At 42.2% G+C, this 106224-nt stretch overlaps 6 protein-coding genes and 1 non-coding gene across 14 annotated transcripts in view; 2 read left to right on the plus strand and 5 right to left on the minus strand.

Moving 5' to 3' along the window:
* Nucleotides 1-3612, minus strand: part of LOC128436569 (asparagine synthetase [glutamine-hydrolyzing]) — a 10072-nt gene extending 6460 nt beyond the window's left edge. Inside the window, exons 1-5 of the mRNA XM_053418336.1 lie at nucleotides 3451-3612; nucleotides 1950-2205; nucleotides 813-1050; nucleotides 542-727; nucleotides 351-452 (exon numbers count right to left, since the gene is read on the minus strand). Coding sequence (XP_053274311.1) covers nucleotides 351-452; nucleotides 542-727; nucleotides 813-1050; nucleotides 1950-2198 — 775 coding nt within the window. The 5' untranslated portion in view covers nucleotides 2199-2205; nucleotides 3451-3612. The remainder of the gene's footprint in view (nucleotides 1-350; nucleotides 453-541; nucleotides 728-812; nucleotides 1051-1949; nucleotides 2206-3450) is intronic.
* Nucleotides 3613-9949: 6337 nt separating this feature from the next.
* Nucleotides 9950-22061, minus strand: wdr19 (WD repeat domain 19). Its single transcript, XM_053419334.1, has 36 exons — nucleotides 21799-22061; nucleotides 20886-20977; nucleotides 20731-20796; nucleotides 20475-20600; nucleotides 20260-20375; nucleotides 20032-20147; nucleotides 19856-19936; nucleotides 19397-19509; nucleotides 19122-19295; nucleotides 18963-19033; nucleotides 18690-18862; nucleotides 18278-18398; nucleotides 18080-18186; nucleotides 17848-17964; nucleotides 17403-17558; nucleotides 16998-17145; nucleotides 16551-16764; nucleotides 15911-16070; nucleotides 15682-15792; nucleotides 15352-15461; nucleotides 15205-15262; nucleotides 14835-14981; nucleotides 14656-14738; nucleotides 14459-14542; nucleotides 14224-14370; nucleotides 13820-13944; nucleotides 13566-13675; nucleotides 13398-13466; nucleotides 13231-13308; nucleotides 12872-12968; nucleotides 12654-12778; nucleotides 12276-12357; nucleotides 11990-12140; nucleotides 11734-11857; nucleotides 11553-11629; nucleotides 9950-10696 (listed from the first exon to the last, which is right to left on the minus strand). Exons 1-36 carry the CDS (start codon nucleotides 21802-21804, stop codon nucleotides 10582-10584), a joined length of 4050 nt encoding a protein of 1349 aa, XP_053275309.1. The 5' UTR covers nucleotides 21805-22061; the 3' UTR covers nucleotides 9950-10581.
* A 3867-nt stretch (nucleotides 22062-25928) lies between these two features.
* On the minus strand, nucleotides 25929-71223 carry klhl5 (kelch-like family member 5). 5 transcript variants are annotated; one of them, XM_053419524.1, is made up of 17 exons: nucleotides 70491-71223; nucleotides 69961-70352; nucleotides 67614-67679; nucleotides 66847-66948; nucleotides 49415-50131; nucleotides 45103-45291; nucleotides 39938-40074; nucleotides 39338-39534; nucleotides 37785-37997; nucleotides 33443-33629; nucleotides 32635-32859; nucleotides 31376-31451; nucleotides 30818-30904; nucleotides 29387-29461; nucleotides 28943-29080; nucleotides 28632-28803; nucleotides 25929-26766 (listed from the first exon to the last, which is right to left on the minus strand). In XM_053419524.1, exons 5-17 carry the CDS (start codon nucleotides 50014-50016, stop codon nucleotides 26704-26706), a joined length of 2361 nt encoding a protein of 786 aa, XP_053275499.1. In that variant the 5' UTR covers nucleotides 50017-50131; nucleotides 66847-66948; nucleotides 67614-67679; nucleotides 69961-70352; nucleotides 70491-71223; the 3' UTR covers nucleotides 25929-26703. The 5 variants fall into 5 exon arrangements, with proteins under 5 accessions (XP_053275499.1, XP_053275496.1, XP_053275498.1 ...); XM_053419521.1 differs by adding an exon at nucleotides 55657-55739 and having other exon boundaries at nucleotides 69961-71223; XM_053419523.1 differs by lacking the exon at nucleotides 67614-67679 and adding an exon at nucleotides 55657-55739 and having other exon boundaries at nucleotides 69961-71223.
* LOC128437392 (uncharacterized) lies at nucleotides 69935-75451 on the plus strand. Of its 2 annotated transcripts, none has more exons than XM_053419529.1 (10): nucleotides 69935-70299; nucleotides 70911-71213; nucleotides 71730-72026; nucleotides 73024-73134; nucleotides 73226-73276; nucleotides 73915-73950; nucleotides 74049-74081; nucleotides 74181-74213; nucleotides 74322-74369; nucleotides 75319-75451. In XM_053419529.1, exons 1-10 carry the CDS (start codon nucleotides 70212-70214, stop codon nucleotides 75405-75407), a joined length of 1089 nt encoding a protein of 362 aa, XP_053275504.1. In that variant the 5' UTR covers nucleotides 69935-70211; the 3' UTR covers nucleotides 75408-75451. The 2 variants fall into 2 exon arrangements, with proteins under 2 accessions (XP_053275504.1, XP_053275505.1); XM_053419530.1 differs by lacking the exon at nucleotides 69935-70299 and adding an exon at nucleotides 70329-70785.
* Nucleotides 75452-75455: 4 nt separating this feature from the next.
* On the minus strand, nucleotides 75456-86546 carry fam114a1 (family with sequence similarity 114 member A1). Of its 2 annotated transcripts, none has more exons than XM_053419528.1 (13): nucleotides 86478-86546; nucleotides 84478-84807; nucleotides 83924-84008; nucleotides 83522-83787; nucleotides 83135-83269; nucleotides 82859-83011; nucleotides 82631-82778; nucleotides 81367-81452; nucleotides 80446-80664; nucleotides 80149-80288; nucleotides 79989-80061; nucleotides 77610-77663; nucleotides 75456-76866 (listed from the first exon to the last, which is right to left on the minus strand). In XM_053419528.1, the coding sequence occupies exons 2-13, from the start codon at nucleotides 84799-84801 to the stop codon at nucleotides 76741-76743; spliced, it is 1809 nt and encodes a 602-aa protein (XP_053275503.1). In that variant the 5' UTR covers nucleotides 84802-84807; nucleotides 86478-86546; the 3' UTR covers nucleotides 75456-76740. The 2 variants fall into 2 exon arrangements, with proteins under 2 accessions (XP_053275503.1, XP_053275501.1); XM_053419526.1 differs by having other exon boundaries at nucleotides 82592-82778.
* A 1027-nt stretch (nucleotides 86547-87573) lies between these two features.
* Nucleotides 87574-87645, plus strand: trnap-agg (transfer RNA proline (anticodon AGG)). The gene has a single exon. It is a non-coding gene; the product is annotated as a tRNA-Pro (tRNA).
* Nucleotides 87646-88342: 697 nt separating this feature from the next.
* On the minus strand, nucleotides 88343-102419 carry klf3 (Kruppel-like factor 3 (basic)). Of its 2 annotated transcripts, none has more exons than XM_053418420.1 (6): nucleotides 102105-102419; nucleotides 95275-95335; nucleotides 94212-94755; nucleotides 93367-93514; nucleotides 90636-90802; nucleotides 88343-90417 (listed from the first exon to the last, which is right to left on the minus strand). In XM_053418420.1, exons 2-6 carry the CDS (start codon nucleotides 95314-95316, stop codon nucleotides 90236-90238), a joined length of 1083 nt encoding a protein of 360 aa, XP_053274395.1. In that variant the 5' UTR covers nucleotides 95317-95335; nucleotides 102105-102419; the 3' UTR covers nucleotides 88343-90235. The 2 variants fall into 2 exon arrangements, with proteins under 2 accessions (XP_053274395.1, XP_053274396.1); XM_053418421.1 differs by having other exon boundaries at nucleotides 102059-102419.
* Between the last annotated feature and the right edge of the window lie 3805 nt (nucleotides 102420-106224).

The following is a 106224-nucleotide window of genomic DNA, read 5'->3' on the forward strand; positions in this document are numbered from 1 at the left end:
ACAAAACCCATGCTGTTCATTGAACTGAGGTCAACTATATCTAGCTGTACTCTGAGATGCCAGGGGTCAGCACATCCAGGCTCCCACCTCTGTCTACTACCAAGTGTACACAGCAACATTTCCCAATGCTCTTCCGCAAGGGTGGTGGATCCACCTGGTGGCCGATCCATGTTGTTTTTTGGATTGGGTTGGACCTGGCCATCCCGGTTTAGTTTGAGTCACTTAGTATATATGAGATTTACAAATGTTTTTTAATGAGGGCTTATAAATTATGATATATTAATTTAATGGGACAAATAGCCACTAGAGCAGTTTCTGTACAGCCGTGGGATGGCAGAATTTTGTATTACCTGACAAAAGACAACCAATCCTCCTTTGAGCCATTAGACGTTTCTTAACAGCATTCTCAAACAGAGCTCTGATGTTGCTTTTCACTGATTCCTCGTCAAAGCCTGTGGAGACATCCGTTTTAAAATATGCTTAACAAAATGCTTCTCAAATGATTCAAATGAACAGTGGTTAAGAATGAACTATCACATACTTGTAGGTAGTCTCTCCAAGGTGTCATACTTGGCATGTGCAGGCTCCTGTGTGCAGCAGTGAAACTCTTCCATCTGAATAGATTGAACTTTGCCAGTCGGCTTTAAATCAAAGACCTCAAAGTGCCCAGGAAGAAAAGGAACAATGTTGGCAGGGGTGTCCATTGCATGGGTAATGTCTGTAAGGCCTGTGATCAGAATAACAACAAGTTAAGCAGTGCTTTTTCACACAGTTTAAAAGAGCCAAATTAAATGGGGGTAATAAATCACTACCTTTAGCCTCTGAGCAGACTGCAAGGAAACCATCATCTGTGAGGAGTTTGAACAAAGGACGCACACCATACGTATCCCGGCCCAAATAGACTTTCCGGTTGGCTGTGTCCAGCAGAATGAAAGCAAACACGCCATCCAGCAGAGAAGCCATCTTCTGGATGCCAAAGCGGTCATACAGGTGGAGCAAAATCTCACCATCCACTTCAGTCTGATAATCAAACTCGAACTCCTTCCTCAGCTGAAAGAACATAGCACACAAGGGTTTAATTTTAGTTCTGGTTCTTAATGCTAACATTCATCTCTCTCTAACATAACCCTAGATAAGACAAAACCTAGACATGAGCACTGTCACTTCACATTCTCTAAAGATGTAATAGAGCAAAAACTCAAATAATGATACAATGTGCCCCTTTAATTCAAAGATCTATTCTCATAAAAAACTAAATCATGCACACAGCTGTGTGAGGTATATTTTTTTTTATCTTTTCCTGTCTATATTTAACAGAGTAGTATTTCATTTTAAGAATAATTTTTTCTTATCTGGACAGGAGCATTGTATCACTCTTTCTCACACTGAATAAATAATTTAAACATAGTCTTTGTTGGAAAAAGCATGGGAACATCTCCTCTAATGTTGTAAACAAAAGCAACTGTTAAAATTCTTTATTTCAAATAAAAAATGAACAAGCCATTTAAAAAATGTTTTAATGACAATAACCAACTAAATGCTTCCTGAACTCAAGCTTTCATACCGGTCTGCCTGCATTTTAACTGGCTGCTTGCTTGAAACAAACAAGAACTGTCAGTAGGTTTTGATTGTTCTCAGAGATTTGCCTCAGGGGGATGAGCTTTTTATGAAGGCTAATGCCACACCCACAGGGTTTCTCCTTTAAAACGTGAATTCATTTGTTTTACATTATATGGGGGTTCCAAAGACTGAGAGACAATGGAAGAAATGTGTCTCTCTCTACACCATGGTCATAGGAATTTATTTTATTACAATGAATATTATTATAACTCTTTCAACAGTGTCACAGTATTAACATAGGAATTGAGGTTGTCCTTTTTTATCAATGGCAGAGTATCTGAAACTTCCATCAAGTAACGTCTCTGAGGATGCAGCTTGGGTATCCTTACCGTGTGATGGTTGTAGATTTCTCCGTTGTAGCAGAGCCACAAGAAAGGAAACTTCTTGATTCGTAAAGGTTGCATGCCATACAGCTGGTCCACAATGGCCAGCCGGTGGAAACCAAAGCAGCAACTGTTGAAGCCATTGACATTCTCAAAGCGGAAGGCATCAGGGCCCCTGTGAGCAATCTTCATGGCACTGGTGCACTGAACTGACAGGCACTCATCACTGCCAAACAAGGCCCAGATTCCACACATTTTGCAGCTGCAAAAAGAGAGACAGAGAGGTAGGTACAGTGTTGATTCATGCGAGGTCTAATGATACTTGATGATATATAATGATAACTCAGGCCCGGACCTAGAACTTTAGTTTGTCCCATTTCAAACTGCCAATCACATTTACTTCGCGGCCGCATTCAATTTTTTTTTAATTTCTTAATTGCTGTTTAAAAGGATGGATTGATGACACTCAAGTCCCTGGGTGGAACTCAATTTTGTTTGTGTTGTGGCCAGAGAGTCATTAGAGTGAAGTTATTGAATATTTTTGTAACATCTCTTTTCGGTGCTGCACTTTGTAGACGGTCCCTACGCACTAGTCTTCATAGAGACTATGTCCAGCTCAGAGGCTCAGATTGATAGAGAGGGGCATGTAGCCTGTTATCCACTTTACTACGATGGGAAAGAGACGGCCTTTTTCCATTTCCTATTTTTGATCTGAGCAAAAAAATCCAAACTACTAAAAAAAGAAACAGTTATTCGTTTTTTGGTATACGATTAAAAAATGAATAAGGAAATAATGACTTGCTTTTAAATTGTCCGGTTCTGGTTTTCTAATTGAATATGAAAATAAATTAAATCTCGGAGCTACAGTAAGTATTAATGTCAGATCCACTGAATATTTGAATTATTAAGCTTGTTACACTTGTTTTATGGGGAATGTAGCCCTGCCCCCATTGATCACATAGGGTTGGGCATTCATTTCCAAGAAAGTACTAAAGTTGTGCCAAGCCTCTCTGAGTGTGGGTTACATCAATGTTACATCAGACACCCAGTGATAGGCTCCTGATAACTGGGTTTGCAAAATCCTACATAGATAATCTGTATCAGTCTGTATTTAATTTGAATTTGTGAATAATTTTTTCAGTAGGTAAATTTAGACGCCCCGCCCAAACACACACCTTTCTCTTGAATCGAGGGACAACTCATGCCGGTGTCCATGTGGAAATAGCACGGATTAAAAGTCTGCTTCGATATGTTCTTAAACTTTAATAATGAACGACCTCTGATAAAAAAAACTGTATCGCTGACCTCGGCCCAGTCTAATCCGCACTTATTAATTTATACCCCCATGTTTGGGTCTCACGGTGCAGACATGTGGAGATGATGAAACACCCGATCATGATTGCACTAGCTGTGCTCCACGCGCGTGTGCGATTCATCAATGAAGTCTAATGTGGAAAACACAGATTTTGAAGCGGGGTTCTGCTTCAGTTCTCGCCGAGTCCCTTACCTTGTTCTCGGGTTGTCAGGGATGCCCCGTGTTGTGCTGGAAGATGAGGACACTGATGTGACTGCTGTGTCCGCGGGAGTGAGAGCAACCTAAAACCACGCACACCCAGACGGACAGCCGGGAAAAGGACCAGTAAGGGGCGGGGCAGTCAAATGGTGGCAGATAGAGTCACTTCCGGTGACGACCGGAACTGCCACTGATTTTGCTGTTTGGAGCCAGCTGCCTTGTTGCCACGTTGTCTGAGAGCAACTTCAGCTGTTTGTTATTTATTCAACGAGATATATGCTGGTTTATGAAAGGTAACTAAATCCCTCAAACATTTTTTCCAGATGAAAACCAATATATGTGAATATTTAGTAGTGAAAATATTTATTTGGGAATTAAGCCGTCTTAAATTGCAGAATAAAAACAGATGTGACGGGATGAGACCATAACTGTAGGCAGCATCTCAACCATCCACGCCCGGAACAATAAGTAAACGTTCCCGAATAGTCCAAACCCCCCTGAATAAGTGACGAACAGCGGTGGTTGCTCTCAGACAGTGTGGCAGCAGTGGCAGCTGCCATCGAACAGTGTGGCAACAGTGGGAGGTGCCTCCAAACAGACTAATAAAGTGACACCCAGCGGGTCAAAAGGCTGATGATATCGTTTCTAAGCGCAGCGGTTCCCCGGTCTTGTTTCCAAACTGCGTTGCTAATTCAACAGCTTGAACTGGTCCAATTCAAGTATTTATTGAGATGCAATGAAAGTTTCATTGCATCTGAACACGCTGACACCTGGCACAAGGAACTCACAACAACGAATTTCATTCATTTCCTTATCGGGGAGTGTAACAGTCACCCCGGCTCGGGCCACCACAAGGGAAAGTGGAACAAATAAAGTGTTTGCAGCAGTGTGGTAGATTTAACAACCTAACAAGACTAAAGAGGAGACAGACAAATGCAGAAAAATATGAATATTTGTAGCATGAGTAAGTAAGATGAGTTGTTGGAATGGTTGAAATCAGTTGATTTGCAGGAGTTGCTGGCGACCCGAAAAAGTGATTGTTGAGTGTTACTGTTGTGTCAGCATTTACACTAGGGACAAGCTGGTGGAGTTTGTTGCTGTTACACACACACACACACACACACAGAGACACACGCACTATTCAATATTTGAGTATGAATATTAATCTCAGTATGATTGCACCATTTGTCTTTGGGCCATTAACAGCAGGTATTTTATGAGGCCTGTTGTGCGTTTGCCAACACACTCAGAATCACCTGGGTGTGTTTTTGGCCATCATCCGACAAATATGTATGCAGTGCTTTCTGCCTTGGTTCTCTTCCATGACTCATTGTCTCCGGCCTTCTCTCGGTGGTGGTCTCTTGAACGCTGAACGAAGTCAAGCCCCGAGATGCCGGCTGACTGTTGAAACGAAGGCTTCGTGTTGAAGTTTTTCATGATTTTCATGCTTATACTTTCACGTGCTCGGGGAGGTTTTAGCAGGATGACCACTTCTGTGAAGATTCACCGCTGTCTCGCACAGTTTCTCATCTCGTTCACAGTTGGCCGGGGTTCAGTGGCGCTCCACAGCTTTTGGAATTACCTTGGACGCATTTCCAGACTGACAGGCGTCAATGTGGGCCCTCTGGGTGATGGTGGGAGTGTGTTTGATTGCGATGTGATATGGTTCTGAAACCTGTGTGATGATTTAGCTTCTCTCGTGGACGTGGACAAAGTTTGTCAGACGTCCAATCGGTTGAGTCTGGTCCAGATCAGTCAAGAGAGCTGCCACTTTTGTGAGAAGAGTTGAGAACTGATGCCACAAATTACACCAAGTACAGGAATGTTCTCCCACTCCCACTAAACTGAACAGACTGAACATATAAGGGAAAAATAAGGGAAAGTTTGAATATAATTAAATGTACTGTTTTGTGAAATGGGCTTTTTTATATTGGAGAATTGGAGAAGATCTGTACCATTTTCAAATCTGTCCTTTTATCACCTTGCTCTAATAACAAGGTGAATAATAATAATAATAGTGATAATAATGATAATAACAATAATAACAAGAGATCTCCAGAGTCCATCTGGTTTTAGTAAAAGGTCAAACTAAAGATTCAATGCAGAAGTAGAAATAAATTTAATTTATAAGGCTTGATATGTTGATGCTATCTACAGTAAAAAAAAGTCTGATTCAAAGTCTCTGGTTCTTGTATGATAAACACCTGCAGGGAATTTCATAATTTCATTCTTCTAACCCTAACCCCTCATTAAATTTGATACAAATATTAATGTGTCCTCATATAAAACTTAAAGAAATGTATGTAAACTGATACTGCAAGGCAATAATTCAGGTTTTGTCATGTCTATCGCAATATTGGTACCAAAGATACTGTTGTGATGTAAAATTCTAGATCATCTATACTCTTCATAGGTTTCCTTCTATTATCCTCAAAGCTGGATTATTGATGTGACAAAGCAGAGAAGGGATCAGGAATGTTAAACTTTTATTTCTAGAATGTTTTTTACAAGATACTTGAATAAGCTGATCAACGGAGACGCCTCCGAAGGCAGAGGGCGGATCACCTAAGAGAGGTACAGCCAGATGCTGGGCCCCTCTTCATTAATGTCAGCAGCTGATCTATGACGTCTCCGGCACCTGAACTACCTGCTCTGCTGTTCAACATTTCACGTAGCAACAGAGCCATCCTCCTCCAGCTCCGTGTCAGGACCATCTTTAAATTGACAACAACCTGGTGCACAGTCTGCCTCAGTGCTCCGGGTGTCCTCCCAGCTGCCATGGTCGAGAAAACTGTCAAAAATGTCTTAGAATTTTTCACATTATTTACTACTTGTTTGCATTTCACTGTGTGAATCAAAGATGACAGAATTTACCTTGGGTAAAAGTGCTTTTTTAAAATTAGTTAACTGCACATGATGGCAGATGTCTTACGTAGCACAATGACAGCTGTGAATAAAAGAGTACATAAATACCTTCTGTTCATTTATTTTGTTCTTTTCTGTTTGTCAGTATAGCCATAAATCAATGATGTGATAAGTCTGACTTTTGGCAACATGACAGCTCGGAGTATCAAAGTGCCAACAAAAAAACATTTAGGCATCGGTGATAACTTTGGGGTCATCATAATAACATTGTTATGTTGGATTGAGGGGCCTTCAGACATTTGTCCCCAACGAGTTTGGATTATACATTTTCTAATAATTATAAAAGTCCTTTGGTTGGGGAATTAACTAGTACAGTAGCAACATTTTAACAGTGAAATGCCCACCTAGTAAAGGTAATCTGTAAAAACAGGATATAACCATATCAAAAATAGAAATAAACAAAATAATGACAGTTAAATTTTAGCTGACAATGTTGAACATGCCTTAAAAGTAGACCTTGTCCGAGGGGGATGCACATTATATACTACTATTCCACGATATCTGAAAGTGCAGGAATGCCGAACAACAACATTTTTGTTTATTTAGTCCAAACATTTTATTAAATTTATTACCTCTAATCAAATTGGACACAATCAGTGATTGGTGTTTTGAGCCTATTTGTTTCACAGGTATGGAGCAAGAGCCAGAGGCCCTTAATCTCAGAATCCTCAAATTTTTAAGGGCATTTTTATTCAACTGCAGATGGCTCATAATTACCTATTCTGTATAGAATACAGTCATTTTTCATTCAAAGGATTTTCTCTTGATTTTGAACCCAAAGGTTTTTTCTTTGAACGAAGCAGCTGTTGGTGATGTGTACACCAGAGGGAGTCAGAGGTACAGGGCAGAGGAGCAGCACAGAGAGACCATCAAGGAAGAAGCAGTTCTAGAACAAGCCAGCCAGTGATGAGAGACAAATCTTCTAGCTTCACAAGTTAAAGGAAGGCGGTGGTTCGTATAATGGGTAGAGGTATCTCTGTAACACTCTCAGTCATTTAGCTTTTCAATTACTTTTAAAGAAGTTTCAGCATTGGAGAGAGAGTGGATGGTCTCCTGTGCAGCCGATTGCGTGTATACCACAACCCTTAAATGCTTCAGTGCCTCATTGGTACATCAGCTACATCTACCTCTTAACCCAGCAGTCAGTTAATGTATGAAATGTAAATGTGGGTGTAACTGTCCTGTACATACCTCCTTATCACTATGGCCTGTTATTGGGGGCGGGGGGGGGGGGGGGGGGGGGGGGGGGCTTAATCAGTCTCTCTTTAGAATTCACAGCTCCATGTTACCGGCACAAGAGACCTTGAATAGGAAACTTCCAGGTGCACCCAACAAGATGGACACTATCGCAGGATAGCAGCTTCAGAACTAGTCTCCAGATGTAGCAAGACGTTCTGTTTTCCCAGGGAGTGCTGTAACAAGTCTCTTTACTAGAATCATTGTAATTCTGTACAGGATTCAAGTTGCTGTGTTGGGTTGGGAGGGGACTTTGTATTTGTGACTCTTGCAGATTAAGTTATATGGGCCGCCGTTCCAAAATCTCAATCAAGTCTACACCTACGGTTCATAAAGGAGGAATCCTTCGCGTTCAGGTCTGTGGTATTTAAAAGCTTCTTCTGGAAAAAGGTTTCCACTTTGAATTGTATTCAGTCAAACAGTTGTCCCTCTGAAGGCAGTTGTAATTTGGATAAGTGTAATTCCAGTGATTGTTTTGTAGTGTTGTACTGCTTGTATTCGGGGAAGGGTATTGTGGGGAGACGCTTTTTCCTTTGCATTTTTCAGTGTGCTGTGTCCTGTGCGCTTTCCAATACCCAAGATCACCAGGAACTCCTAACTCATTGTTTGAACAAGTTCTCTTGCACATCAAGCATCACCTAAGGTCACTAAATGTATTCACATTTCTAGTCCATCAGGGTAAGATCTGATGGACCTTCATCGATTCTGACATTATCTGCAGTAAAGTTTATGGGCAAGGATATCAATGGTGAGTTCTACGATTACCTTGGGGGGCATAGGGGGTGTTTCTTGTCTACCTCTTGTTTGACCTTGCAGAGGAAGAATGCGGTCTACTTGAGACAACACAGGAATCATCTCAACCAACATGCAGTTTGAACATTGGGATTCAGGTTGCTTTTTGATCAATGGATTGAAATGATTAGCCCTCAGCTGCTAGCCCTTGTGCAACTGTGCAGATGGTAGGTTGCTCATATTAAGATCTTGAAATCGCGCAACAGCCTTCCTCAGTAGCTGAGGAAGACATGGTGTAGCTTCAATTTGGTCTGAAATGCACTGCAAATGTGTTGCAGTAGTTTATATTGCTATTGGGTTTGGTTGGGTTTAATAACCCTGCACTTTTCTTCACAGATACAATAGTGCGAGACCGGCTCAAGAACGAGTGAAGTCCTCTAACCTGGAGCAGGAAGTAAGGTGCTGGCTTAACTTTTCATAATGAAATTCTGCAATGTTGTAGTTGAAAAATTACATCTTGGGACAGGCTTTATGTTAACCTCAAATAATTAGTAGCAATAATGCTTTACTAGCATTTCTCCTTGGCCACAGGGCCTCCTGACTGAGATAAATCCCAATGTGGTGACAGAATAATAGTGGTTTTCTTTTCCAGGTTTTGCTTTTGCCCTTATTACAGCAAAAACAAAAAAGCAAAAGACCCCGTAGGTGGCACTCCTGACTTTGTCAGGACAGGGTTCAATTCCCCGCGGTGTCTTGCTTTTAAGAATGCTGTGCAATGGGGTGCAAAAAAAATGGTGTTTTAGAGAAGAACCCAATTTATTTGGGGGCCGATTCAGATCAAGGAATTTTTTTTTCACGTTCTTTAACATTGAGAGAATATTCCCCGGAAATACTTGACTGATCTTGATGACTTCAGGGAACTGATATCTATGATTGTGTGAAATTTTCTTCAGCGTTTGCCGTCATCCATGTGTCAAGGAAATCTCTTTCCAATATAAAACTTTTAAACCAACAGACCTAAAAAAAGTTACAGTTCCAAAAAATCTACGTTTAAGCAAACTTCATCTGAAGAAGACGTAGAAGTATTTGATAGAAATCTCCAGACCAGCTACTGACTGGACCTAGTGGTGGTGAGATGCTTGGACAAAAATGTCTACATGTTTATAAAAACTAAAATAATTTCAAATTAAACAGCATTTTACCTCAACATTACGTTAAATCTTATGTTTGAAGCAGACGCTGAAGAACTAAACAGCATTAATCAACATTTTCACTCTAAACTTACCTCATACATTTACAGAAAATGAGTCAACAATCTCTATATTCAGTTTGTCGTTTTGTTTTCACACTCAACACAAATAAAATAATTTGTCTTTATTTGCAGAACTAATTGACAAATGGAATCAGTAAGAAGGTTTGTCCAGCAAGTAAGAAGGTGGTCCAGCATCACTCGGATCACGTTGTCCCAGTCCTTCGCGCTCTCATAAGCCTGGGCTGCGTCCTTGTACCTGAAGCACACAGCACACACGCTATCAGCTTCTCTCTCAGGGATCTCTCCAGCTTCACTGGTACAAAAACGTCTTAATGTACACTCAGCTCATAATTTTGAGTTTTAGTTTATTTGAAATTTACATGATGTACAAAGAAACTGAGCTCAAACAAAACCAGTAACACATAAACAAACAATATATTACATTTATATTCGTACTGTGTATCAAAAGTCCCTTTAGTCTTTGCAACTGTTTCTCTGGTTCACATCATAGAAAATGAAAAGCTTCATAAATTCAATTCAAAATATATAATCTAGTGATCTGTTTAAACACGGCCGGGGTGACTTTTCTAAAATGAAGCACTTTATTTAAAGATGCCTTTTCAAAACCTTTTGTTTTTAAATGCAAACCTTATTTTACTTTAAACCAGAAAGTAACTAATTTTATTATTAGAGTTCCTTCAAGTTCATTGTTGAAATATTGACAGTCAGTTTTTGACTTCATACAGACATTGATACAACTACTATGGTACTTCAAGATTATTTTTGAATAGACTGCTAAACCTTTGTCAGATTTGTTTGTATTTAGGAGACGATGATTAAATAAATATAAATTACACAAGTTTTTGAACACATTTGAGAAATTCATAATAATATTAATCATTTAATAAAAAAAAATAATTAGCTGGATAGATACAAAAATATTCGATAGTTGCAGCCCTAGTCTAAGCAGACGCTTGTCTTCATGGATCCAGTTGACCAGTCTGCAGGTATTGGGAACAATCCGAGATCTTCTTCAGCTGTTTGACGCTCACAGTCTCTGAGCACATGGGACACACACCCTCCGTCTCCAACAACCTGAGAAACAACAAAACAGTTCAGTCTAGATTTGTCAACGTGAAGATGAATACGAGGCTCGACTGCGCTGATACTGGAATCGTGATATTTTGGGAGACGCAGACTTAAACTCTTATGTCTGAATACTACGCACAGAGCTGCTGCCAGGAGATGAAGAGCTTGGGCTCTTTTAGCATAAAGGTGGAAATCACAAACCTTGTGTGAAGGACAAATAATGACAATATAAATTAAGTATGAGTAAAGAATAGCATACATAAATGCCACATGATTGACTCTAACCACTCCTTTACAGTTCAGTTATTAAAATCGTTTTCTATACAGAAACAAAACTGTAAAAACAAGTTGGCAGCTGTAACTATTTCCTGGTTTAGTTGAAGTGACTTTCTAGTAAGTATTAGATAATAAATACATCTAGTATGTGTAGTGTAGCTAAAAAAACGCACTGCCTGATTAATACTGCGCTGGTGTAACATAATCTGACTTACATGAGGGAATTAAAGGATACAAATCTGAATAGACAAAAAGCTGGCTACAAATAATTTCTTCAAACTCCCCCACATCCCGTATTTGTACTTTTCCTGCCCCAACCAACTTAGTTTAACCCACATCAGGCACAGGCATAGTTTTGGGCAAATGGCAACTAAAGCAAATGCCTGTAGATAAATGAACCCTCTTATGCACTCAGAATTAACTGATGGCCAGAAAAACCGAACGGAGCGATTTGTTCACGTACCAACATCAAACGAGCAGATTTAGTCTTTTAGATGAAAAGATCCACGTGAATTTGTTCTATGTTTACCTAACTGCCTCTGAACGACAGCTGCTGTGTGGATATTCCTGCGTGTGTGTTACTTACAGAGTGAACTGCGAGTAGAGAGCAGGGAATTCACAGTGAGGACACACAGACCAGTCTTCTTTCACCATGTGACGACCCTGAGAGAAATCAAAAGGGTTCAAAGATCACATAAAATAAGATACAAGTGTTGTGCTCACTTCTTTCAATCAATCAGCATTAAAGCGTCATGTAGTGTTCGTACCGTGGCGATGCAATAGGGCAGGTTGTTCTTGCAGGAGTAACACAGCAGCTCGTTCTCTGGGAGCTGGCAGCCACAGAACGGACATGGAGTCTGTTCCTCCTCCAGCTCTGACGTATCTGGACGTCTGTGGTGTCCCAACAAATGTAAAGTGAAGAAAATAATGAAAGAGAAATGAGGTGAGGAAGGAGGAAGGAGCTGGAGTCCCCCATATTTTAGCTTTAGAATAAACGTAAGCATTCAGTCGTTAGTCACTGACCGAACCATCAACTCAATCTTCCTCCGGTACTTCTTGTCGACATCGTTTCGGTACTCTGGTCTCATCAGCATGGCCGCAAGCTTATAGGCAGAGTTCTTCAACCCGGCGCGCTGACACTCGATGACTGCTGATGTCAGAATGGGAACAACATCTACACACACACACACACACAAACGCTGATGAGCCCTCCAGGGGGACATTTATTTAAATCAGTATAATTTAAACTTAGTTTTGTGTGAACATCACAACAGAACAACATATTCGTGTTCATCCTGCTTTGACTCACGTTGAGGAAACCGGCTGATGTTGTTGCAGACTCGAATGAGCATGCGGCCCCCTTTAAGGTGATCTCCTCTCTTCACATGCAGCTACAGAAAAACACCAATCACAAGAACAATACTCATATTTAATGTAAAGATGGAAAAGCTTAATATTTAACAGTTAATCCAATATTCCCATAATACTTTATTATCCCCATAATATTAGATTTATTCAAAATGGCCACTTAAATGCTCATGTCATAAATGCAGCAGTTTGATTGATTCCTGTTGAGAGTGGTCATTTCTTTCGTGTTGGACTATTAGTTTTGCTTATTGATCCCTGTGGGGAAATGATCTGTCACGTCTCATGTAACGTGTGTGTGATGGACTTCAGCAGGTCTGACCTTCACAAGCAGGTAGGAGTGAAGGATCATCAGATTGGTGGTCATGTCCTTGGGGATCTTGATCTTCTGGGCCTGCAGCTCCGTGTACATGCTGAACAGCACGTCATGGGCGTTACGGTAGTTCCCTGCAGCAGTAACACACACACAGAGTACAGTTGTATCCCGTGTGCTGTGTATTTCTTGTCGGTTGGATGGTGTCTGTGTGAACAAGCTTGTACCTGCACACTGCTCCTCTCTGGCGATGATGATGGCCGTTCGAGCAGCCTCCTTGTGCTGCTGCAGCGCCATGTAGAGACGGAAGAGGTACTTGGCGTCCTGTGAGGATGAAAGGAAACAAACCATCCACATTTTGGATGATTCACACACATGAGAGCACCGGGTGAGAGACTGCTGCAGCTTTCACTCTATGTGTAACTGGACTACTTTAAGGCAACAGGCCTGAAAGGGACCCATTCAATTTTGATGTGAATGCAGATTTACTTCTGGAAACATCAAAACGAAAATGATGAAGCAAGAACAGTCAGAGTCATTAGGTCGATTCAAAGAGGAGCCTCCAGTGTTCCAGTGTGTTGATTACCTTGGGCATGCCGTCACTCTCCCCCATCAGGTAATCTATCAGCTGATTGGTTAAAGAGTTGTCTTTGGCCTGACCCACCTAGAGTACACATGCATAAAAAAAAACATTAACTGAATATTCTTGCATTATTTTGTATATTTGATCAGATCGACACACACAGCTCTCACCGTCTCAATGGCCATCTCCACGGCCAGGTTGTCGTCTGTGTTGGAACACTCCAGGAAGTGTCTCAGGGCCTGGGAGGCGATGGACACAAAGAAGTGTCTCTCAGTTGTGGAGTCATATAAATGATTAAAGTGACACAAACTAGTATGAGTTAATACCAAGTTACTCACTCTGCTGTACTGTCCACACTTCTGGAAGAACTTTCCAGCCTGCAGATGTTTCTTCTCTCCTTCAAAGTAGAGAGCGATGCTCTGGTAATCCTCCTGTGTCGCCTCAGAGCCTGATGAACACACACACATGCAGTCATGTAGAAAAAATACTAAACTTACAGAACCTTTATTTGGAATTACACCAGGTCACCAGCAAAAAGTGCAACAGGAAATAATGTTTCAAAATACACACAAACACTTGCACACAGACTGACCGATGATGTCGGCGTAGACCTCCATCTTTCCGTGCTGCTGTGCCAGCTGGAAGGCTTCATCGTTGCACTGGGACAGAACCAGGAAGTGGATGGCTGAGCTATAGTCGTTCAACCGTAGGAAGAACCTGAGACACAACAACATGTGTTTAAGGTCTTTTACAAAAACAAAAACGAGAAATAACCCAAGCTGAATAGATAAGTTGATTCAACATTTAGTCAATCAGCAGAACATTTATCAGCAAACGTTTTGATAGTCAGTCAAATTTGTTTTGTTCCACTATTGTTTGTAAGAATCTCAAGATGGAGACAATGAGACAATTAAGAATTAAGATAAAAATAACTGTGAGAGTTTCAGGCTCTGTATATTAGTTGGAGTTATGTGTGTGTGCTCTCCTTTGTCTTACCTGGCGACCATCTTTGCTCCGTCGATGCTCTGCGTCTCCCTGACGATGCGCACAGCGTCCTCAGGGTTGTTCAGGTGGTCCAGCATCACTCGGATCACGTTGTCCCAGTCCTTCGCGCTCTCATAGGCCTGGGCTGCGTCCTTGTACCTGAAGCACACAGCACACACACGTTATCAGCTTCTCTCTCAGGGATCTCTCCATCTTCACCGTTAACACACTCAGAGTGACAACCTACTTTCCATCCGCCTCTTTGGCCTTGGCATACTGCAAGTGGATCTTGGGAGAGGAAACCTGTGGCAGCAGCTCTCCCACCTTCGACCTGAATATGGAGAAAAAACTAAAGAATTAGAATAACAGGAAGGGGGAGAGAAACTTGCATATGTATTTGTGCGTCAGTGTGTGTGTAGGTGTGTGTGTTGGTGTTCGCCTCACCAGTTCTTGCAACGAATGTAGACAGACGCAGCCTTATCATGATATTGGCCTTTCTCATAGAGCTGAGCAGCTTCAGAGAATTGCTGTGAGAAATAACATTTCACACATTTTACAGATAAACTCAAATGTGAAATTGCCACAACACTGTTAACAAGAAATACAGAGGGGTGTGTCTGTACCTTCATGCTCTCCAGTATGGCTCCACACTCCTTCTTGAGCACTCTGCTCGGGTGCTGAATGGCCTGTGCGGCTCCTCTCCTGATGTCACCCATTCTGATGGACATCCTGGCTACACCTGCTTGACACGCCTCGTCGTGCTCCTGGAACTGCACAGTGAGGGAAAGACGGTTGAAGGGAAGGGAAGAAACTTCAAATGATAATAATAGAACATTTTATTTCACGATATCCAACGTAAAAAAAAAGAGATCATATTTCTCCTGAACATAATACAAAAAAAATCTCCTCCCCTACACCTTAAAGAGCCACCCCCACCTTTAATATTATTATTATTCCTAAAACAAGGTTTAAAATACACTATATTGTACTTACTTTATCTTTGTGGGTCATGCCTTTTTCATAGTGAGCCAGCGCATTCACATAGTCTCCACTACAAATAGAAAAAAATGAGGTTTACATACAGAGTCCATTGAATGGTTGAGAGTGTGTGTAGTGCGTGTGTGTGTGTGTGACGCTCACATAAACTCCAAGTGGACAGCATATTCTTTGGATATAAAAGGGATCTGATCTTCTGCTAGCCTCTTCGCTAACATAAGAGCGCTGTCCCAGTGTAGCAGGTCTCTCCTCATCTAAGACACACACACACACACACACACACACACACACACACACACACACACACACACACACACACACACACACACACACACACACACACACACACACACACACACACACACACACACACACACACACACACACACACACACACACACACAGTTTTGTTAGAGAAAAGCACAGACAAGCCTTGATTTCCAACACACACAGTATACAAGAATACAAACCCACCTCCAGGGCAGCGACTGGGCAGTTTGAGGACAGGTAGAGGTTCTGAGCTTGGTTGTAGTCTTCTAGAAACATGGCCAAATGTCCCGCCAGCAGATTCGTGTTCACCGTACCCTGAATGGACCGAGACACAGAGAGCAGAGGGGAAGAGGAATGTTGTGTCAAACCAGACAGAAGCACTTTCATTAATGTTGAGTGTGTAAGCATGTAAACCACTGTGTGTGTTTTCTACCTGGATACCCTGCAGGGACAGGACCATGCCCACGTCCCCACTATTGCGGTAGACCTGGACGGCCAGATCGACCTCCATGTGGAGCAGGCACGTTTTGCCTAGCTCTGCCCAGTCTGCATCACTGCCTGCGGACTTGCACAGATCCCAGGCTTCGTGGAACCTGGATGGGGAAATGAAACACACACGTCGAAACACAAACATAAAACAGTGAACATACGTAAGTGAACACAAACTTCTTTTGTTGAAATACATTTTAATTTTTTGTGTGGACTCTAAAATCTATAATTTTTCACACAATGTATGCATACTTTATTCCTGTTATGTATTTTTTAATTTTCAAAGGTTTGTCAGTAGATATGGTCCAATCCTCCACTAATATTTGGTCTCGAATCATTCAGTAACTGGAGCAGATTCAATAAATGTCCATCGACACATATCTTAAAACAAAGCAACTACCTAGTATGAAACATGCAAAGTATAAAAATCCTGCAATATACTGAATTAACTGTCAGAAATGTACTTTGAAAAGCACGCTGAGTAACTGTGTTTGATGAAATAATACAAACGAATTATTCTCCTTTTACAAATAAGCATAACTTAACAGAAACATCTAATGAAACTGATCCCAGACTGAACTGACCTCTTCAGCATGAGAGCCTGTGTGAGCTGCTTGCTGAACTCAGGCGGCGAATCTGTGGATGTGTTGGTCGAGTGCTTGAGGAATGAGTGTGTGCTCAGAGCCACTTCGCTGGTCTTCCCACTTGCTGTCTGACAAGTCAGAACCCCGTTGTACAAGAGCAAAGGCTTCTGGGAAAACAGGAGCGTGGTGCTTCCCACCAGAACCACTCTGGGACCTGGGGAAAACAGAGTCAGGGAAAAGTAAATAGCGTTTCTCTGAGCACTTTGCAAGGTGTTCATATGGGTTTCTGTTATTTTTTTACATTTATAAATGTATGATGTGTACTCATTGCAAACCTCTCTGTATGGGACATGGGAGGATTGAATATGTGAGTGACCAGTATTTTCAGTTTAGTATCTAGTATATAGTTAGTGTTAGTGTTTGGGTCATGCTGTGATATCTACCTACCGTATATGGTGGTTTTATGCAGGGCGTAGGTGTAGACCTTGTCGTTGTCATAAGCTGCGAACACTCCTCTGTCAGCATGCCAGTTGTCCCACAGCACTCCTGTGATGGTGGGAGAAAAGTTGGGGAGCTCGATGCAGGGGTCCTTGGTCTGGATTAGACAAGAACCACAAATAAGTGTATTAAATGCAATTGCTTTAGTTTTCATTTGCTCCTCTTCCGTGCAAAATCACTCTCTACTTCTCATTTCGGTCATTTTACTTCATATTTTCAAGTAGTTTAAATAGGTTAAATAGTGTAAATTGTTATAACTGAATCCTTAATGAACTGGTTTTATTGAAGTACAAACCTCACTGTATTTTCACCTGTACGTATTCATATGTGTACCAAGTAACCATATGTACTAACATTTTCAGGGGAGAGTAGGAAGCCGTTGTTTTTGTCATCGATGAAGACCAGCCGAGTGCCAGTTAGGTCAGGGAACACTTTCCTCACGCCGACTGAATGGCTGTAGCTGCTCACAGTCTCCAAGTCCTCCACCAGGACACACACTACATTACCCGACTGAGGAGAGAGAGAGGGACAATGGATAAGAACGTCCAAAAGAAAGAGAGACAATGTCAAAAGCAGAGTAGTAGGCCACAAAACCACACATGATAGGAAAGAAACTTAATTAAGATGACTCAAAATCGTCCCCACCTGAACTTTGATTTGTAAATAACAAATATAGAAAAGGAACATTCTGATAACAATCAGTGTCAACAGTCGGTCTCCTAATAATTGTCTGCAGAGCAGCATCCCTATATACCAAGTGTGGGCAGAGTGACTGAGGTGAAGATGTGCTGAGTCTTACATCAGTGCCGTAGTACAGGAAGTCAGCAGTGAGGGCGTGGCAAAGGATCCGACCATTTCTCTCATCATCAGGAAACAACTTCATCTGTTTCTTCTCCTCGTGGTCTTTGCCTTCGATCTAAAACACACAACACACACAATAATACATGATGAGGCCAGATTGATTATTTATTGGGTTTGTTTGGGGGGGGGGGGGGTCTGTTATTTATAAGTACTGACACCAGATGACTCACCATGTGCAGCTGCACCTTTCCCTCAAAGAGCGCTGCTGCGTAGTCGGAGTTCAGGCACATGCTGGCTATCGTCCCCAAATACTCAAAGTCCTTCAGCTTCTTAAAACCTTAGTGATGCACAAAACAGTTCAGTGACACTTAGGCACAAACATTAACATGACTAAGACACAACATATAACATTTCATACACACACACACCAGGTTCATTGTCTACAAGTGCGTAGAACCAGGCTCTGTTGTTCATCCCCACTGCCACATGGTACGGTCCGACTGCAATGAATGTGGGCTCGATGTCCACTTCTATGGCCACAGGGGTCTCCTGAATAACAAGGGGAAACAAATTAAGATTCACAATCTGGTTGGTAATTTTGTGCACACACAGCCTTCTGCCATAGGGGATGGGGGGGCTGGCTGAGAGTGGATGGCATGACACGCAGGTTATTAATGGGGATACCTTTTTTGTCATTTCAGTTGGATATCATCTCACCCCCCTATAGTTCTGTATTAATCAATTCCATCTCACAACACAAATATTTATTTGAGATATATAATATCAATGTGCTTGTGCGTATGAATGTGTGTGTGTCTCTGTGTGTGCCTCTATCCTCACCCCTTCCACCTGGTTGGAGACAGTGACCTCCAGCAGGGAGGTGAGGTATGCCAGCCGCGTACCAAAGCTGTCACCCAGAATGGGCAGCTTGGTGAGGAAACCATGGAGTGTCCCTTTCTGTGTGGAGATAGCCAACAGCTGTCCGTCATCTGTCCAGCTCAGCTGGTCCAGACCTGAAGAAGGAGAGAGTGTGAGAGGTGGGTGAAGGAGAAGTTGTGGTGTGTTTAAGATAGTGATTTGACAGTTTGGCTCAGGAAGATGACCGTCTCTCACCTTTAGTCTCATCATCCAATCGAACAACATTAGTGATATCTTTGAGCTCAGACAGCTCGTGGATCTTTATGCTGCAACAAGAAACAAGCGACTTGAGTTTTTCCAGGTAATAAAATCGACTTAAAAAAGGGTGCTGTCTTTCTTAAAGCCTGTGTTTACCTGTTGTCCCCACAGGAGGCAGCCTTGTTTAATGACGATGAGATAGCCACACTGTTCAGACTATCTTTATGGTTGTGAGCTTGGTAGAGCTCCTCCCCAATCTCCCTGAAGTGAGTGGAAATAACCACCATGTATCCAAGGGAGAATCCAATGAGTATGTACCCATCACCGTACCTGGAAGTGACAGACAGGGAGAAGCAATCATTTGAATATCGACATCTCAAGGCCATAATTCAATATCTTTGTTTAGTGTATGTGTCCGGATGTGTAAGTACCAGCGATACGACACAATGTTTCCATAGCGGCGCTGGAAGGTCAGTTCTATCCGGTTCTCAGGATCGTTGATGTTGAAAAGCATCAATATCTTCTTATCCACAGACACACTCACCTAATGGGGAAATAGTTGCAGGAACGTAAACATTTGCAAAAATAGAGAGCCTTCTAAATATCTACTTTTAACTTTTATCTCTCAATTATAAATCCTATTTGTTTTATCAGCTCGGGAGACCTTCGTTGCACAATGTTTTCCACAACACCGATTAATTATTTATTAAACAATAATTTTCTTTATGAAGGCTTTCAATAAGTGTCAAGATTTAACAGATTTTCGCAGAGAAAGTACAGCGTGGTGTATATTTGGGCTGTAATCTGTAAACAGATCTCATTTCAAATTAAGACAGTAGATTGTGAATATGGAATAAATGTGTGAGGAGTTATTTAGTGTTTACACTTACAGTGCTCTCTCCTGGGGAAGACCTTTCATCCGTCTTCATCACAGAGAAGTAAATTTCATCCGGCTCACCGCGAAGCGTTGTCTACCAAGAGAAAAAATGTATATAAACTGGATCAATCTCCCTCCTATATCAAGTAAAGTACTCGTTTGTGCTGCCTGTGTTAATATGTACGCTACCTGTCTGATGGTGTCCCCCTCATGATTGCTGATGCTCAGCGTGTTGTCTTCACTCCCAAGAGCCAGGAGATTCTGAGCACTCCAGCAGCCACAGGTGATCTTTTTAGTGTGTTTACCTAACATGTACGTAGCGAGAGGGACAGACAATCAGAACAACAGGAGAGACAAAGGAGTAACAAAACCATAAACAAGTCTCTGTACAGTTGTGCTGTCTTTAGAGTGTATTACCCAGAACAGGGATCTTGCGTGAGGTTTGCTGATTGTAGATCAACAGGTTTCCTTTGACCGTCCCGACTGCCAACATGGGGCTCGTCTTTGACCACAGGATGAGAGACATCTGATCTCTGTTGCAACGAATGAAAATTAAAACTTGTATTAGAATCTGTGAATTTTTCCTAGAGCCAACTTCTCCCTCTTTGTAAAGGTGATGCATGCATTAATACCTCATGCCGCTGTCTATCTTAGATGTCTTATTGACACTCGCATCCCAGAGGAAGATGGAACTGGATTTTGCAGCTATCACAGCCAAAATGTCTCCATCCTTGTCCCAGTCCATACCCACACAGCGCCTAGCGGATATAGGAGAGAGAGAGGAATTAATTGTAAAAAAAAAAAAAGAGGTTTGAAAAGCAAGATGTAATGATCCAACTTTTTTCTGATTAAATAAAGTGAGAGCCAAAAAGATGTTCTCACACTTACCCTGGCAGGTTGAGTTCAGTCCACTTGTGTCCATGTCGATCAAATATTTTCACTGAGTTGTCTTGTCTGCATAAGAAATGTAAATGTATATTTTAGATTCTGTACTGAAGTTAATTTGAATAAAAGGAAACAAATGATTAAACATTGTTACTCACCCGGCCACAGCAATGTAATTACCAACGGTTTTCTGCCACTTATACAGTAGGTTAGAACCCGCCCAGGCTTTGTCAGCAAGAATGAAAACGTTCTGTGGACAAAGATAACTTCTTAAGTTAATTTGGAAAAAAGATACAAGCATGTGAAATTAAAGAGGCATTCATAGTTTTCTCTTAATGAAAAGAAACAACATGCTACCCTGTGTCTCAGAGATCAAGACATTCATTCAATAGATTTCTTCAAACAAACTTTTAAAATAATAACACATGAAGGCACACATCTGTTTGCATGTAGTAATGACAGAAAGTGGAAATGTGGCAAATGTTACAAAACGATATTTCCTGCATCAGGTGTCTTACATTAATCTAAATATACAGACAATTTATGATATAATATAGAGAGACATACGTATGTTTATTCCCTGTGCCTAGGCATAATGAATGATGCAAGATTTGACCATGAACTTGAACTATTACAAATGACAGAAAGCTCATGGTATCTAAGCTGTGTAAACAATGCAGGCTACGACTTTGACAAGCTGTTATTATTATTCAGTACATTAGCTGAACAAAAGGGTGACACGTGGTGTTTATGGTATGCATGGTAACTTCTCCTGACACTCGTTAAAAGAATGTTCAATAAATAATCTAAAATCGTTTCTTTAGTATCAACTGATGAATAGTTAATCAAGTTAAACGAGCTGACGCTTCCATCCACAACATCTTTACTTTTAACGAACTAAACTGAACAAATAGCACTTAGCTTGGCTTCCAGGGGTTGCCATGGTAATCATGGCTACCATTAGCAAGTAGCCAGCTAGTTCTGTGAAGCCCGTTCCTTTTACAAACACCACGTCCAAACCATGAACACCAACACAACGCTGTTATTTACACGTCCTTCCTTTGGGATTACCTTCATTTCTGCGATCGGGACTCTTCTTCTGCTCTTTCACGGGTGTTGATAAACAATCGGCGACTCTTGATTCACTGTTCCTCCTCTCCTTTGTGTTGGGTTTATCAGCCAACATACAGGTGCGTGTCTACCAAACATCGAGCTTTATAAGTTTTACATTTAGTGATGTGTCCTCACGTGTCGAGGCTTCGAAAAGTGTGTGTCGAGTAATCAAGGAGGATTGTTGTGATCCGCGTATCGAGGCTTGTGTTGATGACGTATGTGATGACGTTCGAAGCCTAGCGAGCCGGCCGAACCACGTGACTAATTCAGAAAATGGTTTGCGGGTTTGGTGTGCGATTCAAAATAAAAGAGGGCTGCGAAACGCAATGGATTCCCCCTCACACTACTTGTCTAGGGACTTTACTGTGCGTTTGCTTGCAATATATTATACAGTATTACAGTAAATTAAAGTAAATTAAAGTTAGTAATTTATTACAAACTTGCGGTATCTTTTTTTTGTACCTCAGCTTCATCTGTGTCCTGTGAAAGAATCTTTTCTAAAGCAGGCGAAATTATAAAAAAAAAAGAAACTGCCTGAAACCCAGCACTGTTGAGAAGCTGTTGTTTTTAAATAAACATAAATAAACTGTTATCCCTATTGTACATGTTACATTTTGTCCCCACACACATAAGCACAGTCACAAACCAAGTAACATAAGCACATTCACATCACAACCCTCTCACCAATTTGTCTCCACTTTCACTTTGACCCCGCCATTGTATCATAAATACAGACCCCATATTAATAACTTCATAATTCATTCATTGGCATCACAAACATCATTCATTCATTTATTCAATTCAAAGTTTCACACACCAAAGCCATGGTTTCATTATAATTACATTTAATGTCCACTTGATGGCGCAGTAGAGCAAATGAAGGACCATGAAGCTTCATCTCGCCATCACTACTTTACAGCAAAGCATCTTAGATATTAATATATAATATTAATTTATATAATATAAATTACTACAACGACGTAGTTGTTTTCTGGATCACACTCGAGACGCTGCACGGACTTCCGGCGGTGAATCACGGTGACACTTACCTTCCATTTGTACACAACATTCATCAAGACCACGTGGTAAGCAGGAACATTAAGGCCACAAAGATCTGACTTACACTGGCTCATCGTGGGACCTTACGAAATATTCTAAATACAGCATTAAATGCCACCAGGAGCTTTTTCATATGAGCTACACTGAAACTGCACCACAAGTGTGCAGATCTGAGTTCAGTATGATACAAAAAGAAAAAAATGCAGGTTTAAATTAAATGTAATAAATATTTAGCATGCAACAATATGTATTCATCTATTTTCTTTCTCAAACATGAGATCATTGACTATCTACAATCAAAGAGTACGATAAAGACGTCTGAAGGTACAAAATAAAAATGATTTCTCTTTTATTTCCCCTGAAGCTTTAAGCACCGTGCGACTGTGTTAGGAAAAAAAATCTGTATATTTTTCTTGCTGCTCCTTATTGAAGCTATATGATGTTTATCCTCTGGGACATATTGAAAGCTAAGAATTCATGTTTCTCTCAGCAATATTCAATCAAATTGAAATATATATATATATATATATAACGTTTTGTGAATCGTTTCCACAGCTCAACATATTCAGACTGTTTTCCTACGACACTTTGAATCTCCTTTTGAATATTAAAATCATATATAGTGTGTTTGGCTGCACACCATATTTTTGGAATGACTGACTCGGCTAATTAACTGAAGTGGAAAATGTAAATGTGTACACACGGGTATAGCACTGACAGACACCGAGGGGAAAGGTCCAGCTGTGTTCAGGTTACCTCTAAATTTATGTGGGAACAGACAGTGCAGCACTCTCTGCGTTCGTCTTGTTCCTGTCAGACGTTATGAACTCAGGTGCCATTAAGGCGGCTAGACAAGGTCACTGGCGTCATCTCTCAGAGCCAACAGGAGCCGCTGTCTGCAGCTGGTGATGATCTAAAGCTTCCTCCACGATAAATACCGGAGTGAATCAGCTGGCTGCTGGCTGCTGTCGTGAGGTTAAAATATCCGTAAATTGTGAGCATTCCTCTTTCTCATTTCCGTCGGTGGACGATCTCAACCTGCTGCAGAGTCTCTGGTCTCAGGCTGCTGCTTTTCACTCAGTGTCCCCACTCAAGAGTAATGAGGATTCATATTCACCTCCAGGCCTGGGAAATGTTTTCAGAGAGATACTTCCGAAAACCTTTGGAAACAGCTAAACGCTAGTGCGGCTCTGATGGGAACATTGTTAGAGATAAGAGCCACATATAAAGATAGAGAGTCACACCATAATGACGTTTATAGTGATTGTGACAAATGTAAACTGCTGGTAAAAACATCGGCACCATAAACATGATTTAGCCATTACCGTTAAACACCCCCCCACCCACCCCCCCCAGAAACAAATGTTAAATCACATATTGACTTTAATGTATAAAAGACAGACAACAGCATAGTACAGAAGCTTATAATGTACATACATAATTTATATAGTAAAAGAGGAGGTGAAATCTTCTGGTACAAAAAGTGGACGAGCAGCTGCACCATTAATCACCAACCCTCCTTTTATCACGTCTTCATCTGAATTCATGGTACAAAATACACACACAGTAACACATGGCATATTTAGTGTGCACCATATACTATACAGCATAGTTCAATAAGACTACATACAGATTGTACATTTATTTATATACATAATATACTTGAATATTTACCATGATTTGGAATGTCTGTCTTTATTTTTTATTCTCGTGACAACATCGACACAGCGGAGGTGACACACTTCTGCTGTGATCTTGAGAGAATTACTCTCCAAATAAACAGCGGGCGGCTCTGAGGGGGAAGAAAATAAAAATAATGCAGCAGTGCATTAGGCTCGAATAAACATCAGCTCGACAGTGGGGAATTTGCCTGTCTGCCCGTCTCTGCTTTTTAGACGTCATGCTGGCAAATTTGTGAGGCTTTTCAATCTTCACTGACTCCTGGGGCACTTGGCTCTCAGCTGCATGTGTGTGTGTGTGTTTGTGCGTGTGTGTGTGTTTGTAAAGTGCATTCTGGGGGCTACATTAGCTCTAGATCTGTCAGCGAAGACAGGAAGCCTGCTTCGCCTCTCAGTGTCAGGAGTTGGCTTTCTCAACACTAGACAGACACACAGACGACACACAATCACATGTTCAGCGTGAGCCTGCAGCCAGAGCCTTCATGTTCGTCACATTTCAGGCTATTTAAGTTTTATTTACACAAGCCCACAAAAATGAACACACAAGCCTGTTTTCGCGAGACTGGCATTCGGCTCGTGTCTCATGCTCTGTCTGTCAAATCTAATAAAGCTTTGATCTCAACATCACACAAAACATTGGCACTGGCTGAATCAACCTTATTAAATTCATGCTCTCGTTACATCGTCTGTTGTTCATTTTGCCCGAGTATCCAGCCCTGCTCTAAACCGTAGCAGTGTGTGTATTTGTATGTGTGAGTGTGTGTGTGTGTGGTGATGAAATGGTAGACCGGGGATGAAGAGAAAGCAGCAGGGAATTGAAGATATTGAGAGGGGAAGGGGGAAGATTCTCATTTGAGATAAAAATATACTCCTTTCAATCTCTGAACACCCAAACACGTACGTGCACGCACGCGCACTTGCACACGCACACGCACACACACACACACACACACACACACACACACACACACACACACACACCCACCCACCCACCCACCCTACGGTGGATAAAAAGTAGGCGGCTGGCAGACAGAGAAGATCAACTGACCCTGTATAAAACCAGGTCTGTAAATAGCTGACCCTGTCCTCTGCAGGAAATTGAAAACTAAATTTCCATACAGGGATCAACAAGGGGCCACAGTGTTATGACTGTTATTATCACTCAAGACTATAAACCTGCTGACAGAGTTCACTGCACTTCAATTGTGAAAAATTTGAATGAAATCATTTAAAAAGACAAAATATAAAGAACAAAGTGAGACAATTTGCCAGTGCAGCTTGTAAAAGAGATACGATAAATTGCATATGAGACGATACTGTATGGTTCTGATGTAAGCTGATGCAACACAGAATTATTACATAAAGCATGATGATGGGCTTTGGACTTAAAAAAAATTGGCCCAGAGTTGCTTACAGTACAGTTGTTCATAAGGTTGTGCTGATTATGTCAAAAGTCTTTCTTTTATCTGTCAGCGAGCGAGATAGGCAGGAGAACAGGAGGAGAGCACTTGCCAACTGCAGCATAAAAATAATAGGGAATATGTTAAAATAGCATCAATACACACTATCAGATATTGTTAGGATAGCTGAGAGCAAAAAGTGATGAGGCATCTCAGCCGTCTTGACAATCCCTCTCTGTCTCGCTCACCTTTCTGTCAGCAGAAATAGAAGCTGAAAGCAGGCATGTAAGGTTTGACTCTGTGTGTCTGTGTGTGACTGTGTGTGTGTCCCGTCTTGTCTACAAGAACAAAATAATAGGCAAGAAAAAAAAGCTGTGAGACAGCTGTTCTGCCATGCTCAGATAAACACTGCAGATTCCTCTTCATGGTACGTATCGGTGGCAGTTCACTTCTGTGGCAGAAGTTATCAGGATGTTCAACTGCGGAAACTTTACAAGAAACCCGACTCCACCCTGAATCTTCCTCCGACACATTCAGGACATTTAAACGAATGATTGAGTACAATGTGACTCCGCCTACGAGTAACACCTACCACTGTGTAAAAGAGTTCGATAATGAGCTTCTTGTTTTCTCCAGTGGGCAGATGCATCTCTTGGTTTAAGTGTCCGTGAGGAGGGTCTTTGAGCCGCACCAGGATCAGTCCCAGAGACGTCCACTGTCGGTGTTTATGTTTTCAGTCTGACGGCGACCACGCACGCTCCCGCCCGACCCAGACACAGAGGGGCCACCTGAGAGAAAACATGTCAAACACAGGATTCTCAGTCAGAGCTGGACATCAACGGCTAACACTACGTTTGTCTGAATCTGAGAGTAAAGTTTCCTGTTGTTCTGACGGCTTACAACCTGGGTTAGAACATTTCAGGTAAATATTTGTGTTTATGACATCTTTACCTCGGCCAAGGGGGCTATGTTTTCACCCCTGTCTGTTTGTTTGTTTGACAGCAGGATTACGCAGAACAATTTCTAAACAGTTTTCAACATAACTTTGTTGGAGGATGGGACATGGGCCAAAAGAGAACCCATTAGATTTGGCACAGACTCGGACTAAAAGGCAGATGGAGGATTTTTATCCACTTTCTTTTACATTTTCACAGATTTCCCAAAGAATAATTCCTGAATCTGGATGAAAAAAGTCAGGCATATTTCAGGGACTGATATCTATGAATGTGTTTAATTTGTTGCAGCTTAAAGGGATTTAAGGAGACTGTTGGGCCTTGGCAGAGGTATGTGCTCTACTGAGTACTATTCTAGTTTTAAAAGTATTGGATAATGCATAGATCAGTATTTATCTTATCGCTCATCGTGACTCAGAAAACAAAGTCAATTAATTTCCAGTAGTTTGGATTAATGTGCTTTTCTCAGGTCTCCCCCATAAAAACCCACTTCAGTGAAACTCACACTCATTCAGAAACCTGTTGCTGGAGTAAAAGACCAAGAAAAGTGAACACATCACACCAGTGTCTCTTCACTGTCCCCCAATGCATCAGAAAACGTTAGAGTACTGCTGCTTGTCTGTAAATCCTTCAGTGGTAATGGACTGAATGTATATATGATACTGTATGATCCCTCATACTGTTCCCTGAGTGCAAAGTAAACATGGAGCAGCAGTGTTTTGCTCCTTTACACCACAGCTCAAACAAACCTCCCCAAAATTTAAGTATCCATCTGGCATTGTAAGGTTTGTCTTTTATCGTTTTATTACATCGAGAAATGTGCCCAATAATTAAATAGGGTTTGTCTTGCCTCAGTTTGGAAAAAACAATACTGTTATCCCTGCTTTGCTATTCTGTTAATCACCTCAGATGTATTTTGGGGATTGGGAACCATTGGTCTGTAAGGTTTAATTTTATGCACTATAATTAAATCAACAACCCTGTGTATTCCCTCCACTAACTTCAAGCTAAATGTGATTCGGGGAGTAAGAAAATATGTTTTGTTCTTAGTGAATTGTTGTTTGTTTAGTGTTTTTCTTTGTTTTTGTGGGCTACTGCTTCTACAGTCCAAACTGCCAGTCACATAACGTTAAGTGATGCGATGACAGGACAACACAAGTTGGTTTTAGTGTCTGACAATGATCATAGGCCACATTTAATGGTTTGACCTGTTTGCATGTCGGACCATTCTCAGTTTTCTGTATCTGCCTACATATGCTCCCTCTCTTGTTCTCAGCATGGTGTGATTTTCTAAAATGGGAGATTTCCAGTGACTGGGGTTGGAAATCCTCTGAGGCTACACAGGAGATAAACCGAAGTGTGATGGACTGTAGCTGAATGAGATCGTTCAGGTTTGAAACAGTCGTCTCTATCTCCTGCTGCTGGAGGGACTAGGACAACATTAGCATGAGGAAAGCAGACATTTACAAAATGACAAGTTAAGTGGGAGGGAAGCTGTAACTGTGTGTTTATGTAACATTTGTATTGTTGTACGTCATGGTTCATTACTTGTTTTTACAAACTATAGTCAATGTGTCTTTATATAGTGTATATATGAGTTCATACATATATTAATCTGCTATCTATGTGAGTACTACTCTAGATACATGATTGGTGTGTGTGCATGTGCGTGTTTTACCATTGCGTTCATGTGTGTATACCTGTGTCCACTCATTTGTCTGGGGGTCGTAGGCTTCTACAGTATTGAGGTACACCTGTCCATCATAACCGCCCACAGCATAGAGCCGGTCGCCAAGGAGACAAACACCAACTGCATCTCTGCTGATGCTCATCGGGGCGACTGCCGTCCACACGTCTGTCTGAGGGTCGTACCTGACACACACACACGCGTCATACACACACTCATTTACATGGGTTTGCACAATAAACTTAATTATTACATCAAACACATTCAATTTCTTCTTCTTCTTCTTGGCTGACAACAGCAGGAAACAGTAACCAGTGGACTCACCTCTCCACACAGTCGCTTAACCGAGACGCCAGGGAAGAGGCCGGAGCATCGTGACCTCCGATGGCATACAGGAAGCCATGCCATGTGGCCACACCCACGCCTCCACGTCTTTTAGCCATAGGAGCACAACTGTTCCACCTGTGGAAGAAAAACAAAAGGGAGACTATCACATAAACTGAAGAAAAAATACAAATTTGCCAACTTAAACTCTTCAAAAATTTGCTTTGTTTTCTTTTGAAAGGGGATTATTGGCCAGGGACTAATAAGAACAACCTCTCGGCCACTCCAGTGGAAACTATAACTATACTGCTGATGTTGTTTGAATGGGGACTGCTCTGGCATCCCTCTCAGGAGCTGTCTCCTCCGATCTGTCGGTAACTAAAGCGAGAGATAAAGCAGGAGACATCAATTCATTCTGGTCAGATGAAGTCCCTCGTCTCTGACCTGTTGGTGTGGGGGTCGAAACACTCCACTGAGCGCAGGCACGATGAGCCATCCCGACCTCCTACCGCATACAACCTGAGGAAGACAGGAAGATGGTGCTACCTCAGTGGACACACACACACACAGACACAAGAAAACGCCGGCCTCACAAAACACGACACACATTTCTGGACTCAGGAAGTCCCTTTTCAATTAAGTGACACTTAAACAGATGGTACATGTGTGTGTTTGTGTATTCATGCCAACACTCATGGGGCCTCACAACCCCAAGCAGTCACTCACACTTTGTATGTGTGTGTGTGCGTGTCTTTATGTGTGTGTGTGTACGTGCATCCATGGATATGGAGTTTCGGGGGGGTGAAGAAAGCAAGGCATCAGAGCCAGTCAAGCAAGTAATGAGCTCCATCAGGCAAGCCCAGAGAATACACAACACATAAATGCCACGCGCATACACGACTGCTGGGCACGGATAACCCAATCCAGTTGTTTCCATATTAATTAGCATCTACAAAGCCTTTCTCTCTAGTGTCTCCCCGAGGCACGAAAATAAGAAGAACAACGGTGCAATGCTGCAATTTTAATAAGCTCCTGTCTGCTGCTGGAGAATTCTGGGGCAAATGAGGAGATTCAAGCCCCGAACTTATCAACCCAGACTATTAAAACTCTCCGTTGGCAATTTATTAGAAACACCTAGTTAAAAGTGATCCAGTACAACAATCCTGCAATAAATCCTCCCTACGTGGAGGTTATAAAGTTCAGCTTTTTTATTGACGTGTTGACTTGTCTGAATGATAACTTTGGAGGATGCAGTTTGTGGCACTGCTGTTAAACTGCACTGCAGTATACTGAGAGGTATCTCTGTTATTTAGCATAACTTACAAAGCTTATTACAAATAAGATGAAAATAACAATGTAAACAAATGCCTGTTTAACACAACACAATTAAAAAGCATCAGAAACTGCAGCCTTCAAAATGACCACAAAGGTGAATCTACAGCTTTGACCTATACTACGACTCTAACAGGGCTGGGCGTTAAAACAATATCAATAATTATTCCAATATAATTTCATCAAAAGCAATACAGCAAAAGTTCAATGTACATGGTTATATTGCTCATGCAGGAGGACGTAAAACACATTATTGATTAACCTCAGATTTGTAACATGTTTTGCTGTTTTTAAACCAAAAATAAATGACATTTTCTGACAGAGAAAAAATATAAAGAACCTAAAATCAGTCATAACATTACATTACATTCATTTAGCAGATTAATTTGTCCAGAGAGTCTCATGACAAATGGATTCAGCATGAACAGGAGCAAGAGGTGCTGAAAAACATTACCACTGTCACATCTGCTGCAGGCCGTGCACCAGTAGTTAATCTTTAACTTTGATGTTGTGTCGATTTAAAGGATTTGTGTTCTCACTTACTTGCCATTGAGTACAGCTACTCCCACAGTGCTTCTGGGTGTAGCCATACTTGCAACAAAGCTCCACTGTCGAGCCTGGGGATCCCACCTGGTACAAAGAGAGTAACCAGTCTTAAATGTTATGGAGTAGTACTTCAACACATCTGTTTCATCAATTAGTAAATTGACGGATAATTGATTTATTCTTCAGGGTAAATTGATTGTTATGTGAAATGCGTCTTATTCCAGCTTCTCAATCTTGAATATTACAACCTTTTTATGTAAATTGGGTCTGTTGGTTGGAAAAAAATTTAATTGTAAGATGTTAAGTTGGACTAGGTCAAAAATTTACACAATTTTATGGCATTATATAAACCGATTGAATAATTTAGAAAACCATTGACAGATTATTCAATAGTTAAATGTGTATTATTGATCACGGTTACTACAGATTCACAATAAGTGGTGAAACGCAGTGATAAGTGCAGCTATGACATTATATATGTGCAGCTGCACCATTCTGCAGCAACATCTCTTTCTAAAAACAGTGTTTCTTCAGCTGTGTGAAATAACCCGTCACCTTTCCACTGTGCTGAGGTAGCTCCAGCCGTCATGTCCTCCTACTGCGTACATGGGGCCTTCCAGGACGGCTACACCTGCAGTGCACAACCACGTGAGCAGGATTAACTCATGGCAGCTTACCAAAACAATATCGGCTCGGACATGCGGCCATACCCGGGGCAATAAGTGTACGGAGTTAGCAGCATGTTGACACCTCCATACTCAAAGGATTTATCAGCGCAAACATCTGTGCTGCCAGATGTGTGTTTGATGCCTGCCTCCCTTCACACACACACACACGCACGCCCACACCAGCACAGCATGCCTAAAAGAATATTGTAATCGGAATAGTAGTTTTGCACAATGAGTAGGGAGACTGTCCTTCATGTACACAGGTTAAATCCACTCTGCTGAAGTGTCCTTGAGCATGACACTGAATCAATCTGCTATAGAGGAGTTCTGGGGCTTGAACTGACCTCTGACCTCTAAAACTCAATTATCGGTGTATTTTCTCTCAAATTGGAAGTGCATTGTATGATGCCAGGATTAGAATTTGAAAAACTTTAATCAATCCTCTTACAAAAAGCTGATTAAGAGCCAGGATCCACACTCAAGATTAAAGTGGCTTGGGAGAAAACCAATTAGAAAACCTAACAACACCCCCCTGTTTGAAATGGACTGATATTTCTCATTCCTTTTCAATATTTACATTGAGCAGTTTTCTGTTGTTAGTGAACTACCAGGGTTAATCCAATGACATTTTGCACACCCCACACACCTCCTGCTCCTGACCAATGACGTACCTTTGCCTCCTGATAGATAAACACGAGAAATAGAGACTGGATCTGCCAAGTATCAGAGACATTTATTCATCCATTCAGGTTCATTTTGTGCTTTCAAAAAAACCAAACCACACGTTTGTATATGATGAAGAAGGTTGACCATAATGTTCTGAACTTCAACTCCATCTCTCTGTCTCCTACTGGACAAACTGCAGCATGTCTGAATCCTACAAACAGCTGTGATTCATAGCAACGGGTAAGGGGTATATCAGCCAACCATTCATACGAGTGGGAGTCTTTTTTAACCATATTTTTCAGCCCCTAACATCTGTCTCCTGTCTCCCATTTGAAGGATACCAGCTGGAGTTCCGTCCTACGTCAAGTCACATGAATATATTTGCTCCAGCCCCATCAGCAGGGATGGAAACATGATACAAGGGTGGACACGCTATCGTTCGTATGTAAATCACATTTGTGTTCCAAAAAGGCTGCTCACCTAAGCCATGCCTGTGTGTGGACATGGGAGGCATGACGCTCCACGTCTTGCTGTGTGGGTTGTAACACTCCACAGTGTTAAGGGTCTTAAGTCCATCTCGGCCGCCCACCACGTAGAGACGGCCGTCAAGAACAGAGACACCAAACTGGAGACGCCGTCCACTCATGGTGGCCACCTGCCTCCAGCTGTCCTGACGCAGACAGTACTGCTCAATGCTTGTAGCACCTGGAAAACACGCAAACACAGAAAATTATTATTCTGCTCTCGAATTTACAGCTGTTGATTTAACTGTGTGGTAATTCTGGAGGCTGCAGTGCGAGGCCCTGTTTTAATCTTGAATCTAATCAGAACATCAAAACCTTCGTGAAGGGAGGATTTACTGCAGAGCTATTGGATTTATACTATTAGATTTAGCCAGTTCTACCCACAAACGGTATATGAAGATGGATGACAGCTCCCCATAAGTGAAGCCAGCTGAGGTATAGGCCATAACCCCTGCCTCATCTATGTTAGTGAATGGGACATGGACTAAATTGAAAAATACAAAGTACACATCAAATAACATTTTTTCAAAGACTATTTTGTTATTTTATGCAGTTCTTGTCAAACTGTCAGATATGCTCTTCTGCTCGTATTTCAGGCAACTTTGGTTGAAAAGTCTAAATGGATAGCTGAGACAGACAAAGCCCATGTTTCCTCGGGATGTCACTGCTATCACCTCCTCGGTATTGCACTGGTTGCACCTTATAAACTGAATATGTAGTGTACTGTCTAGTAGTGTGTAGATTTGTGCCTGTGACTGTTCTACCTTTTGTGGCGTCCATGCCACCCACAGCGAACATGGCTCCTACGGTGGCCTTGCGAGGTCGGGTCCGAGGACTCTGAAGCAGGGGCCGGTGCTGCGGCAAGAGGTGATACTTCATCCCCTCCATCAGCAGCCGCTGGCACTCCACACTGTCCCGCAGCAGAGGGTTGGACTCAAGGTCTGCCAAGAACTGAACACAAACAAAAAAACTCCCACATGAACACACAGGGACACGTGACACCTTCTGTCAACGAGCAGCTGAAACAAATGCGGGGGAACATGTGTGTACTGTGGGTGAGGGCCAGTGTGGGTTACGATGTTGTCACTGATTGTGGATTGTGGAGGTCTGATGGTCGACAGAGAGCTGTTCTCTCATTGATTCAGAGATTAAATCAGACCAGCAGCCATTAGTGTGCACACACAGGCCCACACACACACATAGACAAAGAGCATGTACACACTGATCATCTGACACACTAGAGGACTAATCTGTCCTGAACATCTCATCAGTTTTTAGTCCATACCCTCTAAACTCATCTATGAACACACTCACTGGCATGCAAGGCTCACACACACACACACACACACACACACACACACACACACACACACACACACACACACACACACACACACACACACACACACACACACACACACACACACACACACACACACACACACACACACACACACACACACACACACACACACACACACACACACACACACAGAGAGAGAGAGCCAGGGGCTGTAGCAGGAGGGGTTTCAATCCTTCCACAGGAAATCAGTGGCTGTGAGAGAGGCAGCGCAGCGAGAAGCAAGTTTTCCCAGAAGGCAGGAAGACTAGAAATGTAACATTTACATTTAGATAGGTGTGTGTTTGTTTGCATACGTGTGCGTGAGTCATTAGATCGAAAGCAGCAGAGGTTCTAGACAAGCCTGATTTCTTACAATCAAAATTATTTGAACTTTCCAGAATGTGCACAAATGGCTGCTAGGTTATTTTTACACTCTCAGTTTTCCTCTGTGCTGTGTCCCATAATTCCCAAAACCACGAAAAAAAGGGAAAATCACTTTTCCCAGCCAGACGTGGAGAGAGTAAAGCAAGCATGTTAAATGGATAAGCAGCTTACACGCCAGGGTGAACCCACACTCCAATTCCATGTATAATCACAGAGGCACAAATTAGGGTGAACCCTATTGCGGCATTCATTTGTGTATATGTGAGATAAACAAGGACCACGGTAGAGAGGCGTTTGTCCTCTTCTGTGTTATTGACCCATCAAGCTGTGAAAGATAAATATGGAGGGCGACTCCTGCAGTGTTTCCTCTTTTCCACAAAATTGTGCTGCTCTCTCAGTTTCATTTCACACTTCGCAGAAGAGATGGGTTCTTCGTCCAGTTATAACACACACTCACTTCCTTACACATAAAATCATAACCTGGCCATCCCCCTCTCTCATTTTTATTTAACATCTATCACTTGCCCTTTGTCTCAACTTTTAATGCAAAGCCAGGCTTTACATTATCCACTACACACAAGCACCACAACAGTAGAGCTCACAATATCAGTCATTTAAACAAGAAGTTGGGCAGCACGGTGCAGCGGTGGTTACCACTGTCACATCTGAGGCAGGAAGCCTTCTGGGCTCTGGGTTCGTTCTCTGTTGAGTTTGTGTGTTCACCCTGTGTCTGTGTGGCTTTTGTCTGGGCACTCTGGTTTCCTCCCACAGTCCAAAGGAATGCAGTTTATGCTCATCTAAAAGTTGTGCGTCTGTGTGAATGTTTGTCTCTGTATGTTGGCTCTGCAATACAGGGTGTACCCCGTCTCTCGCCCAATGATAACTGGGATGGGTTCCAGCCCATCGACCCTCAAAGGATAAGAAGTCAATACATTAGATGGATTGATAGACAATCCTCTGAAAATCAATCTGCTTGTATTTTGATAATCAACTGGATGGATTGACAGTCACAATCCCCAGAGGATGAATCCTAATGACTGTGATCACATCACTTCCACCATGAGTGTGACATTCAGGGTTTTATTATAGGATTGGATTGCTATTAAATTTGGCAAAGACATTCATGGTACTCAGAGAATAAATCTTAACAGTCCTAGGGATCCCTGAACCCTGAATCCTGAATCGTCTAGCATCACTGTCAGTTTTTAATTGTGTCCAATACTTTGGTTTCTGAAAAAAAACTTGTTCTAAATAGCTGTGTTTAGTGTAAATGTTGGCATGTAAGCATCTCACCCACTCATATCACTGAGCATTAGCATCCTAGCATCGCGTTTTGTCTTGTTCAAGCATATATGAAGAAAAGAAAAATCTAAGTTCAATTTTTTTTCCTGGAAACAGAATTTGCATTTAGGTTTTAATCGTTTTTTTCATCAGTGTATAGAAAAACTTAGAATCTTACTTCTGCTTTCTGTGTGTGCGTGTCATGAGGTTGATGAAGAAACCCACACACACTTAGATTCTTCTTCATGCTTGTCAGAAAACCGCCTCCTCTTGCTTTTACACACAGCGTGAGAAATGTGAAAGGGGAAGCACACATTTCCTCTTCAGCGTTCCTGTTTCATTCTTTAATCAATCTGAAGAAACTGCCTGAACATGGGCCGTTATCCCCATATGGAAGCGATTATTGTGTTAAGCCACCGCCCATCCACACATGATGCTCAGCTTTTCACTCAGTTTGGTCATTGTGACTAACTACAAACACATTGGATGTGATCAGAAGATATGTTGTAACTAACTCTGTCCTTTCTGCACTGTGTATACACTATATCTGTTTGGTTCACATTGATTTACGGCCACAGATGCTGAGCAGATTGTGTGTGTGAGACAGTGGTAATAGGGAGCCGGGATTAAAAGGTATTAATCTGATGAATTGACATCCACTTGATGAGTAAATCGCATGGTGGCCTAGATAGAGAACTGACTAATTGGTTGATGAAAATTGATTGGTTGTCTGTGTGAGGTTTAGACGTCATTTCACAGCTCCTGAGGTCGCTGGATGTTGATTAATTTGTCCGTTAAGCTTGGTGCTGGTGGTGATACATTGTTAAAGGCTGAACCAATCCTCAGCTCTGTGTCTCTTATTTTTGCTCCCTCTCCTCTGTCACTACCCGCCCAGCTGTACTTCTCTGCCATCCATCTTCTCCCTGGTTACATGTTGCAGCTACTTTGCGATTTCAGCTGACTGGGGCAAAGCCGTATATATGAAGTGTTCGCGCTGTGTACCACACAAGTGCACAAACAGGGAGATGTATAGATGCAGGCTGAGAGGATGTAGAGAGGAGAGGAAGGCCACAAGGGGAGTTTTATCTCGGCACTTTCTTTATATATAGGGAGGGAAATGACTCATGAGGGAGATGAAGAGAACAGATAATTTAGCTGCAGTTAAGAGGGATATCACACTTAATTAAGGTTCAAAAGCGTGTGTGAGTGTGTGTGTATGTCTGTGTGTGTGCGTCTGTCTGTTTCCAATGCCTTAGGCAGTAACTGAGGTTCTGCCTAGCATATAAACTTCTCTGCATCACATTACCAGCAAGAGACACTGCTACACTTGGTGGTTAGAGGAGAGAGAAGTGTAGAAGTACATGTGTGCACACACTCAGATACACACACACACACAAAACAAACACAAGCACACAACTGACGGAATAATGGTTGTGATCTACAGTTAGCGTAATGACTATAGTCCCTGCAATTTCCTAAAGAGGTTCATGAAAGAGAGTGAGAGACGGATTGGAGCCAGAAAGAGGAAAAGAAGAAAATTTGACCGTGGAAAACAAGGAACCGATCATTACTAGGAAATCTAACACAAACTCTCTCCTCCTGCTTTGACAGATGAGAAGACATGAATAACTATGACAACACTCAACAGTAGTCAGAGTTTCACCATCATTATAAGGCTCAGTATCTTTGAAAAGTGAATCAAGTGAAAAATTATGCTGAGGGTTCTCTCATGATCTGGAGAGAGAAAAAAATGGATTGGTCCTGATATAAGACCAGTATGTGCATGCCTGTAAATAATGACTCTTTCAGAGTTATTCAGCCTTTAAAGTGTTTTGGTTAGTCCAGATTAAACTGGAGTTTCTGAAGTCTGGCGTAACACATTCTGCTGCCACAGAGAAAATAAATTCACCACGTGTGAAAGTGGTACCGATCTGACCCATCTACATAAACACTGCCAACATCAATCTAAAATCAAGTGTTTAGAATTATTGTCCTATTCTCTGTGAGATTGACACAGTGAGGCACCAGAAAAATTGTAATCTGATTATTAGATAATTATTAAATAAAAATAGCACGTTGTAGCTCTTGGCAGCTCTCACCTGTGGCTGCAGCAGCGGCAGGCGGATGTGAGCAAGCAGCATGGGTAGGTGAGGTTGCCGAGTGGTGCAGTCATGACCGACCCACGTTAGCAAAGAGGTTACAACAGTCTCCTCATCAGGCACGTTGATGTCATCAGAAGTGAGCAGCCTCTCCATCTCGTCCATTGGGAGCAGCAGGAACTCCTGGCCTCCCACCACCTCTAAAAAGTGATCCTATAGGGCGGAGAGATAGTCAAACAACGGACGAAATCAATGCAAGAGTAGAGAGGAAAAGACAAATTAGTTTCTAAAGAGTAACAATCGATGAATAATTTATTGCAGAAGAGAGAGGAGAATTGAGAAGGGGGGAAATAAATCCGGAGGTTTGGCCTGGAGACGGAGATCAAGGGTTGGGAGGAGGTGGTGACATGAAAGGAAATGAGGGCTTGAGAAAGGTCAGAGAAAGATGAATGAGGAAAGCTGGAGCAAAAAGGGTGAGAGAGTGGGGCTGCAACCTACCATCATTGTCATTACTACTTCGACCGAGGAGGTTGTTTTTATGTGTGTTTGTTTGTCTTATTGTGCGTTAGTTAACATGATTGTGCAAAAATGTGTGGATAGACTTCCACAAAACTTGGAAGGTTGTTGTGTGGGTCAGGAAAACAAACCCACTGAATTTGGGTGCAGATGCAGATCAGTGGGCAGATCCAGGAATCTTTTTATATATAATTTAGATTGTGTGTAATTGTGTGGACAGTGACACTAAGCAAGGCAATCATAATTGAAATAATGGTTGTTAGTGTTATACTGTGACTAATAAGTTGGTCATAGTTATTTTTTCTTATTTCGGCTTTTTTTTATGTTTAGGGAAGTATTACTTGTGGGAACTATAAAAGGAGAGAAAGAAAATGTAAATGTGACCTGGTTCCCACTTAAATAGGCTGCACTGCTCTCTACCAAGTCACGCTATTGTGTAGCTCCGTAACAATCCTTTGAGTTTTTCCTGAGTGTGGAAATATATGTGTGGAAATTCATTACTGCCACAGTCAAACCCAGATAAAGCCACCTTTACGACATAATTACCGCATATTAAAGTTTAAGAATAATCCACTTAGAGAGAAAGAAAGGGAGGAACAGTGACATTGACGGAGACACACGCACAGAGGGAGGCTGGTTGAGGAGAACGGCACGTAAAAAGATAGGAGAGAGAGCAAGAAAAAGAATAATCAAGTCGATGAAGGAGCTATTTCACTGTCACCATAGCAACCCGCTGCTGAAAACAGCCATTGTGGCGGTAATGGTGTGTGGCGCTTTGTGAAAGATGAACCAATTTGTTTCTCAAAATAACATCAAGGCTGGAAGATGACCAAAAACATCTCAGAGAGGGATACTTAACAGAGGTGGAGAAGGATAGTGGTGAAAGGAAAAGGGGACAGAGAACCTGAACCAGGTTTCAAATACATTAAATAACATCGGCTGTCTCCCTGAATCTACATCATTATTTTATCATGTTTCATGCATGTGGCGACTCTATAGGCGCAGGAGGTAGAGATGTAAAGCAGCCGGGTACATACCATAGTGTAGGCGTGAGCAGCCCTCTGCAGGTCGCAACAGCCCTGAGCGTCAGCGTAGGAGCGAATGCCCAGACAGTTGGAGGGGTGGAGCTGCTTCATGAGGAAGGAGCAGCAGGCCTGAACGACAGCGGACAACTGCAGCAGGCAAGAGGCTGACAGCAGAGATTCGATGGTGTCCTCCCTCAACTCGAGACGCCCTGAGCAACAGACAGAGGGAAGGGATGAAGTAGACAGATAAAGAACAGAAAGGCACCCAGAGATGCTGTCCTATCTTGGCAGTTTAAAGACAATGAAAAAGAGTATTCTGGATCCAGCTTAATCAATAGTGGCATAGTTCAACAATAGTACTTTTACTTATTTACTAACTATAGGGATGCTCGGACAGTACATACCTCTGCCAGAGTCTAACACCATACCTTAATGAAAAAATTGCTAGATCCGCAGATTTATACAAATCTGCTCGAAAATCGTATAGATTCTTCCTCAACAAAATTTCAGGGAAATCTGTCTTTTTTTAGTAATTCTGCTAAATAACAAACAAATGTGGATGAAAACAAAACCTCCTTGGCGCTGGTAATACTGCAGTACATGTGTGCGTACCTGTGTATGCATACTGCACTAAGACCCACAACGCATCAGGGTCTACTCCCTCCATTTTCACCTCTTCCTGCTTGGCCTCCAGCAAATCACTGGTGAACATGGCCGCAAAGTAGTCGGATACAGATGAGAGGATGAGTCTGTGGGAGGAGAGAGTGTCAGGCGTTAGTCAGGATGGACAGCTGTAATGGAGGAACAGAGGACTCTGACCTTGCTGGCAAGACAAGTGTGGGAAGAAGGACAGAGCAGCCCGGACATGAAGACACAACCAGACAACACACATCCTGCATCAGCCCGTTTGTCTGTTGGTTTCAAAGCTTCAGAAACCAGCTGCACCTCCTTCAATGTGAATGACTGAGTGCCGAGGGCACGTCCTGAAAATACTTCTACACCTCTTTACAACGGCCTTTTTCTCCCAGTTCCAATGTGGCTGTTTGTATTGTTCAGATGTGGTCAGAGTAACTGACAGTTGGTTACACAGTCTACTGATACATGACTGAAGGTCACAAGAAGCATGTGTTTTCTACTATGACCAAACATGTGCAAGAGAGGGAAATCAGAACTACACACATGGCTGGGGTGCAGATTTAATAGAGCAGATGTAAGAGGTAGGATCATAGACTGTATATAAAGACAGAGGACACATCCCCACTTCCTCCCACTATCCAGAAATGGAAGCCAAAAATCTCAGATTCAAACGCTGCCATCTTTGGCTGAAGACGCTATTTGGAGTCAGAGTCTGCACAGAAGCAATCTGGGGATGGAGCTATGGTGTCAAGGCCCCGCCAATACACAAATTCGACCAATCATGAGTCAGTCTCAGCTGTCAATCATGACGCTTCAGCCAGCTTTAAATTTATAGTATCAGATAAGTAATTGAAAACAACCCTAACCCTAACCCTAACCCTTTTTTTCAGGGTGGATTAAAACCACATGAACTTACATCAGTGTGATAAAAACCTAAAATTTCAGAAACCATCTTTGAGGAAAAACTGTAGCGTTTGAGCTTTTCAGTTTGACCCAAATCCCATCCACTAACATGGAGGAGGCGGAGGTGTATGACCTCTACTGCAGCCAGCCACCAGCAGGCAAACAATAACAAAACTATAATGAGGTGTGCATTAACCGTGACAGATAATGTCTCGTCACATATGTGTGAGGTTTTCAGAATACTAAACGGAAGGTGTCTCCACTGACTCACACAAGAACAAGCAAAGACTTTCATGTTTTACAGGGATTCTCTATCGTTGCCTCTGACAGATTTAGACTTAAGCCCCTTTACATTACTGTGACGACAACTTAATACATCAGTCTCTCGTCTGAATAAGCATTTTCGTCCCTTATTTTTAACCTAGCCATATCTCTGTAAAACTTTCAGCAAAGCACAAGTTGGAATTAATTCTGTCACATTAACATAAAGGCGACTGAAGGTCAATGCAAAACATTGCAGGGAGAGAGGTGCACATCTTGTAACATTAGGACCTTCCACACTTCTCCATATAGTTATAGGAGGGCCAACAACAGTATAGAGTAAATAGACTGTAATTATAAAATCCTACATGTACTGTACAGCAGACAGGAATTAAATGGCTCATTACTGCAAGTAATATTTGACTTCTGGCTCTTGTTAGAATCCTTAATATTTGGACCCTCTATCCATACTCCTCCATATTCCTCTCCGAAGAGATGTAGAGGTATGAGGGAGAACAAATCTGTGCAAACAAAAGCGTTGCATGTGCCTAAGGCCTCTCCAGATGTTTGTACACACTGAGAATCGCACTAAGAGTTAGAGCTTCAGACGTTTAACTGCAATTTTCCTTGGTTGCTCGATCCGTTGTTCCTCAAGTTCACATGACAAAGTTTACTTAGACACTTATACACTAAATATGAATGGATGAATGTGTGATTGAAAAAGCGCTGCATATAAAATGTATGAAAGCGTGCGTGAATGTGACTTGTACTGTAAAGCGCTTTGAGTTGTTAGTAAGACTTGAAAAGCGTTATATAAATAGTCCATTTGCTATTAGAGGGATTCTAAATTATAGGAATTTAGATGTTGGCATCTTAACATCCGGATATTCCATGCCATATTTTCCAAAGAAAGAAGAATGAAAAGAAACACTAATAACAAAAGGCAAAGCTGCTCAAAGGTCACTACTGTAATTTCACTTATGCTGTGTGTCAAGTCTCCGTCTCGTTATTACATCCTCTAACTCTCTAGAGATGTTTTTACCCTGACTGTCCCCTGTTCAAGGGCTTTAACTAATCTGTACCTCTCCCTGCCTTTAGTTACACATGGCTTGTTATGTTGAGATATTAAAGTCTTAATTTCTCCACGTAATTCAACGAAATATTTTATTTTATTTTTTATTTTTTTTAAAGACACAACCACAGCCAAATCAAGTCCTGGCAGGCATGTACCAAAAAACTGAAATGCCAATCCCTACGGTCAGATGGGAGATTATTCAATTTACATGTGTCGGTCGCAGCAGCTGAGCTTGTGGAGGAGAAACGGAAAAGAAAGAGAGGAACATGTTTGATGTAAGGTCAATGAAAAATAAAGAGTTGTGAGAAAAAGATAGATGGCGAAATGAAGAGAAAGCCGGATGAAGGACAGAGAAGTATTATCTATAAGGTCACTTGGAAGAAGGCATTTACTTAATTTTCCCCTCACAACATTCCATTACCCTTTCATGTCACCATGAAGTTCATCACACGCACACGCACACACACACACACACACACACACACACACACACACACACACACACATGTATATATCTAGGTAGTTAAAAAGTACCAGAGAGTAACTGTTAAATAATTCACATTTAGCATTTTTCCTTCCTTGCTCTTGGAAATGTCTTCGTAAATGAGGTGGTGAGTGAGGGATGTCTCTTTAATCCTCCACAGGATTCACTATTTTTCAAGTCGTGAGTTAAATACAGATTATAGGACATATATTGATCACAATAAATCTCTCATTAAAGCTCTGTTTGATGCCCATATTCGTTCTTTTTATATTTTCCATATTGATTTATCTTAAATCGTACTGATTTTCTGTTTTCACTGTTTGCATGTCCTTTGTTGACTTCATGGTCAGCAGACTTGTGTGTGTGTGTGTATTGTGCGCACACACTGAATATGTATGAGCTATGTGGTTGTGTATAATCTCATTACTGAGTGTGACACTAGGACCTTGACAGATAGCCTAAAGCGCAGATGAGCAGTGCGTATGTATGTGCATGTGTGTGTTTTAGAGACAGAGATGTCAAAGACGTGTAGCTGTGAGCGAGTCAAAGAGCATGCAGTAGTGGGCTATTTATTTTACACACAACACAAATGCAGCGTGGTGAAGACAGAGACATGGCAGGCGGTGTGTCACACTGTAGTGGAGAGTAAGATAGCACAGAGAAGACAAAATGCCGGAGTGATGACAACAGGAAACAGATGAGTTAGTCTCAGGAAAGAAGGGGAAACTGAACACTGTATCTGTTTGATTGTGGATGTGCTGCCTGGTAGAGATACAGAAGTGGAAAAACCGATAGATGAAAAACAAGTGGAGGGTGGTAGGAAAGACTCACTTCATAATTTAGACTTTTCTCCACACTTACTCAAAAACACAGCTACAGGAGCTGCACAGTTTTAGTGATGCTTATTGAGAGGCTGCAACATTGCAATCAGTCGATCTGTCAGCGGTCAGTACACCTCTTTGGTACAGACTGAAACATCTCAACATGTAGTGGGTGGACTACCAGAGCGTGAATCTAATGGGTTTGGTAATCCCCTCCACCAGCAGCAGGTCAAAGTCACAGACAAACAAAACATCCGGTACAACTGCAGTTCCGTGTTTGTTCAACTCTCCAGCCCTCAGTGGGGAGTAATGAGCCCATTTTGGTTTGGTGGGTCACCACATGATGCCCAATGCACTCGAAAACTTACTTGGACGAGTAGTACAAAGTAAAGATCTTCTGCCTCGAGAGAAAGGGTGGAGACTAACTGATTGGTACACTAATGTTAAAGCGTCTAAGGCATCCTGTGGGAATGTCTCTAATGCAGTGGAAGCATATATTGATTCATAACAATGGTACACACGACTTTCTTCAGCAATATTAGCTATAATCATCAAAGGTAGCATTGTCCACATGGGGGTATAACATTTTTTACTTTAAGGTTATGTGTTGTAGGGTACAGCCCCAGAGACAAAAAACTGTGCTATATATTTTGAACGCACATATTGAGCCTGAGTTTTGCTGTTTGCAACAAACTCCACAAGAAACAAGGAGCTATACACAGCCCCAGTGTTCAGCACGTACGCTACATTTGTTTGTGTGCATGTAAGATGGAGGGAGGGAGAGTAAGGGGGTGTATGTTTTGTTCCCAGAAAAGCTCCTTTATCCTACACATACACTAAATCAATTGCAAACAAAACAAACACTTTCAACCAAAGATGTCTTCACACTGCCACCCTCTTGCTGGCACGCACACACTCACACACAGCTTCAGACACCAACCACTCTCTTTTACATACACCATTAAGATTCTTCTACAGCAGGGTCTTTTGTTTGTCACCATCTGTGCCTGGAGGACCAAATCAAACGAGGCAGAAGAGGAAGGCGGTGAGAGAAAAGGAGTCTTTCTGCTAGTGGAGGGCCGCTCCTCTGTCTCATCCTCGTGCAGATGGACCGTGCTGCTGCACCAGTGGCCACATGCCCAGAGAGCGACAGCCACAGAACAGGGTAGTGAGAGGCCTATGAGGTGGATGACAGGCACGTTTGTGTGTGTGTGTGTGTGTGTGTGTGTGTGTGTGTGTGTGTGTGTGTGTGTGTGTGTGTGTGTGTGTGTGTGTGTGTGTGTGTGTGTGTGTGTGTCTGTGTGTGTGTGTTTATATTTGATACATGATTCAGAGGCTCATTTTTAAATGTGAGACAGAGTCTACAGAGATAAAAAGGGGACTTTCATAAGCATGAATGTGGTTATGCTACATTTCCAAACAGTATCCTGTGTGATCGGTGTGTGTGTGTGTGTTTGTGTACAGACGTTGAGGTATTTGTGGTACCACATGCACATGAGTGCACATGTTTGTTAACACCACGCAGAAGGTTTTATGAAACCGGCAGAGAAGAGGAAGTAGCCAAAATATGTAACGTGTCACTTCTCTTTGCTCCTACCTGTGTGCGGGTATCCGCCTCTCTCCGGCCACCAGTATGACATCACACAGCTGACGGCTCCTCAGGTAGCCCTCCATCTTGCGGAAGGTGAGGTCGGCGTGGGACATGGCGGTGAACATACAGTCCTCTGGGAATGCACACGGCTCCATCGACATGCACGAGGAGAGTGTGGCGCTGCTGTTGGACGTCCTGTATGCACGCGGTGACAAGCAGACAAGGACCGACATTCACACACACACACACACACACACACACACACACACACACACACACACACACACACACACACACACACACACACACACACACACACACACACACACACACACACACACACACACACACACACACACACACACACACACACACACACACAGAAAAACAAAGACAAGGAGACAGAAGCTTAGAGTGCATGTGAAGACACAGATTTTCTTTTGTATAAGACAAAGGGACAGATGTGTGGAGAGAGCTACACCAGCTGCTCCATGTCTTCCATGTGTCACCTTCTACTTTGTGCCATTCCCTCACATGTATTAGCTCTCTTCTTTACTTTGAGCAGGGTTACAGTGTGTCGCCAGGAGCAGACAAAAGCTCCTTAATGGTCCAATTACTAGGAGTAAATGGCCAGATAAATTTAACCCACTTAAAAGAAAAGCTGCCAATTAAATAGCTGTGGGAGCTGAGCCCATAGGATAAGCAGTGATTTACTCTGCTCCCTAATGGCAACCAGTTTCCAAGTAACTACACTGACAACTAGAAACGAAGCAGAGTTTGGGGCTTCAGCATTCGTTATCGGCTGGTGAAAGTGTAGAGGCCCAAGGCTGTTAGGTCTTATTCTTCCTGTCAAAGCCGATGAGATTTGTGTATGTATAAGAGAGAGGGCTGGTGTGTGTGTGTGTGTGTGTGTGTTTTCATCAAAGATAAGCACTGATGTATACCTACCCTGTGAATCATCAGCCATCATGGCTCCCAAACCAGCATTTAATTTATGAGAGCCTGAGTTGTTACCTCCATTTTTTATTTAACGGCAGAAGAGGCAGGACTGACTCGACAGCCCAAAGAGATAAGAAACGTAGTGATACTCAAAGGAAGATATCCCCGAGCAGCAGAAGAGAAATGCATTTTTCCATCTTTGGTAATTTGTTATTTTCATACATGTTTGGAATGTGGTTACATAATATGATGTTATTCCACTTCTCCAGTTACTGTTACTGTCTATGTTTGTCTGCTCTGTATGTGGCATTTACTGCACGTCCTCTGTTATTTTATTATTTTCCAGTTAATGGGTTGTCCTTTTGATTTCATCCTTATATGTTCAATATTGTGAATATTTCTATTCAGGATCACATAACTTCAGTTAATGTGAAAGGGGTAACTTGTGATCACAAACCAAGAGAGAATTATCATCAGACTATGCTGCTCCGGGAGGCATCTTTCAGATTTTCCCTCCGTCTGAAAGTTTACTGTCAACACTCTCATCAGCATCAAACAGGAGACCGACACAGACAGGGACTATCCGATGACCTTTGTGGAGCGTTTAACCGCTTAAGAACGAGAAGTTGGTGGAAACCAAATATAGAGCTTAGAGGAAAATGTAGCCACAAACATGATTCCAAAGGACCACATAGTGTTGCTTCATGTCTGCTGGGTGTTTAAATAGGGATCTGATTGTTTGCTAATACCATTTATTACATGTTTAAAGCTCTCCGACGCAAATCTGTGACTTTGTGCATTGCAAATTAAATTGACTTGAATCTCAGGCCCTATGAATAAAGATTGTAAGTGCCATGCACACGAATTGCGTTGTTCTGCTGCTGCTGCTACAACAAGTGTCTTCTCCCTTCTGATCCTCTATATTTATCTCCCTTCCACACTTTCATATCTTGAACTAATCTCATCCATCACTCACTTCATTCCAGCTCATCCCTACATCCGTCTTTGCCTCGCTTCTCTCTCCTCCCTGTCCCATTCTTACCCTCCGAGGAGGCTTTTTGGCCGGCTTTCCTGTCCTTGCGTACTTGAGTGTGTGAGCGTGCATGTAGACAAATGGGGTGGCTAAATACAGCCAGAGGAGATGGCTTTGAAGTGGGGGGCACGCTGCCTTCCAGTCCCCTTAATTCAGCCTGGCAGGCACTCAACATTGACTGAGAGGGAGAAAACCAGAGAGACAGGAGAAAGAGAGAGCGAGTCTGGGACGAATCAACGCCATGCAGCCAGATTTTTTTAAACCCCTGCACCAGGCAAGGACATTCACACAACTGTCATTCAGTGTCTCTCACCCTGCTTCTCTGGCACATGAACACACACTCCCTTGTAATTGACTATCTGGCCTGATTAGCCTGTAGACTAATGGCTAATGCAAATGAAACTTTCTTCTGTAAGCTGATGTGATCATACGCATGACACTCGGAAGCACACGTTACACCCTCCGTGCCACACATGCAAATGCTTTCGTTTCCCAAACAAAAAGAGACATGGAAAATGAATGGATGAGATGAAGACGAGAGAGGGAGTGAGTGATATAGTGGGAGAGAGAGAGAGAGAGAGAGAGGGAGAGAGAGAGGGGGGGGGGGTGGGGGAGGCAGCACAGGATTAAAGGGGATAGGAGGGTGAGTTGAGAAAGTAAAAGAGAAAGAAGGAGAAGTAGCCATGTTGAGCCTTCAGACACTCTGGGATTCCGCAGGCAGCCCTCCCTGTGATCCCATTTGGGATTCTGCCACCCGGGTTCTCGGAGTATCATACTGTGCACAGAGGCTCCCGGGGGTGAGGACGAATAGCATCATACACAAATAAATCACAAAACTTACATGCACAGAGCTGCACATACTGCAGACACTAATCTCTGTGTTGGTATGGCAACCATAGCATGTGCACGGACATGGCTTTATCCATGCCGATGTGCCATACATACTCAAAATCAGCTCAGGCTCAAAACTGAATTTCTTTGTCTATGCTAATGAGGCTGGTGTATATGTACGTTTGGGTTACAATTAAGCATAAGTCATTTTCTGTGTAAGCACTATAACGCATCAAGCTTTGCATAACAACGGATATTTTTAAAACCATAATTCTCTCCCTGCGTGTTTCTCTCTCACACACGCAAACATACACAGTAGAAACGAATGGGGTGTAGGATGAGAGAGCTCCCGACATTAATCCATTTAAAAGATACATCTGAATTTTCGCCCACTGAAAGCGGATTTTAAGTGTGAGTGAGTTTGTGTATGAGCGTGTCCTATGAATCATTTATATTTTCTGATGTGTGTCTTGGGAACACAAAGTAGAATAGGAAGCTTTCAGATGCATCATTATGCTGGGATAGTAAACACACACACACACACTCACACTCACAGACTGATTTTTTCTTCCTTATTCCTTCACATTCTCAAATGAATTGGCTACATCATAATAAAAACATAAATTGTTGACTCTGTGCAGATTCGCTCAAGAGGAGTAATGACGCCCTGATTACTTTGTTACGCAGTCTCCGTGGCAACCGTTACTTAAATACCCCTTCACACCACTACAGCTGGATGACCACGCCTATGCAACGCACACACTCCGTCATGCATGTGCCCACAAACGTGCCGAGCATGGAGAAATAATATAAATGTCAAGTGCAGTGTGTAGCTACACTTTTTAAGCTCCGCCCTGGAGTCATGTCGTTAATTTGACTCTGAAAATCTGAGGCTGAGGGGAGAAATCCGTGGACCACATGCCACCCCAAAGGCACATCTCTATGTGATGAGCCTACTGCATGCTGTCTGAACACCCCCTTGTTAAGTCTATTCCTACATACTCACTTCTATTTACTCTTAGTGGTGCAACCATTGAATATTTCCCCTATTGAATATGCTGCACATTCTTTTCTCAAGTATTCTTCATGTCTATGAACTATTAGAAATAAGAAATAAGTCTGCTATAATTCCCTAAAGCCCCAAATAAGGTATTCAGTTTTCATTTGATCAGATTCACAAGATTTTCAGTTTATAAACCCATGAGCGTCGAGAGATAGAAGCATCATATAATTGTCTGAAAAGCTTTGATTACTTGTTTTTTGACAAACGATCAACTAAGTTAACTAAACAATGTTAGTAGAATGATTCTCAACTGATTTCCGACTGTAACTAAAATATAACCAACTAACAGCTCAGAAGTTCATCACTTGCACAACGATGTTGTGCGTGTGTGTTTGTGTGCGTGTGAGAGAGAGATAAATATATGCTATGGCTGTGTACAAATTTTACCGGGGAAGTTTTACAAGAAGGAGCCGGATCCTAAGTCTAACAGCACCGACCCAGTCCATCCCTACCTGCAGGAGCTGGAGTCTGTTTCCGGGGGTTGGCCGGTGTTCTCCTCGGTGCCCCCCGCGGCCACTGCTGCTGCCGTCGCCTCCTCCTCTCCCCCGGCATGAGCCTCCAGTACAAGCTGGGGCACCGGAGCCTCACCGGGAGGTTCCATGCTCGACACGGGGCGAGAGCGCCGATGAGTCGGCGGGGAGCCCCACGACAGCGCGGCGGTGGAGCTCCTGCACTCCGGCTGGCTGAGGGAGCGGGGACAGGAGCTCCCCGTCGCTCCCACTGCTCCTCCCGGACCGACGCGACTCCCCGCCGGATCAGCAAACTTTCTGTTGCTGCCGTTACACAGGTTCGAACCTGCGCTGCCACTGGCCACAAGACCGCTATGAGCCCCCGCGCTGGGGTTTACGCCCGCTGGATTCGAGTTGCCACTGCCGCTGACTGACGGTCCGTCTCCGGAGCTGCCGCCCGCTCTCCTTCCGGCGAAGTAGTCACCTAGCGGCGGGGAGTGAGGCGGAGGGACCGCGGGGTGGCCGAACCACCTCCATCGGATCCTGAGGATCTGCTTCACATCAAACTCCTTCCGCGAGGAAGAGCCCGAGCCGCTGCTCGACATCCCAGGGCTCGGCACGAGGAAATGGCGGGGCTCGTGGCTCGTGTTGCTCCTCCGTTAAATCCGCACACTGGAGAGTTAGCGCACCGCTGCTGGACCGTACAGCCGGTAACCGCGACTGGAGAGAGGGAGCGGAGCATAGCGGAGTATATGGAGAGAGGGAGGGAGGGAGGGAGGGATGATGGAGAGAGGGCGAGGGAGAGAGAGAGATAGAGAGAGAGAGGGAGAGGTGATGGTGAGGAAGGGAGAGACGGAGAGACAGAGGGGGAAGACAGAGAGAGAGGGTTAGAAAGAGGGAGTGGAACATAGATAAGTGTATGGAGAGAGGGAGAGGATAGGATAGGGAGAGAGTAAGACAGAGAATAAGGTGAAGATGGAAAGGAAATGAGCGAAAGAAAGAAATAGAGAGTGGGTTAAGTGAGAAAGAGGATAGACAGAGAGAAAGAGAGGCTGATAAGACAAAGAAGAGAGAGATAGAGTGGTAATGGAGAGAGAGAGATGTATCCTCAAGTTTAAGCACTTGAGACTTTTCATGCACAAACTAAACCACAGACATTTTCCACAAAGACAAACGAATGCCACCTCCGAATGTTACAGACCACAAGCATTCTGAGGAGTGATCATCATCATCATCATCATCATCATTCAGCAGGCAGACAAGCAGGCAGTGTTAATTTGATAAGTCATTTAGTCGATTTCAAGAAAAAACTATTGTCAGCCACCATCTCTCAGGTTAAGAGATATATTGTTTGGTAATGGTTATGGGCGAGGCAGGCATGATGAAGATCAGGCGAGGTTAGGGTAAATTGATAAGAAGTTAATGTAATGTCCTCGTACAGAAGAAAGTGTGTGTGTGTGTGTGTGTGTGTGCGCGTGTGTGTGTGTGTGTGTGTGTGTGTGTGTGTGTGTGTGTGTGTGTGTGTGTGTGTGCGTGTGTGTGCCCCAGTGAGTGAACATGGAGGTTTGTGAGGGTACAGCGATCATTACCTGTTCCTCAAAGACTCTGAAATTTAATGAGGCGATGGACACATCCTCTTTATCATCATCATTTCAACCCTGGCTGTTCGCTGCCTCCTCTCTGCACCTTCATTTCGGAGTGTCTCTCCATCTCTCCCTCTCTCGTCTTATTGCTCTGAACAATCACACTTTATTTGAAAAGCCTGGCTGCATAGGCAGATGAGCAGATCTGTGGTTTGAATCGCCACAGCGAGGGACCTGAGTGTCCTTGAGAATGACATTTCTTCTGTGTCCCTGCCGACATACACACACACAGACACACGCACACACACACACAAACACACTTTTCAGGCTCTTGTGCACCACCATACCCTTCTTCACTACTTCTCCACATGCTACTCCTCTTCCATTGCTACACGGCTTTCCTGTACCTGTCCTCCCCCTTCTCTTCCCTCCATCTGCAATGCAGCAGCTATTCATAGACAATAATGATCAGTGGGAGCGTGGTCCTGTGGGAGCCTTCCCATCCAGATGCCAGGGATAGCCAGCAGACCTTCCGCAGTAACCCCCGGGATGACCACAGGACGTAGCGGAGCCGCAGAGCCGGAACACAGCGGGTTCTGGATGGGGGCCCACCGACAGGAGGGGAGGGAGGCTTTAGAGGGCCACACTCTGGCTAGAATCAATATGTCAAACAGCCGAGGTCAGTTTATAAATTACACAGATGGGAGATGTGTTGCTCATAAATTGGCTCTGCTCGGCGGACCAGCAGCCAAGCTCACAGACTAATTTTTTTTACCATAAATAAACGAGCAGAGCGGCCGAACGCGGCTCTGACAGCTCTGAAAACTTCTTCTCATTCTGTTTGCCGGAGTCTTAGAAAACATCGAGATGCACAGACGGCTGAGAGCTGGACCACCCCGCTGCTCTATCTGATCAATACGACAACGTCAATACACACCCGAGCTGAGGCTGCAAGGAGGCATGAAAACAAGCAGCACTGCCTTGACAGCCAAAAAGAAAGGGGGGGGGGGGGGGAGGGGGCAGAGCATGGGGTGTTTCTCTCATTCTCGAGTATAAAGCATGAGTAAGAGAGCAGGAGAAAAAGTTTGGTCTGACAGATTTAAATGTTTGGGGAGCAATGTCATCAGTTTAATTTAAACCACTGCGTTGTCAAGTGTCAAAGTATCCGCCTCGTGCTTTTTCATAGCATTACTTTTTATATACGCAGCTTTATACATGTCTATGTGTTGGAATGGTCTCCTAACTGCTTTCAGCAAACAGCAGACTGCGCAGCGGCCAGACTGCACACTAAACTACACAACGATCCCATACTGCTCCCCTCCTAATGTCTTTACATTATTGGCCATCATTTTATTAGAGAATCAATTTGGAGAAAAGTCATGGCCTGCACACTGTGTCTCTGAGCTACTGCATCCTAATCAATGTGGACGCAGTCTGAGGTCCTAATGCAGGGACCTTCTACACACAGGGGCCAAGTATATGTCAAACACCCATACGCAATGTCCAACTCAATTAGAGGTCGTAAGTCATTCCCTGTTTCCCATTGGCTGTTTGGCTTTGACCAAAAACCCCGTTCAAGCATTCTGTGAACTTCAAAAAAGCTTAGAAAATAAGAGCTCTTAATTTTCGTGTGCATAGAAAACACTTTTATAATCAATGTGTACAAGCTTTGGACATCTGCATAGAGTCAAGTGACTATGGTGACTAGGGGACAGGGGAACTTCTGGGTCCAATCAGATTTTAACACCTCTGCTCCACCCATGCGCACAACAAGCCAGCGGGTTTCTGCTACAGCCACACAACAGAAAAGCTGTTCTGTTACTGGGGGGAACTGGGAATGGGGCTCTGAGGGGAAATGAAGCTGAGGAGTGACGGGTCATTCAGCTCCGGTCTCTTCCAGTTGGATCTAATCATCGGTCACTTGGCAGGAGCCTCCTTGAGCCTCTGACTGTTATTGGTCTCCTGGCTGAGGTAGTCCAAGGCTATCACTCAAAACTCTCTGGCACATCTTTACGGCTCTACAGCGCAGACACATATAAACACAAGCACACACACACAAACACACACACACACACAATGACACCATGAAATCCCGTTCACACACATTTCACACTTGATAATCATCCTGTTTGTGTGCATTCACACATGCAAGCATGCATGCACACAAAAATGATAGTATGCAATCCCATTAATGCACATTTTGTATTCTATAAGCATTCTACTACACAAACACACACAGGTACACAAACACATAAGCAGACAAATACAGATACAGAGGCAAATAAAAACAGGTAGCAGTCATCTGGGGAGGGCTGTCGTAAAAGATTTTATGGGGCCAGAAAGTGAAACATTATCTGTCTGGCCCGACTGTGATGATCAGCTCATCTCTCATGACTGATGTTCATCCTCCAATGGCCTTCCTCCAATCTCTCTCTCTCTCTCTTTCTTTCTTCCCTGAGTTCTGGAAACCCCCTCTCCCCTCCTTTGCTCCCCACCCTTACTCTGGCCATTTCTCCCCAATCTCCTTCCCAGCCTTGATTTCCGTCTCCACATCCCGGCTATTCTAGTGTGGCACACTGGGAATTATATATGTGTGTGTGTGTGTGTGTGTGTGTGTGTGTGTGTAATGGTGGGACTGTGGCAGTGATTCCCTTTGGTGGAGAACTGCAGGGAAAATGTTGCAAGAGCCATTGTTCTATATGGGCTGACAGACATATACACAAATATGGCCACACATATTCACCTATAGAGACACACACACACACACGCACACGCACACACACACACACACACACACACACACACACACACATACACACTCACACACACTCAGACAGCTCTGAAGAATATTAACCATAGCCTCTACATTCTGCATGCATACACATAAAAAACAGAAGAACAACTTTCATTTAAGGCACTGCCCCAACATCACACACACACACAGACACACACACTCACACACACAGTCTTTGTGTAATCCGAGTGTTGGTTGGTTCTGTAGCTGCAGGCGAGTCCGTCCTTGAGACTCAGAACAGGCTCAGACTGGCCAAGCAAATAATTACCTCTCCACATTGACACGCCAGCTCTACCCTGACGTGTGGTTGTGTGGTTGTGTGAATGTGTTTGTGACTTCAATTAAATTGATCTTGAAGCACAATATTCAATGTTATTGAACAGAAATCAAAAACAAAGCTTGCATTGTGGAAAGTGTGTGTGTCTGCTTGTTTTCTGATCCGTGTATCTTTGAGAGGATCTCTTTGGATCAAACCTTGAAAGAGCAGTTTCAGGGTTAAGACTTGGTTTCATTTTTTAGTTAAAGGTTATTTCGGCTTAGCCAACCTATCAGCTCCAACAGTTAAGAGAGCATATTGAACTGATTTATCATTGCAATCCAATTTCATTGTTGAATTCTCGATAGACAGCTGAGAAGATTATTATCTCTCTGTATACCACACGTTCTTGGTCAAAACCTGGTGCCCACATGAACCAGTTTGGTCAGTGATTTGGGTGAGTAATGTTGTGTAGTTTTGAGCCACAAGTCTCAAGGAGAGATGAAGTGCGACCTACACCAACTTTACACCTACAGATTATTTTTATTTTCCAACCAATGCTCTGGAGGCATAGATGGATTTAAGTGAGGGTGTGTGTGTGTCTAATCTGAATCACAGTGAGACCACCTACAGCTGTTAATTTCCCTCTTCTCCCTCATCATGTCAGCTATTATCAGAACCACACAGATAGAGGATAGGTGTGTGTGTGTGTGTGTGTGTGTGTGTGTATGTGTGTGTGTGTGGAGCTGCATCCAGGGAGTGTGTCTTTTTCTATTCTTTCATTATATTGTTGGACAGAGTGTGAGCCATAAAGCTAACAAGGGGGATTCAATCTTGAAACAATCGGAGAAAATAGTGCCTCAGCCCAGTGATCAGTGAAGCGGCTCATCCATTTCTTCAATGTAAATCCTTTGTATTCCTCTTGTGATCACCTCCCGTGATAACCCCCTCTGTCCATTTACCAATTTCCGCCTACAGATCTCCTCCATCCATTACCCTTATTCTCTCATTCTTTTCTGCCCTCCTCCCCCCTTTTAAGCGATGGATCCACTCTATGAGAAAGGCCAGTGTTAATCATGTGTGTCTCGTGTGTGTGCGACTAGAAGATGGAATGGTGTGCAGATACAGCAGATTGTAATGAGTGGGAGGAGGAGAAAGACAGACGGACCGACCAACAGAGAAAGAAGCAGAGGGGAGGAGAAAAAAAAGCCTGTGATGTGAGAGATGGCAGCACAGCGGGCAAGGATCAAAACACCCAAACTACCCACAATTACATCTCCAAGTTGCACTGACAGAGGAAGGCACTTGCACACACACAGACACATGCACACAAACACACACACAAACACACACAGACACACACATTTTACTTGCTCTCATACTGGAGCGGAAACCTTCCGTCCTGCTTCCTCTGCACTGAGCAAGACTGTGACACACTTTTCCTGCCATGTATTATTCAACACAAGTAGATAGAAAAAGATGATATTGCATGTGTGTGTGTTGAGTTGTAGCTGAGTGGATGTGTGTTTTATGGGCGCGTTTGGCCCACTAGGTCCGGGAGGCAAAACGCAAAGAATACACACAAAATAAACACACACATGCAGCAACTCACATGCACAGTAGGCTTTTGATTGCCCAAGTGTGAAACCAACTGTCCGATTACTTTGAGCCAGGCCTGCTGCTGTAGTCCATCACCTGGGTACACACACATACACACAAACACACACACTAACTTTGGTTTCTCTTATTGCCCACAAGGATAGAGAAAAAAGGCAAGGGGTGAGAATGCAATCAGGCAGATTCAACCCCATTTGTTACACTGTGCATCTGTTTATATCAACTTCATAGCATGATGATGATGATGATGATGATGATGATGATGATGATGATGATGATGAGGATGGGAGCACTGTAGTTGAAAAGATAGGATTTCTGGCTCCAATCTAATTAAACTCTTTGTTATATCAGCACCTGTCCAGACACACTCCCCCACATATTCATCTTTTGTGAGCAGGTTCCATTGATCTGCCGCGGCCCGACATTTGGCCTTCGTGTGTGTACCTGTTCATGGCATTAAATTCTGCAGCTGCAGGACAAACAGAAGTTTATGAGCAGATGTTGTGAGGTTATATGACCCCCGACAAATCACACTGTGCCCTCCAGCAGCAGCCGCGGATGGAACAAGGGCAAACCGTGTCCCCCCTACAACATCAATGGCACTTGAAAACAGCAGTCCTTTACTCATCCCCAAAATGTTAAGTACAGCACTGAATAAGTATGTCATAGTGCTAAAGTGTATGCGTCTCTGTCATGATTGCAGACTATAGAAGTGTATACGTCTCCATTTCCTCCCACTATCCAGAATTCAAGCCAAAATATCCCAGATACTATCGCTGCCATCTGGCACATTGGAGCCAGAGTTCTGGAGAAATAGCGAAAAGTCCCACCAATACACACGCTACACCAATCAAGAGCCAGGAGGAGCTTTAATTCCCGTTTGAAAGGCTTCAAATAACTAATTAAAAACTAACAGGAGAAATTAACACTGGGACAAACATCATTGTGATAAGAACTACCTAAAATGATAGAAACCATTTTTGTTGAAAAGGTATTTGATGCGTACTTAGATCTTTTAAAGTTTGGTCCATGCATAACATGCTGCAGGCAGGATTTATAACCAATACTGTAGCCAGCAACCGGGTGGTGATTAAAACGCTTTGGCTTCATTTTTTGGGAGGAGTCATGTCATCCATCTGTACAAACAGTCTATGTTGCAGATATGGAGCTGTGTACCTTGGCTAAAAGTGAAAACTTTTTGTTAGAAGTGATATAGTAATTTCTTCGAGATAATTTTACAATCTGAATAAAAGGACCAAAGCCGGACATTTCTTGTACGGCTCCTTGAGGCAAATATATGATTTGTGATATGACTCGACTTTATGTTTTGTTCAGGTAACCCTACAGCTGGCTCAGTTTCCACTTAATTAGAACCAGTAAATGAACCAGAAAATGAAAGTCGGGGTCCATTAAACCCCAAAATATGAATTAAAAAAGATACTAAAATACTGTCTAGAGCTGAGAGGAGCAGAGACTTGGATAAAACAATCCTCTGTGGCTTCGTCACTTAAATTACACTTTTAACATCGCACATATTAGTTTACATAAAATACTGATTTCGTTGACATTAAACATTAGACAGGATGAGAAGAGAAATGAAGAAGACATGCAGCAGTGCGGAGTAATGCTAATAGGTGCTGGTTAATAGATTCTAAAGACAGATAAACACAGCACACGAATCAACCCACTACTTTTCTGAAGTTTATTTCTCACTGAAAGAATCCCACGTTTACATAAATTGCACGTCTGCCTACAAAATGACACAAACGATCACTAATCACCAGTGAGTGGGTGTGTGTTTGTGTGTGCGCACGTGCACGTGGCGGGTTGTTTGCCTCTGTTGAAAATCGCTGAGGCATGAAGTTTGCAGCTGCACACAACAGGAGATAATACACATCCTGAATTATTGATGTAAATGAAAACAACTCTATTTTTTCTTTCTACTCTCTTTCTCTGCTAAAACCACCTGTCTTCCTCTCTGGCTCCGGGTTAATTTCCCCCCTCCACCCGCAACTGACTGGTAGTTTAACAAGCCTCTCATTACAACAACACACACACAGAAACACACACACACACACACACACAAATAATCCCCATTCTTAGGTTTAAAGCAGGAGTGTGTTTGCTCTTGCATGATTTACTCAGGTCTCAGGGCAGGTGGAGGATAGCAAAGTGATGGCTGTGCAATTCATCAACCCTCCCCCCCTAATATTCCATCCCTCCTTTTCCTATCTCCATCATTACAAACCACATTTCTCTGTGATATTTCCCCCTGTTTTCTCCTTCCCCTCATGCTGCAGTGGCTTCTTTTCCTGTTCACTCTCTTCCTAAATGGGCAGAGTGTTGAGGGAGGAGAGGAAATAGAAAACACAAGGGAGAGAAAGATGGAGAGAGAGAGGGAGAGAAAGCATTTATGGCCAAATAAAGAGCAGGCCTTAATAATTTACTCTGCCCTGCAGTCACAAGCCAATCAGAGCCCATCGCTCCCATAGACATGAGAGAGAGAGAGACAGAGAGTGTGTGTCACCAGGAGAGAGAGAGAGAGAGAGAGAGAGAGAGAGAGAGAGAGAGAGAGAGAGAGAGAGAGAGAGAGAGATTTGCTGATACTGACAGTCCCACAATACTATGATAAATTATTCGAGGTGACACGCTGGCCTAAAAGCTTTAAAACATTCAGCATCGAACATCAAAATAGCTGAGGCATCCATTAAAGAAAAGTAAAAATGAACAATAATTTACACATATAATTCAGAGACTCACATAGGAGCTCTGCAGCAAAACAACTATTTTGTTTCAACATCATTTGTTTTTTTTCCAAGCTCCATTTTAGTCTCTCTGTTTTATACAGTGCCAGAGAAAGCTCAGCACACAGAAACTAAGAGCAACATTTTACCTCAAAATAGCAGCTTCTGAATCATTTTGATGCTCCCTGAATATCTGTTCTTGCTATATGGGTACAGATTCCACAGGAGATGTTTGACTGAGTTAGTTGCAAGAGCGATTGTAGAATTACAAATCATTAACAACTAGCATTAATCTCCGATATACATTCATTATATTACTTGGAGCAGATCTGGATAAACAGGCAGATCAAGGACATTCTGTGTCTAGCTCTCTCGACATCTGTAAGTTTGCCGTCCTGATCAAGCTTTTCTGGCAAACAGATGCTTGCAGTGGTTTGTGTCACTTTTACGGCTTTTTCTATTTATTTATGTTCGATCCTCAACCATAATAAATACAACTAATCCAAACCTAAACCTAACATTTATTTCTCCAATTCTCTCTCTTCTTCTTGGAGACACAAACTTATTTGTGCTATATGCGGTTACAAAGAAAAACAATTGATGACAGCACCCCTTCCAATTAGACAAATGTTCTGCAATCATCTCCACAGTGTTTCCCCAGTATGCTCTGGTTCCTCGTGCTCCCACATGCTGTGAAAGGAATAGACAATGCCTGAGAAGAATTCTTATTCTCTGGATGAGGCAGGACTCTATCCAGCGAGCTCTCACATTGGTCAGTCAGAGGAAGGTCACCTTACCCCCCCTCACCAATCATGAATCCATAAACCTACAGACAACAGAGCCACAGAGGGTGGAGAATGGGTTGGACAGAGACATATCGAATGAGAGAGGTGAGGAATAGAATTAAAAGGTGATCAATGAATATTATAATGGTTGTTAAAGATGCTGTATAATTCTGGTGCCTCCCACCTGAATGTCAACTAATTTTCACACCAGTCACGACCAATGAGTCACAATCTTGCAGTAATTATTCAGCCAGTTGAAACCTAATCAATTCTAGATAAATTCCTCGCTTAGTGTTAGTGATCGAAAGTGATGCCTCTGTATTATTATTTGTGCTATTCTATTCACTTAGGTTATATGCCTCTGCTAACCGGCGCAGTTTCAGTTTACATCATTTATTCCAAGACTCATAAAGTCCCTGTGACCTTGACCTTTGACAACAACTATCTATTAGAGGCAGATTTGAGATATCACGTTTAAAAAGCAAGTTTTGAGAGGCCGCCGTGACCTTGACCTTTGGGCTTTTACCATGGAAATCCAAAATGTTAATCTGGGCGCCCAAGCAAACGTTTGTGCTAAATTTGAAAGGATTCTCTTGTGGCGTTCTTAAGATGAGACGTTCACAAGCTTAAGGAGGATTTTTGCAAGGTCACAGTGACCTTGACCTATGATCTTTAACCAGCAAAATGTAAACAGTTCATACTCCTTGAGTAAAACTGAAAGTTTATACCAAAATTCAAGTACTTTTTCAAGGTGTTCTTGAGAAATCATGTTCACAATAATGGTACAGATGAATAGACGGATTGGCAGGTGGACGGACAGATGTTCCAGATTTGAAAAGTAAAAGCTTTATGAAGGTGTTTTTCCAGTGACAACCTGTGTATGGAGAGAAAAACTCTGCATTGACCAAAGGGACTGAATGTAGGACATTGCTAACTAAAAACACAAATGGACAATTCATGCAGACTGAGATCAAAGCAGAATCGCAAACATTTACAATTAAAATATAACTCCTTGAAGTCATTCATTTAATTAATTCCTTCATTCTGTTCTCACTATGGGTCATGGTTACTTTGCACTTGGCAGACAAATTAGAAAAACTCAGAGTCCAACAAGGCAACGTGTAATAGAAAAAGCAACGTGAGCCTCCTGAAAGTTCACAGCAATCTAGATGATTTAACACTTGTGTCTGTGCCTGACTGAAAGTAAACACACAAAGCAGTTTCCTGGATCAGCTACTGTAGCTAACCGCATAGAGATCTGCTTACAAGGCAACTTGCCAGACATCCAATCCAGCTGCCTGTTGATTTGCACACAAAGCAAGTCTGTTCAACTCGCTGTCTTCTAAGGCAATAAAAAAAAAGGGCAATGGCTGGATGTGCTGTGACCTCTCATTTCACACTGATGGCTGACTATTTATTTTTACGATCGGAGGAATAAAAAAAAGGGACAAATCAAATGCACCGATGAGGCTTTAAACTTTCAACCAGGGGCTTTTTATTGCTCGACCATAACGTCAAGCACACCCGCAGACACACATATATATATATATTAATTACAATGAACATCGATACTCAAGTCAAACTTATGAATAACTTGTAAGCAGGGATACAGCAGTGTGTGTGGGTGCAGGGAGTAAAAAGTGCTGGAATAATACTGGACTAGATTGGTAGTCGGTAGAGCACATACATTCGCTCAACAGTCCTTTTAAACTCAATCAATCTGCACCGACTTCACATACTCATAGATATCAATTCCCTAAATGTGCCTGACATGAGTTATTCCCTGAGAAAACTGTGACAATGTTGAAAAATCTCACAATGTTAAAGAAGTAGATCAGTTGTTTTTTGCGTTCATCTTGTTTGCCAACATATAAACAAACAAACAAATGGCCAGGGGTGAAAACTGAGTAATGTAACTTAATACGCATGAAGTAGGTGGTTATTTGCAGTACACACATGCAGATATGTACATACAGCATGATTAAATTAATAATGATAATGATGACATGCTTCTGTTGAGGCACAGTGTGCATGTATTCAAGCGTAAACTATATCATATGTATAACTTGTAGGTGCAGTAGAAGTGTTGGTGGCAGGGTTATTGCATGGAGGTTGCTTTGTGATTTAAGAGGAAACAGAAGCAGCAGACGATGCAGAGGAAGGCCCTGTAAGACAACAGGACATAAAAACAAACACACAACATAAAAATGCATATATAAAGTGCATTGGGGAATCTTTTGAAGGCTTGCACTGTTTTTCCTGATATATTTGTTTTGCCAGTTTCGTGAATCTTTAAATCGAATCAGTCGCTGCAAGTGTAAAGTAAGAAAGAGTCATGGTCAGATTGGTGTATTCAAGGGTGGTTTCTTCCATTAATTCCCCTGTGCAAGTTACTTTTATCTAAAAACCTTTTAAACTGTGGATGGGCCGTTTGCATTCGAATGGCCTAAAGTAAGTTCCTGCTGGATAAAAGGAACATGGCAGGATGAAACAGGTCTAGAATGAAAATGAGTGGACGGAGGTTGTGTTAACAATGCGAATGAGCAGAGGAACAGGCAGGAGGCCTTGTTGGACACAGTGGCTAAGCATTAATCAGAGGTAGGTGGGATAATTACTGGAGGGGGGCACTTAGAGGACGCTGACGATGCAGCTTATCAACCCATAACTGGTCCTCGGTAGTTCGTATTGTAGCACGAGGGACCTTTTAGCATGCATCTGGTTTATTGAGAGGGTGAAAGAATGAATGAAATCATCCGATCACCGAGGAGAGCATTTAGTGTGTGTGTGTGTGTGTGTTTGCGTCAGAGCAGAGTCTGGAGATCGGTGATAAAATGTTAATTAAACCGTAATGGATTGAATGTTCTCACTGATGTATGATTATAATTATCCAAGCTTTAAACGCTTTCAATCAACGCTGCAGAATTGACCTGCTTCCACTGAAGGCTGGATATTTCTTGCATCTGGAGCACAAAGCTCGCACCAAATGCATGAAAAGCTACTGTCACGGGAACATCAGACGCTACCAGTCATCTTCTCCCGAAAAACATCCTGCTTGTTTCTTCTCTGGAAAACTCATGAATATCATTACACCTAAAATAAAAATACGAAAATAAGATTTGCTCTCATGCATGAGAACCTGTGTATGTGTGTGAGATCTATTCTCATTCTACAGCCTGAGCCCAAAACACGGTGTGACGAGAAGAGTTGATTTTGTTCTCATTTTCAAGTGAGCTCTCATATACCTAAAGATGTCTATAAATAGCAGGATCATCATGGCACAGACAATGCATATAACTATAATATACAACTCTAACAATATATAACTATAACGTCCTCTTTAAATCCATGGGGTAAGGAGACAAATACCTTGTGTAACATTTTTACCCACTTAACCTACAACCAATGACTCATTTCCTGCTGAAGAGGAACAAACCTTGATGGAACAGAAATACTTTAAAGGAAAATATGAAACAATGACGTCATAGAGCTACACGTTCAAGTCACTTAATGTACTGCAACATATCATAGTCAAGTCATATCAAGTTTTTACTGTATCTAATAAATTAGACAAACTTAGGAATCATTGAACATTATTTTATCAGTTAGTAGCCCGATATCACCTCCCTGGTCACCAAGGCGACGCTGCTACCTGGGAACCTTGATTACAGCAGACAGGAAATGACATAGACACTGCTTCTCCACTTCTCAGAGCAACCACAGCTTCCATATTAATTGAAAATGTTGTCGACAGGCTGGAGAAGTCAAGATCGAACAAGAAATAAAAACTCCCAAGTGTAATTTCAATGTAATAAGAATTGGTTAGAAAGAAGGAGGGGGGATTGTCATCCCTCTAAATTTAATATTGCAATCCTGTTATTGTTGTTGTAATCTGTTTGTTAATTCCATTTCAGGCAAACAATCCTACATCTATAAAAACTCAATAGGTTATAAAATGTGATGACATATAGTGAAGCAGAGTGGGATCACAGGAGTTGTCTTCACCACATCGCCGCTGAAAATTGAACTGCCGCACAAATCATGTTCAAATATGAGGTAAAGTATGAAGTTTAATCCACGTTACACTGATAACGACAATGAATAATTATGATCCATCACGAGTGACAATGGAAGGAAAAAACTGGCTAACTGGCTGACAGCGCTTATTTCCTTCCGCTCTGAGTTTGGAATAAAATAGCTGTGTTTCTTTTACTTACTCTATAGGTAGCAGATATAAAGTGGAAATATAACACTCATATAGGGAGATAAAGAAATTTGAATCCACTTTTGCAAGGAGAGATAGACTGCCTGGTCTAATGTGGATATATATTGAGTCTATTTACCAAGCGTTTTATTGGGCTTTTATGTTAGTGTGTTTTTATTGTGTTTTTATTGTTTTCAAGATAAATTTTTATTGTGCATTTTTATTGCAACCACGCCTTCCGGCATGATTTCCCTTCCAGGATGATAAAAGTTGATGGTGTGAGTTGTGACCAATAAAGCACCTGAGATTGCAAAGTGTTAATGTTAAGTCATATCCACATGAACGGGATTTCAAGGGCCTCAAGTAGATTTTCATGTCTAGCTCATTACAATGTGAAAGCTCAATTCTGCTTTGGAGAACAGCTTTCTCCACCCAGCGACATCTCAGAAACCACAGAAGCAGAGGAACTCATCTGTTTGATAGAGACACGCTTGAAGAAAGGTGCAATCGGGGCCCATTGATTTTTGCCCATGTTAAAAAGCATTTATTGACGTGGCATTTTCTCACCATTGAAGGTTAGAGCAGAGGAGAGGAGAGAGGGAGGGAATACAGAAGAGGGAATACAGAAGAGATGCAGCACCATGATGGCTCGGAACTTCCTGTAAATGCAACCGTCTTTAACCCACTTTAGTCTCCGAGTGTGTGAGTGTGAGTGTGAGTGTGAGTGTGAGTGTGTGTGAGTGTGAGTGTGCGGGTGAGTGTGTGAGAGTGTGTGTGTGTGTGTGTGTGTGTGTGCCCCTCCCAACCAGACACATTCACACACACTAAAAAGATAAGATGGGGCTAAAAACCTTGCCCTCCTGAGAGAGGCACCAAGAGGAGGAGAACCTCGACAAGCACACATGCTGTATTCAGAGCACAAACAGAAATTGCAAAGTGCTGAGAAACAAGACAGGCAGATGATAGCCACGAAGAGGCTCAGACTGGAAGCCTCCATCACCTTTAAAGGTTTGCTCATAATGATAATGTCTTGTGGACCTACGTAATTTCTCCATAAAGAATCATAAAACTTCCCAGTGGCTTCGTCTCTGGAGAGCCAGTAGACGCCTCGCTGCTGACACAGCGCTAAATCACCCATGCTCTCCCCTCTCCGCCTGTTTTTAATGGAAAAACATGCTCACCACTCATCCCTCACCCCCCTCTATTCCGCTCCCATTTGTTTTTTCAAAATAACTCCAAACTAGTCAGACCAGTGAATGAGGAAACAATGAGCTCCATTTAAATATATTTCAACACTAAATGTTTAGAAAGGAGAAAATAAAACCTGCAAGTACTGACTCTCTTTGGCAGAAGCAACACAACATATCATCCTCCTCTGATATTGAGAACATGTCTGTGAGCTGCTGATGTAAACATCCAAACAGATAGGGTGCAACGTTACTACTATTCACTTCACCCATGGAAAAAAAAAAAATCTTTGAACTCTATTTTGGCCTCTCTCATGTTGCTGCAGCTAAGACGACATCAAGAGAGGGGTGGGAGCCGTGCTACACACACATCAGATGACTACAAACACTTAACTGGAGCTGATGTTCAAACTGAAGTTTCTTTTCAAATCCTCTTTCGATCTTTTCTCCTTTTCTAACTTTCTACTTTGACATTTGGGCATAAAGACAATAAAACTCAAAGCAAATCTGCCTGACATAATTTCTCAACACAAACTCAAAAAATATAGAAAAGGGAATAAAAAGGAATTTCAAATCTCTGTATCTATCGAATCCTCAGCAGATCTGACAATATATCCGCTAAAAGCAGATCCAGGGATTAGGTTCAGACAACACAGCAGGGACATGATGAGAGGATCAAATGTACAACATCTAATGCCTGAAATACAACCATAACCTGCACTGAGCCAGCAAGAGCGTGGCCTGTTGTTAAACATCCCCTCTACCTATAAACCCCTAATGCTCTTACATTCAAATCTCTAAACTGTCAGCAGCGACATTGCAGACTGTCAATACGTCTGACATTTAATGTTCATCAAACGACTAAGTGCTGGAGTAAAGTTAGGTGCTGATGAAGACACAGGTCGTCACACACACACATTTGTATATTTATCTTACTGAGTGAGGACACTGATTGGCATAATGCATTCCCTAGACCCTTAAGCCTGAAACATGCTTCTGCGACTGCGTCTGCGTCTTTTCACGCCGCTGTGGCGCAAGACTCGTTGTCATTCATGCTTCCCCAACCGTTGCGCGTCTTACAAAGCAATTCCCCGCCAGAACACTAGGCGGAGTAATGCTTTTTGTCGAAGACGACCTGAGAGACGCCTTCTTTCTTCTTCATCGATTGTTTATTTACATAGCTACTGCGGCTCCTTGTAGCCTTTTTCAGGCGGACAAATACGCCAGTCAGTGACGGGTTATACAAGTGGACATACTTTCGGATCTCTTCTGCCAAACGCTCTTCTATTTGTTCCATATTCATTCTTCTAAATCTCCCGTTGTTTCTGCCTGTATTATGGGGCATGAAACCGGAAATGCAGCTCCAGAAGGGATGTAGAGCAGACCAATCACAGCCTTGCGGGCTGAGTGAGCTTGCGGAGCTTTGCCGTAAATTTTAGAAAAGGGGGTCGACACCCGTCAGCACGTAAGGAGGGATACATAAGCACGTAAGGGACCCGGAAGGGCTCTTGCGCTTACGGGCCCGTGAAAACGCAGAAGCATGTTTCAGGCTTTACCCTTATCTTGACCAATCGATCTGGAGGGCCCTGATTAGTGGGGGTAGAGCCTACTCGTAAGTCTCTACGACCTTCTTATCCATAACCCTAACCCTAACTCTAGCCTTAAACGCTAACCCTAACCCTAACACTTCACAAATAGTTTTTTTCCCTTCCGAAGGTCGTAGAAGCTCGGGAATTGGACCAATCCATCCGGAGTGCCCGCATTAGTGGGAGTAGAGCCTAGTCGCAAGTCTCTACGACCTTCTTATCCATAACCCTAACCCTAACCCTAGCCTTAAACCCTAACCCTGATTGCAACCCTAACACTTCACAAATTAGGTTTTTCCCTTCCAAAGGTCGTAGAAGCTCGGAGATGGGACCAATCCATCGGGAGTGCCCGAATTAGTTGGGGTACAGCCTACTCGTCAGCATTTGCACAGCCCTGTTGAGTTCATCATTAGAGCCCGTCTGCAGCAGTAAAAGTGATAGATGTGACAGTTAGTTGTGACTGATAGTTTGTGTCAGATTAGATGAAGCTACAAGGCACTTTACTACTTAACAAATCACCTGTTTGATGGAGTCAAAGGATCAAATGGTCTGAAGCTTTGACGAAACTTCAAAGCAGATATTTGACTGAAATGAGACTGAATGTCTGACGCTCCAGCAGTGGTCCCTGGAGGCCGCAGAGTTCATTACAGCCCAGGAATGTCAATGTATTTTCTGTTCTTACCTTCTCTATTGGTGAGCTTCAAAAGGCTGAGGCTGTCTGAAGTAAAGGTCGTGGAGTCGTGTGCTCAATGGATTTCATGACTCAGGAATTTGACAGGTTTTGCTGAAAGAAAGATTTTGGGGGAATGTAATTAGAATCTTTATATGAGCATATCTAAACCCTCAATAAATCTTACTGTATATCGTACTGTGTAATAAGGACAACAGCCAGAGTGCGAAACGGTTTTATATAATACTTTTACAGCTACCCCAGTTGACCAATGTGCTGAAAACAGTAACACGTTATGAATTCCTAAGAATTTAAATATCCCACAACAGCAAATTAATTAACGTTCTCGAATTAAAAAGCCAGTGTTCATAATAGTTTGTTGTGAAAAGGCAGATAAACTGAAGCTGACATCAACACACTTGGTCCCGGCTGCTGCTGCTGCAAAAAGCATTAAAACAGGTAGAGTAACATTTAGACTCATGAATGTGTGAACGCTTTTCTCTCCTCTTAGACTCCTCTTCTTTAGCATCTTTAGCCAGATCTTAAATTTACATCTCCCCTGTCCATCTGCTGCTGCTCCATCACCACACAGTTAGGATTTATTAAATTCTGGCAAACTGACAACATGGCAGAGAAGAGACATCTTAACCTGGAGTCATACTGTGCGGCACTAAAAGGAGGTTTAATCCTCCTGTTGAGGCCGGTGTGTTATAGTTCCCCTCAGCATTTTACTGGTCACACGTCAGGCACACAAAAACCCAACAGAGGAGAGTCCGTACCTGTGGTTTTCTAATCAGGTTTCAAGGAGACTTTAAAGATCCTGTAGGGCTTTTCCAACTCCTCCCCTGAAAAATGTGGAAAACCCAGTTTCACTCTGTATGGTAAAATCATGCAAATGTGGAAACAGTCACTATGATTTACATGCAAAAAATCCTGATAGAAGATGAGACATCGAGAATTATCCTCAATAAAAAATGTAACCTATGTGGTGTGAATCCTACAGCATCTATCTATACTCTAGGTACATGAAAAAAATGTATAACATCTGGTCTGAAAACATCGTTAACACAATTTGTACCTCATTTGTGAATTGAGCAGTGAATCTCTCCATGTACCTGGGAAATAAACCTACTGAATTATGTTATCTTATAATGTTAGTAATGGACCAAGATTGTGGTGTTGTTGTGTTGCACTGCATGTTGTTATAAGATACATTTTTATGAACATATCTGTACTTTTGCATTCACGAGGTTTATTTTGTAAAGTGCCGACCTGCCATATTGTCTTTATCTTGTGCATCTGATTGCCAGCTTGGTTTACTATACCTGTAATAATTAACCACTGAATACTGAATAATTATTAGAGGTTCAACTACATTTCTAGGAAATTATCAAAAATGTGATTGGTGTCTTGCTCAAGGACACTTCAGCAGGGTAGACACTGACTGACAGACGCATTTTCTACCTCTACCTTAACCCTTAATACTAGTCTTAACCACCAAGAAGCACTGTAAACTGTCTCTACTCAAATGCACGCAATTTTGGCACCACAGTGGTATAATTCCCAGAGATTTAGTGTGTATCCCATTGGGATACAAAAACAAGGTCACCCACCCACCAATCCAAACAAACAGATAATCCTACCCAAACCTAAACCTAATATTATCTCTAACTTAACCTTCAGTCCCACAGTTAAGAACTCAATCTTATCTGAACAGTGTGGAGTCTTACAAGTCCACAACTACAGTACTTCATATGTCACAACTCTGTCAGCAATCACAGGCACTATGGTGATACAAACATTACAGCCAGGTATTTGGAAAAGTGTCGAGCAGCTAGATTCGATGCACAGAAAGTGATTTTAGTATTTTATTTTTTTATTTTTTTAGCTTTGGCTGCTTCCGTCTGTTTTATAAGCTGCCGACTGAGCCCTGAGAGAGGACAGCCGCTGTGGAGTGGAGATAAGGCTCCACCTGGCAGCCGTGCTCATCACTGGGTTTGTGAATGTATGTTTGTCAGGGCCTCCAAATGTGAAGTGTGTGTGTGTCCGTCAGACCTGCCAAGGTAAGTGGCTCTCAGGAACCCAACCATAAAATCTGAGCTGCTCTAAAAACCCAACAGAGTTCAAGTCAGATGGTAGAAAGGACAAATACATTCTTTTTAGAGGGGAGTAAGAAAAGAAGAACGAGAGAGTCCCTCCTCTACAACAGGTGAGGTTAAATAAAGGAGTGAGGCTAAGGTCAGTGGAAGGACAAATACAAACCACTGTATTCATCATATGTTTTTCCTCCTAGTTACTACCTTTTAATTATAACTTATCTGACATTCAAAATTATTATGGACATATTTCATAATTATGACTATGTATCACAAAATCCCATTTGTGATTTTGACTTAGAATCTAATATCTATGATTTATATATCTAAATGCATATATATATATATATATAAAAAATAATTCTTAAACTGTAAAATGCGGATAATATCTCCATACTTAAAGTTTAGTATATAATATGTAGGATTTGCTGTAATTATGAGAAAAGTACCAATAACTGTGAGATTTTTAAGTCCTGTCTTTTATTTGATCTAAATTATAATCTCATATTTATTTATTAGATACACAGTAATTACAATTGAAAAATAACATGTAAATAAGAATAGAAAGTTATGACTTAGTATAAATTATTAAAACAAATTGTGCAATCATCATATTTTAGTTTGTCATGTTGAATATTTGGCATCTCATGATTGTAAGGAAATTTTGGTAAGACATACAAAGTCGTTGTAATGAAAGTATTTGTACAGTATAACTAATCCTAACCCTACAATAAAATAATGAATCACACATCCTTTTATTTCTCTCTTAAGACATGATCGTATCCCTTTCTACAGTAAGAGTCCAAACCTACACAATACACAATCATCTGTGTTTGTGTTGTGATCTAAATAAAGTATGTTCTGATGAAAGGATCGGCAACTGACACACAATCTCCTGTATTCAAACGCCCAAACAGACACAAACACATTTCCACTTGCTGACAGAAACTCGTTGTTGTTTCTGCAGCTCTCCATTTCTCACCCTTTCTGAGAAAATGACAGGAAGTGTAATAGGAAGTGAAGTACTGACTTGTTTTTGACTCGTGTCAAAGTGTGTCGCTGCGTTGTCGCCCGCCTCTACGTGAATTACGAGCAATATTCTAAGAGCTTCTTAAACTCCAGCGTAGGCTCCTCTGATGGACACTGACTGAGTGTTTGAGTAAATGTGTTCGGTAAAGAGAAGGAACCAGATACCACGAGCCAGAGGTCATGCTTGTGTTGTGAGGAAATGTTTGTGCATGTGTGTGTCAGTGTGTGTGTGTGTGATCTTATGGTGCGACCATGACAAGGAAAACACTGACCAAAATCCTCATCCTCGTGATCCTCGCCTTCATCATCTGCCTCCCAGAATTCTTCTCGTTACACAGAGGTGGGTTGTCGTGGAGAGTTCAACATGGAGGTTCATCCACTGTCTGTGTGAACCTGTGGTTTTTCAAATAAATGTAGATGTTTCCTCCTCAGCTCTCAGCCTCCTTTGAGGTATTTATTATTTATTAAATTAAAGCGGAAGAACAGTTTTCTCCACCTATTCTTCAAAGACGACCCTTAAAAGGAGCAAACCTTATTTTTTTGAGTCACTTTGACTTGTTTCTTTCTCTTCTTGCAGACTCGCTCTGATTCAACCCCTGTCCGTCTGTTTTTCTCTTTCAGAGATAAAAATCAGATCCAAATATAGCTCTCTAAGACACTGACAGCAGCTTTGAAAACGTGCCTGTGTTGTGCAGCCTTGAAAAGCTTGTTCTCTTTTTGAGAGCAACACGCTGTAGTCGTTTTGCTCGTACACGTGTTTGCCTTCAGTGGTTTCTCTTTTTGTCTCTCCTTCTCTGCATTCTCCCCGTCTGTCACGCTCCGTCAGGTAAAATATAAGCTGGATGCATCGATGCCCACTTTCGAGTTCCCTTTTCAGATTTTTTACTTTTACCTCCAAGTTAAAGCCGGCTCCCTCTGAGATACTGTTTCGAATTCTGTTTTTGTTTTCAGTATCAAAAGTTACCTTCCTCTGTCTGCCCTACCGACACTGTGAGCGAGGGAATCAGGGGAAGGAGGGGGAGAATGGGAAGATGGAAGATGCTGAAAAAAACAAGAGCAGGGGAATGTGTGACCCTTCTCAGAATGCAGAGGTGGAAAACTGGGAGCAGCCCTGCACACAGGAGAAACCCAGCAACATGACAGATCCTGGACCAGACTCAGGGAGAGGCAGCGGGGGGGATTCAGAGAACAGCTGGTTCATGTGTCGGACCGACTTGGACATGGCAGAGTTACACAGCAACATCTCATCCTCAGGTAGTCCACAGCTAAGCATTCAAGCTGTTTTCCGTTGTACATGATAGGTCCCGGAATGTGAAGCCAATACATCTTGATCGCCCCCTGTTGGCTGGCTGCAGTCTAGGTCATAAACCCTGCTGAACTGAAAAATCGAAGTGAACGTTAAATCAATTTCTCTCAAACATGGGTTATTTAGGTAGTTGTCATCACATTGTTGTTTGTTCAAGGGTTAATTATAATAATAATGACAATAATAACGATAATAATATGAAGACATTACTATATAAACAGTAAATATTTCATTCAAGAAACTCATATTTACATTTAATTTTGATAACTATACCATAATCAAATATTAATTCAAATAGATATTGAGTGTACTATGTGCAATGACAATAAGGTTGAATCTAGTCTCAAAAATGTTATAACCCAAGTGGTTCCGCCTTGTTACCCGCAACATATATATCCTATAAGTATTAAAAATGTTTTATCATTATCCTGCAAACACTTAATCATTTCCTTTGCTGTCTATAGCTGTACAACTGAAAGTGTCAGTGGAGCTTCAGCTGGGCGGAGCAGAGACCCTGAATCTCACCTTGTATGGCCACAACAACCACAGCCACTTGGACCTCCACCCACCTGAGGAGCAGGAGGAGGAGACGGATGGGGGGAAGGGTGATAAAGGACAGGGGGCATTCTACTGCTGTCTCCCTGGTGTCCTGCCCGCCGCGGGCTCGACCAATCGAACCCGCTGTCTCCTTTGGCTCGCCAATCAAACCGTTTCGACTGCAGCAGCTGAGGCAAGGCTGCCATGGAAACGGACAGGGAAAGGTAGGTGTCAGGACTCCGCCCCTTTGTTCCCCAGGTGGTCAGTGCAGCTTCAGCCTGGAGAAGAGACAATGAGAGGGACGAGGACACCAACCACTCAGTTTCCATTTAGGTGAAACTGATTCAATCTCAGACGTCTCCTCTCTCAGTCACAGTGGAGTCGTTTCTATTCCTTCAATACAGCAAATTTCTTTCAAATCTACGGTTCAGTCTCTGGATCAGTCACACTTTCCGAAAGTTCCAGCTCAACTTAACCTAGTGCATCTCCAAGGCTGTATTGATTTTGGCTCCAGCCTCCTGCACCGTTTAAACCCACAATTCATATTTTCCAGAGTGCATAATGGAAGCTGGAAACACATTTCACTTAGTTTTCACTGCACCATCCCACACACTTTTCCATACACTCCATTTCCTCTCCTCCTCTACTCTGTGAGAACCTATTCTTTCCTTCTGTCTGTTTCCAGCTTTATGGACACTTTATATCCTGCACACAGTTTAGTTCTCTCCAGCAGAATCTGTCAGTTGTCAAGGAACACCAGCCCCGAAACAAATACTTGATTTACATAACCAGTGGTTTGTTAAAGCCACCTTTTATGCAGAACAGCCAAATAGTTCCTGGTGTGAGGGACTTCTTCATGTTATACGCTTACAAATTAATATCTTCGGGTTTGCAGGCATAAAAAAACAAATATTTAAAAGAACATAATAAATGACTGATAATAATATATTGCTCAATCGATTTATTCCAAAATGAGTATAATAGCCATGGTTTGATTCCCAGACTGGGCGCCCTTGTTGCATGAACCCCTCTCTTTCTGTCTCAGTAAAAGCAGATTTTTTGGTAAAGAATCCTTAAGGTGATCTTGATTTCTGGATAATGCTGATTTTGTTTTAGTTTTTATGTCATTCAATTATTATATAATTTAAATAAATATCTTAGCTGAAAACAGCTGTTGAAGTATCTAAAAACCATGTGTTCTGCTCCCTCTGTGTCCTGCAGCTGAGTGGCGGTGTATGTTCAGGGTGCTCTGCTTGGCTCTTCTGTGTGTGCTGCTCCTGACTGTAGTTACATCTGTGCTTGGAGAGCTCTACCGGAGGAAACGCTCACGCAGTAAGACACAGACGTACACACGCTACATGCTCCCTTTGAATTGGGTTTTATCTTTGGAAGTTGACCTGAAGATGTTTATTCTCTTTGTCAGAAAAGCCCACAGTGCATCCGGTTTACAACTTCACTGGTCAGCAGGTCGACGGTGAGTTCAAATCTTATATTTCACATTTTTCCTTATTTCCTCTTTGTAACAGTGAACACATCTTATATAAGCCAAACTATCTCACTTCTCTCTCTCTCTCAATTGTACTCAAAACATATTCTTATTCAATTTGTGGCAAACACAGTCACATAAAAAATCCATTCACACACTTAAAAACAATGAAAAGTCAAATTATAATCAATAAAATCCTGCATTATAAACCCTAATTATACCCAAAAGTGAATTTGATTCTGAATATCTGCTACTGCAGCAGTTTATGAGTGTGTTGGCTTCTGTGATAAACCAAACCATTCAGTGCATGCAGTCTAAACCATATTCCCTGATTGCATAGAGTAGTCATGTATCACTGTGTTAGAGCTGAGATACCATCAGCCCACGGTTCTTCATGCAGACAAGATCTCCAAAGACAATTATGAAGATGAGCAGGTATTCTACAGTTTAATTTTACAACAGGTGTCGGGTTGTGAAATGCACCTCTGAGCCCGTTTCTGAGAACAGAATCATTAGATCATAATTTTGTTATGTTCTCTCAAAATTAAGAGGAAACAGATGATGAAAGTACGCTTGTTAAAATGATGTATAATAATGATGTTGATATACTGTATTTGTTTGACTAGATGGAGATGATCACACAGAAAACTTACCTCCTGAAGGTACCCAACATATCTTTTAATGTAAATTGCACAGTAATAATCCATAAACACTGAGTGGAAACAGATCCTAACGACCTGTTATTGTCCCACATGTTCAGTCCTCCACTTCTGTGGCTCGCGGCGTTGGTCAGGTCAGTTCTTTAATGTGTTAATATACTTTGGAAATCACTTGGTAACTGTTTTTACAGTCCTTTGCTTATACTTTACTTATCCTATTTTCTACTGGACAGAGCTGTCACCCATAAAAGAAGCCCAGTCTCAAGGTAGAGAGTCTCACACACCTCAAACTCGGACAAATGAATCATTTAGCATGCACATGAAATGATATCTGTGAGAGTGTGTTTTAATAGTTTTCATGTACATTTTTTCAGAAGACATAGAAACTCTGCTGGATGGAAATGTGAACAGCTGCTATACTGGTATACGCACGACTTCAACAACCATAATGGCTAAAGGGGCAAAATGGGAGTGTGTGTTTTTTGTGTCCATTTAGGAACACAATGAAAAGAACGTTCCAGTTTTGAGGAAGTACTTCCGTTTTGAACTTAAGGATCGGAAATAAGTATGAGTAGTAGAAATACACCTCAGAAGAAAAATACTAAGTTACAAACATGATTAGAAAAATGATTTGGGGCCAGTCATGTAGAATCTAAAATTAGAAATATTTCAACTTAATCAACATTAGCATGTTAGTGCAACATCTGTTGGTTCTACAGATTAAGATCAGAAAAAACAGCAAACATGTGCTCACCTCCTGTCTCTTCCAAACAGGAAGTAAACTCAGATGAGAGCCCTGCCCCTTTTTATAGACCCCACCCTCTTCCTGATTGGTCCTAGCGCTCGACAAAAACATAAACATATTCATTATGAAGATTAACTAATTTCAGGATAATATACTGTAGGCTACAATATATATAATTATTTAAGAATCAGTGTGTGAGACTACTTTCAACAACTTTAATAACTGCGGCTCGATCTTTACATATGTGTCATACTTTATTAGTTTATCATATTTTGTAATGTTTTGAATATGCAGTTAATTTAGTAGAACTAAATAATGTAACTGGAATCAGTAAAATGTTTACTTAGAAATTCTGTGGAGTAGGAGTTTAAAATGAACTTTGGTAAATGTATTAGTTTACTTTTCACCATAGATACTATTTTTTAATACTTCCAGCTTCATTTTGAGATGATACTGTATCTGAGCCCTGTTTTTAATTATACTTAATATTCCGTGTTTTAACAGCATGGTTACAGTCTGGAGTAATTTATTGTGACCAGCAGTTTAATGTATGTTTAGCAGAGAGTTAAGATAAACCTCATCTAACTCCACGTGTTCATTATCTTTTCCCATCTGTGGTTCTTTAGCAAATCTGCATCACCGTGTTCATCCATCCATCTCCTCCACCACAGAGGGGCAGAAGCAGGAGAGGAGCATTGAAACTGACTTCAAGTGAAAAATGAACCATTGTGTTCGAAAAATAAAAACATCTGAAACATATGAAGATGATTAAGACTTCTTTATTTTCTACATCTCATCCTCAAACAGTCTTAGGGCGTTTCATTAGGAGGGCAGGCTGAACATATTAGCAAACTGTCCACAGTTGAATAAATGACTTGGCTCCCACAGATTTTCCAGCTCAGATTACAAATCATTTCATATTCTGAGGCAGAAGCAGCACTGAGCCAAAATATTATGACAGAGCCTGACTAATATTCTCTTTGCTTAATCTGAGCAGCTTTTCGTGCCTGCATCAATAAATCTCAGTGATGTAAAAAGGGGGAAAGTGTATTTTATTTGACAGAGGTCTTATTAAATACAGGCTGGGAGCTAACAGTCAATTTAACAGTGGATATTAAAAAACAGATGCACTGTGAGCACCTCGCCATTAAACTTCTCAGGTGGTCAAAGTCGAGAGAAGGAAAAAAAGCTTTTCCCTCTGAGGATCAATTAGTGTATGAATTTATAGATTTGAACTATATTATATTAACAGCCTTTATTCAAAAGGGGACAGATACAATTAAAAGGCACAAACATGTTTTGGCTGACGCTAATTCTTCGAGGTGGAAAATACACTTATATGTTTTTCCCCAAAATGTCAGAATAGTGTTTTCAGTGTAGCAGCACAATTCAACAAAATTAGAGATTATTTCAGCTTCACAACATCTTCATTGAAGAACAACTGAATGTTTTCTAATTCAAAGTATGAAGATAGGCATTTTCTTTCGTATCAAACGGAATGAGAGAGAAGTTTAAGGTGTTGCTTTATATAATTTAATGAGAAAACAACAAACTGAGCAAAAACTGAGACGTATCATCGCTAATACTGATCCATTAGTCTCAAATCAGATAACACTGCCGAAAAACAGACTAGTGTTACTCAAAACGCTTTCTGTTAAAATATCAATGGACCATAAGGAGTGCAAAGAATGCTTAATATACATTAATGTAGAATCCCTTCAACACAATCAGTTAGGTTTTTGGTTCTGTATTCGACAAGTTCAGCTCCGAACATCGTTTGGTTCCTCAAAGCTAAGTAACATTCAGAGAACGAGGCGGAGGAAACACACATTCCTCCATGTATCAGTTCATCTTCAAGATTATATTCTGCATATAAACAACATCTTCTGCCTGTTGCTGCGGCCATTATTATAGATATAAGCACTTAATCTGGAATAGTCTCTTTACCTCACTGTACAACAACAGATATATTAAGGCAAGCGGGTGGTCAGGTGGCACGTGCGTGTGTGCGTGTGTAGGGTTAGGGGTTAGGGGTTAGGGGTTAGGGGTTAGTGCTCTGTCTGTGCCACTGGTTCTGTGGTGGGTCGGCAGTGTTGGCTCTGGATGTGGGAGATCTGCAGGACGGGAAGCAGCAGCTGAAATGCATTCTGGACGTAGTTGGTACTGTTGGAGCCCTGCAGACAGGAAACCCACCAAACATATTAATCATCTATGTGGACATCATCATCATAATCTCCCAAGATTACCACATGAAAAAGTATTATTTAACATTTTTAAGAATTGGTTGATATTTCAAAATCTTTCAAGGTTCGAGATTCAAAACATGTACTTGCTGTTGAAGTTATTTTAAAACGTGTGTTTATATATAAACAAATTTGAACCTGTTGCAAACTGGACGGTGGTTATGGACAGAAAGTGAGTTTATAGAATACAATAGAAATGTATCTACTAAAGCTGAAAAATGTCCTAAGATCGCCAAAACAAATAATCAGTATGACAACATCATAAAACAATAGTATAACGTGTAAAATAAAGTATATTGGTTAAGAATGTATTTGAAAGAAAAAAGAAAATATTTATTTATCAAATGAAAGTACATTATCACAACATGTCCAGTTGTTGTACTGTATTATTAATTCGATTTTTGTCTGCATTCATAAATTTGCCTTCACACATCTTGTGCATAACTCACTTTGTGTCACTGGTGCATATTTTCTTGCCCACTGGACTCAGTTATTGATCCTTTATAGTATAATACTGTGTTTTCTGCTCCATGCCATCTGTTGTGTATATGTATTTTAATGTTGTATTAATTATGGTTTGTTCGTGTTTTTGCTGGGTTGCAACATAACTTCCTCAGATGGGACAAACTGGTTTTAATTAGGATTATTTGAGTAACACAATCAGTGTGTCTCACCTCTAACAGAACACTGTCAGCCAGTGGATTCAGCTCCTCTGCTTTCCTCTGGCCCTGAGAGAAAGACAGAAAACAGCAGACAAAAACATAAAACACAGAGAAAAAATTACCAAGACAAAAATTCCTCCAATATTTTCCAAAACACACTAATGAGCCACGATGTTTGACTGAGTGACATTTTCCTCAGCTGCATCTTGCTGAGGAAGGAGAAGAATGTGTTTCTACATTTCAACATTTTGCTTTATTCCTATGAATACAGTCTGCTGTCGCTGCATCACAACTTACTGAAGTAAGTTGTATGAAAAGAGAAAACCAATTTGGCGGGAGGAGCTGACTTGCATTTGACGGTTTTCTGCAGTGTTTTAAAACATGTCCTATTTCAGAGTTTGTGAGGGAGGTACACTTATATATTAGAGCTGTGAAAAATAACGCGTTAACGCGTTATGATTAAATTACAGGATTAATTCGTTTTTTTTTTTAACGCATTTAACGCATGCGCAGAAGGACCTTCCAATTCCGCCGCCTCTGCACTAGTCGCCGCTCTAATGCAGTCACGCCGGGTTCACACCGGACGCGGAAGCGACGCCGAAGCGAGGCGTGAGCGCTAATCCCTAGCGCGCCGGCGCTTGGCGGTTCACACCGGGCGCGGTAGCGACGCCGAAGCGCCGCTGTTATCAGCCTGCGGTAAAAACGGCATTTAATAATTTTTTTCAAGCGTCCCAACATGTGTCATTTTTAGGGTTGTCTTTATACAACATGTTCCGAGGATCATACACCTCTGTACTTCTCCACTTCAATTATTATTTTAATCCATGTTGACGAACCTCTCCGCTGTTTGCCCCGTTAAATGTCGGGTGTCGAGGGTAAATTACGTATTCTCCACTCAAGCCTATGTGGAGAATACGTAGCCCCCCCCCCCCTCTCTCTCTTTATCTTTGACTGCTTGTGTGGCTGTAGTGGGCAGAGGGGGACATTTAATAATGTGGTCGGTAAAAGTGGTAAAATTAAAACTCCAAGACAACAGAACGTGAATACAAAGTATAGGATGCATATTTGATCATTTTCATCATATAAAATATGTCATCTATATCGTTTAAAATCATTTTTCAGTGTGTTTCCTGTCGCGATACGCTCGCGTCAAGCGGAAAAAATAGACTCGACGCCGAAACGATCGCTTCACGGCGCTAGGCAGCCGCGGCACAACGCTACGCTTCAGCCTCCGGTGTGTTCAGCGCTGCGGTTTAACATGGGAGTGGATGGGAGCCAGAGGATTGGCGCTGCGCCTACGCCTCGCTTCGGCGTCGCTTCCGCGTCCGGTGTGAACCCGGCGTCAGACGGCAGCTGCCATTCAAACAAACAAACAACATGGATAATTCTGATGAACCTGAGGACCTTCTGGACGGGAAGATCGTGTTCCAAAAAAACAAAGATCGAACATTCAGTAAAACCAAGGTGATATGCACACTCTGCGAGAAGTTATCGTTTCACCGAAGCAATACCCGCCTAACCACCACAACGCGAAGCATGTGTTGGTCGGCGAGGGGCGTTCAAGTGGAATGCGCCAAACCAGACTCACTCGCCGGACACATTGTGCAAAAGAAGCGGTCAGCTTTACTGTCAGAGAATTTGAACAAGTTAGTTTGCCTCACCAACTGGCTAAAGACCGAGTAGCTAAGAGGGCCTTTAGAGGCATTAGATTGTATCATGGTGTGGTTAATGGTTGTGTGACAAAAAATATAAAAAATGTCAACCATCCTATGGCTAAGAAGCTCAAATAATTTCTGTTTAATTTTAAAAAAAAAGTTTTATTCAACCACACAATGGCTAAGGAACCCGAATTCTGTTTAGGATGAAGATTATATTAATGTTCCATATGGAAAAGCAATGATAACTGCTGAAGAACTGCTGAGTTGCAGCACAAAAGAAAAGTTAAATGTCATAAATCTTGTTTTCACAAAAATATTCCGAAAAAATCGGTAATGTGATTAATCATGATTAATCCATAGAAACCTGTGATTAATTTGATTAAACATTTTAATCATTTCACAGCCCTATTATATATTTAAATAAAATACTCAGAAGGGGACATGATTCAGCAGACATGGAGAAATACGGAGCCAGCCTTCATCTGCACTGTTGTATCAGGAGGTGGAGGGTGACAATGAAAATTGTAAAACAGATGAAAGCTTCATTCTTTGGGAAATGTTAAGGTTTTGCTGCAGTTGTTCCACCAGGTGCTACGACCTGTGAGTCATGGTCGTATGTATCCTAAAGGCTGACTAACAATTTGTTGGTTGGTCAATTTCCTGAGATTTGTTCAGAATAAGAAAAAAGAGAACAGCAGCAGCCCTGTCCTTCGACAGAGTCACTGTCACCTACCCCGACGAGAAGCAGCGTATCAGAGAACTTCTTGGCCAAACACTCCACCTCCTTACACATGGCACATGTTAACCTGCAATCAAAAAGACATTAGCAAAACTCCTTTCTCTATGTGGCTCCACATACACATGTATATTAGAACACACACACACACACACACCTGGTGAGGATGTGGGCCTGGTCTCTGGCTGGTTTTTCCAACTCTTGGCCGTGGAGGATGAGCTCTGCCACCTTGTGGAGCTGCTCGATACTGCGAGCTGTCACTTCAGCCAAACTGCCTACTGATGACAGGTAGACAGTCTGCCGAGTGGGGGACACACACACGAATGCACACACACACGCGCACACACAATCAGTATGTGACACAACACTATGTCACTATATGTGACAGCAGGAGAAGAGTGTGGTCACAATAGAAAAAATTGAATAAAAAGTCACAGTGTTGGTTTGACCTCACCTCTACAGATCTGGAGTTGTTCTCCTCCTCCTTCTTCTCCTTTTCCTCTCCTCCCTTCATCGGCTCCCCCTGCTCCTCTCCACTTTCCTCCTCCTCCTCCTTCTCATTCCCTACAGATTTGGCCTCTCCTCCTGGCTGGTCCTGCGTTTCCCTGCCACCTGTCTCTGTAGTGACAGGTTGTTCCACCTCACTCACCCAGTCGTGGGCCCTCATCCGAGCCTGGAGATGCATAATCACCACCCATCAGCACTGCCTGGTGGGGGTTTGTCATCCTGATGTATGCTAATTATATGCATATCCACGATTATATGCTAATGTGGTTTCTATATAAGTGAATTTAGACTTCAGACGTGGTAACTTTTATATTACTGCTAAGACTGCAGCTCTGTGTGTCTGTAACTGTATGTGTGTGTGTGTGTGTGTGTTTCGTATCTTAAATAAAGATGATGTGCTCTGATTAAAGGTCACTAACTATGGCTCGAGTTACTTTGTGATGACATTTTGTGCTGTGCTGTTTTTTAATGACTATATTATATCAGTTGACTGCAAATTGACTTCTAGTGCATTTCAATCAATTCATAAGGTCAATCCTTTTCTGCCAAACAGTTTGATTTTACCTAACATGACTGAACCCATCTTTGACAAAAATGTATTTGCTGGGCACTTTAGTACTTTGGTCGAAGTCCAAGAGGCGAGATTTATGACCTAAACTGCTGCCAGTAATCAACTGTAGTGATTAAGACTCTTTGGTTTCACTTTTGTTGCACGTGGGTATGTGTGTGTGTGTGTGTGTGTGTGTGTGTGTGTGTGTGTGTGTGTGTGTGTGTGTGTGTGTGTGTGTGTGTGTGTGTGTGTGTGTGTGTGTGTGTGTGTGTGTGTGTGTGTGTGTGTGTGTGTGTGTGTGTGTGTGTGTGTAGGAACCTTGTTGAGTTTGTCTGGCGTGGCAGCAACATGAAGCTCAAACAGCAGCTCAGTGAGAACACTCACAAACTCTTCACCATCAGCAGCTGGAAGAAACAAACATAAACACACACGCACACGCACACGCACCCACCCACACACAATAAGTTAAAGTCTTTGATACATAAAGTGTAAAATGAAAACACTTATCTACCACATGCCGGTGAAGCTTTGATTACCCCCATGCTGAGTCGATGAAGATGATATTTCTCTGTGCCTGCAGCAAACAGCAGAGATTTGAAGAACCTCTCATTCTCATTTTCATGCTAAATCAATTCAAAAAGCTGCATCTAAATCAGAGCTCATCGGGTTCTGCACACATGCAGGTTTTCATGTCTCGATCACATTGATTATTTAGGTCATATTTAGCATCAGTGACGTGATGTGTCATTGGGCCCTGAACACCAGCACTGGATCAGACAGTGTGTTAGAGCCTCCAGGTAAAAGGAGAGCTGTCGGCCTTGAACTCTGCACTGCTGTGACAACGCCTCAGGCCCCTGTCACACAGTAAACATGCAGCTTTTCAACTGTAAAGTGTCTGGTGACATGTGATGGAAGCCAATGCTTTAAATGTCAGAGGATCCACTCGAGATTTCACTTTGGTGGAACATTTTCTTCAGTTTATATGGAATCAGGGACAAAACGCCTTTGAGAGGGATCATGCTGACTGCATGACTCTCATCAGCCTTAATTTTGACTTTGCTGTGGAGTTGGACAATCCACATTGTAGAGTCCCATGAACAGTGTTGGATCGCTCATCTACTGCAAAAATAACCATCTATTCAGCAGCTTTGAACTAAAAACTTTAATTAAGCTGCCTGTTCATCTGTTAAAGTGCATTTCACTAAGCTGTTTTAAGAGGTCATACCATCATTTTCTTCTTTTTGATGTATTTATTTTACACCGATCTGATTCTTTATCACTGGTTCTGAAAGTTGCAGAAAGGAGGATGTGACTTAATGTAGCTTCTGTCAGGTTAAGACCATAATAAGCCAAAAAAGGGCACTTGACAGTTACTACTGAGCTAAAAGACGAATTCAACCAAAGTGAAACATCTGTGTCAGACCTTGTGTCACTCTACAGGTGTTCAAACTGAAAATGGGAATAAGGCCCACTGATCCTGGGTCAGTGTTCAGGGACCACCTCTACCTCCATCAGGTCTGGTTCCTTGGTCTGGGTCACTCACACAGGGGGGTAGAACAGTGTAATTGGGAACTTAGATCACCGTTATCCTTCGTCTGTTCTCCTTCTATTCCTTCTTCATCCCCCTCCTCATCCTCCTCTCGTTTGATGAAAATGTCCTTGATTAGAATCAGCTCCTTCTTCACCTCGTCCTGCTCCTCTTCCACCAGGGAGGACAGGAACGCTTGAACCTAAGAGCGGATGTTTGTAACTTTATAAACTCCACATACAAATAACTGTCACTGATAAGCTCCTCAGGCTCGTGCCTCACCTTGGCCTCGCTCTCATTGGACAGAATCTCCAGGGCCTCGAGGTGTGACAGGCCCTGGTAGTCATCAAACAGAATCCCATAGTGAGCTGTGGGAGCACTGATTGGGTGGTTATCCAGACGGGACCGCTCCTTCTCCTTGGCCTCCTTCAACATCTGCAACGAGCACAATACAACTGAAACATAACACTGCAGCACTGAAACCACAGGATGTCTGATTAATCTGATGGTTTTATGAGAATCTATGTGAGCTGGGAGTGTGTGTGAAGGATCCTGTACCTGACTCAGTGACACCGTTTTTTGCATCAGGGTCTTGGTCTTTTTGAAACCCGGGTCGCTCTCAGCCAGAACATTCATCGTCTTTTTCCCAATGAACTCCAAAGCATCCAGACCTCCACTGATCACTGACTTGCCCTGAAAGAGACACAAATAAAAGGACATGCACACAAACCCAATTATCAGAATTCATACATTTGTTATGGGATAGCAAATGTATGCAGTGAAGGCAAATGAAATTAACGAGAAACTTGGGAATTCTAAAAAAATGTAAATGACAAACAAAAAATGTTGCTTACTCAAATTAATTAGATAAAAAGGTAAAAAGAGATTTTACAGCTATTGTAATCTACTCTGCTGTTGTGTGTGTGTGTTTGTGTGTTCACTCACTGTGTTCTGCACAGCATGTGTGATGGAGGAGAAAACCCCTCTGCTAGAAGCTGCTGCAGTCGGAGAAGAAGACTCCACAGAGGTGGACGAGTCAGCCTCTGCACTCTCTCCTCCTCCCTCTCTCTTCACCTCTGCACTCTCTCCTCCTCCCTCTCTCTTCAGCTCTGCTCTCCCCTCCTCCTCTTCTCTCGCCTCCTCTCCCACTGAGGTCCTGTGGAGACGCAGGGCCCCTCCCGCCTTCACCTTAACTGAGCTCAGACTCTGACCTGCACACAGACACACACACAGTTAAAGACTCACAATGAAGGGGAGAGAGCAGGTGTAAAGTTTCCTCTGCAAGAAAGAAAAGGAGGACGTGTGAGGAGATATGAGGAGGAGTAGAAATAAGAAGAGGAGACGTACCCACAGAGGAGGAGGCGCTGCTCAGAAGGGATTTTCCCCATGAACCCCATCCTCCCCAACCTTTCTCTTTGTCCTGCATTGAGCTCTGCACACACAAACACACGGAGCGCACTCCAAATGTAAAATGACAAGAAGGAGCTGCAGAGGCTCTGGAGTTACGAGCATCAAATGTCGGAGCAAATTCAAGCTGTAAATATTGTTCTCTTCATTAATAAAACATTTTGTCAATTAAATTACAGAAAATAGAGACAAAAGACAAACACAACAAACAAACTACAACTGCGTGATTTCATACAGAACATAAACTGTCACATACTTTACAATGTGTTACATCGTCATTTACTCTTACCCAATAACATCTATACTGTTGCTTACACCTCTGCACAAATCTCACAATTGTTAACTTTATATAGATACATATATTATTCATAGACCCTGTAGTTGTTTAACTGTTATTAAATATTTTCGGCATTAACAATATCATTTAATTCTTAATCTATAATCCAAATAAAGAAAATATGATCAAAACCAGTGGAGCAACTGGTGCCACAAACCTCCACATCCTCCTCTGCAGCCTCCAACTCTGGCTCCAGGCTCACTGGTTGATCACATTCGATCAGCTGACCCTCAGAGGCACCCTCCATTGGTTGATCAGTCAGATCCTCTGAAGAGTCGGGCCTGGTGGCAGCATCCTCCGTGGTCATCTCCTCAGGCGACTGTGTGAGGTTGATACTCTCAGGAGGCTGCGGGGGGGCCGAGGGCGGTGTGAGGGCTGCTGGGACATCCTGACAGGAGTCTGGTTGGGCGAGGGGGGGTTGGACCGGGGGTCCGGTAGCGTCTGCTGACGGCTCCACGTCAGAGGGGGCAGCCTGGGACATGGTGATCTGGAAGAGGGGAGATGTTGTCACTGTAAGTATATAAGTTGTAAGTGTAATTACATTTTCTTAATTTGTATATGTGAGACATTTATACAAGTAAGATGATGACAACATGCATTACAGTATTTAGCATTTTCTCAGACCTTCATTGTGCGTCCGCTGATTTGACTATGGCGAAATCCACTGATTATTAGTTACAATGATTTAAAAAAAAACACCTCAGATTCTCACACTGGAGACGCTGGATTGAGAACGATGGACTGTTTTACTGTCAATTATTTGATCCATAAACTGACTGTGATATCTGATTTAATTGTGCAGAACTTTAAAAACACTGACACGACTGCTGTCTGTAAACAAAAACAGACAAACACTGATCACATGCGTTAGACAGCCGACCCCTGAAATCAGCACAAAGGTCAAGTAAGGATAGAATCAGTTCAGTGTGTTTGCAAACATTTGCCCTACTTCAAACTCAGGTGACCACAATCGCAACACAACTGTCTTTTACGTCACTGCCACTACAATATATATTTATCTATTTTGAGCGTATCTTTACCGTCAAATGTGGAAATGTTTAGTTTCTGTTTGTTGTGGTATACAGAAGCTGATTGAAGATTTCGTGTGTGTTTTTTCAGTTTTATACTTTCTGTCATTACCATACAACTTTAGCTCTCCCTATATTTTAATCCTAACACTGTGTATAGAACCGAAAGAGTACACTCCTGCCATGACCTACAATCACTTTGACAGCATTATTTAAGCATGACTGTGGTACTTTAAAATGCAAACGTGATTCAAATTCAGTGATTAACACGCTCTGATAAAGTTAATGCATTTCCTTATGGCAGACCCTTTCATAGATTTTGCATGTTGAGTGAGATTAATGAGACAAACATTTCAAAAATGAGTTTTACATATTGAATGCGATGTGGGAGCTGAGTCACAGAAATAAAAACAAAAAAGTGGTATCGTTCATGTTAAATATCGCCATCTAGTGGCCATTGGCTCTGCACGCTTTCCTATGATAACTGTCATCCTCCTGTTTTCTGTCACTGTTCACTTTGTTTCAGTCAAATCGTTTATCTCAAACTAATTTTATTTATAAATGAGGTGGTAAACAAAACGTGTTCACAACAATACAAATAAACAAATGTCTATAGAAGGAGACATCACGGAAAACAAGTTAAAATAAGTATAATGTGACATTTTCTTTGGATCTGGATCAATAACAATGACACTTAAATTAAATGTAATGCATCTCCTGACACAATGGTGTGTGATGATCCAAACGTCTGTGGCTGAAAAACTTTAAACTTAATATTGTCACTTGATTGTCATCAACATCCACGTTGTGTCAAAGCCTCCTCAGCTTTTTTAAACAACAATTACACAAACAACTCACAACACCACAACACGAGGAACAATGTACACAACACGTCAACAAAGACCTCTGTTCTTATTCTGAGCCATGTGACAATCGGACTATTCTCCGCAGTTTTGTGTTGTCACTGCTACACAAAACAAACAACACGTTCGACACTGCGACGAGTTCGTGGAAACTTGATCTGGAGCTCGGCTGCAGACTCGCGTGTCGCCGCGGCTGCAGTGGAAATAAAACCAGTAAACCAGTGAAGTCAGATGTTAGTTTGTATGGAAGTGAAGGTGCAGCTCACCAGTTCGATGCCGCACAGCTGATCTTCTTCCGCCGCCACGTCGGCAGGCCGCTGGGCGACCGCGCCGAAGAGCACACGGCCAACAAGAGGACTCCCTGCCCCAGGAGTCTGGACTCGCCTGTGTGCTGGGTCCTATCTCTCTATCGATCCATCCATCCATCTATCTATCAACTAATTCTCAATAAACTTGTGCCATGCGACAACAGCAGCACTTAGAAATACACGCTGTTGTTACAAAACAATCTTTTAAAGATCTTAATAAAGTTTTCACAAACACACAGAGTTTCAGTTTTGCTTCATATCCTTTCATTGTTTTATAGTTTAATATTCGTTAGTGACACAATCTGAGGTTTCTTAAAATCTTCTGTATTCTTGTTTTGACTTACGTTTTAACATGTTTTCACTTCATCTATATTGTACGCAAAGCACTTTGAGCTGCATTTGTATGAAAGGTGCTATATAAATAAAGTTTTTTATTATTGACACACATACTAATCCCATCAATACACAAACAGAGGTGGAAGAAATACTCAGAGCGTGTAGAAATGCTCAACCACAAGAGTTGCCCTACTTAAGTAAAAAGGAATTCTTATACAGAATAGCCCAAAAACAACAACACTATGATATAATTACTACTACTACTACTAAAAATAAATACATAACCATAATAATAGTAACCAAAACAACAACAATAATAATTTGACTTTATAATATAAACAAGCATCTTCAGGTTTGACCCCTCCTACTGACACAGTGAAGTCTTTGTTTAACTCTTTGTACATACGTTGATTATACTGGGGGATCGATGATAACAGGTCAAATGACCTCTCAACATGAGACGATGTCAGTCAACATTAAGGAAGTTCAGCCTCTTTGGGACTTCGGTTAAACCGGAAGTGAGCAGCAGGGAATCATCTCACTTTGCATGAACTCACACGTTGATTCTTCTGAGTAGAGTACTTTGTTCTGAGTCGTCACGTGTTGTAAGCGCGACAACATTTGGTCTAATACAGAGTTAAAAAAACATAAAATACAGACATGAGATGTAGTCATATAGCAAAATACTTATTTTTATATCTTTCAGTAGAGGCACATCGGCTCGTTGGTCTAGGGGTATGATTCTCGCTTAGGGTGCGAGAGGTCCCGGGTTCAAATCCCGGACGAGCCCTCTCTTTATTGATTCTCCAAACAAGCACAGTTTATTATTTAGATTAACCCTGACATGGACTAAATAGTGAGAGGTGATGTTCAATGATCATTTTACAGCTCTTCATATGATGCTCACACCGAGTGTCCTCAACTCAAAATGTGAGGATGTTGACAGATATTCTATCTGGATGTGCTCATGAACGTTCCCGTTTATTTGTTGATTATTTGTTTAGATGTAAAGTCTGAAAATAGCTATGATATATGGTTGTTGATTAAATGTGGTGGAGTTAATCAAATTTTTTTATTTTTAAATGAATGGAAGTAGGATGAAATACAAATTAATAAACCAGTGCATTGCTGGAGGACATTAGGTTAAGTAAATGGATTTATTTACATTCCAATACTGATGTGTTTAAATCTTTAAATCAGATTATTAGCTCTGGGTAGCTCAGCACACGGCCTCACCATGGATGATATTTCACCACAAATAAACTAAAGTTGACGCTAAAGTCAAAGCTACAAAGCAACACTCAAATAAATAAAGATTTATAACCAGATAAAACTGATTTAAATGATTAGGAAAACTGTCCAAATATACTGTAGATGTGAATGAATCATCTGTCGATCAACTAATTTCCTCATGAATTGTCGCCAGTGCCAGCACAGCCACACATACACTCACATAGAATTTAAAACAAAGCGCTGAAAACGATAAATATTGTCAATACGTTTATTAAGTGGTATGAATATTCTGTTTTAAAATAGATGCAAACTTGCAGATAGACCTGTACAGATATATGTTCACAGTTTAACATGTTCCCTTTGAATAGCCAACGTTTAGATTAAAAAGAAAATAGGCTTTATTATACACGTATAATATCCATTATGATGAGAGTATCAAAATCATGCTTAATAAAAACCTTTAATTGCCCTTTCAGTCTAATAATCATTTTTCACATGTATATATATGTTTACGTACATATATATACACACATATATATAGATATATAGATATTACAACTTATATTTGCAGAGATACAATAACATATACAAGCAAAGACTGCGCAAAGTATCCAGGAGCAAATGCAGATAGCTGAGTCCATACATTCGGTGTGTGTGTGTGTGTGTGTGTGTGTGTACATGTAAATAAGAGAAAGGATCAAACCTTCAACTGATATTACACGTCACCTGTGATCAGACTGACCAGCAGATCTCTACGATTAAAGAAATTTGAAAAAGTTTGGCTTTGGGAATGTTTATACATCATGTGTCTGTATTTATGTATATATACAATATATATATATATATATATAAAGTGCACTTTAGAGTTGTACAAATATGCTATACGCAAAAAACTGCTTTGTTCTCCTGAAGCTGAATTAAAATAAGGCATGCTCTAAAGTGGTGATTTAAAAAAAAGAAAGAGGTTTGATGGTGTTCTAGAAACCTTTGCAACCTTGGATTGGAATCAAATGAGTCTTTTTGAACAGATCCTCCTTTGAGGCGTGTTGGAATTAAACATTTGCTCCTGAAAAACAGAAAGATTAATGAGCAAATTTCCCTGCTTTGCACTTTGTATTGTTATCCCATATAAAAGTGTCATAGAATAAAAAAAAAAGGCTACCACGGTGTCACAACATAAACCACACGTTCATAGATACATACACTTTGATATAAAACATCGGTAAGAAATTTCATTGCTTCTACCCTTAAACCAACCGAGCGATGTCTTTGTGCTCGCTGACACGATAATGCCCCCTGTGCAGCTACGTTCACATTTCTGAATGAAAACACAAAAAAACACTTCACTCTGAAAATGAATGAGACCCATTGTCCCCGTTTTCTGTTCAACCCTAAAACCAAGAGCACACGCAAGACCGAGCTGCTTCTAATAAGTGCATGAATTCCGCTGTGTGTGCCGTTAAACGTGTGCATTGTATGTATGTACAGAGGGTAAGTGAGCATTAGATACCTGTTTATTTGTTTGGCTTTTCATACACTTCATGATGTAAGCGGCTTCAGGCAGATGAGGTGGGTGTGGAGTTAACGTTAGCATATGTCACAGCTGGCTGCGCTGATGGGAGTAAGCTGAAGTATGAATGACACAACGCACAGCAGGTGTGATATAATACATTCTGCGAAGATTCACATTATTTTGGCCGAGCTAGCAAGTGTGTGTGTGTGTGTGTGTGTCCACAATCTGTACTTGAATGCACGCAGAGAAACGAGAGCTGATGTTGCAAAAAGAAAAGCTTGAGCGTGCTGTGTGGGGTCGATGCACTTGTGGCCACCAGAGGGTGCCGTTCTCAGGCCAGCTGAGAGGTTGCAGCCTTTTTCTCGAAAAGTGTGGCTGATCAGACATCTGCTGTGACACCCACATTTCTATTATAACGAATGTGATGGGTGACACCAGCTCGTGATACAGGCTAATGAGGTGAAAGGGTCTAAACGTGCACCCTGAGGAACAATTACCCCCTCCCTGTCATAGTCCATCGATTAAGGCCAGCTCCTTTAAAAGAAAACAAAATAACTCAAGCCAAAGTGGTACAGTCCGACAATTAAACCAGCACTGAGTGAGTTTCTTTTTCAAGTTTCCCGTGGGAGCTGCTTCACACCAGGAGGTGGCGCTTCTTGTGCAAAGCCAGGTGGTCAGAGCGGGAGAAGCTGCGCTCGCAGTCGGGACACTGGAACGGTTTGACTCCCGTGTGCTTGCGGAAGTGTCTCGTCAGCTCGTCTGAGCGGGCGAACTTCCACGTGCAGCCCTCCCACATGCACTTGTAGGGCTTCTCACCTACACGGAGAAAACAAACATCGAATTAAGTCTCCTTTGTATTGCACCAAGTCCCAACATACATTATGTCAAAGCACTTTACATAGTAATGTTGAGAGCTTCCAAAATTACAGAGAAACTGTTCCCACAACTAGCAAACATTAGCAAGTGTGGAAAGAGCAACTGTGTCTACAAGCTTTGTAAAAGAGCCTTAAAGAGACATTTCTGCAGTGTCTCACCGGTGTGTGTCCTGCGGTGTGCTTTGAGGTGGGAGCTCTTGGTGTACACTTTGTTGCAGCCGCTGAAGTCACAGAGGTGAATCCGTCGCTTCTTCAGCGTGTCGGGAGAGTCGGCGGGCAGAGGATGCTTCGTGCCTGAATGGACTATTACTGATGGGTTGTTTCCCCTGAGACAAACACAGAGTAAACAAAAAAGATTTTTAGCGATAAAGGGGCAATGTGTAGAATTTAGTGACACCTAGGGGTGAAGTTGCATGTTGCAGCTGAATACCCCTCACCTCACGTACCACTCCCAAACATGAAAGAGAACCTGTGATAGTATTCAGTCATCATAAAAACTCAAAAGGTGTTTAGTTTTGTCCAGTCTGGGCTACTGTAAAGAGCATGGCCTGCGTTGAGAGCACCGGCTCCAGATGAAATATTAAGTATTTATCTATATATAGGGTTCATTCTAGGTAAAGATAACAACAATTCCTAGAATTTAGATGAAACACACTAGTTAAAACACCATTTATTTTATATTCAATTTCTGCCAATAGATCCCTCTGACCTAAATCTTACACACTCGACCTTTCACTGCAGTGGGCAGCTTCACCCCTTCTTTTTATGATTTGACCAGCAGGGGGTGCTGGTGTCGTGTGACAGCCACCTCCTGCATGATGGTGAGAGCTAAATGGAAGTTTAAATTGGCTGCAGTTTCTCTCAGCGATGCAATAACAACTGTTACCCGTCAGGAAGTTGAAAAACACCTCCCGCCTTTTCCAGTCTACCACGCCTTTGCTTTGTCCCGTCGCCTCTCGCATTTTTGTCTTTGTCATTTCACCATTCAACAATTCATTCAATGGAATCTGATATGATTCTCTGTGTGCGATGCTGATGCACAAGCACAACTGGAAATTTTGAGAAATAAAATGGAAAAAAGTGTGTAACAGTAGATGCAACTTTGCAACAATCTTCCTAGTCACACACCCAAACTTCAACGGGCCCAAGCGGATAAGGTTTCTAAAATTATTCTATGTGCAAGTGTGTGTGTGTGTATTGGGAAAAAATGCTATCTTGTACAAAATTATTTAATTTAAGTTTTTCATAGAACAACAGAATATGAAAGAAAAGAAGAGGAGTGAGGCAAGTAGACAATTTTCGACGAACGAAAAAAAACAAGTTGTCTTTCTGCACTTATAGAGTCATCATTAAAGTGTGTGTGCGTTAATGTGCATGTGGGCGTGTGTAAGTGGCAGTTGAGAGCAGGTGTCGAGTGTTGAAATATAAATCCCTCACAGATCAGTTCTGCGTAGAGGAATGTGCTGAAATCCCCCGCCAAAAGAAAAGGCGCACACTCACACACACGCACACACACACACACACACAAGCTGACCTATCACTATAACAAATGCTGAACCAACTTGACCTATTTACAATAAACATTACTTTCGTTATATTTACATCGTTAATGTGTGTGTGTGTGTGTGTGTGTGTGTGTGTGTGTGTGTGTGTGTGTGTGTGTGTGTGTGTCGGTTTGTGTGTGTGTGTGTGTTTGTTTGTTTTTGGAGAAGTGAGTTGATGACAGACACACCCAGTCATTTTTCTTAAGGGTCAAGTTATTTCACGGTTGGCACGGTGACAACTGTGATGGCAACCACACTAACGACTTCTGTAAAAGATTTGTGTGTCTGCGTGTCTGTGTGTGTGTGTGTGTGTGTGTGTGTGTGTGTGTGTGTAAGCACACAAAAGCCAGAACTAAATTGCAACCTACCCTCACTACTACATCTATAACTGACCCGCTTCAATTTCTTTAGAGGAAACACTGGTACTTTACAGGAGATGAAACCGGAGGAGGAAGGAGAGGAGGAACAGGAAGTGGAGGGGAGTGAAAGAAAGAGTGGGAAATGCTGGACAATGAGCTAAAAAAAAGATAATACAGGAAGTGCTGAGCATAGGAAAGAGGAGAGAGAAAGGAGAGATGGGAAGAGGAATGTGGGAGGTGACGGGAACGAGATGGCTGATAAGAGCTCATGTGGAGGCGATCGGGCGACGGGGGGGGGAGGAGTCCGCGGTGGGGGGTGCCGACGAGACTGAACGTAAGAGAATGGAAGACGCCACAAAGGAATCAAGGAATCAAACACACCCCCGCATGCTGTCGAGTCAACGTGTAAAAGGTGTGTTGTGTGACACTGGTTCTGCATGTGTTATCTCTGAAAACTACAAAAACGTTTCTCTGAGCGTCTTTCAAAGATAACATCTGCTCGCCCTCATGAAACAGAGACATCGGAGCATGACGAGACCGTATCATAACTGCCACCGCTGCACTATTTCCCAGAGTTTGTCAACACACAGAAAACCTCAGTGAGAATGAGTCCGATAAATGCCGGGTTTCTAATGTTTGAGTGGAGAGACTGGAGATTTAATCTATGAATAAATCCCTGCAATCACCCATTATTGGTTATTGATCCTCTGTGAAATAGGTTCATGTAAGTTTATGTTTTTACCATCTTTTGAGGACCATTTTCCTATAGTGTCACAAAAGAGCAGTTTTGTTATCGGGACCTAAATCCTGCGGGTTAGGGTTACCCAGTCCTCGCCTTTGTTAAAAGGTGACAACAGGAGCAGACAAGGAACAGCTCTGGCAATCGCTTCCATGTAAAGTCAAAGAGGAAGCGCTGCAGCCAAACACAAAGTGAGACATTTGGTGCTTCTTTCAAAATGTGTGCGGGCGTGCTGGTGTGCCACCTACTCATATTCGTGTGGTATCCTGATGACCGATGATTTCATCTCGTGGCTGCTGTGGAAGTCATGAAGGAGCTCAGGGCAAGGCTCTGTTTTGATTGGCTTGTGCAGGTCGTGGGCGTCGCCTCGTAGCTCCAGGGGCTTAGCAGAGTGAACTGGGTAGAGGTAAAAAGATCAGCAGATGTGAACTGGTCAGTATGGTCCGGTTTTACTCACATTAATATGATATACGTATCTTAAACTTGAAATGATGCTGTGTGTTGGTTTGTTTGTTTGATTGTAAGCAAGAATACGCACAAACTGAAAGACGGATCTCCACGAAACTTGGTGGAGTAAAGTTTTATAATAATGTTTTCATCTTATTTAATTCGAATCTATGTGTTCTTCCATATGGGGATCACAAGCAAACACTATGATAAGATGTATCTGACAGTCATGTATGAATTGAATCATTGTCCACTCATATCTGTGCCTATCAGAGACTGGAGAGTGAGAGATGGTGACCTATGTCCATCAGTGACCTCCAGCTGACCACAGAAAACAGAACACAAACAAATCATGGCTCCGTCAGGAAACAAGAATCTGCTATTGTGTTATTCTAAGAACAGAGGAAATGAAAAGCACTTCCTCATTGTCAGTAAAAGATATGTCAACAGTTGAAGAAGAAAGTTTGACTTTAAAAGGGAACATTTTATTTGGAGAAAAGGTGAGTCAGCACTTTACTCATACGATGTTGTGAAGTTATGTCCTGTTTTTAATTCCTTGTTTTTTAATGACTAATTTTATTGATTAATACATTTTAATCAACTCAATCTAACAGGAAACTTAACTGGGTAAAAGAATGAAACTCACCTGTCTTGTGCTCCCTGCTCCGATGGTGGTCGTCGTCACAAGCGACGGCTTGGCTCATCATTATGGGCTGGTGCAGGTGGATGGGCGATGAGTACAGGACTGACAGAGGCACCATGACCGGAGACACCATGACCCCTGACCCCTGAATGACCCCGGAGCCCGAGCTGATCAGAGGAGTCACCATGGTGGTGTATGGAAGCGAGGCACTGGACGGCGGGAGGGCGTGGCAGGGCGAGGAGCGCAGCTGGGAGTGTGGAGGGGAGCAGCGGGGGGAGGCGCGGCTCGCCGTGCTGTGAGGCGAGGGCGGAGAGCTGCGCGAGGAGGCCGGGGAGGAGGCGGAGGAGCAGGGAGGAGAGGAGGAGGATGAGCTGGAGGAGGAGCGCTTGCTGAGTGACAGGTCAACTGGCTCCAGCTGGGTGTGTGTGGGGTTGCTGGGGATGTGGGACTGGGCGAAGGCATGCATGTGCCCGTGGTACAGGGGGGCGGGATGGGGGAAGATCACTCGGTACGGCTCTGGGCTTTTCACAAGCGAAGAGTAGAATGACTGTGAGCGAGAGAGAAAGAGAGGATACAGAAGAAGGAAGCAGTGGAGGAAGACAAAAGAGCGGGGAGTTAAACATTTCCGCTTCTGTGTTCAACAACAGGGAAAACATGTTTCTGCCTCACAAACAACTACAGCAGGCCAAAAAACTTTAAACCCAGTTCTGTGTGGGAGCAGATAACTGTTATGTCTCACAGTACGGTGTGTGTGTGTGTGTGTGTGTGTGTGTGTGTGTGTGTGTGTGTGTGTGTGTGTGTGTGTGTGTGTGTGTGTATTAGCCTGCTGCCTGGCAGTGTGTGTACCCATTGTATGCAAATGTCCACTGTACAGCAGCCTGTTTGTCCAGGAAGAGTCGGAATGTGGGAACCACTCTGTCTAGACACGTAGCAAGAGTGTTTGTGTGTGTGTTTGTTGGTCAAAGATACTGTATGGCATCAAAAACATGCTCAGGCATGATTGGATCACACAAAACACACACACTAGCAACCAAAGCTGCATTTACAAAAAACATATGTGTCTTACCGTCTCCATGTCTGGCTTCAGAGGGTAATCATACATCAGCATGGCTGCACTGGCCAGGCTCCTACAAAATAAAACAACCAAACACAAAGATTAATACACACCGTTAAGACACATTCACAGATAAATCACACTTCTAAACTTGTTCATTTACTTTCCTTTTCATTAATGGTCCATGACCAGAGGAAAGAGGACGGTATTGTGAGATTCACAAGACAACGTGGAGGGTTGTGACGTGATAGTTAAATCAAGTTCAATTCAGTTTTAAGACTTTTCCACACCCTTATTTTCTGAAATAATGGAGTGTTACGTCTTTGGGATTCAAATAGTATTTAAAATGAAATCATCTGAACAGTTAAGTGGTGACAAGTTCAGCTAAATGTCTAACATGTCATAACATGACATGAAGGCCTCAACTAGACACCTCTGTTTTTGTAGGGTTGCTGACCACTGTTTTTTAATGTGCGGTTATCCCATCACATGCTTTCTTAAATGCAGTGGAGACAAAGGTCAAATATTGGAGTATTTTCTCTGGCATGCAGTTCGCAAGAAGTATCAAATAGCATGAAGGGAAATAGTCAAATTCAGTACAAGTACCTCAAAATTATACCTAATTAGTACTACATCTTGGCAGAAGAATAAGAAATAACTGCCAAACAACCCAAGTGTACACACACACACACACACATACACACACTTGTGAGGTGATAAAAACGAATCACCTCACGTAGGGGGAGCACACTCAGCCTTACGGTAACTCAAGTCAGACAATAGCCATAACAATATATTTTCTTTATGTCAGATTTGACACTTCAGCTCCTCCTCTCTACTTTCACAAAGAGAGCTCTTCCTCCTCACACTGCCAATCTGTTTGTCATATTTAGTCGAATTTATTTTGTTGAGTAACGCAAACGGCACTAAACAGCGGTTGTGTTGTCCAAAAAAGCTAGACATTTTAAAACAATGTTAAAGACAACTTTACGACCGGTTGCTTTATGAGAACACAACCAGCTCCAGGTGTGATGAGCCTAGAAACAGCCTCATGTCGATTACTTCACAGTGACACCACACACACACGCACACAAACACGCACACACATATACAACCTACTGAGGCCTGTGTTTGGATCAAAAGTGTGTGAGATTTCAAAGGTGGTTCTAGTTACGTTGCCTTTGAATAACCAGGTGCAGCCATGATGACTCCATGTTTGTGCCTAAATGAGTGTGTTTATGTGTGTGTGCGTGTGAGATCACTGGAGCATACAGGCAACATTAACTGTCAAAGAATGTACCCTGAGGGGGTCTCTGTGTGTGTGTGTCTGTGTGTGTATGTTTGTGTGACCTGATTAAAGTCCACAGTCTGGAGACAAGTTAGCCTTTAATTATTAACAAATGGCAAGAACAGGGGCAGTCACACCCTACCGTGCGCACACAAACTCGCGCACACACGCACACACACACAGTTCAGATAGGGAGCAAGCCAATCAGAGAGCAGGATGCTTGCTTGCTGGGTCAGGAAGGGTGTGAACATGACGACTAAAGCCTCACCCTTCACCCGGCTCCATGAAACAAAGAGGCTGTAGGCAGGTGGGAACTGTGCGAGTGTGTGTGTGGAGGTGCGTGTGTGCGTGGATGTCCTTGCGTGGTGTGTTATTTCTAATCCAGGCTTGTATTGTATTGAAGTTCAACTGGAGGTCAAGCAGTTGTGGTTGTGTTCCTTACCCAGAGGTGACAATAACAGTTATGAAGCACAAACAGATCACGAAACACGAAAAGAAAAAAACTCCCTCTCAGTTTGTACACTGTAAGTTGAGCAAACAGTTAGTTTCACTACAGTGACAGAAAGGAAAAACAGTGGCAAGTGGGGAAATTCCCAGTCCCTCCCTCCATCAATTGTTTATATTGGATCAAGGAGGAGTTATGATTGTTGATGAGATCTGCCATTTAAAAATGGTATAGTGTGTTATAGATCATTTATTACACGTTTGTTTACAATATATATACAAATGCTGCAATCAATAACCGAAACTGTGTTTGATTTAATGTCCACCAGTTACGTAAAGGTGTAATCGACTATTAACACAACAACTTTCAATTTCCTTTGATGTATTTCTTCAAACAAGATGTTTGAGCATAGGATCACTATCATAAAAATGAAAAACACAAAACTTTCCCTTGGGGTGGATCATAAAAGAATAAATACAATGAGTAGGAGAAACTGTGGACAATTGCAGGAAATAAAATTGAATTTAGCTGCACATCTTCTCCAGTGCAACTCAACAGACCATAGAGCCTCAGGAGATTAGAGTCGATCTGCAGCTGGAGCTTGTTTACTTCTCTCTGAATCTGTCATGCAGCTTCAAATACAGCTGCAGTTATAAGTACATTCATTGATTAGCTGCTCCATGGAAAATCATAAAAAAAAAATTCTAACAGTTATCCCTAGTTCCTAAATTGGTACGCAAATTAATGATACTTGGATATGATGTCATCTTATGGGGGCAACTGCGACAGTCCACGAAATGTCCTCTAAAAGTACTTTTTCCTCACCAATAAAAAAGCTCAAATTAATATTCTATTTTTTTAATAATCTATTGAGATTACACGTCTTGCTCAACTAGAAGTGTCGTTCTTGGACTGTCGCAGTTGCCCCATGAGATTACATTGTAGCCACAGCTGCCTTGTCGCGGCTGCTGGCGGAGGTGATCCACTTGACTGATTCTAAAAGATTTTTAAGTGCCATTTATTTACACGCCCACATTTATAAACCTATAGGGCCCAGGTTGAGAAATACAAGAATTCACCATTACTCTTCTCGGTTGTGACTGATTAGCTGCTTCTTGTTGCATGTGAAGGCAAACTGAATATATTTGTCCGTTCTTAGTTTCACTAATGCTTTGACAAAATTAATATAGTAATGGGTCAAACTGATCTCCAGGACGACGACAAACTCTCCCTGTCAGAGAGAGATCAGGCAGCTGGTCTTTTTTTTTTAACCAGAGCATATAAAGGTTTACGGCTGAGAACTCTGAGGGTATATAAACTGTGAAGTGAAGGAACCAGAGAGCACTGCGCCTATTTGGTAAATAAGTAGCCATACCTTGGTTGTCGGGGAGTATTTTTTTCCCAGTGCGCTACATGTGGGTGTGTGTGTGTTTGTGCATGTCAAGTGTGGTCTGCAAATATTGTCCTTCTAGGTCAGTAGAGCTACTGTGTACTCTACCCCGACCCACTCAGCAAACACTTCCTACAGACCCCCCCCCCTCACTCTTTCCACCCTTGGACTCCGCACATCTTCTTCAACACCTCCTCTTCACTCGCTCCTCAACAATCACTCACGTCTTTACTAGCGTGTTTATCTGAACCACACAGCAGCCCGCACTCCTTTTCTCTCCCGCTCTTTGAATGATATAAAACAACATGACTGAAGGGGAAAATATTGTGGCTTGGAGTCGCTGGCTACCGACTCAACCACACACAGACACACACACACGCACACGTACTTATACACACTGCACACCAAGTTTCTGCTAACTCAACAGAATACACACATTAAATCACTGAAGGACTGAATTATTACAGACACGCACGCATGCTTAAACACACAGACCCAAACAGGGCACCGCACATGCATGCATACACTCGCACACACATACACACATACACACACTAATGGCAACAGGCTGGAGAAGATGAGATCACCAGAGAGACCAGAAACCTCCAGACAACAGCTTTGTCCAAGAACACGCCGCAACACACACACACACAAATACACACACACACATTGAAAACTAACAGCCTTCAGTTTACTGCTATTGATCTTTGACCGTTTCTTTCTGTGTCACCTCTTTTACCTCATCAGTCTCACCTCTTGCGATGTCGTACACCACAACTGTCACACAAACCGTCCCAGTCAAACTGCTCTTGAGCATTAACACACTATATAGCTTACGGGGGGGGGGGGGGGACTTGTGTACATACTATAGCTTGACTCACACCTTAACCTATTTAAAGCCCTAAGGGAATGAACTAATCTTCACTTAAATTAAGATCCTAATTACATGACTCATCAAGGTGGCAAGCTAATATTCCAGCATTTAAATGTTCCTTTTTCTGAGCTCATTTCCAGTTTGGTCTCTCATTGCACCATAGTCCTTCTTATGCCCCTGACCCCTTATTACAATCCATAACCCCCAAGTGTACCTCCCTACCCCCTTATTTCATCCCCTTACCTCACTTCCTTCTCCTGACTCCTCTAACAATGCGTCACATGCTCTTACTTTGACTGCTCTCACTTTAAGGCCCCTGCTGAAGCCCCCTATCCTCTTATTTTGGCATCCTATTCCCTCATCCAAGCTGCCCAAGCCCACTCCTCCCATCCCACACATGCACACACGCACACATAGACATGTACAAGCCCACACCCCCCCTCAGCTCCTCTCCAGCAGACTGTGGGGCTGCAGGCCCGCAGACCTCGGGGGGAAGCCAGAGGGGGCCATCAGCAGGGGGAGAGGAAACAGAATCCATCATTACACACACAGCCACACACATGTGGATACACACATTCAGAGACACACTGGAGTTGACACAAGACTCAAAACCTGACAAAGACCCACACGCTAATGTACATGCACCTCAAGCCGAACTTGTCAAAGACAGCAGTGTTGAGGCTTTCCAGACAGCGGAGGAAGGAGAGAACGAGAGCGAGTGCCAGAGAAAGAGAGAGGGAGAGGGAGAGAAGCGGAAGCCCTCAGAGTTTAGTCTGACTGTTATTATTTCCACACTGCGTGATGGGTCGGGGGGTGTAAAGAAGGGAAGGAGGAGGAGGAGGAGGAGAAGGAGGAGAGTGAAGCCAAATGGGGGGTGCTGCTGCAGGGGGCCTGCGGTTTCCTGTCTGACCCCCCCCCCCCCCCCCCCCCCCCCACACCTCCCCTCAACACACTGCGTCTCCCATACCCAAAGAATGAGAGGACAGAGGGGGGGAATGGAAGGAGAGAGAGCGCAAAGAAAACAGCCGCTCTGACCAAACTATGTAAAAATGGAAGTGGAAAGAACAAGGCAGAGACAGAAACGGGGGAGAAAATGAAGTGGGTTTCAACCAAAAAATGACAAAACTTCAATGAACCTCAAACATGGGGGGGGGGGGGGGGGATGGTAAGAAAGAGCTACGCTGTCACAGTGGCTAAATCCAGTGGTTTAAGAGCAGGAACAGACACACTGCACGAGTGAGTGTGCATGTGCTCACACATGGCTGTGTGATTGCGTGAGTGTGCTGGCACGCATGTGAAGTTGTGTAACAACTTACAGCTTTTTAAGTTAATGGCTGTCTGTGGACCACAGTGTCCTTATATCCTTAACTTCTAATGGAGAATCACCAACGCTTCAGCATCCAGGGGTTTAATGTTTAGCCCAAATGTTCTCTAGGACATGCCCTTTGAGCAGTGTGTGTGTGTGTACACACTCTTGCGCATTTTGTTCCACCAGATAACATCAGCATGTTTATTCAGGAAAAGAGGTGTAGTGGTGGGTGGGGTATGGGCGTGTGCATGCGTCCCTAATGAGACAAATAAGTACAATAAGTTAATAAAGAAAGACGGAAAGGTCAATGCTTTGTTCAATTATTACTCCTTCTTGAAAGCTTTTCTAGAGTAGAAGAGTACAAAGTCAGTCAGAGAGATCGCCCTCATTCCACTCGTCCACCCCCCACATCCACATCCCTCTCTCCTCCCTTCTTTCTCCCTCTTTCTCTCTCACTCCAGGCTCTAAACAGGATAAGGGCTTCATATGCCAAGTGGAATGTGTGACGCAAGCCTCAGCCTTGAAACAAAGCACAGGAAACAGGGAGAGACAGAGACGGAGAAACACACAGAGAGAAAGAGAGATGTGTACTGTCAAGGATGTAGTGGATGAGTCAGGACAGACGGAGAAACTCAGGTGTCACCTACGGATTGTTGAAACTATCACTCCCTGCCACACACACACAGACACAAACAGACACGCACACACACACACACCTGTCAGATAGACTCCTGACTGTGTATTACACCACGCACCCACACTGAGTCGTCTCGCACTCTCACAGCTTGATTCTGAATCAGCATCACACGTTGTACTAAAACAGGAACAATCAATCAATCATTAGTCAAATTACAGAGAATTATAAACTATTTTCACATCCAATAAATCCTTTCGGTGGGTATTTATGGTCAGAAATGCGAACATCCCCTGAATCCAGATTTTAGGGGCAAATTAAGGTTTTTATCATTATTATAATGTTTTTGTATTTTAGTTATTTTATATTATTTCTAATTAAATTTCTGAACTTTTTGGGGGAAATAAGACAGAAGAATACGTTTATTTAGGGTTCTCAATATTCTTTACCTATTTTAAGACATTTTATAGATTGAGCTAAACGGTTTCTCATTGACGTTTTGACCACTTTTTGTATTTATTTGAAACAACCTAGTCGATCCTAATTATCCAAAATAAAATCCCTGACTCCTAAACCAACGTTGTCTCTCTGCTGCCATGCTATCGGTCAGTGTTGAGAGCATCAGCCACCGGACCGATACATTTCAGAAACATTACACATGTGGAAATGTGGACACAGCTAACACACACAAAACTGAAAGCACAGTGGTTAACATAATAGTGCGGGACCCTAATTAACTAATTAACACAAAACTACCCACAAACAGCTTGATCTCATTTAAGTGAACCCGCAGCACCGCATGTATGGAGCCCCCTCCCCCCCCCACTATAATAAAGTTTATTCTAATACAGTTTACCGGCTCCACCACAGCAGCGATGAGCCGGTGTCCCCGTGACACTCACTTCTCAGACGGACGAGTGTTCTTCAGTTTAATCCTGAAGGAGCAGAGAGACTCTGGATCCTCGGCGGCGAGGGGAGAACAAATAAAGGTCCGACACAGAGTGAGGCAACTCCGCAGAAAAAGTGACGCAGGCGACGCTCGATGTTCCGCTGTGTCACTGACACCGGAGAGAGAACAACAAGACGCTCCAGTGATCGATGGCTCCGGCTAACTTCCCCAAGTTACGAAACTCTTCTCTCACTCTCGGCCTCTGAGTGTGTGTTTGTGTGAGTTTGCGTGAGTGTGTGTGTGGAAACTGCTGCTTCTGTCACATGATCCGCTGTCTGTTCTCCATGGGGTCGGGCCGCTGGGCGGGGCTGGGGCGGGGTGGTCCAGTTCGTGTGAGTGTGTGTGTGTGTGTGTGTGTGTGTGTGTGAGTGCGTGTGAGTGCGCGTGTGTCAGTGTTGGTGTGTGTGTTGCAATTTTCATTCCAAGTTTACAGGAGACAACAATTGGGAACTTTTTCAAGCCACTACAGTGATTATCTGTAGCAACAGATGTCAGAGTGTGACTAATGCAGCAGTGTGGTCCAGGCTATTTTGTGTTTAAAAGTATTTAATAGTATAATTTACCACGAACTGACAAAGAGTTTCAAGCTGTAATAATGTCTCTGTTAGTGGTTATTGATAATAGTGAGTCATAATGAGTGATAATAATGCTGGGTTGCCAGGTTGTGGAACATCCTTTGTTTCTTTTTATCTTACAGCTATTTAATTCATTTATGAGACCTTTCATTGCACCAAAGGACATTTGGACCAAAATAAAATCATAAACTGTAAGAAATGTCGTTAATGGGTTATTTATACCATCAGTAAAGTTCCCTTACCTATACACGTTACTAATCCATCAGACTTGACAGATTATTATCCCATAATTATAATAAGTCAAGTCTGTCTATGTTGTTTTGATCCACATCCAATATTTAGATAAAAGTGAAATTCTCTTGGAGGATTTCCCACAACCTGGCAACCAAACAGTTTTACTTATCAGAGGCTTATAACTGCTCGGTTAAGTATTAGTCAATGATTAATCAACCTTTACTAAGGTGCGAATTGCAGTTCATAAAGATTTAAATATAATTAATCTTTAAAGGATGCTGCTTCCACACTGTGATATTCCCTGTAGGAAGTACAAGTAATAGATATCACCGATCCAATACCAATTCAAATCAATGCTTTTTATTAGTTTAAGCAGCAGATGACAAAATCACGTAAGCAAGAGAAATATGTCATGATTTATGATCTGAATGCATCATTAATAAGCTACTTCTGAATATTATTTGTCCACACATCCATCCACCCATCAGTACTGCTTATCCTTTGAGGGTTGTGGGGGAGCTGCAGCCAATCCAAGCTGAGTTTGGGCGCGAAGTGGGATGCACCCAACATGTCGCGGGCAAATCACAGCTTTATAGTGACAAACAACCACTTATACTCACATTCATGGACAATTTTGGAATCTCCATTATCCTAACTCCATTCTGCCATGTCTGTGGACAGTGGGAGGAAGCCCGAGTACCCAAAGAGACATCAGGAGAACATGCAAACTCCACACAGAAAGAACCAGCTGGGATCGAACCGTGACCTTCCTTGAACACATTTTAATTACAAATAATAAACGTTGCTGGAATCATTATACAATTTCTGGGATAAAAGGGAGAAGCATATACTTCCAGCAGCGATGCCTAAATTAATTGAATTCTCATTTACATAGTATGTATAATGCAATAAACAGAATAATATGATGAATCATTTGATTACAGTAAGTAGCAACCAAGTGTGCAACGTTTTTATTAGAGATGTTTGTTTCACTGACCTTGACAGTGAGGTTAGGTGACAGATGAGAAGAGATTAACTGAAATCCAAGAATCTGCAGTTTGGGTGCCAACTACAATAGTACCACATATGACACGTGAAAAACATAAATCATGTCACTTTGACTGACACTATTATCTCTCTCGATCTGTGTGTGTGTATGTGTGTGTGTGTGTGTGTGTGAGTGTGTGTGTGTGTGCATGTGTTTGTATATGTGTGGCTGTCAGAGTAGGTGTGTTGCAATTTTCATTCCAAGTTTGCAGGAGACAAATTGGAGACTGTTTGTGTGTTGAGGTTTCACTGGAAGCAGGAACTCTGTTACCAGTGAAAGACTGCCTACTAACACTGTAAACACTGATTGGAATGAGTCCATGTAGAGGTCATACAATCTACAGCTGAGCCACTTCCTGATAGCAACGACTCAGGGGAGATGTCGGAGATTCCTCTGATAAAAAGGCAGTGATTCAGAACAGTACATTCCTTTTTGTTCTTCTCATGAGTTGGTAATTGGAATTAGAGTTCAACGATAAATGAACACAACCTTTGCATTTGTCCGGTTGCCAGAACGACATACCTTTTCTGACAGGTCATCCAGGTTAACTGCGTTTGCCCTCAGCTCATTTTGGAATCTTCTCATTGATGAGAAGGTATTCGTCATTTGCAGTCATTTGCGTGAAGACTCAAGCAAACTAATTGTATCACGCCCCCTTTGCCTCTTCTCACACTGTTTTTGTTTGTACCTGTAACCTTGGAGTAAAGGGACACATAATCCAGACAAGACAATAATGATCTTTTCTTGTTAAAAATTGATCCATTGCCATCATCAACACGGAACCGTCTCTTCAGCAAATCCCTTTTGGAGCCCCAGGCTCATTTTGATTGGGTTAAGAAATTTAAACTTGTGAACTCTATGTCTTCTCATGTCACTACATAAAACCTGGGTTCTCACAGTGCTTTGCTCTGATGAGTGTTCATCAGAATCTTTCATAATGACACAGAGGACATTGTAATAAGTGGAGCATAGTGTTCCAAAATATAAATGTGCCGATTTAGAACAAAACCCATTGTACTACCTCGTTGTTATACTGGTTTTACATTATTATAACTTATATGGTGTATTTTGTGCATTTGTTGATATTTTTTTGTAATTACCTCAACCAAGGAGGTTATGTTTTCACCCCCGTCCGTAAATTTGTTGGTTGGTTTGCCTGTTTGTCAGCACGGTTAAGCAAAAACTACTGGACCCATTAACAGGAAGATTTAGCTCAGGGAAGAACCCATTAAATTTTGGTGTATATTGATTAAATTGAATGAGACTGTTGCTGTGAGCTCTACTGAGTGCCATTCAAATTCTAGTTTATTTTCATGCAGTTCCATGTGACTCAAATATTCAGGGTCAAGGAATGATAAACCTTATTTTGTTCCTCATGTGTTTAAGCTGTATTAACATACATGTCAGTATTGTTGAACCTGGGGAGAGACTCTGACAGATTTAGAGACAAAGTGCTAACCTGACACACACACACACACACACACACACACACACACACACACACATGCATTGTGGCATCTATCATCGCAGACCTGCTCCTCAGAGCTACCTCAGCCGAACTCTCAGTCTGTGAAGCGAGGCGAGGAGGTGCTGCTGCCGCCGCTGCGGAGCTGGCTGTTGAAACAGGTTAGTGATGATGTGACAGCTGTTATTTCATGGATGGCTTTTTATAGTTGTAGGGCCTTTAAGTCTGAACACACATCCGCTTCGGATTAGCCAGCTCCGTCTGCAGGAGAAGTGAAGCATGACACCCGATGATGTCTCGATGTGCAGGACGGCAGCCTGACGTTGGCAGACTGAAGGTGGGTCAGGTGGAGTCACTGAAACTGTGTCTGTGTGTCAAAAGTGACCAGCAGTAAACATTGAATCAGTGTGGGTTATTACTACATTGTCAAAGTATGTACAGTATTTTTTTCTAATCCTTCACTATTACATCTTCAGGACGGACTCTGAGCAAATGTTGACGTCTGACTTAATATTTGGATATGATTAAAATTTCGCCGGAACTGACACACTTTGCACATTTTTCAAAACTGACATGAAGATATTCAGATTTCTAATATTTCATTCCAACCCGATGATCAAAACATTAAACTCAGGCCCAGCTCAGAGAAATAGCAGGCAGACAAAACACAAACATGTCAGGACTCTTGTCCAAGTGTAGGTCCACAGCAAGGTCGGTAAGGTATGTATCTTTATTTAAATATATTCATTGA

The sequence above is a fragment of the Pleuronectes platessa genome, chromosome 3, assembly GCF_947347685.1.
Source record: "Pleuronectes platessa chromosome 3, fPlePla1.1, whole genome shotgun sequence".
NCBI classification, from domain to species: domain Eukaryota; kingdom Metazoa; phylum Chordata; class Actinopteri; order Pleuronectiformes; family Pleuronectidae; genus Pleuronectes; species Pleuronectes platessa.

Bases quoted from the DNA above. Each gene is read 5' to 3' on its own strand.
- wdr19 (XM_053419334.1), bottom strand. The intron at 16,765-16,997 runs GTAGGTAGATAT...TGTTTTCCCCAG, and splicing joins GCATAAAACCACCATATACG to GTCCCAGAGTGGTTCTGGTG. The intron at 15,263-15,351 runs GTGAGCGTCACA...TTCTATTTGTAG, and splicing joins GCTGTCCACTTGGAGTTTAT to TGGAGACTATGTGAATGCGC.
- klhl5 (XM_053419524.1), bottom strand. From the start codon at position 50,016: ATGTCGAGCAGCGGCTCGGGCTCTTCCTCGCGGAAGGAGTTTGATGTG. The intron at 45,292-49,414 runs GTAGGGATGGAC...GCGTGCATACAG, and splicing joins ACAGACTCCAGCTCCTGCAG to GACGTCCAACAGCAGCGCCA. The intron at 40,075-45,102 runs GTAGGAGCAAAG...CTCCTCCCACAG, and splicing joins AGGCGGATACCCGCACACAG to ACTCATCCTCTCATCTGTAT.
- LOC128437392 (XM_053419529.1), top strand. From the start codon at position 70,212: ATGACAAGGAAAACACTGACCAAAATCCTCATCCTCGTGATCCTCGCC. The intron at 71,214-71,729 runs GTAGTCCACAGC...TGCTGTCTATAG, and splicing joins CAGCAACATCTCATCCTCAG to CTGTACAACTGAAAGTGTCA. The intron at 73,277-73,914 runs GTGAGTTCAAAT...TTGTTTGACTAG, and splicing joins CACTGGTCAGCAGGTCGACG to ATGGAGATGATCACACAGAA.
- fam114a1 (XM_053419526.1), bottom strand. From the start codon at position 84,801: ATGTCCCAGGCTGCCCCCTCTGACGTGGAGCCGTCAGCAGACGCTACC. The intron at 83,012-83,134 runs GTACAGGATCCT...TGCTCGTTGCAG, and splicing joins AAACGGTGTCACTGAGTCAG to ATGTTGAAGGAGGCCAAGGA. The intron at 80,289-80,445 runs GTGAGGTCAAAC...CCCACTCGGCAG, and splicing joins ACAACTCCAGATCTGTAGAG to ACTGTCTACCTGTCATCAGT.
- klf3 (XM_053418420.1), bottom strand. From the start codon at position 95,316: ATGCTGATGTATGATTACCCTCTGAAGCCAGACATGGAGACG. The intron at 94,756-95,274 runs GTAAGACACATA...TCTCGCTCACAG, and splicing joins TGAAGCCAGACATGGAGACG to TCATTCTACTCTTCGCTTGT. The intron at 90,418-90,635 runs GTGAGACACTGC...TTCTCCGTGTAG, and splicing joins ACACCGCAGGACACACACCG to GTGAGAAGCCCTACAAGTGC.